This window comes from Mustela lutreola, chromosome 5, assembly GCF_030435805.1.
Source record: "Mustela lutreola isolate mMusLut2 chromosome 5, mMusLut2.pri, whole genome shotgun sequence".
Lineage (NCBI taxonomy): Eukaryota > Metazoa > Chordata > Mammalia > Carnivora > Mustelidae > Mustela > Mustela lutreola.
The window spans coordinates 102,887,343-103,031,521 of NC_081294.1; the positions used below are offsets into that span (position 1 = coordinate 102,887,343).

The 144,179-nt window shown below is 39.2% G+C and overlaps 2 long non-coding RNA genes, 1 other non-coding gene and 2 pseudogenes across 3 annotated transcripts; 2 read left to right on the forward strand and 3 right to left on the reverse strand.

Annotated features, from left to right (window-relative positions):
• Window positions 1–951: 951 nt before the first annotated feature.
• LOC131831170 (uncharacterized) lies at window positions 952–2,076 on the reverse strand (annotated as a pseudogene).
• LOC131832366 (uncharacterized) lies at window positions 1,889–5,729 on the reverse strand (annotated as a pseudogene).
• Window positions 5,730–9,243: 3,514 nt separating this feature from the next.
• On the reverse strand, window positions 9,244–9,407 carry LOC131832923 (U1 spliceosomal RNA). The gene has a single exon (XR_009354265.1). It is a non-coding gene; the product is annotated as a U1 spliceosomal RNA (small nuclear RNA).
• Window positions 9,408–14,268: 4,861 nt separating this feature from the next.
• LOC131832367 (uncharacterized) lies at window positions 14,269–18,656 on the forward strand. The gene is made up of 3 exons (XR_009354017.1): window positions 14,269–14,417; window positions 17,491–17,551; window positions 18,619–18,656. It is a non-coding gene; the product is annotated as an uncharacterized LOC131832367 (long non-coding RNA).
• Window positions 18,657–31,709: 13,053 nt separating this feature from the next.
• Window positions 31,710–104,548, forward strand: LOC131832368 (uncharacterized). The gene is made up of 3 exons (XR_009354018.1): window positions 31,710–31,749; window positions 40,945–41,048; window positions 104,420–104,548. It is a non-coding gene; the product is annotated as an uncharacterized LOC131832368 (long non-coding RNA).
• The last annotated feature ends 39,631 nt before the right edge of the window (window positions 104,549–144,179 follow it).

Sequence of the window (144,179 nt, forward strand, 5' to 3'; positions counted from 1 at the left end):
ATAAAAAAGAATTTTGTGTTAGTTATCATTCAGCTTATATGGATCATTATTTCCCCAAGTGAGTGGGCAAGTATTTGAAATTATTTTAATGAAAATTTAAAAGTCATTGGTTTGTTTTCTGTGACATAGTACACTCATCAAATGTATGTAAATACACAGAATTCTAAGAAAAACATATGCCTGTTGTACTCAAGTTTTCACGTCCAAGAGACCACCAAGGAGCCAACACCAATGCAATCGCACAAGGGTTTATTTGGCAAGCTTAAGCTTGGGCCCAAGTGTATCTGACACAGCAGAGTAGGGACTTGGGCCCCGAACCAGATTACAGTCAGAGTTTTTAAAGGCAGAGTGGGGGTGGACTCGGCAGTAGATAATTGGGCCACAACTGCTGGCTCAGCAGTAGGTGAGGATAAAGGGGATGTTCAGAAGGGCTATCAGGGTAAAAAAGACTGTCAGGATGTTGGAGGCCTGGTTATTTTCAAGTCAAGGCCATTTCTCCCTCTGATGAGGCACTAACATGACGACAATTTGGAGTTTCCTGGTGGAATGTCACATTTCTCCTATCAAGCGTTCTTGTTAGTGAGTTTTAGGTTTAACTTTGTTTCCATTTTCTTCCACCTCAGCCTCCTTCAGGTTTATGGAGGGGAGGGCGATGTTAGGGCTAGACTCGAGGTGGGTACGGCCTTGTTTTTCTTGCCCTCCACATTTCCCCGTCTCAGAGGAACCTAAGGAAGGACCCAATCATGGGTCTAAGCTGACCTCAGTAACAAAGTCCAGTGTTTGGTAATCCTGTCTGAGTACCATGAGTTGAACTGCACTGACTCTGTCTTTGACAAAAGTAACTAATCTATTGATAATGCAGGGCCCAAAGGTAAAGAGGAGAAGGGGGATAATGAGGGTTACTTATCCCTCCGTGCACTGGTGTAAAAAGAGGGCATAGTATAAGTAACATTAGTGAGGTATGTGAGAGCAGCTCAGTCTCAGCTTTAGGGGATTGTCCTTGTTCAGCTGGCTCTTCCATTCTGGAACAAAATCCTTGAGAACGGTACGTGGGTCAGCTGGCCGGACGTGGATGTAGTGGACCCAGGAAGTAATTCTGTCGACCTTGAGAGCGGTTGGAGTAGTCAGGATCACGATGTAAGGTCCCTTCCAGCGTGGTTGAAGTGTCCGGTGTTGGTGTCTCTGGATGTATACCCAGTCCCCCTGGCTGATATTGATGGGGGTCCAGGGGTGGCCCGGTCTCATAGAGGGCCCTCAGCTTAGGCCACACCTGTTCATGGGTCCATTATAACATTTGGAGAGAGAGGAGTTGGTGATCATCAAACTCAGCAAATACCTCAGGTTTTAAGTTGGGAATAATAGGTGGGGGAATACCGAACATGATCTCATAGAGGGTAAGCCCCATCTTATATGGGGAGTTTCGTACCCTATAGAGGGCAAAAGGGAGGAGAGTCACCTAATCCCCATCAGTGTCTAGGACTAATTTAGTTAAGGTCTCCTTTAATGTTCTGTTCATCCTTTCTACCTGTCCTGAGCTTTGGGGCCTATATGCACAATGTAATTTCCAGTCTGCCCCAAGCACCAGTGCCACTCCCTATGTTACCTTAGAGACGAATCCTGGTCTGTTCTCTGATCCAATTTTAACAGGAAAATCATGCCTCAGTAAGATGTCTTCTAGCAGTTTCTTGGTCACAGTCTCTGCTGTTTCATGTTTGGTGGGAAATGTCTCTGTCCGTCCTGAAAAAGTATCTACAAACACTAGCAAATACTTATATCTGTATTTTCCAGGTTTTACCTCTGTGAAGTCTACTTCCCAGTAGGCTCCTGGGCAGTCCCCCAGGAGCTGGGTGCTCGGGTTAGATCCCTGGGCAGTGGCATTAGTTAACTGACATGCGTGGCAGCTTGCCACAATCTGTTTGATCTTTGATCAGGAATCTTTGATGGTGGTCTTTGCATGTCACACCAAGTCTTCCAATTTTTTTGTTCCCATGTGGGTACTTTTATGCATTTTTGGATAGGACTCGCCGTCCCAGTTCCTCTGGTAGGATTATGCTGCAATCTGCAGCTCTCCACCATCCATGTAAACGTGTCATGGGCAGGCGCCTAATCTATTGTAAGTCTGCATCAGTGTAGTTGAGGCTGTCTGGCAAGCTCGGTGCTCCTGGATCAGGCAGTGTAGTCACTAAGACATGGTCCACTGAGAAGGCTGCCTTTTTTGCCTTTAAGTCAGCCAGATGATTTCCCCTAGCCACTGGCGTATCTGCTTTTTGGTGTCCTGGACAATGGATGATGGCCAGTGCCTTAGGCAGCCAGAGGGCTCTTAGGAGCTCAAGGATTTCTACCTTGTTTTTAATAGTCTTTCCTTCTGCTGTTAAGAGCCCTCTTTCTTCATAAATGGCTTTGTGGATGTGGGCTGTGGCAAAGGCATATCTGCTATCAGTATAGAAGTTTATTCTCTTGCCTGCTCCCATTGTTAGTGCCTTGGTCAGCGCAATCAGTTCTGCACATTGGGCAGATGTCCTGGCCGCTAATGGTTCTGCCCATACAGTTTCTGTCTCTGTGGTTACTGTGGCCCCTGCATGCCGGATTCCTTCTTGGACGAAGCTGCTGCCGTCTGTATACCAGGTGTCATTCGTGTCCGGCAGTGGTTGGTCCTGAAGATCGGCTCTGACTCCGTGTACCTAAGCTAGGATTTCTTGACAGTCATGTAGGGGGGTTTCCCAGTCAGGGTTAGGGAGCAGTGTCGCTGGGTTTAGGGCTGTTGGTGTCTGGAACAAAATTCTGGTAAGGTTTAAAAGCAAGCCCTGGTAATGGGTCAAGTGGGCATTGCTGATCCATCGGTCCGGGGGTTGTTTGAGCACCCCTTCGATGGCATGTGGGGTAGTGACGTATAGTTCCTGCCCCATAGCCAGCTTATCTGCGTCCTTGACCCTGGTGGCCACCGCAGCAATAATTTTTAAGCATGGGGGCCATCCGGCGGCTACAGCATCTAATTTCTTTGAGAGGTAGGCCACCGGTCTTTTCCAGGGGCCCACATACTGATTTAGAACTCCCTTAGCCATGCCTTCCTTTTCATCCAGGTAAAGGTGGAAGGGCTTAGTCACATCCGGCAGCCTGAGTGCGGGGGCGGAGACCAAGGCTTGTTTAAGATCATTGAAGGCTTTGTTCATGGCCTCAGTCCATGCAAAGTCCTGTTTTTGTTTCGTGGCCTTGTAAAGGGGCTTAGCCATTTCAGCGAAACCAGGGATCCACAATTGGCAGAAACCCGCCGACCCTAGGAATTCTCGTAACTGGCAGACATTTCGAGGCTGTGGGATTCTCATAACGGTCTTCTTCCATGCATCCGTTAATCATCTTTGTCCATCTCTTAATTTGTACTCCAGGTAGCTCACCTCTGTTCTGCAGATCTGGGCCTTTTTAGCTGAAACCCGGTATCCCAGAGTTGCTATCGCTTGGAGCAGATCCTTGGTGCCTTGTAAGCATGTTTCCTGGGCTTCTGCTGCCAACAGGATATCATCTTCGTATTGTAATAGAGTCAGATTAGGGTGTTTGGCACGGAACTCATCTAAGTCTTCATGCAGTGCCTCGTCAAAGATGGTGGGCGAATTCTTGAATCCTTTCGGCAGTCGAGTCCAGGTGAGTTGGCCATTGATGCCCTTCTCCGGGTCCGTCTGTTCAAAAGCAGAGATCTTGGCTCTTTGGGGCCAAGGGCAAGCAGAAAAAGGCATCTTTTAGGTCTAGCACTGTATACCAAGGTTTGTCTAGGGGCAAGGTGGAGAGGAGAGTGTAGGGGTTTGGGACTGTAGGGTGCATGTCCATCACTCGTCAGTTAACTTCTCTCAAGTCCTGGACCGATCTATAATCATTAGAGTGTGGCTTTCACACCGGCAGCAGGGGAGTGTTCCATGCTGACTGACAAGGACGCAGTATGCCTGAGTCTAGCAGCTGTCGGATGTGTGGGGTGATCCCCTTCTGAGCTGTGAGAGGCATGGGGTATTGACGGACCCTGACTGGATCTGCTCCTGGCTTTAGTTCAATGTATATAGCTGGCTGATGTTGGGTCAGTCCCATTCCCCCAGTTTCTGCCCATGCTTGGGGAAACTCTTGCAACCAGTGGTCAGTGTTGGTCATTGGTGCTGGGGGCATTTGGTGAAGATGATATTCATCCTCAAGGTTCAAGACAAGCACCTGGATTGGGTGCCCCTCTTTATCCAGCACCTTTGCCCCTTTAGGGTGGAAACTAATTTTGGCTCCCATCTTGGTGAGTAGGTCTCGGCCTAACAAGGGGTATGGGCATTCAGGGATGACCATGAAGGAGTGGAATACCCGGCCCACTCCGAGATCCACTGTTCTTCAGGTAGTCCATGAATATTGTTTAGTGCCCATGGCCCCCTGTACCTATGAGGTCTTATTTGTCAACTTCACTTGAGGTCGTAGCAAAACAGAGTGTTGTGCCCCGGTGTCTACTAGGAATTTAATTGGCTGCCCCTCCACTTTAAGGGTTACCCTGGGCTCAGGGAGGGGTGCCAAACCCCGACTCCACATTCATCAAATCTTCAACCTCCAAGATAGTAGTGGAGGCCTTTGGTTTTCTGTTGGGGCACTCCTTTACCCAGTGGCCTTTTTCCTTGCAATAAGCACACTGGTTTTTATTAGGGCAATCCTTCACTCAGTGGCCTTTTTCCTTGCAAAAAACACGCTGGTTCATATTCAGTTTGGGGTGTCTTCGATGGGGCCATCCTCCTTACCTGCTCCTGAAGTCAACTTCTTGAGATGTCTTTGTTTTTCGTGTGGGTCATCCATGGTTGCAGCCAGTAGGATCTTAGCCAGGTTCTGGGTCTGATGGTCACTAATCTTAGCCTGTTGTTCCTCCTGAGTCTCTCTGTTATTGTAGACTCTTTCTGTTACCACTATCAGATCCTGTAGGCTTTTTTCTCCCAGTCTTTCTACCCTCTGCAGTTTTCTTTTAGTGTCTGAAGTGGCTTAACAAAGGTCATAACAATGGCAGCTTGGGTTTCTGGGCCCCTGGATTCATAGGGGTGTATTGTCTGAACGCCTCTATGATCCTTTCTAGAAATGCCACCGGACTCTCATCTTAACCCTGTCTTACATCATATACCTTGGCCAGACTGGTAGGCTTGTATGCTGCAGCCTTGAGATCTGCCATTAGAGTCTGGCGGTAGACCTGGAGCTTCTCCTTACCTTCTGCCGAGTTGTAGTCCCAAGCGGGGTGAGACAAGGGGAAAGCTGCATTTATGAGGTCGGGGTTCTGGGTTGGCTGTCTGTCGTTACCCAGGACGGACTTTCGGGCTCCAACCTGGATTCGCTCTCTTTCCTCAGTGGTAAATAGAACCCGGAAGAGCTGCTGACAGTCATCCCAGGTGGGCTGATGGGTGAAAAGAACAGTATCCAAAAGATTGATAGGATCTTTTGGGTTATTGGAGAACTTTGTGTTTTGGGTTTTCCAGTTGTATAAATCACTGGTAGAAAATGGCCAATATAACATTGGCTGTCCCCCTGTTTCTTCGAGGGGGTCCCATGGCATGGAGGGGAAGGACAGTAGAATCAGCCAGTCCCAGGTTTGGGGCTGGGGTTGCACGATGGGTCCGTCCATGTGTCCCTGCTGCTGGCCCATGCATGGGGACCCCTCCATCTGGTGCACTCCCTCGGCAGCTCCTGATGCTTCTGCTGGGAGGGCAGATGGTGGGGAAAGGGGGACCTACTGGTAGGGTGGTGGAAAAATCAGGTCCTCCGTGGAGGTGTCCTGAAGGACAGGGTAAAGTGGAGTCTTTGGTTAGAACTCCATCATTTTGTCAGACTTCGGAGTTGGGTTCCGCAGGGCTAGAGCCTTGGATGTGGGTCCTGCTTTGGGAGGAAGAAAAGGTTTAAGCCAGGAGGGAGGATTTTCGATCATGTCTTGCCAGACCAGGATGTAAGGTATTTGGTCAGGGTAGCTGTGTGGTTTTTCTCTGAAGATGATGGCCTTAACCTGTAAGATAATAGGTAGTTGAAAAGTTCCCTCCGGGGGCCATCCAACATTAAGGGATGGCCATTCAGACATGCAGAAAGTCTGAAACTTTCCCTTTCATACGTCAGTGCTCAGGTTATGAGCTCTTTCCCTGACCTCCGAGAAGTGGGCAATCATCAGAGACAGAGGGGTCATCTGCGTCTGTCCCATCACTTCCTCAGTCCACAACAAGACAAATACACTTACGACAATTAACAAGAACACACGCACAAAGACAAATGATCCGGTGCAGCCGCGAAGACAAAACTGAAAGGAAGTTAAGGGAGAATCCGGCCGCAATGGCAGCCGGCTCTCTTCACAGATGAGGACCTCATCCTCCGGGCTCGACCGCGACAGTGGCCGACCCTCCAGACAGGGGCAAAGGGACGTCTCCCAAGACCCCGCCCCGCCCCCCTCGTCGACGGCCCGCCACATGTCCACTTGAGCCAATGTTGACTCCAGATACTCAGACTGGAATTCCTACAGGTAAAAAAAATGCAGAGTGGAGCTCCCAAAGTATGTGCACAAATAGATAATAAAAAAAAACAAAAAACAAAAAAAAACCAAAAAGCGAGTGTGCTCACCAGCTGGTGCAAGACCCTCTGGGTTGGGGTCCTGGGAGTCTCCCAGATCTCAGTGGAACCTCCAAATGTTGTTCCCGAGTTTTCACGTCCTAGAGTCTACCAAGGAGCCAACACTAATGCAATCGCACAAGGGTTTATTTGGCAAGCTTAAGCTTGGGCCCAAGTGTACCCGACACAGCGGAGAAGGGACTTGGACCCCAAACCGGATTACAGTCAGAGTTTTTAAAGGCAGAGTGGGGGTGGACTCTGCAGTAGATAATTGGGCCACAACTGCTGGCTCAGCAGTAGGTGAGGACAAAGGGGATGTTCAGAAGGGCTATCAGGGTAAAAAAGACTGTCAGGATGTTGGAGGCCTGGTTATTTTCAAGTCAAGGCCATTTCTCCCTCTGATGAGGCACTAACATGACGACAATTTGGAGTTTCCTGGTGGAATGTCACATTTCTCCTATCAAGCGTTCTTGTTAGTGAGTTTTAGGTTTAACTTTGTTTCCATTTTCTTCCACCTCAGCCTCCTTCAAGTTTATGGAGGGGAAGGTGATGTTAGGGCTAGACTCGAGGTGGGTCCAGCCTTGTTTTTCTTGGCCTCCACGCCAAAACATGCTCTTCTGAAAAGTCAACTTTAAATAAGATTGCAAAATACCATGATAGCCCTATCTAGACTATGATACAAATAACTGAAATTAAAATTGAAGATGTTGACAAAAACATACATCGTATGAAAGCATTAAGTTTACCATAAGAATAAATGAGGGGATGTAATCTATTTGCTGAGTTTCTAAGAATCCTCACCTAGATTAACCCACATTTCTTTAAAAAGAGCTGTAAAAGTGAACAGATACTAATTCATTCACGGTCAGTGAATATATAATATATATTAATATAATACCCACATTTCTTTAAAAAGAGCTGTAAAAGTGAACAGATACTAATTCATTCACGGTCAGTGAATATATAATATATATTAATATAATATGAATATATAATGTAAGTTATTTTAAATTATAAATAATCCTGTATTAATAAAATTACAGAAAATCTATATGGGAGGATTTTTATCTTTTTTTTTTTTTAAGGCAAAAAGGGTTTGATGAAAACTTAATGGAAGTATTGCTATCCAACACTGTCATTTAGAAATTACTTTTCAGGGCGCCTGGGTGGCTCAGTGGGTTGAGCCGCTGCCTTCGGCTCAGGTCATGATCCCGGGGTCCTGGGATCGAGTCCTGCATCGGGCTCTCTGCTCAGCAGGGAGCCTGCTTCCCTCTCTCTCTCTCTCTGCCTGCCTCTCTGTCTACTTGTGATCTCTGTCTGTCAAATAAACAAATAAAATCTTTAAAAAAAGAGAAATTACTTTTCAAAGAGAGAAAATTCAATTGTATTGTTACATAAATATCTCCCTTCTAATAATAAAATTCTAATCGTTGGTGACTGTGAAAACCGCAAATTTTCTCTTATACACTTTGCTGGTGAAAAAGAATAAGATAAAAACAAAATAATATTTTTTTCAGATTTTATTTATTTATTTGAGAGCCAGAGCAAGAGAAAGTGAGAGAAAATGCGCATGGTGCAGAGAGGGGCAGAGACAGAGAATAATCAAGCAGACTCTGCACCAAGGGTGGGTGTTGGGGGCTTGATGTCACAACCCTGAGATCATGACCTGAGCTGAAACCAAGAGTTGTCACTTAACTGACCGAGCCACTCAGTCGCCCCAATATTCTTTTTTTAAATTAGAGGTTTTAATTTATTATTTTTGGCATGGATTTTTCCTCTTCCTCCTCAGTTCCCAATTGCTGGCCCTCAAATCCCAAATCTTACTCACGCCTATCTCAAATATTAGTCCCCATAAGAAGCCTATTTTCGTTTGTTTTTGTTTTTCTGTTTTGATACTACTTCTTATTATCTGTTCCCATCTCACGCACTCCGTCTTCTTAACTCATACTGCATTGTGCTGCTTATAGGCTGCTAGGTCCTCTGGGGCAGGGATTGTACCTTCTTCCTTTTTGTATCACCTGTGGGACCAAGCACAGAACTATGAGCAGTGGGCCCTAAATAAACGAATTAAAAATACTAAGTACATACGGTTTTCCTAGTCCCTTAAACAATAATTTGGGTTTGCTGTTGATCCAAACTTCTCTTCACTTACGTAGGGCTGTAAATCCCTTCAGAACAAAGCCCAGCCTGCGGCAAGACTCAGCAGTGCTGGGTCTGTGCGTTCCTTGCTCTGGTAGCTTCCACAGAATGAAAGGAAGATTCTTTGAGCCACACCAGAGGGCAGTGTGACACACATCGGCATGGCCATCCAGGCAGGTAAGAGAGGAAAAACAATGCAGTGATTCTGCAAAGAAAACATTTAGAACATAATTTACTACAAAAGGGATAAATGAACTTAATTTTATGTACTTTAATCAGTCATCCCAAGACTGCCTGATTTGTATCACAGCTGCTGACAGTGATTTATTATTTGTGCTGTCAACAGGTAGAGAGAAATAGGTGTCTATCTGGGCAGACAAGGGTCAATCTTTACATTTATATAAAGAAATAAGTGATCATATTGAAAGTTAATGTTATTTTGTAAATATGAGAACAGCTATAAAAGGCACAATTATTATTTATAATTCAAATGGTCAGAGCATTTTTTTTTTTTTTTTTTTTTTACAGGGGAAAGCGCGAACGCAGTCCCCCACTACCACAAATTATGCAGTCGAGTTTCCCACATTTGGGGAAATCGCAGGGGTCAGCACATCCGGAATGCAATGGATAAGCCTCGCCCTGGGAAAACCACCTTCGTGATCATGGTATCTCCCCTGCCAGGTAAGTATTGGTCAGAGCATCTTAACCTATCAACTAAGAGCTTAATCTCCTTCTCAATATGTAGTATTTTTTGAGTTACAAAATGGAGCAAGTGAATGATTTGCGCAAATTTTTCTCCATGCCTACAAATATCATTATTGCCTCCAAGTTGGGATTCTAGCTCTCCAGCTGAAGTCCCACTGAATTTGAGATATGATGAAATAAGGCACAGTTGCATAATTCTGGTTCTGTATTCTTCTATGAAGTGGCATACTGTGTAGTACTTGCCAGGTGTCATCACTTCTATATTCCAGTTGATGAGTATTTATTAAACTGTAAAATAGAGGAAGCAGTCACTAACAGAGGGAAATTTCTCCTTGAGGGCTTATTGTAGACATTTGTCATCGTGGGCATTCCTGATCACCCAGCACCCTTTGAACACTCTCCTAATGTTTGCAAACATCCTGTTTTATGAGACTGCCTTCCTCAGGTTGAAGCTGAAAGCTGGCTTTCCCAGATTCCCTTGCAGTGAGGGTACAGGCGAGTGGTCTGGATTCCATCAATCAGATGCAATTGCCTGTGACTTTGATTGGAAGGTGAGCAATGGGAGGAAAGAGGCATACAGAATGTGTTATTTGGCAAGGGTGGCAACAAAAGCGGTGGGCTCTTTAGGAGCATTACTGCCAGAGTTTCTGGCATCCACTCCTGTGCATCACGCAGCATGAGCTGGGCCCCATCTGTGCAAGTGATGGTGGTGGGGCTGACCAGTGACAGCAGCTGCGTTTGAGCTGTAGTGGCTCCTGCGGGGTACTGGACATTTTTCCTGGCTGCTCAGCGTCCAAGCCTGGTCACAAGCCCTCTCGGCTTCTGTGAATTACTCACTAGCCTTTAATTAATTCTTTTTCCTCTTAACCTAGCCAATGTAGATTTTGTTGTTCGCCGCTTAATTGATAGAAACAAGGAATGAGAAGACATACATATATATTTTTTAGACATAAATTTTGGGATAACTTATAAAAATTGTATTGTGTTGTGAATCTAGGGAAATTTTCTTATGAAAATAAGAAAGGAGAAATGAAAGAGTACAATATAATACTTGTAACCTGGACCTGATAAAAGATCCCATAAATGAGATAAAGCAACTACAACTCAGTAAAAATAAAGTCATTTTAATATTTATATCTATAAGAAGCATGCTTTCTATAAATAAGGGAGATATCATTTTAATGTTCAGAACTAAGGATTTGAATGTCATATCAGGAAACACTTAAATTTTCATAACAAAGTGTAATTTAGCAAAGTACCAATCTTTTAAAAAAGCCAAATAGGAAACCGTTGTTTTTGTCTGATTAGTACCCCATTTACCTTCAATTTATAGACTCCCACTTTATTTTTGGGAGCCCTTGGGAGGTTAAATACATCGTTGAGAAAGGTAGACCAGCAGGATATAACATGATAAAAAGTTTTACATCTTATCCCCGAAGTGAGCAGACTCTCACCAGTTACTGAACTGACCAACACTTTAATCTTGGATGTCCAGCCTCCAGAACGGTGAGAAATAAATGTTTACTGTTTAAGTACCCCAGTCTATGGTGTTTTTGTTGTAGTATTCCCAACAAATTAAACATTGCTGAGCCCTCACCTCAACAAAACATTGGTCTGATATTTTTTAATTGTTGTAGATGACTTTCAACTTAATTTGGAAATTAAAATTAGTGGAATCATAGAGTATGCACCTTGACCCTGGCCACTTTCACCCAGGGGAATATTTGTGAAATTGATCCATGATATATTTTTTTAAAGATTTTTTATTTATTTATCTGACAGAGAGAGAGAGAGATCACAAGTAGGCAGAGAGGCAGACAGAGAGAGGGGGGAAGCTGGCTCCCTGCTGAGCAGACAGCTGGATGTGTGCTTAATCCCAGGACCCTGAGATCACAGCCTGAGCCAAAGGCAGAGGCTTAACCCACTGAGCCACCCAGGCGCCCCCATCCATGATATTTTTGTTTTTCAGTATAATTTGTTCCTTTTTCTACTGAGTGCCATTGCATTGTGTAAAGGTACAATGTTTGTTCACCTGTGGGTGGACATTTGGGATCTTTCCAGTTTGGGCTGTTATTATTGTTCATATATATCTTTTTATGGACATGTGTTTTCATTCTCTTGGGTAAATACCTAAGACTATATTTGCTGCTGTGCATTAACTGTTTTTACATACTGTTGGCTTTGATTTGCTAATATTTTATTTAGGGCTTTCCTGTCTATATTCATAGGCCAAGAAGTCACCATGACTATCATTCAAGGAGGGGAACATTTAATCCTTTACTGGGAGGTAGAGGCAATACTAAGCCTTTAGCTCTTGACCTGTGTGAGAGCCATCATAGTAACAGTCCGTTATCCTGAGCAATGGTCAGTGAAACTAGAATACATATAAACGGGAGGGAATCATGCAGTGGAATAATCCATCTGTGGATGGAACCACAGAAAGAAAGGTACAATAAATGGCCATGGTAATGAGGAGTCATGCTGAAATTCAGAGACCACAAGACTCCATCCTCATAACTAAGTCAGCTTGCTCTACATTCCTTCCAATCTCTGCTTTTAGGGGGGTCAATATACATATGTCCTTAGGCAACCAAGCTGTAAATGAATGATCTTCTGATGGAAAGACAGTCAGAAACTCCCTGGAGGAAAACTGTACATTTTTGGAAGGCTACTGATATAATTTAAAATGTCAAAAAATGCCACGTCATCATGAGGCACACTGTTTTCAGTTGTGGTATGACCACTGTACCACTGTATCCAAAGGTGGTTTGAGAGAAAGTGCAGCTGCTCTGAATCCATGGAGTTACCGCTATCAACACTGGATGAAATGTCCTCTTTTCTTTTCTTTTTTTAAAGATTTTATTTATTTGAGAGAGAGAAAATGAGCAGGGGGCAGAGGGAGAAGGAGGTGCAGACTCTGCTGGTCAGGGAGCCTGATGCAGGACTTGATCCTAGGACCCTGGGATCATGACATGAGCTGAAGGCAGATGCTTAACTGACTGAGTCACCCAGGTGCCCCAGATGTCCTCTTTCTTAAGTGTGAAGTGTTGTGGGAGTGTTACTGCTTTGAAAATTGTTCGATTCCCAAAAAGTAAAATTACTTATTCCATAGTAAATAATTCTCTTTACAAGTTAAGATTTATAACAAATTTAATGCAACTTCTCTTTCCTGTATACTTCTTAAATACTTGACTGAATCTTTGGCATGTCCTGAAGCAATTGGTAGACTTTTAAGAAAGTAATCAATATTCGAAGATGTCTCATCACAAAATTAGGAATTACGTAAAGATAACGGAGGTAAAAGATGAAGAACACATTGTTCTCTTGACTCATTTCACTTCCACCCTGGCAATGAATATTCATGAGCTGCTTGGACTACTAAGGTAAATTGATATTTTAAAGTCTGTGATTATTTGTGTCAGGAATACAATACTTGTAGGCTTTTGTTTTTGTACTTATATTTAATACTGAATATCTATGACCAATTGTAAGTAAAATACCTTCTGTTCTTAAATTGCTCAATTAGTGTCATATTTGCCAAACATCACTTGAATAAATACTTAGTATACATGAAACACAAGTGCTTTATAACTTGCCTTTAAAATACTTAATTAAGAAATGGAGGAGCACAATATAAATAGCTTCTGTGACTTTGTGAGGAAGGATCTATTAGAGTAATTTTTCTGAGCGCCTTCAAGAGCTGCCTTTTTCCTTTTAACCAAGTGAAGGATATTCTTTCAAAATATATTGCTTGATTTCCTGCCATCTTAAGCAGAACAAATAGAATATAATCTACACCTTGTGCAGGTTAATAATTACGCATGTGCAGTTCACCAAGGGATGTTGCCCTTCAGGTTTATTAAAGTGCACAGACCAAAAGAAGAGATCAGAAAATGAAGCAGCACAGCAGTTTGGGACCATATAGTAAGTGATGGGGCCATCTATTAAATGCTTCCTCTCTCCTCCCATTCCCCTCTTTCATACCCATTGACTTCTAATCTATTTGTTTAAACTCAGGAAGATTGAGGGTTGAGACAAGGTGCCAGATAAACTTAGTTTATCTGACTTTATTTTATATTCTTTCACATTGTTTTGGGAGGGCGAGGGTGACTCTAAATGCAGGTATCAAGTGCATAAATTTATAGACCCTTTCCTCTCATTTTTGTGCCATAGGTCTTCTAGTTTAATAGACTTAGCTAAAGAGTGACTGCTGGAGACATGGCACTTTACTGGACTAGGGTCTGTGTTCTTTACAAGCTTTCAGTTTGTAAGGTAAATATGTATGTTCTGGGGATCTAATGTACAGTGTGGTGACTGTAGCTACTAATACTGTTTTATATATTTGAAATTTGCTGCAAGAATAGATATTAAGTGTTCCCAACACACACACACACACACACACACACGGTGACTACGAGGTGATGGACATATTAACCACCTTGATTGGTAATCCTTTCACAACTATATATATATATATATATATATATATATATATATATAATTACAATCTATATATATTATAATGCATATTAAATCATCACATTGTATATTTTAAATACAACTCTTATTTGTCAATTATATCTCAGTAAATCTGGCGGGGAGAGTCCTGTGTACTAAAGTGTAAGAAAAGTATGGATGACCCTCTTAAGACATGGCTTTTAAAGTTTTGTGTGTGTGTGTCTTTTCTTAGAAGCAGGTCCTGGGACACAGATTCAGTAAGAGTAATTCATTTGGCTGGGGAAGGACACATGGGTAGTGAAGCATGCGGAGTGCTAACTATGCAGACAGCCACCGGTGCAGGCACCTGGAGTGTGGGCGGGCTGTGCGCGGGGCAGACAGTGGAGCGCACGCGCAGTCACCACAATCACCTTCCGGGTCCAAGTGCGGCGTTCGCGTCTCCACGCTCTGCGCGTGCCTGCGTGGGGGGCTTAGGCGGCCACAGAGAGCCCTCAGGTGAGGAAATGCAGTTCCAGGTGGAGTGGAAGTAAGACCTGGTAAGAGATAAACTGACACATGGTAGACAGTTTAAGACTGAGCAGAAATCAACAGGAAACCGGCAGTGCCGAATGAAAAGTAGTCAGGGGCACTTTGCCACAGACAAAAGCTGAGGAGAGACTTTCATAGAGAAAAGGCAGAAGCAAGGTAAGGAATGATTGATCAACTCTAGCTGAAAGCCTAGTTGGCTGTTTGTGATTGGTTGAACTTAGGTTTTAATTTTGTAACCTTCAGGCATTTACAAACTTAGATTTTGGTTTGCTTAGGAAGTCGGCCACAACTTTGAAGCTGCCTATTGCGTGGCTTCCTTGTGTAATTAATTTAACAAGTTTCTTGCCCTGAAGTGGCCATGGGGAGGGGGTAAAGGGGCGCCACCATCCGTGTCCACTCTAGCTGGAGGCCTTGACATGTGAGTGGCCTCTGTGATTTGTAGATTTGAATTTTGAGAACAAATTGGCAACCTAAAGAAAGAGGTAAACTGAGGAAAACTCAAATTACCTGAAATTGAGTTTGTTCTGGAACAGCAGAGGAATTGCAATTTGGGAAGCAGGAATTGTAACCAGCTATAGGTGAATCCCTTGAGGGTTTGCAGGGATTTTTTATCTATGGGCAAGAAGTGTAAAGAAGGGGGAGTCCAGCCAGTAAGCTCATTGGCTTGAAGATAGGGAGTGTTGGTGGTTGTTGTTGTTGTTGTTTTTAAGATTTTATTTATTTATTTGACACAAAGGGAGAGAAACCTCAAGCAGGGGGAGTGACACAGAGGGAGAGGGAGAAGCAGGCTCCCCACTGAGCACAGAGCGCAATGCGGGGCTCCATTCCAGGCCCCAGAGCCAAAGGCAGGCACCCAGGTGCTCTGGGATCGGGAGAGATTCTTGATGGATGTTCAGTGAGATCTATAGATCTCATGGGAGGTACATTTGAGTCTTTTGTAAATCAGGCATTTATGGGGAAATAAGTCTCTCAGTTCTTCAGCTTTTGTTTTCCCAATGGCACATGCATAAGACTCTCCAATTCATATCCTCTAGCTCCATCTGAGTTTGAAATCCTTTCACAAAATCAAGAGATGGTTGTGAGTTTCCTTTAACTATATACCAATGTCTGAAAACATTAGTCTGTAATGTTTCTGGAGGAAAAACTCAATTCCTATTAAGTAGATCTACATTGCCTATCTTTACTGGTTGACTTCCCAACTAAGTTATCCAACAAATTGTCTAACTCAGTTTTCTAATTTTATAATAATTTAATTATTGCCAATTTGAATGTCTTCTGTTTTTTGAATAGTCAGCCTTGGTCAGAGGAGGGAGAGGTGATTGATTTTCTAGTGTCAGTTTACTCCACTGCCTGAGCTCAGACAGTTTTTAAAAATTACAAAGTAATGATTCTGAAAAATATTATGTCAAGCACTGCTAATTTATGAAAACTTTATACTGTCTTTGTAAGATGCTCAGCTGTGGGAGCAGTGAGTACAGATAAACAGCGATTCTGTAGGTTGTAGCAGAGAGCTCTTTTTATTGGCTAGCATCTTTTTTGTATGTGGTTCAGTTTCTCCTCAAATCCATTTCGCCCTCGAGGTATTTCTCTAATGGGGTCTCACACGTCCACATACCATTATGGGGTTGGCATATATATTAGTTTTATGTGTCGTCTTGACTGAGTCAAGGGATGCTGAGATTAAACATTACTTCTAAGTGTGTCTGTGAGGGTGTTTCTGGATGAGATTAGCATTTGAAGCAATACATCCAAGTGAAGTAGACTGCCCTCCCCAACATGGGTGGGCTTCATCCAATCCTTTAAGGGCCTGAATGGACCAAAAATCAGAAGAAAGGAGGTTTCATTCTTGTCTTGCCTTCTTGCTTGAGCCAGGACATTGGTTTTCTGGCTCCTGGACTGAGATTTACACTATCAACTCCTGTGGTTCTTAGGTCTGTGAAGTTGGACTGAAACAACATATATGAATCTATATAGTATAATACATATAATATATAATATATATTATATATAATATTCTAGTGGTTAAAATATATTATATATATAATATCCTATATATATATTATAATACATAATATATATATAATATCCTAGTGGTTCTCTTTCTCTGGAGAACCTTGACTGAGGCAGCATGTGACCAGTGCTGGGCCAATCTTAGTACACTATTTGGTTTAGCACACAGAAGTGGAAACATGATCCAGTCATGGTCAACCTGTATGTGCATGTGTGTGAGTTTGTGTGTGAGAAAGAGAGAGAGAGAAAGAAAGAGAGAGAGGTGGGGGAGAGGAAATGGGAGAGAGAGAGGGAGGGAGGGAAGACGAAAGATTGATTATGGATATGGGGAGAATGAAATTCTCTTTCTGCCTCATTTGCTAATCTGATAATAAAAGATGAGGTGTGATGTGGTCACTGTCTTGACTCCCTTAAGTAGAAAGAGATTCTATGCAGAATGCAGCCAAGTAGAGACAAGTCGTGAAGACAGAAAGTCCTGAAGACTCTAGTCCCTAGATATAGCTGTGATTGAGTTTAACATCAAGGGTCTCTTGGGGTGCCTGGGTTGCTCAGTGGATTAAGCCGCTGCCTTTGGCTCGGGTCATGATCTCAGTGTCCTGGGATCAAGCCCCACATCAGGCTCTCTGCTCAGCGGGGAGCCTGCTTCCCCTTCTCTCTCTGCCTGACTCTCTGCCTACTTCTGATCTCTCTCTCTGTCAAATAAATAAATAAAATCTTAAAAAAAAAAAAAATCAAGGGCCTCTTTTTCTGTTAGCTAATTCCTCTTCAGTTTAGTTTAACTTAAATTTCTAGATTTCTAGCACCTGCAGTAGAAAAAGTTCCAATTAAAACACTACTCAGAACTGGTAAGAAATTGAAGATAAAAATGAGAAAATGTATCAGGAAACATTTTTGGGAAATTTTCTTGATGGTTAAAAATCTCCTTAAATATAATCAAAACTGATTTAATATCAACTAACAAGATGTGTTTTTAAACCAGAATATGTGTGAAGTTTTGACAGAAGTTTTCAATGGCTCTTGCATTACAGCATCTCTAAGAAAAAAAGATAGATAATATTTGTTTACTTACAGAAAATTACTCCTGAATATTTTTATCTCCTGGCATCCTGTTCCAATGAGTTTGTGAAAGCTGGTAAGTAAATATATAGATATTTATAAGTCATATTAAAAATTATGTATTTTAGATATATTATATATTATATGTAATATAGTTATATATTTAGTTATATTTAGTTAATATGTATTAATAGATATTAAAAGTTATTTAATTAATATAATTATATTAATATAATAATATTATAATATATATTAATTAAATAATGCAATTGGTTAATATATATTTAAAGTTATATATGTTAAAATTATATATATGTATATGTACATATGCATATACATATGTATATATACTTTTATATTTTTTTGTTCCTATATGCAGCTTTATTTTCAGGGTTAGGGGATTAGGGTGTGAAGTAACTCCCAAACACAAAAAGCATTTCTCAATGTGCAGTATTTACACTCTCCAGTAAATCAAATAGTACTTGTAATTCCTTTGAGAAAGGAATTCCTTTCCTTGTAATTCCTTTGTCAGAAAGCCTTGAGGTTTCAGTTGATGTCTGGCTTTGGAAACCTTAAAGATTCCTTATAGGATGGTCAATCTTGTGGCAAATCCCTATTCTTTCCTAAGCACCAAGACCTCACACTGCTGCCAAGCAATGTTCTCAGCTGTAGTTGCCTTACCTTAAAAGAAACCCAGTTGTACAGCAAAAATGAATAAGAGGCTGAAGTCTCTTAGTGCCTAAGTTCAGAGTTGTGTGAGTTCTGCCATTAACATATCCATGGAAACACCTAGGTTGTAAAAAAGCAAAGGGGATCACACAATGATTGTGACAAATCATCTGTTCTCAAACTTTGTTTTCAGGATCACTTATACTCTTAAAAATTATGGAAAAACTCAAAAAGCTTTTTTCATTTGTATTCATAGTATTAGAAGTTAGATTTAAAAAAAATGTAAGTATTGGGAGGCTTACAAGCACATGGTACAGGATATGAGTTTCCAGTATCTTAAGTTATATTGAAAGATTGGAGTTTGTAATTGGCAGCACTTACTGTGTTCTTTTCCTTAAAGTAACTAGAATGTGAAGTGAAAATGTCCACCAAGACACAAATCCAAATAACCATAGTTTGCCTCTGTTTTTTCAGGACAACATGGTGTTCTATCAAGAAAATGTCTATGAGGGGACGCCTGGGTGGCTCAGTTGGTTGGACAACTGCCTTTGGCTTAGGTCATGATCTCGGAGTCCCGGGATCGAGTCCCGCATCGGGCTCCCAGCTCCACGGGGAGTCTGCTTCTCTCTCTGCCCTTCTCCTCACTCATGCTCTCTCTCCCTGTCTCTCTCTCAAATAAATAAATAAAATCTTAAAAAAAAAAAAAAAAAAAAAAAAAAGAAAATGTCTATGAGGGACGCCTGGGTGGCTCAGTTGGTTAAGCAGCTGCCTTCGGCTCAGGTCATGATCCCAGCGTCCTGGGATCAAGTCCCACATCGGGCTCCTTGCTCGGCAGGGAGCCTGCTTCTCCCTCTGTCTCTGCCTGCCACTCTGTCTGCCTGTGCTCACTCTCGCTCCCTCTCTCTCTCTGACAAATAAATAAAATCTTAAAAAAAAAAAAAAAAAGAAAATGTCTATGAGACATTCAACAATAGAGAACAAACAGGGTAGATGGAGGGAGCTAGTTGGAGGATGGTCTAAATGGGTGATGGGTGGGTAATTGTTAGGATAAGCACAAGGGGTTAGAGGTAAGTGAAGAGACTAAATTCTACTGAAACAAATATTACACTCAATGTTAACTAATTAGAATTTAAATAAAAATCTAAATAAACAACAAAAAAGAAAAAAGTATCTAGGTTAGTTCACAACTTAAATACACAGGTTGTTTTTCTTGAACCAGCCATTGTGCTTTGTTATAGAGCAGATGTGCTTTATGAGAACTTCTCATTTCCTAACAGAATAGTAAAATGGAGCGTACTCAAGGGTTGAGAACTAACAACTTGTGGTGTTTTATCAAGGGCATTCTCACATGAAACTGGCTTTTTTTTCTTAATTGCAAGCACATGGCAATGAAGAATAATACAATGACTACTAGAATAGTTTGTTGCCACTGCTTTAATGGGTGCTAAGATGCCAGCAGTTTTCCCCATTGAGTATGAATGTTTGCTGCAGGTTTTTCATATATGGCCTTTATTATGTTGAAGTGTGTTCCATCTAATCCTAATTTGTTGAGGGCTTTTATCATGAATGGGTGTTGTACTTGGTCAAATGCTTTTTCTGCATGTATGAAATGATCATATGGTTTCTATCTTTATTGATGTGATGTATCACATTGATTGATTTGCAAACATTGAATTACCGTTGCAAGCCAGGAATAAATTCCTCCTGATCACAGTGAATGATTTTTAAAAAAATATATTGTTGGATTTGGCTTACTAGTATTTTGCTGAGGATTTTTACATCTATCCTTAGAGATATTGGCCCGTAGTTCTCTTTTTTTTGTGTGTGTGTTGTCTTTATCCTGTTTTGATATCAGGATGATACTGGCCTCATGCAATGAATTTGGAAGTTTTCCTTTGAAGCAAAGTCTTAAAGGAGTCAGGGAGTTAGCCATGTCGTTATCTGGTAGAGGAGCATTTCAAACAAGGGAACAGCTGTGTAAAGGTGGGAGTATGCCTGACATGGTCAAAATAGAACAAGGAAGCCAGTAAAGAGGGAGTGGAGGTGTTGAATGGTAAAGTTTGAGGTATATGGTCAGAGAAGGGAGGGAGGGAGCAGATCATGTCATGTAAAGAAATGACAACTACTGGAGAAGTTGTAGCAGAAGAGGGACATGATTTCTCTTGTGCTTTAAAAAGATCATTTTTCTGGGGCGCCTGGGTGGCTCAGTGGGTTGAGCTGCTGCCTTTGGCTCGGGTCATGATCTCAGGGTCCTGGGATCGAGTCCTGCATTGGGCTCTCTGCTCAGCAGGGAGCCTGCTTCCCTCTCTCTCTCTCTCTGCCTACTTGTGATCTCTCTCTGTCAAATAAATAAAATCTTTAAAAAAAAAAAAGATCATTTTTCTTATTGTACTAAGGATAAACTATACAGGACAAGGAAAGAAAATGGAGATTAATTCAGAGACTTGTACCATCAACTGATGAAAGATAACAGTGTTGGGCCAGGTGTGGAATAGGCAAGAAGGGGGAGTCAGTAGAACTTGGTTTTGATATGTAGTATAAGAGAGACATCAAAGGTAACTGCAAAATTTTTGGTTTGAGTAACTGAAAACATAGTATATCTCATATACAAAAATTAACCAAAATTTACCATAGATCCATGTATAAAATTACAAAGCTTTTAGGAAAAAACACAAAAGAAAATCCCTTCATGACCCCTGGATAGGTAAAAATTTCTTAAACGTGACATCAAAAACATGATTCATAAAATAAAAGTTCTATACATTGGACTTCATCAGAATTAAAAATTTTGTTCTATAAAAGGCAACATTCAGAAAATGAAAATAGGGATCCCTGGGTGGCTCAGTTGGTTAAGTGTCTACCTTCAGCTCAAGTCATGATCCCAGGGTTCCGGGATGGAGCCCTGCATCTGGCTCCCTGCTCAGAGGGAAGCCTGCTTCTCCCTCTGCCTGCCACTCCCTGCTCGTGTTCTCTCTCTCTCTTTGTGTGTCAAATAAATAAATAAAATCATTTTTATAAAATGAAAACAAAGTGACAGTATGTGGTAAATTATTTGCTAATTACATATCCCAAAAGGATACACACACACATACACACTCTTTAAACTCAACAGGAAGAAAACAAACAAGTTTGAAAATGCGAAAAAGATTTGAAGAGATACTCCCACAAAAAATGCCCAATAAGCACATGGAAGGATGCTAAACGTCATTAGCCATTAGGGAAATGCAAATTAAAGCTGCTATGAGATGCTACAGTATATTATTAGAAGGCCTAAAATTAAAAATATAGGCAATATCAAGTGCTCATAAGGATATGAAGAACTGAGTCTCATACATCATTGGCAGGAATGGAAAATGGCATGGCTACTCTGGAAAAAATTTGGCAGTTTCTTTCATTCTTTTTTTTGGTTTTTATTTAAATTCAATTAATAAATATATAGTGTTTTATTAATATCAGAGGTAGAGGTCAGTGATTCATCAGTCATATGTAACACCTAGGGATCACTACATCACATGCCTTCTGTAATGTCCATCACCCAGTTACCCCATTCCCCCAACCCACCTCCCCTCCAGCAATCCTCAGGTTATTTCCTATAATCAAAAGTCTCTTTTGGTTTGTTTCCTTCTCTGATTTTGTGTTACTTTATTTTTCCCCCCTTTCCCTATGATCCTGTTTTGATGTTTAAATCCACATATGAGTGAAATCATATGATAATTGTCTTTCTCTGATTGACTTATTTTGCTTAGCATAATACCCTCTAACTCCATCCATGTCATTGCAAATGGTAAGATTTCATTTGGCAATAGCTGAGTAGTATTCCATTATATGGGTATGTGTGTATATATATACATATATACATACATTCATACCACATCTTCTTAATCCATTCATTTGTTGGTGAACATCTGGGGTCTTTCCATAGTTTGGCTATTGTGGACATTGCCATGCACACACACACACACACACACACACACACACACACTGTGCAGGTAACAGTTTGGTAGTTTCTTATAAAGTTAATTATCCACTTACCATATAACCTAGTAATCCCACACCTAGATATTTATCCTAGAGAAGTGAAAATTTATATTTAATGAAAACCTGTATATGAATATCCATAATTTTATTTGTAATAGGCAAAAATTGGAAATAATCCAAGTGTTCTTCAACAAGTGAGTGGATAAACAGGCTATAGTATTTCTAAAAAAATGAGTATTGCTCAGCAAAAAGGAAAAAAGAAGAGAACTAAATACAATAACTTGGATGAATGATGTCAAGGATATTATAGTAAGTTAAGTGAAAATAGCCCATCTCAAAAGGTTACATACCATAGGATTCTAGTTATGTAACATTCTTGATATGGTAAAATTATAGCAATGGGGAACAAATCTATGGTTTCTAGGGGTTAGGCCTGGAGTAAGGAGGATATGACTATTAATGGGTAGCAAAAGGGAATTTTTCTGCTGTAATGGAAAAACTCTGTATACATTGTATCTATTGCTGGTTACAAAAATCTAAACATGTGATAACATTTCACAAAACTATATACCAAAGTCAAAAAAGAGCACATGTACAGGCACCTGGGTGGCTCAGTTGGTTAAGTGATCGACTCTTGGTTTTGGTTCAGGTCATGATCTTGGGGTCATGGGATTGAACCGCATTCCAGGCTCTGTGCTCAGAGAAGTCGGCTTGAAATACTCTTTCTCCCTCTGCCCCCCCCCCACCCCAAATAAATACATGAATAGATCTTTTTTAAAAAGTGCCATGTTAAACCTAATGAAATCCAAGTAAGGTCTGTATTTAGTTAATAGTATTGCACGATCCTAATTCCCTGATTGTTATAATTGTACTATGTTTATGCAAGAGTTTCTTTTGTGGGAAAAGCTGGGAAAGGGTTCTCAGAAACTCTACACTATTTTTGCAAATTCTCTGTGAGCCTAAAATTACTTCAAAATGAAAAGAAAAAAGATAGCATTTCCATTAACTGGAATGAAAGAGGCTGTATTTAGAGCAGAATTTAGAGGAGATGAGTTCAGTTTTGGATATCCTAAATTGAAGATGTCTATTTTATATGCTTATGTACAAGTCTAGAATTTGGGAGAGGAATCTGAATGAAATATACCTTTGGGAAATGATATTTAAGGCTGGGAGATTGGATAAGCTCATCTAGGGCAGGAATATAAATCAAGAAGAAAAGCAGAGTCAGGATGGAGCCTTGGGATACTCCACTATCAGACGACTTGAGAAGATAGAACTCCAAGAAGGTCATAGTTTCAAGTGTAGTATTTCCTCTTTATTGAAAGCTCTTCAGTGTGCATGCTTGTGTGCATGTGTGCGTGTGCTTGTGTGCTTGTGTGTGTGAGTGTGTGTGTTTCTGGCCTGACAGAGTTCTGTTCCAACCAGTAGATAGTTTTACCAATAGATTTGAACCTCTTTCAGTTGTTATGGTCTTGTTTCTCTGTTCCTCTGTAGTTTGTCAATTGCAATAAAATTTTAGAGTATATCAGTAGGAATTCCCTTCTCTTTCTGTCACATGTTGAACTCTGGTCAATGATTTTACAACCTGTTCTCCTAATGCCTGCTACCTCAGGAATAATATATGGTATAATCTCAATGTTTTGGGAGAAACTAGCATTAGTTCCATTAAAAGAGATGGAGCATCTGTTGTAAGACTACTTTCCTTAATGAGGAAATAAACACAAAATCTGATTCACATTTAGGAGAAATTTTCTCATTATCTTCTTATTTTGTTTTCCTGAAATCATGGCTCATTTATGATCAGTCTCTGCTCTTGTCATTTTTGTCTTCGACCAAATGTTTTCTCTCTTTTGCCACTATCTTCTCATTATCATTGCTATTAAAAAATTAATTCACTTAGTTAATTGACTTCAGTTTCATATTTAGGCAGATCATTGTAATTATAAGTTTAGGAATGCAGTCTTGCTTAGACGGAAATTATAATCTCTAATGCTTTGTTAGGAAACAAGGAGGGGTGAAAATCAATGATCTAAATATCCATCTCAGGAAGTTAGAAGAATGGCAAACTATACTTAAAAAAAGAAAAAGGTAAGATAGAATAAAGTTAAAGGCAGAAATTAATGGAATAGAACAAACACATAGTAGAAGGGATCAACATAAGCAAAAGTTAGTTCTGTGCCAGAAAGATTGGCCAAAAAAAGAGAGAAGTTGCAAATTACCAATATCAGGAATTAAAAATGGGACATCACTTTAGATTCTATAGACATTAAAATATGTAAGAAGTGTTATAAAAATTATTCAAGTGAATTAAAAAATAAGTGAAATAATTTAATTCCTAGTAAACACAACTTACCAAACTGACATCTGTTTTTAACATAAGTAGATTAGAAAATCTGAACAATTATTTCGCAAATTGTCTATTTATACTCTGTCCATGTTTCTGTTGAGATTTTTGTCTTTTTAAAAGATCGGTTATTGGGGCATCTTTAAATACAAATACATTAACCATTTGTCATATACAGTGCAGATATTTCCCCCAGTGTTTTTAGTCTCACATTTTATTATAAAATATGGAAATTTGTGTTGTAAGTTAAATTTATTGAATTTTTTCATTGTAATTTCTTTTGCTTTTATGCTCAGTCTATCCCTATATGGTTTCTTCTAGTTTATGATGTTGATGTGTGTGTATTTTTCAATTACTTCTTTAAAACTTGTGGAAATTAGTTTGATGTGTGACATGAAGCAAAGGATCATTTTTTTCTCCTAAACTAGTCAAGTTTCTCAGCATCATTTAAAATTTAATCATTGATTTTTTTCCACTGGTTTGTGATGCTTCCTTGACCAAATATTAAAAATTTGTTTGTACTAGGGTCTGTTTCTTCTGAAAATTTTCTATTAATTCTTCTGTGGCATTACTCTTTGAAATTTTTGTCTTTTCCTTCACACCTTCTTTCAGAAGAAATGTATAATAATTTTATATTAAATATTCCATGCGATTTATGTAGGTACTTTGTTAAAGCTAAATGCTTTAGAGGTGAAACCTAAACATTTTAATAGATATAATGTATCAAAGTGGTTAAAGTACATATTTTATAATCTGACTTACATTATCTGTAAAATGGGGATAGCAATACTTGATAGATTGGTTAGAAAGATGCAATAAAATGAAAATAGGATATAAAACACCTTCAGCAATTCTTGGCAAATAGTAGGTGCTCATTAATTAAAATAACTAAAAATTAATTCCCATTCTATGCCTCTTACTAAATGATGCCTTTTATTATCATTAGTGGTATTTGGTGTTTCCATTGTTATATGTTGAATGTATCTTATGTAAATCTTTTATACTTTTCACCAAAATTCCTATTTTTTCCTATCATTCACACTTTTGTTGGTTAGTTTTATTCTTAGCTATTTTATGGTTTTTATTGTTGTCTTGTACAACTTGTTTTTCTCCAGTTACATCTTTTTAGTATTGATGCTGTATAGACAAGACTTTCAAAGTCTATATTCGCTTTATTTAAATTTGATTTTTTAACAAAATTTTTTAAAAAGTTAGGAGCTTTTCAGTTGATTCTCATATAAGCTACAAATAATGGCATTTCTGTGTCCTTATTTCTAGTAGGTAAAGTGTTACTTCTAATTTCAATTTCCTTTGTTTTTGATTGAGTTCAACAGAAGAATGACAGTAGTAGATTTGCTTGTTTTGATCTTTATTTCAAACGAGAATGCCTTACTTTTTCACTGTAAGTTATTTGTTGACTGTTAGTTTAGAATAGGTACTTCCTATGTTGAGAAAGCACCCTCTTCCTAGTGCACCCAAGTATGACTTTCAGGCCACAAACTCACATGTGCAGGAAAAGTAACTGAGCTAAATTTGTATTTTGGGGCTTCATTCTGCCAGATGGCAAGACCTTAATCTCAGTTAACTTGTGTCACTCCTTTCCTTTCCTAAAGGGTTTACATTGTGCCAGGGTGGTGAGGGGTGGAACATGGCAGGGATGAGGGCAGTGGGGGCGGCAAGTTACCTCATCCCTATGCCTCTTTCTTTGGTCTCTTCCTCTGTTTCTCTGTCCTCCCACAGTCAGCTTTGAGGCCAGGGTACTAGGGGCTAGGCCATGAGGAGCAGCAAATGTTGCGGATTCTTTCCGTTTTCTATCTCAGACTGTGCTGGAATGTGGTAAAAAGCAAGAGATGTTCAGGGAGGTTTTGCTTGCCTGGAGCTTCCTGGTCTTTCCTTGACAGCTTGTCCTTCTAGTATAACTCCCACAAATGAGTAGCTGTGAAGTCAAAAGTGAGACATGGAGGGATGCCTGGGGGGCTCATTCAGTTAAGTGTCTGCCTTCGGCTGGCTCAGGTCTTGATCCCAGACTCCTGGGATGAAGTTATACATGAGGCTCCTTGCTCTGTGGGAAGCCTGCTTCTCCCTCTGCTGCTGCTCCCCCTCCTTGTGTTCTCTCTTTTTCTCTCTCTGACAAATAAATAAATAAAATCTTTAAAAAAAAAAAAAAGTGAGGCATGGAATGTGGAGTGGTAGGAATGAGAAGGCAATGGGGAGCATAGGAACAAAGGGAGAGGGGAGGTTGGAACGAAGAAAAGTTCTAGTAGTAATAGGTCTCGGTCAGCAAAAGTTGGCTGCTCTTACATATAAGCAAATTTGCCAGCTCTTTCTAGTGAAGGACTTCCATATTTCAATTAGAAATAATTAAAAAGAAAGTAGGCATAACCCAAAGAACTTCCATTTTGCAATATTTTGAAGTACAAATAACATGTGTTTTAGATTTTGTATTTATATGTAAAGCTTTCACAAAGGACAGAAAAGTGCAGCAATAAAAAATGAAAATGCAAGAACAAGATTTTGACCTATAGCTCTGATTTTGATACAACATAGCTTGTGAAATCAGAGATTGTGTGTATGTGTGTCTGTGTATTTAAACAAGAGAATGCTTTGATTTCCTTGGGAAGAGAAGTTTACATTCTTTCCCATCTTTGAAGAAGGCAGCAGATAGGACAGCTAGCTCTCAGGTAACTGATCAGTCGTGCAGCCTTTCTCCAGATCACGGGTTGCCAATATTCTGTAAACTGCCATTTTCTGCTGTTATTTTTTACTCTGTATCTGGTTCATTCTGAGTCACGGGTAGCACGCTCTTACTGCAATGAGGTGCCCTGCAGAGAGGGCTGGCCTGCTTGTTCTGCACCATTAAATGCCTGCTTGATTCTTTGTATCAGAAATGGTTGGGAGAGTTCCAGCACAGGGAAAAGAAAATGGGAGTGCTAGGGTTCTGCCTGGGAGGACTTGAATTAAGAGAAATGGGCAGAACAGAGAACGTGCTGGGTTTTTCCTAGGAAAAAAATAATGGACTAATGTGCTTGATGGGCATCTCTATCTATGTGTGTCATGATTCTCAAGCAAGCAAGGTACCATACTGATAATAGCATTTTCTCCTGATGGAATATTCCATCTGAACATGTCTGGTTCCGTTGGAGGCCGAGGTGGGGAGATTACCTCAGTGGCAGAACAGCATTAGCCAGTATCAAGTCTCCTTGGTCATTAGTCTTCCCCAGATATATTTACTTGTAATCTCTCAGTAGAGAATTGAAAGATATCATCCCAGCCACACTGAAGAGATGTGATTTTCTGGGACGTGAGAGGCTTCTGTTTATTAAGAATATGCTGAAGCTGAGCATAGCTTGAAAAATTTAATCTGCACAGAAGTGGCCCTGTACTCAATGAGAACTTCTGCCAAGGAGAAAGGACAAAGGCATTATTCCTTGAGGATATTAAAAGCTATAGTAGAATGCCACCCTGGTACATTTCTCTCCTTTCCTCCTTTCTGCCCTTGATGCAATTATTGTTATGTTACATTTAAAAGATAAAGACAATGAATCAAAACCTCACTCTTTGACCTCTCTTCTGACTCAAAAGATGAAAATGCTTTTGATCTCCTGGAGCAGTAATACTTCCATTCACCAGAGACAAGACTATAACACCAGGAAAATGATAGAAAAATGCAATTTGTTGCATTAGTGGCAAGCAATTGGAGCAAAATGTATTAGTAGTTTAAAAAACATTCTGTGCGTGATTATCTGTGTGCTTGGTATTAAGAAGAAATACTCAGAATGGAAGGACATGGGAGATAATCTTTTCATTGGCATGAGAACTTTTACTTGAGAGTCCTATAGTTATGTTCTAAAAAAGCAAATTTGCCTCTGAACCAGCATAGCTTGCAGTGAAATTCATTTTCAGTACTTCTGAATTCAGCTCACATAGCCGTCTTGTAGGCTGTAAGGAGGTTCAAGCTGTTCTAAAACAGTCATCACGATCCATTACACTTTGTTCCCTGTAGCTTTTGTTCCCAGTTGCATGTGATGTAGCTCCAAAAGAAAATTTAAAATACATGCTGACTTTACATACAGAAGGATTATAGTTTTGCTTGTTCAAAGCATTCTCACCTATATCATCTAGAATCTAGTATGAACAACTCAGCGTAAAGATAACATTTTGAAAGAGGGTATCAAGTGAATATTCCTTTTATGTTAAAAGAAATATCTTAAGAGAAAAAAATACTTCTCGAGTGTTTGGCTTGGCTTACATATGGGAAACAGAAATTTCAAGCCAGTAATTTAAGCCCCAAAGGTTTACTGCAAATACCTACATCACTGAAGCAAAAGCATTTGCCTTTTGAGAAGTTTTTAAAAATAAAAGTTATCCCTCACTAGAGATTATATTGATTTATTGATTCCATTTCTAATTAATGCTGAAAGTGTCCTATAATATTTTAAATTATGTTTGAATGCAGTTATTCTCTTTTCGGATATTGTAGATGATAGAGAAAGGCCTTTTTTTTTTTTTTTTAAAGGATTAGAAAGCAATGAAGAGAAAACGCTAACTTTCATGCTACTTTATCCCTTCAAACTTTAGGAAAAACTCAACATTTTCTCCCAAGAACCAACATCCTGTTCAACTCCTGCTCATTATTTCTTTATGTTTTCTAGTCATTCAGTCTTCTTTGAGACCCTTTTCTTTTCTTCTCTGTGCAGTTGCTAAGTCCCACCAACTGTTCTCTTATAAAGCTGCTCTCCATTGCATATCAGAATTTTATGTCTTTGGAGGAGGATCCTGGTGGGGAGGGACAAAGGGAGGGGGCAAACAGGCTCCCCAACACGGAGCTCAATCCTAGGACCGCAGGGTCATGATCTGAGCCACCCAAGTGCCCCTGATACTTGCATTGTTACAGTATGGTCTTAGTAGTTTTGAATTCTCCTGTTTTAGTTTCCCATTTCCATAAGCTATTTTGTGTTCTTTGTATCTTTCCTTTGTGCCACAACCTCCTGTAGCTCTCCATTACCTATAAAATCAAGCCTCAGGGGTGCCTGGGTGGCTCAGTTGGTTAAGGGACTGCCTTTGGCTCAGGTCATGATCCTGGAGTTCCAGGATCGAGTCCCGCATTGGGCTCCCAGCTCCATGGGGAGTCCGCTTCTCCCTCTGACCTTCTCCCTTCTCAGGCTCTTTCACTCTCCCTCTCTCTCTCAAATAAATAAAATCTTTAATTAAAAAAAAAATCAAGTCTCAGTCTTTGTGGGTTCACTTCAGGCTCTTTATAATCTGAGCTTTTGCTTATACTGTTCCCCAGTTCAGAGCCTCTCTGGCACCCTGGTTGGCTTCTTTTCTGATCCCTGAATTACCTCCTCCTCTTTCCTTATCCTCTTTCCTCTACCTGGAATGCTGGTTTTCATCTATGCTGTCCTTCAAGGCAAGATACTTGAAATCTCTTCTGACTATACCAGTTCAGTTTCCCCTTTTGTCTTTTCAAGGACTGTATTCTGTAACACTTTATTTGCCTTTGAAATATAACGTGGGTAAGAATATATATTGTTTCATCCGTAAAAAAGTTAGTTCTCCCAGGACGGAGAGTATAGCTTATTTTGTACATAATACTGGCACCATACTGTGTGACAACCAGCTATATTTTGTGAGTGAATTAAATTGGGCTAGGGTAATCAAAAACTGTGCTCTTGATCCTCAGGAGTCCTCTGCAACATTTTACATGAAGCTGATGGTGGTTACTCCAGTTGACTCTTAACCATTTTCTTTCCCACCGGAAAAAACTGGATTTAAGATTTTCTGTTTGGTCACCTTCTGTAACTGTACCATCAGCTTAATCATCAAACAGTTCTAATTGAATATAAACAAGATGTCAATGATAATTATGTAAATGTTCTATTGCAAATATTTATCTCTGTAAGTTTTCAGTATATGCCTTTAAACTTATGTAGTATAATGAATATAATTCCTTTTCAAATTAGTAAGTGTCACACGAAAGCCATATTTGCTCTTCTCTATAATATGTCTCTCATATCCAGATTACAGACTGAGGCAGAACTTCATGCCTTATCTAACCATATACCTACAACTGGAATGCAGATGGCGGGGTTATTTGAAATGAAAAATGGAGTTAGAATTCTCTTTGATTATTGGTTTGACAGTGAGGGATCATTTTGCTAACTAGGTTATATGGTGTGTTTTCTTCAATATACTTTTGTTAATACCTTTTTTAAAAAGCATGCAAGTTACAGATTTGACTCAACTTATTGAAAGCATATTAATAATACTGAATATCTTAGTTTTCCCAACCTGTTGTGAGTATATTAGGCTAACAAAGATGCCTCTAGATGAAAGAATAAGACATATAATTAATAGTTATTTGATCAATCCTGGCAAAGTCTTTTTGATATATTCCCAGAAATTGAGAAATTGATATCTCTAATGATGGGTAACAAGTCTCTTCACAATTCAGGATGATTTCCATTCCTTTGCTTTCAACAAAATTGAGGAAGATCTAATTGAGTTGTCAGCTGGTGGATCACAAAAATAGTATTTGAAGATATGCCATTGTGTGGTTTTGGCATGTAAAGTGGGAGAAGTTCAAAGAGTTGAATGACATTTTATAGCAAATTTTGCTCTAATACCATCTATTTATATGTATGAAAAAAGATTCTCAGAGCTCCCAATAAGCATATTGGAATGGGTACTGAACCCAGTCTCATTATAACAATTAATAATCATCCACCAAAATATGAAATGAAGACTCCTCATTCATTCTATTATAACAGAAGAATTTCCAATTTTAAACATATGTTTAAAATTTATAATATACCTATATTGCTTTTCATGAAGCACATATTAATTTTAGTAATAACTTAATCCAGAAAGAAAATTTTACCCTGAGGATGAAATGACATCAGTAAGAATTTTCAAGTATAAAAATATTTTACATGAAAATATTCTTTGGGGAAGGTGGAATGGAAAAATTACTTCATGGAGAAAAAAGAATGATATAAGGTTTCTAAGGGTTGAAGATCAGCTTGTTCACGTGTGTGTGTGTGTATTTTTTTTCAATGAATGGTATTGGGTAGCAATAGCTTTGGTATTTTCTTGGAACAGTATTCCATTATTTTAAGATGTCAATATTTGTAATATACCAGAAATCAAATCCTTTGTATCTGTTTAAATTTAAATTAAAAGAATTTAGATGTGAATTAACAGTGTGTGAATGGGTACATAGTTTCCCAAATTATTTTACAGGCATACATAAGCAGAATCTTGGGAACTCTTTTGGCCAAGAGGTATGTGCTTATAGCAGTATCTGGTGCCTGCACTCTTTTGCTCTCTGCTTCTAACATATGCTGATCCCCATTCAGTTATCTGAATGATCCCAATTGCTTCCTGACTGGGGCCTTTCCCCCCATCCCTGTCTACTCAGTGGCAACAATCTGTCCCTATTACTAGCTCAAGCACCCTTTCCAGATGATGTTCACTTGTTCCTTCTGAACCAAGCTTCAGTGATAGGTCCTAGGGAAGTGTTCTCTAAGATTACCAAAGTTAGGTTCCCTAGAATCTTTCCTAACCCCATAACACCTGGATCTTTTTCTCTGTATCTCTTTCTACAGTTGTGATTTTAAGATCAATGTGAATCCCGTAAGAGCAGGGAATGGCTCTGTCTTACTCACTGCTGTATCCCCAGGAGAATCCAGCATAGAAATGGTGTTAAAGAAAAAATTATTCATAACCCTTGTTAAAGATGACCAGGCAGACTAGATAGGTATAGAGACCGCTTTGACAGAATTTTGCAGTGGGGGAGAGAGATTGGATCCAACTTTGAATACCCCATAAGCAAGTGGGAATTTATAGCTGAGGAGTAGTGTGGGAGTCAGTGGATGGAAAATTATTTAGAGGAAACATCAGGGATTGGGGTATTTTGACTAAACCAATCTACCAATATTCTTACTGAAGACAGGCCAGGGTGATGGGACATGCTCAGGTGTTGAGGGTGGGATGTTCTGGTTAAACTGACTAAGCAGGGTGTTTGCTAAGACTGGATTTTACAAGGAAGCGCTCAGATGGATCTAGGAGAAAGTTCAGGAGCCTGACTCAACATTTGGTTAAGCAAAGAATCTTTGTCATTGGGTTCACAGAAGTGACTCAGTATTTGTTGAATAGATGAATAAACAATACAGTTTTTATGCTTAATAGCTGTGTGTGGCCACAGATAATTTTGTAGATTATTATTTATTAATTTAAAAAGGAAGGATTTCTTTGCTCATGAAAGATCTCAAGGACACCTTACAAAGAGTTCCATGGATCAAATAAGATTATATACAAGAAAGGGCTTTGGAGGAGTTAAAGTTAATACCCAGTGTGGACTATTTCATGTAAACTCTCTGCATCAGGTGGGTTCTCTGGGAAAGTCACCAAGATGCACTGAGACATGCAGGAGATTTGTTGAGGAAAATGCCTGTGAAAGATAAAGGAGAGCGTGACCGGAGGGAGATGAGGAGAGCCGCAGCCTTTGAAATAAGTCTGTTGCCTGTGAAGGAGAGGGGGAAGGAAGGAGGATTTGGCAGGAAGTCTCAGACTGCAGTGCAGTTCTAAGAATGTGTCTCCTGTTCAACAGAGAGTTCTCTGACCCAAGTCAGCTATTTCTGGGTCTCACAGCCATACGATGGACTGCACTAGTACCCTTGCCATGCACGGTCAAGTCTTGGGCCAGTCTAAGGGAAGCATGGCCATGGTGCAGACACAGTGATGGATCCAGAAGGCTGCAGCAGGGGCTGTTGGTCCATTCCACTCCTGCCAGCAGCAGATCTGAGTGGTGCGTTCTCATGACCACTACACGCAGAAATTTGGAGAAACATCATCTGCAGTATCATATTCTAATTTACCTTTCAGGTCATTCTACACAGAGCTGGGGACAGGGCTGACATGCCCTGATTTCCAATTTCTAATTCATGGACGTATTTTCTCTGACTAGTGCTGAACTCACTCAGTGAATGCCACCATATTTTCTACCTAACAGCTATTTGGCCTCACTTCATTGCATACTGCAGACAGCATGGATCTCACTTCTTTGGGGCCACCAGTCCATTTGCCACCTGGAACTGACAGGCTGGTCCTTGGTTTTTCCAGTATAGGGTTAGGCAACAGTAAAACACTAATGAGGAGTCAAGGCGGGCCTTTAGCAAACAGTCTTTCATTGTTGTAAAAGTTCTCAGTATTAAACACTTCCTGATTTTATAACCACGGGGATTCAAACGAACAGAAATATAGAAACATTTAACTGGAAAAGTGCCTCCAGGAGCTGATAACTGTTACCTGTCATGAATTCCTTTTTGGAGAAGTGTGGAGACAGAGGGCATCATATCTTAGCATGCAGAAAAGGCCGGAGAAGACCAGCACCTGTCTTCTTAGGGATTCATCTGTCCTCAGTTGTTATAACTGAACCATCAGTTCCATTTGTCTTTAGAGGAATTTTGTTAATGGCTCTGCTACAATCTTATCAAATCATCCTTGGAGTAAGTTTCAAGTATGATCACCATGGTGATGGCACATGGGTCAGTTAGCACTCTTGCATGACCCAGACTTCATAGACCTTGATATTAGGCTGAGCCTCTGTAGTCACTTTTGGAGATAGTAATTATAAAGCTTATAAAGCGGTCATATAGAGCACTAATACTAATCCTGTGAAGGCCTAATATTAAAGTACTATTGAGGGCTAAAAAGCTTTCCAATTTGTGCTGTCTCTTTTATCTAACATGCCCTCCTTTAGGGCAGCCTGGTTTTGAGTGGCTACATAATTGCATGTGTTTTTCTGGGTGTTCTTTCTTTCCTCTGTCCCAATTTTTTACATCAAACTATTTGAAGGCCCTTCTGAAGTAGAATATTGGTTAGGAAAAGCAAAACATACATATTTTTCCATATATGGTGACCACCTATTTTCATTATCAAAGGAATAAAAGGTCTCTGATCAGGACAGGGTCAGAGAAATGGGTGAAGGGGTTCAAAAGGAAAAAAATAACAATTCATACACACATGCATATATAAATCCCTATAATGCCTTGTATATGCTATGTGCTTAAAAAAACAACACAAATCAGAAACCTCTCCTGATTCCTCTTCTGTTTTATGGATTGCTGTGGTGATAGGATGGGGAGAGAATTAGGAGAGAACTAGAACTAACAATAATATTTGAAGCTTATAAAAATCCATGTGAATGTTTATTTCACTTGGACATTGACTGATCCCTTTTATGTAAAGGATACCATCTTTCTAAAAATGTCTCCTTCTAGCACCCACCCTGTCCTCCTACGGCATCAGAGATGGTGGTTGATGGAGAATAAGTTTTTGTGTCTGTAACCCTTTTTGGTTTCACCCATACCATATTTGGCGTGAAGAATAAAAACTATAATATCTGGGGCTATCTGAGGGTGTTTAATGGTGTCAGGTAGGAATTGGAGAAGCTCAAATAGAAGGACCCTTTTCAGCTGCTTATTCAGCATGCAGAAAGAACCTGTGCTCCAAAGAGAGAGAGAGAGAGAGAGAGAGAGAGAGAGAGAGATGGAGAGGTGGGGGGAGGGAACAAACTCAAATCATCATAGCCACATTAATACCGCAGAGCTGACCAAAAGAAGCAAAACCTTTCATGCTCATCAGTGGTGATGATTTAATCCTCAATGGTTATGCATCAACAAGTGCATGGACCAAGAGTGAGGGCTGACTGTGACCAGAGACAAGGGGCTTTGAGGAAAGGAGACATCACAGCACAGTGGAGATAGAAGGAAGAGGGACAGAGACAATGGGACTCAGTATCCTAGATAATGCTTCCTAGTCACTGGTGAAGACAGCTTCCTGAACTCTGCTCTACAGAACACCAGTTCTGGCAGGTGTTGAGACAGGACACACCAAAAAGAGGAGTCCGTGGTCAAATAAATTAGGGAATTGCTACCTACTATATTCTCTGAGGTAGAGATGTATAATATACATTAGTTATATGAAGTAAAGAAAACATTCTGATTTTATTTAAATGCAGTGTTTCTTAAACCTATTTGAATATAGAACCTTATTTTTGTTTGTTCATTTGGATATTTATTATTAGCATTTGAGGGAAGTGTGTCCTGTTGAATACAGTATGGAAATGTCATGTTAATAGTTATTAATTCAAGTGTGGAACAGTGAGAATTGGATATTAGACCCCAGTAAATGACTTTTCTTTTCTTTTTTTTTTTTAAAGATTTTATTTATTTATTTGTCAGAGAGAGAGCGAGAGCGAGCACAGGCAGACAGAGTGGAAGGCAGAGTCAGAGGGAGAAGCAGGCTCCCTGTGGAGCAAGGAGCCCGATGTGGGACTCAATCCCAGGATGCTGGGATCATGACCTGAGCCGAAGGCAGCTGCTTAACCCACTGAGCCACCCAGGCGTCCCAGTAAATGACTTTTCAAGTTCTTGCATATGTACCTAGGTTATGCATCAGGATTGTCTGGTGGAATTTGGAAAAAAATGCCCATTCTGGATTTCACCCCATATCTAAGAAATCTGAATCCAGGTGACAGGGCTTTAGAGTTTGTATTTTAAAAATGTTTTCTGGGTAATTCTTATGACTTGGCCTAGCAGTGTTCTGTGGATCAGCATTTAGAAACCATTACATTATAGAATTTGGGTTCAGTTGTTCCAATAAAGCTTTTGTTGCCCCTGTCAAATTCAGGCTAAATAATCTATGTATGTAATGTCTTTTAAACCAAATAGAGCCTACCTGTGGTATTAGAGTCAAAATTCGGGGGCCCAAAGTGAGCAAAACGAGGTAATTTTTTACCTTTTAGAATTCTACCTCAACAAAACTAATGTTTGTCTAAATGTGTTGTCATTTATTTTTAACTTGAAAAGAAGTGTTATTGGAAGGAATTGGATGAAGGGCTGATGAAGACAGGATAGCATACAAAATAACCTTCTATATCTTCAATATGGAAGGATTTCATTTAGGAAAATATAGGCCAGCCTGCCCTTTTAGTATTTCAATAGGAACAACTATTGAACTTGGTATGGCATGTAAGTGCAGAGAAATCCTTTATAGGGGAATCTACTCATGCAGTCTGTTCCTCAGCATCCTCTATGAAGCCTGCATTGTTCTTGCAGTTTGGTATGACCATTTACTTGAAGGTAGTGAAGCATGAGTGCTGACGGTTCTAATAGACTCCTTATGGTAAGCTAAGGTACAGTTCCATGGTCAGAAGCAACTGTGTCTAGTTACTGTGATGTTGCCAGTCATCGTTCAGAGCAGTGATAGATATAGTAGAGTAGACAGGATTGGTACTTCAAGAAAAATTCTACCAAATAAAAACTCTAGAATGTTTCTATAGCATGAACTTGTTTTATCATCAAAATAAAGTATTTAAAATATGATAATATATAATTTGTGTCTAATACATTGGAGCATAATGCACATTTACTAGGCTATTCAGAGTAACCTCAAATGTGATGTTTTTTCTTATGGTTTTTTACATATGAGAATTAATTCCAAGATAACAAACCTAGAGGAGAAGACCCTGGATCCTATTAGATGATAATTTTGTTTCTGAAGGAGAAAATGCCAGGCAGAAAAGGAATGTGATACTTGAAAGTAGTGCTTCTGAAAACTTTAATGTATGCATCAGTTACCTGGAGTTTTATTAAAATTTAGATTCTGGCTGAGGACAAGAGATGTGGGCCCCAAGATTCTGCATTTCTAGCAAGCTCCTGGGTGATCTGTTGCTTTATGGAACACAGTGGTTTTCGGAAAGCTTTTCTCTTCAGGGGCATATTTTATGATTTGGCTATTAGATTGGTAATCCTTGGTCTGAATTGGTGATAATGTACTGTTAATCAGTTTATCATGTGTAGAGACAGTGTCAACACAGGAATTATTAAATTTATGTTGAGTTATTATACATTGAATTAATTTTATTGATGGTATAAAGAAAATTAGTCCTATCTCAAACACGTTCCGTTTTTTTTTTTCATAGTTTGCCTTTTTTCTTTGATTTTATTTAATGTCTTTATCTAGATAAATTTTTATTTTATTTTTTTATTGTGTTATATTAGTCACCATACAGTACATCATTAATTTTTGATGTAGTGTTCCAAGATTGATTGTTTACGTATAACACTCAGTGCTCCATGCAATTCGTGCCCTCCTTAATATCTACCACCTGGTTCACCTATCCCCCGACCCCCTTCTCCTCCAAAACCTTAAGTTTATTTCTCAGAGTCTACAATCTCTCATGATTCGCTTACCCCTCCGATTTTCCTCCCTTCACTTTTCCTTTTCTTCTCCTAATATCCTCCATGTTATTCCTTATGTTCCATAAGTAAGTGAAACCATATACTTGACTTTCTCTGCTTGACTTATTTCACTCACCATAATCTCCTCCAGTCCCATCCATGTTGTTGCAAAAGCTGGGTATTCATCCTTTCTGATGGCTGAGTAATATTCCATTGTGTGTATGGATCACATCTTCTTTATCCATTCGTAGATATACGTTTTAAATTTGTATCTGGGTTCTACGTCATGTTTGGAAGGGCTTTCAATCCAAAATTCTAAAAATACTCACCCATATTTTCTTTCAGGATTTCTGTGGTTTTTGGTACTTCTATTTTATTACAATTAAAAATTTAGCAGCTTTAGGGCGCCTGGGTGGCTCAGTGGGTTAAGCCGCTGCCTTCGGCTCAGGTCATGATCTCAGGGTCCTGGGATCGAGTCCCGCATCGGGCTCTCTGCTCGGCAGGGAGCCTGCTTCCCTCTCTCTCTCTGCCTGCCTCTCCATCTACTTGTGATTTCTCTCTGTCAAATAAATAAATAAATCTTTAAAAAAAAAATTTAGCAGCTTTATTAATGTATAATGTGTGTACCACCAAGTTCACTCATTGTAGGTGTACAATTCAACAACTTTTAGTGAATTCAGAGTTATGCATCCATCCTCATGGTCTGATTTGAGAACATTTCCATCACCCCAAAACATTCCTTGTGCCATTTTAGTTACTGCATGATTATTTTTTTATTTATCTGATGTTTATTTGCATAGAGAGAGGGATAGAAATCTAATCATTTTTTTTTCAAATGGCTTGCCTGTCGCTCCAATATCTCACAGAGTTGCCACCTTTTATCATAAATTATTGCATATACTTGTGTTTAGGTCTATTTTATATCATATAGACCATTAACTGTTGTTTATTAATTTGGAATGATCATATTTTATAAATGAATGAAATATTATGATGTTTTAGTTGTGGACATGCTAATTTCAATTGTTACTCTTTTTTTCACAGATTTTCCTCAAATATCTTGTATGTCTGTTTTTAGTCAAGTTTGTCAAGTTTCCCCATTTTCCCACAAATATAATTTTTTTGGTATTTTTTTAACTGCCATTACATTGAATTTATAAATTCAGTGAGGGGAATTGACCTCTTTACAAGTATGAATTCCTATCTGTCTTTTTATTTAAACAGTCTTCTTTTTTTTGTCTCTGAGTTGAGTTGAAAAATTCATTCAGGACTTTAGCATAGTTTTTGCTATTACTCCAAGGCATTTATTTTTTATATTCAAACTGGAATTAGTATTTATAAAGCTCTTATGATTATAAAAAATAAATAAAATATTATTTATACCTATCCACCCTATTGATCCTCTGTTTCTAATGCTTTCTTTTTTCAGTTAGTTCTCCTGGGTTTTCAAAATATATAATGATACATTTTTTTTGATTAACATATAATGTATTATTTGCCCTACGGCTATAGGTCTGTGAATCGCAATGATACAATCTTTAAGTAATAATAATGATGGCCCGGGGTGCCTGGGTGGCTCAGTTGGTTGGGCGACTGCCTTTGGCTCAGGTCATGATCTGGAGTTCCAAGATCGTCCCACATCAGGCTCCCAGCTCCCTCTGACCTTTTCCTCTCTCATGTTTTGTCTCACTCTCTCTCTTTCTCAAATAAATAAATAAAATCTTTAAAAAAAAATAATAATGATGATGGCTCTCTTGGGCATCTTTATGTTATTCTTGAATTTACTGGGAAGTTTTCTAGTCTTTTACCATTAAGCATGAAGCTGAATGTTGGTGGTTTATATTAATATCTGTTTCACTAAGGATTTGTTTCTTTTTTTTTTTTTTTTAATCAGCAAGAAACACTGAGCTTTATGAAAGACTTGCCTTCCTCTTTAACATGAATATCATTCTATTCCTTTTAGGAAAGTCTTCTTTGATCTGTTTGTTAGTATGTTTTGCAGAGTGCTAGTTCCTTAATTTTTTCCTCTGTTTCAATGACATCAAGCTAATTGTTGGTTCATCTTTTTTGTTCCTTATACCTATTGTCCTTACATCACTTTTGTCTGTATTTTGTCTCTTCATTATGTGATTTTTCCCAAGCTTTCTTTCAGATCACTAACTTGATTCTTTCCTATTTTGATGATGTTTCTTTCTGCATTAGCTTATTGCAAGATCCTTAATATTTTTCCCGAGATGTACAATTTTACTTAAAAAGTTAAATTTTACTATCTTTATTTACTTTAATTTAATTTAATTTAATTTTAATCAGGTGTGGAATCTATCTTTAAGGGCAGGAAAAATGTGTTGTCTTGGAGCACCTGGGTGGCTCAGTTGGTTAAGCATCTGCCTTCGGCTCAGGGTCCTGGGATTGAGCCCCACATCAGGCTCTCTCTTCAGTGGGAGCCTGCTTCTCCCTCTGACAGCTCTTCCCCCTGCTTGTACTCTCTCTCTCTCTGTCAAATAGATAAATAAAATCTTAAAAAAAAAAAAAAAAGATTTGTTGTCCTGAAATTTGTTGAGTCTTGTGGTATGTCTTCTCTCTAAACAGATTATATGTCTACTATTATGCTATATTTAGTGTCATTCTTCCTTCTTTTTTCTTCTTGTTTTATTTACTATTATGAATACTTAATAGTAGGTATTTGTAAGTCATGTAAGGAAAATAAAAATAGAGATCTCAGCCATCCCTTGTATCAGGTAGGAATTTGTGTATTATTTCATCTAAATGAACTGGACTACATTTGGCCTAAACAGATAAGGACTTGACTAAACCTAGCAAGAAGTCTAGGAGTAGGCAGTCTGGGAAGGTAAGTAATGCTTCCTCCAATGCCTTCGTAGCTGCAGGTGGTGCAATTTTTTTTTTTTTTTAGACTTCAAGGTTGCCTCCGGATTGTAGGATGACTGCCTCTATTTAAGTACCACTTTGGAATTCCTGGTATAAGTAAGGAGAAGGGCAAAAAATGTTGCTGGCTGAGTGACTCCCTTTGTAGTGTGTTCCTGAGAGCTGTGCACAGTGCCTTATACTTTCTTCTCATTGGCCAGAACTCTGTCACCTAGACACTTCTGGCTTTGAGGAAGACTGGGGAATGTAGTTTAACAGTGTGGTGCACTGCCATCCCATTTAAAATAAGGATTTTGTTGCTAAGAAAGAAGAATGGATATCAACTTCTGCTCACTTTCCTGTTTTTAGATGTCTGCTTACAACGAGGAGACCAGAAGCATCTCCTTCTCATCTTGCTCAGTGTAATATCAATGTACATTCGCAATCTTCAATTCACATCACCATCCATTTTGGTAAGGACCAATTCATACACAAATGTGTGAGCTGAAGCTTAGGACCCTCCCAATAAAAATCAAAGTATCTATTGTCTTTTTGTGTGAACAATATTTGGGGAACATTAAGCTTCTTTTATTCTTTTCATTTTACCCAGTGGCATTCAAAGCATATGTCTGTCGTTCTATTTAATGTGCATGAGTTGGAGATTGTAAATCTGATAGAAATGAGAAAGGAGCAGAGGAAATAGGAATAATAAAAGTTTATCTAGGATGCATACCTTAAGTACCGTAAGCAACACCAGTCAGAACTTTACTATATAATGCTTTGACCATAAGATATGGTTGAAGAATAAAATAAATGTATACATGACGTTAAAGCAGAAATGTTAATAGCTGTGTTGCCAATACTGCACTCATATTTGGGAAAATGCTATGTTATTTTCCTGCATAGCCACCCCCTGGGAACATAGGCTTTTCTCACTGCAAGGATTTCTGTCTTGAAGGACACTCTAGTAGAGAATCACTTTAGACTTTTAGTGTTGTAATAATGCTATTTTTCCCATTTTAAAAAAGATATTTTCAAAGGATGACTCTCATAGGTTGGTTTAGGTTTTTATAGGGCCTGAAGATTAATAAAATTCTTAGGCCTTCTTTAAGAAAATAATATAAAACAGGTACAGATGTGAAAATTTATGTGAAATGAGAGAAGATAATCCAAATAAATTATAAATTTAAAAAGCTGACAAGTAGGGGCTCCTGGGTGGCCTAGTTGGTTGAGCTTCTGGCTCTTGATTTGCGCTTAGATCATGATCTCATCAAGACCTGTGTCAGGCTCCTGAGCAGAGTCTGCTTGTCTCTCTCTCCCTCTGCTCCTCCTCTAACCCCCACTTTCTCTAGCTCTAAAAAGAAAAAAAGAAAAAGCTGACAAATACATAAGTATCAAAAAAATCCAGAAAAGTAACATAATATTAATTGGAATAATAATTTTCTCTAGTGTACTTTTTAATTCCAACTTTTTTTTTTTCTTCTTTTGGCTCTGTAGTCTTTGATCATACTCTTCATGTGGAATGATTTTGTAATATATGCTATAGAGAGAATAGAAAGATAATTTAATCTTTCCTCTCTCATAATTAATCAACATTTATTTCATCATAGTTTAGAAAAGTTTTAGTTTTACTACTTATTCGTAATGTCATGTAATACTTAGGATTCTTATTGAAATATGGAAAATCTCTGTTAAGATTCTTTGATATATGAGCAATTAAATTTCAGGACATTTTAAGTTTTCTTATGCAGTAGCTATTGTTAAGTCCTTTTTGAAACGATAACACTCATTTACCAGCACATCATGGGTTGTCCTCATTGTCCTGGCACATTATGAGTTTGTTATGTGGCAGGAGAGAAATTCTATTTTGACTAGGCATTTATGAGAGTCAGATTTTTTTACCTTTTATATGTCTGATGTTGAAAGTATTTTCTGTAAACTAGCTTCTGGCTCCTTACATATCACACTGTTCTACCACTACCCACAAAATTCCAATGCTGAGCACCATAGGATACATTCACATCTCAATATGACATTGACCCTTGCACTATTATGTCCTGACACTGAGTTGATGCAGTGGAGTATTCCTAAACTCTTCCCACAGTAGGATAGCTGTCCATAACTTGCCTATGCAGGAAGTGTCTCTGTGAATCACATAAAAGTAGTCTACCAACTTAGATGAAATATATCCCCCAAGTGTACTTATACTTAACTGGATCTCCAGCTGCCCATAGCCACTCCAGTACCACATGATAAGATCGGAAGTTGTGATGAAAAGAGTTAGTAGCCTTAACCAACTGCAGTGAAAATATCTTACTTTGGCAAATTTTACAGAATTGCTGAAAGAAAGAGTAGCTATAAGATTCCTTCCCTGGAAAGTATACTCTGAGAAGCTGTTTAGCACATACGGTGTTTATTAGCAAGTTCCCTTAGGTTCGGTACCCACGACGAAAATGGAAGAAAGCAGGATTGAGCAGAAAGAGCAGTTGAGTTGCCTCTGCTGACTGTGGACTCTGGAGCTAGAATGGCCTTTCCAAGATGTCCAGTTTTTCATTTTATTATTTTTGAATAGGCAAGGTATTCACATGGAAAAAAATCAAAATATTCAGAAAGAGCAGCCAGAGAAAGTCCAATCTTCTACCCTTGACCCTCAGCCTCCAGGTACTTTCTCCATAATTAACCTATGCTACTAGTTCTGTGTATGTACCTCCAGAGATATTCTAACCATATCAAATCACATTCACATTTCTATTTCTTTTCTCTTCCTTTTATACAAATGGCAGCATACCATACATGATGTTCTTGGTTTTTTTTTAAACTTTTTAATTTTAGATTTAACAGAAGTGTTGCAAAAAATAGTACAGAGAGTTCCCATACACCTTTCACCCAGCTTCCCTTATGTTAACGTTTTATATAACAGAATAATTATTAGAACTTGCTACATTTCTAAGTACACTTGTCACACTTATTAGTATTGAAAAGAAGGAACAGTTGGATCAGTGGGCTCCCGGAGTGCAGGAGGAACAATAGAAATGACCGGAGGCTCTGGAGGCTCCGGGAGTGCAGGAAGAGCAATGGAAATGACCACCACAGGATCTAGCCGCCAGACCCCCGCGGGGTCTCGCCGCTGTCTTCCAGCCTACCCCCCCCCCCCTTAACCCTTGACTCTCCCACCAAAAGGATATATGCCCAGGTCAAGTCTCCATAGGTAACCCAATACCTATGCAGGAAACAGATAAAAGACGCCCGCCAGAAAAACTTTACACAACAAGGCTTAGGGTAGAAAGATATAATTAAGTAAAGCATCTAAGAAAAAGATATCTGATATTCCCAGACATTCCCATTCCATCAAGTCTGTTTTAAAAAATGGAGGCAGAGTTAACCTTACTGATGAAGGTTAGTTTTTATGTGAGCAACTGTACATTTGAATATGACACATATTTTGTCATGATTTTTGCACTGCTACTGTTAAAAAAAACAAAACTACATAAATTTGAAAATCAAAGTGGCTTTATTCAATGATTCATTAATTGGGCAGCATCCCATCTAGCAAATAGAAAAGAGCTCCAAGGATCTGCTCAAAATAGAAGACATTTATAGGCAAGAAGAGGGGTTAAGACAAGAAAAGAGTTCCTTGTTTCAGGTAAGGTTGCTTGCCTTAGGGAAAGGTGTGGGTCTAGATCAAATTATCTCACTAGTGCTAACCAGTGTGATTCCCGGATGCCTACACTTTAACTCTGTGTTTGATATTTATATTCCAAATATTCTCAGTCCTTGTGTCTGGAACGTTCTTAAAAGATATCTCACCTCTGTCCCCTATCATCATCAGAACTTTACCAGCCCATCTCATCTCTTTCACCTTCCTCTCTTTGCAAAGATGGTTATTTGCTCTTTAATGGTCTTGGGTCATTAACTTCCAGTGCTTTTGGTTCTCAGCTGACATATTACTCCTTCACCAAAGACTATTTCATTCAACCAGCATCTAGCATAGTACTCGAAATGTAGTAGACATTTAATTTATTTTATTCCTATTTTTGCTGCTAACTAAATATTTCAGCCAATATCACATATCTCCATCCACATTTTAGCTCATTTCCTCAGGATACATACCTAAACATAACTAACTGGATTTAAAAGGTATGTGTATTAAGACTCTAAATATATATATATATATATATATATATATATATATAATATATATATACTGCAAAAACAATGTATATATTGCATAATTGCTTCTAGAAATTGGAACAATTTCTATTCATATTTTTGATGTGGTTTTTTTGTATCCTGACAAGGAAGCAATTAAATTTGGGGAGCACTGCTTTCATGTATCCTAAATTCTACACCTTTCTTTTGAATTGACTGAAAATGTATTTTCATCCCTTTTTTATTTTCCTCTGTTGCTGGCTTATTTAAAAAAATCTCATTTCAGTGAGCAGGCATTTTATTGTCAGACAATTATTTATTATCTTACAGTTTTCTTATTCGGTATCACATGATCTCTGTTCTGAAAGGCAATATATTATTTTTTGCCAAAACCACAAAAGATTCCCTAAAGGTTTTTTTAACTCCTCAAATTGAGCTGTCATCTAGTTCACTGATCCAACAAAAGAGTGATAATACATTTTATATAAATAATTTAGAAGGATTCCTTCTGCCAAAACAGAAAGTGCCTTTAAAAATAAACCAATATTAACAGTAATAACTCAGAAAAAATATTACAGCAAATCCACAAATGACATTTCACATTTATTTTAGGCTTTATGTGTGAAAGCCGTACCATATATTGCAAGAAATAAACTTTATTTTAATATCAGGTTCTTAATTCACAATATTATGTAGGAGTTGAGGGGACTGAGTAAGAGAATAAATGTTCTTTCACAGAAAATAAGGCAAAAACCAATCACCACACAGATAAATGACGTTTTCCTCAACTGGCTAATATATGAATGATATTGTAGTTTGAATATGCTAATGTCTTATATTAACCCCCACATACTTGAAAGCCTATGTCCGGGGTTGACAAACTTACTCTGTAAAGGGCCATAGCAAATATTGTAAGCTCTGTGGAGCCATTGGGCCTCTGTTGAAACTACTCAACCTTCACATTATAGTGCAAAAGCAACTCTAAGCAATGAGTAAGCAATGGTGTAGCAGTGAACCATGAAAACTTCATCATAACAGGAGGGCAGGAGTGCTGGAATTTGCTGACCTCTGGCCTATGTGCCAGAAGTGACAGGCATAGGAAGTATTACTCCAGGATGTCCCTGAGAGTTCAAAAATGATTGCCAGGAAATATAGGAACATTTATAAGAACGCGTTACAAAAAGCATGAAGAAACCACACATGAAACATGGCAAATAAAAAAACAGACCCCATACATAGATAAAGTCTGAAATAATGTTGTAAAAATTTTCAAAGCTGATAGAAAGAGATGAGAAAAGACTGAGTAAGATCTAATAGAGCAGCCTCTCTCCCGTTAAGGCAAGAGGGAGAATAATCCAGAGGGTTCAGGTGGTGGGTGGGTCTGAGGGCATTTACGGAAGCTTGGACTGCAGACTGGTCTTAATGTCACAACTCACAGGAGAAAGAACCTTGTTCCCTTAGTTACCTCAGTTGGAATGAACTGCTGAGCTGGACTTAGCTTGGAGTGTAGTGAGTAGTTTCCACTTGGTCTCACCCTGCTCTTAGCATCAGTGCTGATCTTGAGGGTCAGCAAAGAAACTAGATTACCCAAATTATGATGACTCAAGACCCTCTAGCTCTATTTATGCCCCTGAAGTATACTCAGATATGTAGGAGAGGTCCTGAGATGCCTTCTGGGTGGTGAGCCCTATTTCCTCACTCCTTTGCCCTCCATTTTCACTGTCACTCCTTCATAGTGGTGCCTCTCTGGCTGATGGCTCTCTAGCATTGCATGGCACAGCTGCCTCAGGAGAAAAGATATGTTTTTTTCTCCTTGTAGAGGTGGCATTCAGCTCTGACCAAACTGTAGTGGCTTAAATGGATACAGATCTGTTTTTGTCACAAGGCAAATTCAGAGGTATGTAAGCCTTGACTCCTTTTGCACCACTATTTTTACCCTGTGATTTTATCCTCGTGGTTCAAATGGCTTCTTGCACCCCCCGATCATGTCCACATTCTGGGTAGGAACAAGGCAGGTGGGGAAGAGTTGGCATTAGCTAACTATTACTTGTATAATTTTGGCCAGGCTTTGTCAAATGGCCATATTTGGTGGATATTGAATCTGAGGAATTTATATATATTTATGTTATATATGTAAATGATTGTTCAGTTATCCAAACTGTACTCAGTTATCAGCTCTTTACCTGTTTTATTCCATGAGCAGGACTGACCTTTCCTCTAAGTTCCCCCAAAATATGGTAGGCTATGACTTGAAAAATGGCTCTTTAAATGTGCCTTGGTGTCTCAGTTGATTATGCGTCTGACTTCAGCTCAGGTCAGCATCCCAGAGTCCTGGGATGGAGCCCCCCTCCCCCCCTGCATTGGAATCCTTACTCAGCGGGGAGTCTGCTTCTCTTTCTCCTTCTGCTTGCCACTCCCCCTACTTATGCTCTTTCTCTCGGTCTCTCTGTCAAATATGTAAGTAAAATATTAAAGAAAAAGAAAGAAAAACAGCTCTTTATTTCACATAGTTTAAGATTCCAAAGAAGCTGCAAAAAATTGTAATATAGTTACTATATTTTATCCAGCTTCCTGAAATGATAGTATCTTATATAAGCATAACACATCGTGATAACCGGGAATTTGATGTTGGTATAATACCATTATCTCAGGTACAGACCATATTTGAATTTTACCACTTTTATATGCACTTTTTTCTTTTTGCTATATAGTTCTGTGATAGTTTATTGCTTGTCTAGATTTGAATCACCATCACCACAATAGGGATACAGGACTGTTCCATCACCACAAAGAAATTCCATTGTGTCATCTCTGAGGAGTCACTCTTCCCAACCCCTTAACAGCTATTCCCATGTTCTCTATCACTATAAATTTTTCCCTTAGAGAATGTTTTGTAAATGAAATAATAGAATATGTTGGCCTTTGAGATTGCATTCTTTTTATGTAACATATAGTCCTTGAGAGCCATCCAAATTTTGATTGTAACAAAAGTTGACAAGATGATAAGGAAGAGGCCAAATTCTCACTGTTGAGTGTTGATTCTAATGAGTGATTCTGGATGAAGCCTTTTACCTTTTTGATACCATGGTCTTTTCATCAATAAAACACAAATTTAAAGACTGTCCGTCACAGTATCTTTTTTCATTAAGCCAGCACTGGGTCTCTGAATGCCTCTCAATACGCAGCTCCTGGTGGCTACTGCTAAATGAGAAACATGGCTCAAGGAGTTTTCTGTCCTAGTCCTAAGGGTGTGCTAGGCCTGAGAACATTCTAAGCATACTGTATTTTTCCCACCAGACTGAGGACCCAAGTGACCTGATACGATTTATAAATGTTTCTTTCCTTTTAAAAAATATTCCTTAAGAACCTCTTCTATGAATCATGAATAGCATCCATGGAAAATCATCTCAATTATGAGACAGCTCCAACTGTGAGGACTCATTAGTTGTTCTGAACTCATCAGAGTAAGAGGTGTTATAGGGATAAAAAAAAAAGATTTTTTTTAGCTGTTTTCCTTTTAAAGTTAGAAATTCTTTAATATCTGTTCTCTTTGTTGGTTAGTTTTTGCATGTTGGATTTCAAATATTGCATGCTGCTCTGTCTTCAGCACTTCACTCACCCTCAGGTGACATCATTTTCCAGTCTGGTTTTTACTTAAGGTTTCCAGGGTCCTGCTTGGAACTCTGGATGGTCTGGAGCTCGGTTTTGCCTTTTCCATCTAGTTGTGTCACTATTGTCGTTGACTTTTGCGGCAATAGAATATTCATTACCTCTTCTCAGTTCCCAGGAGCCCAGTGAACAAACTCTTTGGGTCTCTGATTGTCCTGAGCCACACCCTCTTCTTGGGATTTGAGTTTGGCAAAAGTAGTATTTGTTCATTAGTGGGAAAGAAAGTTTATGTGCTTGGCCTCCACCATATAGTCCAGCTGAGAGGCCATAGTTTTCATGTCTTGGTAAATTCAAGGGTAACTGAATATCTCATCAGTCTATCCACTTCATAAATTTTTGGGGGGTGGTTCATAAGCCAGTTAAACATAAGTGTCTTTTGTAATGAGCTATGAAAATGAGATGGAAATCTGAAAATATGAGCATGCTTTATAAATTTGGAATTGATTCAGTACAAGTGGTATACTACTAGAGGTCACCAGTGGTGCTCCCTTTCTTGGGCAGTTTTTTCCTGTGTCTACTATTTGTACCCTCATAGTTACTATTCCAGAAAGCTATTTAGAGTAATCCTAAGAACTGTAGTGATCAGATAATGCTCTCTACAGAAAAGAGAAGCTGAAATCCCAGTTATAAAAGGAGGAATTTCTCAACACAGTGACCACTAGTGCTGAGGCCCCTTTATTATTTTCCTTAAAGACCCACATTTTAGGTTGGCAGAAAGAGTGCCCACACATAGTTCTGGTGGAAATGCACAACACAGAATGGCCATGAGTAAGTTTGCTGGAAATATCTCTGAATGTTTTGCTCTTGTTTTTGTTTTCGTCTTTTGAGAGAGAGGGAAAGAGAGAGTGTGTGTATGTGTGTGTGTGAGAGAGGGAGAGAGAGAGAGCATGGGGTGTGGTGTGGAAGAGAGAGAGAAAGAAAGAATCTTAAGCAGGCTCTACAACCAGTGTGAACCCCAAAATGGGGCTTGATCTCATGACATCAAGATCATGACCTGAGCCAAAATCTCTGAATTTTTCTGAAGGAATTATCAACTGTTCTGCATATTCATGTATACAAACTATCTATATATCCTGTAAATTGCTAAATGAAAGCAGCTCACTTTTCTCAGTAAGAAAAGAGAATCACAGGATGCCTGGGTGGCTCAGTGGGTTAAGCCTCTGCCTTCGGCTCAGGTCATGATCTCAGGGTCCTGGGATCAAATCCTGCATTGGGCTCTCTGCTCAGCAGGGAGCCCCCTACGCCCCCCCCCATCTCTCTGCCTACTTGTGATCTCTCTCTCTCTCTCTGTCAAATAAATAAATAAAATCTTAAAAAGAAAAAAAAGAGAATCACTTAATTCTGATACTTAGTAACACAATTTCCTTTCTATATTGTCTAGTTGTACTCATTTGCCATTAGGTATCATTTTATTTCTGCTCCAGGTTGCTGCCATTCCAAGGCATGGATCCTGTTTCCTGGCATTGTCTTGTGGGCTTTTGGCTATTTGGAAATCAGCACAGTTCTGAAAATCCCACCCTTCTGAAGTTCATTCTTAAATCTCTCTTTGTGTAACTAACTTCCAGTCATGTCTGCTTTGCTGGTAAGGGAACTATTTGTGATAAATTGCCATCTGCATTTAAACTTCCTTCAGATTTCACTTTTTATTCTATTCTATTGATTTTGTCTAGGCTGCGCTGGGGAACTTTAATTAGCTGGAAGTTCTTTCCTCTTCTTTGCTCATCCTTGACCATCCTCCTCCACCATTACTAGCTCTGCTAAGGAGATGACTGATACTGAGGACTACCTTGAACAATTCAGGTGCGTCATCACTTTGGGGAGTGTGAGGACCACTCTTCCCAGAGGGAGGAAGTCATCCTTCAAATGAGGGCCTGAAGGATGTTTTGCTGCATCACACAGACAGCCATGGACTGGGGGCCTTGGAATAAACACTAATGACAGTAGTGGTTTTGATGGTAATGCTCACTCTCTTAGGTCATATTTCTCCAGATGTAAATTTATGTGTAAGAAATTTCTTAGGAAGCACTCTTGGGAATAATTCTTGTAAGGGGATGAGGGAGGCAGGACTGGGCAGAGGAAGAAGTTGCAATAAGATGTATCCCAAAAGTTAATTCTGCCGATTCTATCTGGAGTTCAGGAGCTGGGATGACCCTTCAGAGATGTCCTGAATTGAGGCAAGGGTGCCAGGTGTTAATAGTCATCATATGCTGGTTGATTCCAATGACACTTTATGAGAAGAGTATTATTATTGTTATTCTCATTTACCATCTGGGAAATCAGGACCTAGTGAAATTAAGAAATTTGCCTAGTGGCACGTGGCTAGTATGTAGCAAAGACAGATTTTTAACTCAGGGCTCAAGGAAAGGGTCCATAATTATAACACTTCTCTGCTTGTTTTGCTTTTAGTTTTCTGGAGATAGTTGCTTAGTCTTTTTAGTTCCTGAACTTGCATATATTTAAAAAGGTGATGTTAATGGTGTACCCCTCCCTCACTGCTAAAATGTCACTATGTATCAAGTAAGTCTGAATTTCTTTGGTTAGTTTTCCCAGTAGCCTTTTACAGTTGGCATTTGGCATGCTGCTATGGCCAGAATTTGTTTGCTGTGTGGAGAAGGAAAAGAGCTATACTTCTCTCTTCCCTCAAATGTAAGTGCTGTCTCCATACAATTATAGTAGTTCATGGTTCACCTCTAATAAGGCACAAACCATGGAAACGGAGAGCTCTTCTATAGCGGTGAGATCCTGTATAATCGAAGTCTTACTTGTTCTTGCTATTAAATAAATTTGTTATTAGAACTCTCATTTATTGCTGGTAAGAATGCAAAATGGGCAGACACTTTGGAAGACAGGTTTGAAGTTTCTTATAGAGCTAAACATAGTTTTACCATATGATCCAGAAATCTCACTCTTAGGTATTTACACAAATGAGTTGAAAACTTAGGGCTACACTAACTAAACCAATGTTTATAACAGCATTATTCATACTCTCTAAAAGCTGTGTGCAACTAAGATGTCTTTCAATAATAGGTGAATGAGTAAGGAAACTGTGGTACATTCATACAATGCAATACAATCCAATAATGAAAAGAAATGAGCTAGTAAGCCATGAAAAGACATGGAGGAAACTTAAAGGCATATTGTCAAGTGAAAGAAGCCAATCTGAAAAGGTTATATATTGTATGATTCCAACCATAGAACATTTTGGGAAGACAAAACTGTACAGATAGTAGCAGAATCAGTGGTTGCCAGAGGTTCGGGGGGAGAGTGAGGGTTGAACAGGGAGATTTTAAGGTGCCAATACTATTTTGTATGATACTGGAATAGTAGATACCTGATATAAGCATTTGTCTAAATCTGTAGAACTTTATAGAACAATGAATGAACCTTAATATATGAGAACTTTAAAAAATTATTTAGGAGGTCAGGGGATTCATCCATGGGACACAGGCTATGACAAGAGAATTCAGATATATTGCAGTTGTTTTAAACAATTTCACTCAAGTGGGTAGGTCAAGTGACTTTGGAGAGGAGGATTCAATAAGACTAAAGGCAAAAGAAACTGTATGTAAGCACTGTATCCCAGTTGATAAAGTTGTGTTTCTTGGGGGTAAAAGATAATCTATCTATCTTTCTTTCTCTCTTTCTTTCTTTCTTTCAGACAGAGAGATAGACAGGTTGGAGAGAGGCAAAGGGAGAAGGAAAGAGAGAATCTTAAGCAGGCTCCATGCCCGGGACAGAGCCCAGTGTGGGTCTCCCTCTCATAACCCTGAGATCCTTACCTGAGCTGAAATCAAGTGTCAGACGCCTAACTGGCTGAGCCACGTAGATACCCTGGTACAAGTTAACAATTCTGATAATACTGTATGTATATACTGGAATTAAACAATTAAGTATCTTCCATGCAAAAGAATTTCAAATAACTTATATAGGTACTTTGCTTCAAAGGAGGGGGGAACATAACTCCTTACTCCTAAAGTGTGGGCTTTGTGTAGTGACTTCCTTCCTAAAAGTCCAGTATGGAAAGGGGAAGAGAAGAAGAGTAGAGAACGGTAACTTTACAATGGAGAAACCTGACAAACACTGCTTCAGCCATATCATCAGGGTAAACATCAGTGGTCCCAAATCATATTGATGGTATTTAACTGCTTCTTTTAACACTAAGACTTGGCTTCCATGGTGTGCTTCTCATTAGTGTCATCAGATTTACATTTCACAATCAGAATCAGAGGTAGTATATGAATACTTATATTCCTGTCTCAAAGCTCTCATTACAGAGTCTTTTTCTACTTTAATATAATAGAACACAATTACACTGTTATTTTTTTATGTGTAAAACACCATGCACTCATAAAATAGGTTATAGGAGAACTTTCTGAACAGTGTGACCAATCCTTACAGTAACAGCTGTCATCAGAATGATGCCTCAAATCTACTCCAAAAATCTCAGCCTGCCTATTCTTTCCTATGTCTTGATTCTAGCATCTCTTGACCAAGACAATACTGTTGTTCAAAAACTGATTCCTTGTGAAAAATGTGATGACAGTTTTGTCATTAGCTGTGTTCCATGGTTCCCTGATCTGGAATTCAGGGCAGACAATCATTCAGTGGGAAATTGTTGAATTCAAGATATAGAGTTCTTCTTGGTGATAGAAAAATAAGACACTTAAGATGTTATATAAAATGGCAGAGAACACCAACTCTTCATTGGCAAATGTGAAAACATTGGAGGTGAGATGGCAACCTACTCAAGTGTTCTGAAATGGTAACCTGTGATAAAAATGTGGAAGTTCTGTTCCCATAAGAAGTATCTTTACCATTTTACCAAATCTGACATTTATCATGGCCCAAGAAAATTCATGGCCAGTCAGACTGCCATTAACATGTGCAGTGGGATTAATTAAACAAATCCTCTACCTCTACCAGTTCCAAGGGAAATCACATAAATGAGAGATGATTTGGGTATGGCAAAATTTATCATCGGTTAATGTAGGATGCTTTCTCATGTAACAAGCAAAATCAAATATTCCCTTTCTAATAAGGCTTTGATATTATGAGGTGTAAAATAATGTCAAAAATATGCTATGAATTTACCATGTGGCTTGGAGGGTGAAAATTAGTGCTTATGGTGACAAAATGTGTTTAATGCTCAGACCCCCCAAGAAAGAATGTGCTAGGTAGAGCCCAGAGTAGAAGATTCCTTTCATCCATCAGTGTATTCTCTCTCAGCCTAGAGCTAACAGAGCCCAGTGTTCCCCTTAGACGAGCCATGGAAATGGATTCATGCCTTCAGAATTTTTAAATGCCTCCTCCTAATATAACAAAATCTGTCTTATGTACAACCAAGAACACATTAGTTACTGTATCCAGTTTTAAGTTCAGCCTTTCTGGGTGAAATCCATTGCTCCTTCAGTTCCATTGTGATTCTGCCTTGACATTCTGAAGTCTGAAACTTGATTCTTTTAGTTTACTCTATGTGTAGGAGAGTCATATGTATTGACACCTGTGACTCTAAATCATTCCTTTTCATTACTATATGAGTATGCTATGATTTATTCATTTTTTCCATTTTTTTGTTGAAGAACATTTGCATTTTTCCATTTTGAGCAATTTCAAATAATACAGTGGTAAACATTCTTTTTTTTTTTTTTAAGATTTTATTTATTTATTTATTTGTCGGGGTGGGGGGAACACAAGCAGGCAGAGCGGCAGGCAGAGGCAGAGAGAGAAGCAGACTCCCCAGTGATCAAGGTGCCCAATGTGGGACTCAATCCCAGGACCCGGGTTAACCAATGGCTTAACCAACTGAGCCACTCAGGCGTCCCAGTGGTGAACATTCTTGTGTATGTTTCTCTTTGGTCACATGTATAAGAGTTTTTCTAGGGGATATACCTAGGAGAGAAATAGCTGAGTCAAAGTATATGCATTCCTAACTTTTCCTGTTGTTAAATTGCTTTTCATTTATATTCCTATCAACTGTGCAGGAGAATTTTATTTTATTTTATTTTCTGACCTCCTCAATACTTATTATTGGAGATAAGGATTTTTGGGTGTGATATGGTACCACATTACATTTCTTATTTTCCTCTGATGTCAACTTTTTTGTAGCAGATACTGTTATTCACCCGATTTTATTTTTTAAAAAAGATTTTATTTATTTATTTGAGAGAGAGGCAGAGATAGGAATAGAGATAGCAAGAGAGATCATGAACAGGGAGGAGAAGGAGAAGCAGGCGAGGGGCTCCATCCCAGGAACCTGGGATCATGACTTGAGCCTCAACCCAGTTTTACTGATGGGGAATGAAAGACTTAGAAACATTAGTCCACAGCATCACAGCTAGTAGGGGATAGGAAGTTAGGAATGATCCTGGAGCAATTGTTTTAGCTTGTGCTTCACTGTTAGGCTACGATGTGTTGTTATAACGCAGAAACCATATAGGGAGTACTACCTTTCTCTTCATTCAGTACTCATTCAGCAGCCTGCCCACTCTCCATTCATCTTGTTAATCCTTTCCCTGTTTCCTTTCTCCCATCTTTTCTTTTCCTTCTCTCTCTCCCTCAATCCCTCTGTCCTTCTTTTCCCTCCCTTCCTCCCTTCTTTCTTCCATCCCTATGTTTTAAAAATGATTTCAGCTGGGTTATGCCACAAAGCTACTCATAAAATTGAGAAAATTAAGTGAATGTGAATAATAAAATCTTGAGAGACTAGCTGGTTTTTCTTTACATTTTATGTGAAGAAATTACAAATCCATACATATCAAGGTTGAAAGGCAAAGAAACAGAGCTGAATGCATTTGTGTGTATGTAATTGGGAAATGACTGTTAGCAAAAACTCTGGAGCACCTGCTTCTAATACACACCACTTGCCTCTTATAATTAGAACAAAATATAAGTTTCCTTAGAAACTGAAATTATGTAGCAAATTTATAATTAACAGGAAAATGTTGAATGGAGAATTGCCCCACCTTTCATTCCTGCATTAATTTCTCTGTTAAATTTCTCTGGCAAGTTCTATTTTTAGCTAAAAAAGAATTACCACCTAAGCAGATTTCAAAATAAAATACAACCTAAGGGTTTTCTAAACCTTGCCGTTGGAAGAGCAATGAAGCAAACTGGACTCAGGTACCAAAGCATAAAGTTCAGCAAATTTCTAGGCCTCAGGGTTTGTTAGAAAGAAGATACAAAAAGTTAAATCAGTGTTTTTATACAGAATGTTGAAGTTTTGACTTTACAGTGTTGCTTTTTTCCTTACTAAAAAGCAAGTTTGTCCTCTGTGCCTACATAGGCCCTCTGCATCCTTAGGACATGTTGCCTTCTGTGAAGCTGTTTGGTTTCTGTGGTTGCCACCATCATAGAGAGAAAGATCCATGACAACAGAGCCCATGACTTGCTTGTCTTTGATTCCTCACAGACATTAGCACCCTGTCTATCACATAGGAGGTGCACAATACATGATTACTGAATTAAGTTAAACTGAATCAGTGAAGGTAATAGACATCTTGCTTTCTAATTCTTATCATGTCTCTGAAGAACTGGCCCCAAATACATGGTGAACTGCTACAATTGCAATGAATCTCTTCATCTTCACAGCTACAAATTCTGGAAAACAACTATGTTAGTAGAAAAGTTGAAGTGTCCTCGGTGAGATGCTAGGAGTGAGGTTTTAGGATAGGTTAGCAGATCAGTAAGAGTGATTCCATTTCTGGAGGTGCACATGAATACATGAAAATGATGTCTTATCCTTGGATAGGTAGATTCAGTCTTGTACACAACTTATTTTTTTTATTTTTAATTTTTAAAATTTATTTATTTGAGAGTGAGAGCATGAGTAGAGGTTGGGAGAAGGGGCAGAAGGAGAGGCAGGCCCCTGCTGAGCAGGAAGCCCAATGTGGGACTTCATGGATACCAGAGCCCTGGGATCATGACGTGAGCTAAAGGCAGACACTTAACTGACTGAGCCACCCAGGTGCCCCAATTTATTTTCTTTAAATTAAGACTTAAAGGAGTTTTGTGGGTCAGGGATTGAAAAGAATGTTCTAAAATTAATTTGGAAGTAAAATATGAAATGAATTCATCCAAAAAATTCTTAGGGGTAGTAAGGATTGAAGATTTGCCACACAAAGTATTAAGACATATGAACTTGTCATTTTAAAACATAGTGTCACTGGAGCAGGAGTAGTTCAACTTGCTTATCTGTTTACCTATTGACAGACATTTAGATTGTTTCCAATTTTCAGCAAGTATGAATGGAGCTTCTGTGAACATTTGCATACAATTATTTGTGTGGACAAAGAATTGGGTAAATACCTGTGAGTGGAATTGCTGGATTCTATGGTAGGGGTAGGTTTAACCTCATAAGAGTATGTCACAATATATGATTTTGCATTCCCACCAGCACTTGACAGATTTTTAGTTGTTCCAGGTTGTGTCAGTATTTGTTAGATTTGTAATTTGTAATTTGTTGTCAATAGTTTAAATTTAAACTATTCTAGTGGAAGTACTGGGAATTTCAATGTAGTTTTAATTTGTATTTCCATTATGACTAGTGATGTTGAGCATATTTTTTTTCATGAGCGTATTGGCCAATTCTTACTTGGGCTTTTTGGTCTTCTTATAATTGAGTTTAAGAGTTCTTTTTGTATTCTGGATATAAATGCTTTTTCAGCTGTGCATTGTTTTAGTGTTCTCCAGATAAACAGATCCAATAGAATTTATATAAGAGATTTATTACAGAAATTGGCTTACATAGTTTAGAGGCTGAGAAGTCCCCAGATCTCTCATATGCCAAACAGATAAACAGAGAAGCTGGTAGGATAATCCAGATCTGAGGGAGTGAGGATCAGGATTAATGGTTTAAGTCCATATCTGAGTCCAAAAATTTGAGAACCAGGATCACTAATGGATGTCTCAACTCAAGTAGCGAGGAAGCAGATTAATTCTTCCTTTGTCTTTTTGTACTATTTGGGCTCTAAAAGGATTGGATGATGCCCACTTACTTTGAGGTCATCTACTTTACTGAGTTCATTAATTCAAATGGTAATATTTTCTGGAAACACCCTCACCGACACAACCAAAAATAATGTATCAACTATATGGGCATCACTTAGCCCAATTAAGTTGACACATAAAATTAATGATCATCTATATATTGCAAATACTTTCACATAGTCTATGGTTTGTCATTTTGTTTTCTTAATGGTGTCTTTTGATTTTGATGAAAAAAATTTTTTTTCTTTTATGGTTCATACTTTTTCTGTCCTGCTTAAAAATTTCTGCTTATATCAAGGGTGTAAAGATTTGGGGTGCCTGGGTGGCTCAGTCAGTTAAGTGTCTGCCTTTAGCTCAGGTCATGATCTCCAGGTCCTGGGATCAAGCCCCTACTCACAGGGACACTGCCTCTCCCCCTCCTCCCTGCTAATGCTCTCTTGCTATCTCTCTTTCTCTCAAATAAATAAATTCAATCTTAAAAAAGAAAAACAGTGTAAAGATTTTTTTAGAAATTTTATAAGTTTTACTTTTATGTTTAGGTCTTGTTTAATACAAGCACTTTAAGCTATAAATTTTCCTCTAAGCTGTGCATTAGCATTATCCCACAAGTTTTGATATATTGTATTACCATTTGGTTTGAAATATTTCATTTTCATTGTGATTGCTTCTTTGATCTATGTATTATTAAGTATGTTATTTAATTTCCAAATATTTGGAAATCTTCCTTATATTTTTTGTTACTGATTTAATATTAATTATTATTTATTCATTTGATTTAATTACCTGGGGTCAGAGAACATACTCTGTATGATTTCAGTTATTTTATATTTGAGACTTATCTTAGGGCCCAGCAAATGGTCCATTTTGGTGAACTGAGTGTGCTTGAAAAGAATGTTTATTCTTTTTTTTTAAAATTTATTTATTTTTTTATAAACATATAATATATTTTTATCTCCAGGGGTACAGGTATGTGAATCACCAGGTTTACACACTTCACAGCACTCAACATAGCACATACCCTCCCCAATGTCCATAACCCCCCCAAACCCCCTCCCCCCAGCAACCCTCAGTTTGTTTTGTGATATTAAGAGTCACTTATGGTTTGTCTCCCTCCCAATCCCATCTTGTTTCATTTATTATTCTCCTACCCCCTTAGCCCCCCATGCTGCATCTCCACTTCCTCATGTCAGGGAGATCATATGATAGTTGTCTTTCTCCGATTGACTTATTTGGCTGAGCATGATACCCTCTAGTTCCATCCACATTGTTGCAAATGGCAAGATTTCATTTCTTTTGATGGCTGCATAGTATTCCATTGTGTATATATACTACCTCTTCTTTACCCATTCATCTGTTGATGGACATCTAGGTTCTTTCCATAGTTGGCTATTGTAGACATTGCTACTATAAACATTCGGGTGCATGTACCCCTTCGGATTACCACATTTGTATCTTTAGGGTAAATACCCAGTAGTGCAATTGCTGGGTCATAGGGTAGTTCTATTTTCAACATTTTGAGGAACCTCAAAGCTGTTTTCTAGAGTGGTTGCACCAGCTTGCATTCCCACCAACAGTGTAGGAGGGTTCCCTTTTCTTCGCAACCTCGCCAGCATCTGTCATTTCCTGACTTGTTAATTTTAGTCAAGGAATGTTTATTCTTTTTTTGGGTGGTATATTCTATATTTGTCAGTTAGGTCAAGTTAGTTGATTGTGTTTTTCAAGTCTTCATAGGTACTGATTATTTTGTATCCCTGCTTTGTCAATTACTAAAAGAAAACCACTGAATTCTCCACTTATATCTGTTTGTCTATTTTTCCTTAAATCTCTGTTATAGGGTGCAAACACTAAATAAGGTTTCTGGAACCTTATTTCCAGTGTGTGGAGAGGTTGGTTTTTCTTTTCCCTCTACATCTAACAATTCTCTACACTGCACTAACTGGGTGTACTATAATTTGACTCAATTCTGACACTAGAGATAGCATCAGAGTCCACAGATAAAGGGTTTAGTTTCATAAAACCCACAGATAAAGGGTTTAGTTTCAGATGTCCAGACTCTTATCTGTGCTTCTGACTGACCAGCTACAGATTGGAGATGCTAATGACCCCCCCTCAACTCAGGATGCCTGTTGCAGGTCTGGGTTGTTACCTATACTTCTGACCAGCTGGCTATTGAAGGGAAGCAGAATTTTCCACCCTGAAACAAGCTTCTTTGGTGTAAGGATTATTTGGGGCTGGTTATTTTTAAGAAACAGCAGACACAGGAAAATATCTGAAAACTAGTAGAAGTTACCTTTTTATAAGAGAAATTTGCATTTATAATGGAAATCTCCATATATAAGGATGTTTCCCTCTCTGTACCAGGAAGAGGGTGACTCATCAATGGAGAAGGCCTTGAGTTAAATCTGCATAACAAACATTCCCTTGATTACTGGGATTTTCCTTATAACCTCCCATTACTGGAATCTCCTCCCCATCCCACCCTCCCAACCTCCAACATCTTTCTTTTGCTTTTAGTTTAAGGTAGTGTATAGGGTGATGGTTTGGAGTGTTCCTGAAGTTGCTTGGTTTTCTGATATCTCCCATGTATACAGAAAACATATACATTACTAAACTTCTGTTTGTTTTTTCCCTGTAAATCTGCCTTTTATTATTGGGAAGGAGAGGTCTCAGGCAAGAACCTAGATGGGTAGAGGGAAATTTCTATTACCTCCCCTACATTTTAAATTGGAGGTTACCCATGACCCCCTCGATGGGTTTGATTAGCTTGCTAGTATGGCTTACAGAACTTAGAAAACCTATTTATGTACTATATTACCAGTTTATTACAAAGTACATTAAAAGGATACAAATCAACAGCCAGGTGAAGAGATATGTAGAGTGAGGTCCCAAACAAAGATGCTTCTGTTCCCATGGAGTTTAGGGTCTAGTAGTATGGCACATAGAAGTGTTCTGGTTCCTGAACTTGGAAGCTCAGTAAACACCCCCCTTTTGGCTTTTTATGGAGCCTTCATTACACAGAGATGATTGATTATATCATTGGCCTTTGGTGACTGGTTCAACCCTCCAACCCTTCTCTCCTCCATGGAAATCAGGGAGTGGGACTGAAAAATTCCAACCTTCTATTCATGATTGGTTCCCCTGGCATCCAACTCCCATTCTTAGGTCCTTTCCAAGAGTTTTCTCATTCGCATAAATCCAGTTGTAGTGGAAAGGGGCTTGTTATGAATAACAAGACACTCATTTTACCTTCATGGCTCTGAAGTGATTTTAGGAACTGAGGACATGAGACCATATATAACAAAAGATCCTTTAATTGTTCTTAACACTCAGGAAATTCGAAGGTTTGGGGAGCTGTGAGCCAGAATCATGGACTAAGACTAAATATTTATGAAAATATATTTTGGTCATCTGCCTGTCCAAATGTTTATTTCTTATAAATGGTAATATTTCATACACATCTAAGATTTTTGTCTTCTTGGTGAATTAATCCCTTTATCAAATTTACTTCCTTATCTCTGATAATATTTCTTGTTCTGAATTCTGTTTTGTCACTCTAGGTTCCTTACAGTTATCATTTGTGTGGTGTATCTTATTCCATACTTTTGCTTTTGATTTATTGGTGGATTCCTTTTAATACACTTTGATAATCTTTGTGTTTTAGTTAGAATATTCAGATTATTTACATTTAGTATGATTATTGGTATGGTTGAATTAAAAACTGCCACTTGGGGGCACCTGGGTGGCTCATTCAGTTGAGAATCTGACCCTTGATTTTGGCTTGGTCATGATTTCAGGGTCTTGAGATTGAGCCCAGTGTTGGGCTCCATGTTCAGCACAAAGTCTGCTTGGGTTTCTCTCCCTCTGTCCCTACCCCCATTTGCTCTCTTGCTCTCTGTCCCTCACTCTCTCAAATGAATAAATAAAAATTAAAAAAAAAAAACAAATAAGCTAAAAACTACTATTTTGTCACCTGTTTTTTATTTGTTCCTTCTTTGTTCTCCTTTTCTTCTTTTTTTAGGGGGTCAATTAAATATTTTCTAATATTTCATCTATCTTTACTGTTGACTTAGCTGTATTTAGTTTTGTTTATTTCTAGAAGTTGTGTTCAAGTTTAGAGTGTACATCCTTTGCTTATCACTTTCTGCTGTGGGTGACATGATTTGCTATTCTTCCTCCCCAGTAATTTAAGACTATTGTTCCACAGAAGAGAGGGGTATGGGTGGGCTTCATGCCTTTCCCAGTCTACCCAAATCTTTCTCATAAATACTTTTGGAGGTCTATAAAGAACTGCAAATGCATGTGAGCGCCCCTTGTGTCTGAAGCTCCCAGGGGTTTCTTCAAGCTCTGCAGTAGTCCACATAGGGCCTTTAACCACTTGTTAAAAATTATAGCTGAATTCTTCTTGCCCACTTGTATGATCCTCAGTGTCTCTTTCTTTCATACTCTGTCACAGGTAATCTAGTGCTTTCAGCTTCTTGGTGACTCTGCTCTTTTCTTGGCTTTCTACTTGGTTGCCCTCTGATCTCAGTTCTCTGATGGGTTACGAAGAGTTATGAATTTGTTATTCATTCATTTTTCTCTTATACTTGGGATGGGACTGATAACTTTCTAGCTATGTGCTATGTATGCTAAGCAGAAACAAGACTCTCTTTGGAGTAGGAGTTAGAAATTGAAAATTTGAGAAACCAAATAGGGAATGTTGAGCAACTCAAAGATTTGAACATGAAGTCTTTGCTGGGAGAGGAGGGGAGGAAATGCTTCTCAGCCTTATATTTATATTACCTAAGCAGAACCTAGAACTGTAGAGGGTTTGTCTGGTGGGAGCTGGAGCCACTGAAGAAACCTAGACATTACTTGAGGTGGCACCTGTAGTGTAGAAGAGAAAAAAACTTTTTCTTCCTCTTGCCATTTGGTTTCTTGACAGTGTCATCCATTGGACAAACCAGCTGTCTCCAACAGACATAACAGCTTGGAGAATGCAGCCTGTAGAGACCAGATACCACCCTTATTAAATAGAAAAGAGCAGGTGAGGGATTAAATATGGAGCTTAGAGCAAACACCCTAAGACCAGTATGGGGTTTATTTTTTATTTCTGAATAATGTGTTTAAGCTGCTCTACTAATTTTTCAGTTTTAAACATTGAATATGGTTGATAGTTATCAATAATTAAAATTAATAATCATTGAAAATTTGATTTTCTTGAACTACTTCCATCCTCCCCCCACTCTAAACTTTCTCTATCTTGCAAATATAGTTATATCACAAGTTTTATCTACATAAACAGTGAGTGATGCATTATTATTAATATCTATGTACACATTGTCTACAGATGAGCCACATAATGCATTATGATTACATTTCCATTACATTTTTCAAATTGCAGTTAAATACACATAATATAAAACTTATCATCTTAATTACTTTTAAGTATATAGTTCAGTAGTGTTAAGTATATTTACATTGTTGTGCAACCAATCTGAAGACCTTTTTCACACCTGGAAACTCCCCAATTTCCTCTCTCCCCAGTCCCTAACAACCATCATTCTACTTTCTGTTTCTGTGAGCTTAACTATTATAGATACCTCATGTAAGTAAAATTGTATAGTATTTGTCTCAGCATACTGTCCTTAGGGTTCATCCATGTTGTAGCATGTATCAGAATTTCCTTCCTTTCTTAGGTCAAATAATAATACATTGTATTCATATGCCTCTTTTGGATATTTGCCTTTCAATGTTTATTTGGGTGCCACCTTTCGGCTATTCTAAATAACGCCACTGTGAACAAGGGTACACAGATATCTTTTTGAGATCATCCTTTCAATCCTTTTGGATATATATATCTAAAAGTGGGATTGCTGGCTTATATGCTATTTCTATTTTTAGTATTTTGAGGAACCACTGTACTGTTTTCCATAGTGGCTGCATCATTTTACATTCTCACCAATGGATTTAATTTCTCCACATCCTTATCTATACTTATTACTTTCTAAGTTATTATATTTTTTATAATAACCATTTCCCTAGTAATTAATGATATTGTTCATCTTCTTATTGGCCATTTGTGTATCTTCTTTGAAGAAAGACCTTTGCCTATTTTGATACTAAGTTGTTTTCTATTATTGAATTTTGAGGAATTCTTTATATATTCTGGAAATTCATCCTTTATCAAATATATAATTTACAATTATTCTTTCCCATTCCTTTTCATTTTGTTATTTGTGACCTTTGATATGAAGTTTTAATTTTTTTTAAAATAAAGATGTTTTTGCATTGTTGATTTTGCCTTTTTTTATAGACTTGTTACTTTATAGATGTAGTATTTTTTATATTCTGATTGATATTTTAATTACAAGATTTTGCTTTGTTTTGTTTATTTATTTGTTTCTTCTCTCTGTTTTTTCTTTTTTTCCTTACCAGAGTTCCTTTAGTTTGTGGCTCTTTTTATTGGTCTGTGTGTTAGGGTTTTTCTCACATATCTGTCATTAGTGATTGCTCATTCACATTTAAGAATGAGATCCTAAAATACTGAATAGAAATTCTATGTGATGAATGAAAATTCTAGGTGCTTGTTGAATTGGGTATTTCATGTTGTGTGATTTGGTTGGAAATCTAGACCGTCTTCTAAAGGGAACTTTAAATATCAGTATTTCTAAGTTTTTCTTCTTAGGCCAGTTTCTTCAAAGAGGAAATCTCTCCCTTCTTGTCTGGGGTGATATAGAACTAGCAACATTTTCCTGTGAGCTTAGTATGGATTAGGGTTCAGTCTATATAGTTCTGTTTTTCAGTAAATCATTCATCTCTGCACTCAGTTATTACTGGTCTTACCCAGGTGATATAAAGAGACTACTTTATCGATTTTCTGATCTTTTGATTTCTGGTCTTCTATTTATGTTCCTGCCTTGTCTGAATGGACTGGTGAGTGCTTTGTGCAAAGGCAAATCTTATAAAGATTTTCAACCAATTCTTTTGTTTCAGTTCAACCTAAACTGGACTCAGAGATATCTGGTTTATCTAATTCTTGAGAATTCCCAAAGTTCTGTAACTTACCAAGTTTTTGAGATATAATTAGCTTACTTCTTATTGGATTTCCTGTTACAGATGCATCTTTTTATGTTTGTTGTCCATTTATGTATCTTCTTTGGAGAAAGACCTTTGCCTATTTTTATACTAAGTTGTTTTCTATTGTTGAATTTTAAGGTTTCATCTTTCCCTGGACAATAAGGCTACTTCTTCTTCTTCTTTTTTTAAGATTTCATTTGTTTATTTGACAGAGATCACAAGTAGGCAGAGAGGCGGCAGAGAGAGAGGGGGAAGCAGGCTCTCTGCTGAACAGAGGGCCCAGGGCGCTGGGATCATGGCCTGAGCCGAAGGCAGAGGCTCTAACCCACTGAGCCACCTAGGCACCCCAAGGCTACTTCTTATTTATTGTTTTTCAGTTTCTAGGATTTGTTAACATCTGTCATATGCTATCATTAGCTCCAGGAGTGTGTGTGTGTGTGTGTGTGTGTGTGTGTATCAGGATAGTTTTTAATTCCTTTTCATCTCATCTAGTGGGATTTTAGGAGGTAACAGGAAAAAAAAAACAATTATTTTCAATCCACTAATTTTACCCATGAATTTATGTGTATTTATTTATTTATTTATTTTTATTTTATTAACATATACTTTATTATTTGCTTCACGGATGCAGGTCTGTGACTCATCACTCTTACACATTTCACAGCACTCACCATAGCACATACCTTCCCAAAGTCCATAACCCAACCACCCTGTCCCTTCCCCCACCCCCAGCAACCCTCAGTTTGATTCCTAAGATTAAGAGTTTCTTTTTTTTTTTTTTAAGATTTTATTTATTTATTTGACCGAGATCACAAGTAGGGAGAGAGGCGGGGTGGGGGGGCGCGGATGCAGGCTCCCCGCTGAGCAGAGAGCTCGATGCGGGGCTCGATCCCAGGACCCCGAGATCATGACCAGAGCCAAAGACAGAGGTCCAACCCACTGAGCCATCCAGGCGCCCCAGATTAAGAGTTTCTTATGGTTTGTCTCCCTCCCTGGTCCCATCTTATTTCATTTGTGTTGAAATAAAAAGAAATGGTTAACAGTTATAATTAGGCAAATTCATTTATTAACTAATTCAATTTTAAAATAAAATATTTTGTTAGTAATAGTAAGGTAATGAGGAAAAATAGAAATAGTGCATTGCTTAAGTTATTAGATATTTACTTCGGGGTGCTTAATCATCTGCCTATTGCTCAGATCATGAGCCCAGTGTCCTGGGATCCAGCCCCTCATCAGGCTCCCTGCTCATCTGGAAGCCTTCTTCTCCCTCTCCCACTCTGCCTGCTTGTGTACCTCTCTCACTATGCCTCTCTCTGTCAAATCAATAAAATTAAAAAAAAAAAAAAAGAAAGAAAAAGATATTTACTTCAGTTTTTCTCTTTATGTGACTATTTTTTGTCATAGAACATAAAAAGGGAACACATGATTTAGGAGATTATCGTATTAACAAAAAATTATAATATAAAAAGGAAAATACAGAATAGAAATTTGTAAATATTTTGTGATCACAAATATGTAAATCTAGAATTTCAGGATTAACAAATGGTTCTTTATTTTGTTTCTACTCTCAAACATAAGTTGTTATTATAAATGTTACTTATTTTTCCATCATTATATTTGGAGTATTTAAAGTTTACCATTGGTCATGTTTACCTGACCAATGTTTACCTGGAAGGGAAAAAATAATATCTGAATGGGAGCAGAGAAAAAGGATAATGGACCAGAAAAAAGGTTACATATCATTAACAACTCTGGACTTTGAGATAGGCAAGCAGCTTTAAAAACAGTTCTTTGACAGTTTTTTCTAGATGCTATAACTGGTCATGACTTTGGATTGCTTTCCTATTAGGTGGTTATCATATTTGTACTTGTAAACATGTCCGTTAGACCATGTTGGAAGTGGCATGTCTAGAACTGAATATGTGGGAAGAAGGATATTTTCTCTCTCTTGTAAATTTTGTAAAAATAGTATTAAACACCAATGAAGAGAACTTCAAGAAATATCCAACAGATGGGATCAAGGGGATGCAGAGTGTAGGGCATAAAGAAGAAGGATCCTGGAAGCTGGGAAGGAGGTGTAGTGCTCTGTGCCAGCCAGTATAGGGAGACTTCCCTACCCCAAGCACTTAACCAAAGAGTGGTGTGGATGCATCCATGATCCTACCAACCTGGGCATAGCTCATTAGAATAGGAATAAGCTTTGGTCCAGAACTAGACTATGGATGGGTTAAGAGGCAAATTCTTTGAAATTCCTCTTTTTGAAAGAGGTCGAAATATACCCTACTCTTTGCATCTAAGCTGGACTTAGTGATCAGTTAACCAATAGGAGTATGGTGGAAATGATGCTATCTGATTTAGAAAGCTAGGTCTTAGAAGGCAAAATTTTTCTCACCTGGTTCCCTGAAAGAGTCACACTGGAGCCTTGGACTGCCATGAAAGAATTTTATCACCTGAAGACTACCATGCTGCAGTGAGGCCTAAACTAGCCCATGTGGAGAGACCACACAGAGAGCCCTTGGAACCTAAGAACCAATAGAGGAGTCTGGCTAGATGCCTCTTTTTTCAGTCCTGCTGGTCTAACTCCAGCCTTTCTCTGATGGCAATTGCACTGAAGACCTGAGCCACAACCCTCCAGCCAAGTGCTTCTCAAATTCTCAACCCCCAGAAACAGGGGAGAAGAGAAAATAATTGTTGTTTTAGGTCACTAACCTATGTTGTTAACTGACACAACTATAGATAAATGACTTACAGTGCACATCTGTTCCCATCTTCTATTGCTATCTAACAAACTATCCCAAAACTCAGTGGTACAAAGCAAGCATTCTGTAGTGTTCATAGGTAATGTTGATCAAGAATTAGGACTGGGCACAGTAAGGATGGCTTATCACTGTTCCATGATATCTGATGCATCAGCCAGAAATACTCAAAAGCTAGGAGTGTTTGAATGGCTGAGGATTGGTATTATCTGGAGGCAACTTTACTTACATATGCCTGGTGGTTGATGTTGGCTGTTGACTAAGCCTTGGCTGGAGATAGCACCACAATACCTCCATGGCCCCCTGTGTGGCTTGTGACTTCTTTACAGCACCACGGCTGGATTCCAACAGCAAGCTGCTAGTTTCTTAAGGCCAGGTCCTAGACTTGGACGGTATCATTTCTTCTGTGTTCACATAACCCACATCAAAGGGAAGAAAACATAGACCTTCATCTCTGGGTGGGTGAAGTGTCCAAGAATTTTGGATACTCCAAGCCATAGGCTAGATAGTGGTCTGTAACATGATCTGGCTCAAAATTATAAACTGGGTTAATTATTTTACCTTTTTTTCCAAAATTTAGACTAAGTAATACAAAGGAATTATCTATTTAGAAGTGAGAGATGAAAGAATACCATGCTGTGTGTACAAGGCCATGGGTAAACCAAGGTTATGAAGAAATAGAAACTATGAGAAAAGAGAACATCTATTGAGTAGAGACAATGAAGAGGGCAGGGGAAATGGAATAAGAGAAGATTCATGTAGCCCTGGAGAGGGACCATGATAAGGCAGGGGAGCCTCTGGAATGGCCCTGTGCTTGACAGTTCCTGTTCAATTATAGTTCATTCATTGGTTTTGACATTAGTCTTATCTTTCTTATGCAGTTTTCTAGGTCACGTCAATAACAGAGTCCTCTGTGACAGTAAGATGTAGTGAAATGAATGGGGCTGAGAAACAAGTTCTTCTTTTCTCAGAATGTTTACTGATGTGATAATGAGAGCCACCATTAGAGAGAAATAAGTGTGTAAAATGGTTGTTGCTGAGTAGTAAGAAAGAGCCACTCTGCTCATTATTGCCCTCTGAAATTGATCATTATAGGCTAGGAAGAGATGTAGAAGCAGGCATGAGAAGATTTTATTTCTAAAGATGTATTATTTTGTAATGCATTTTGAAATGGAAGTGGAAAACTTAGAGATCTGCTTTTAACCAGCTGCAGGAATTATTTTTGCCAATAGGGAAGTAACAAAACTTCAAAATACATTCACTCAATAGATTTTCCCTAAAATTCTGGAATACTTATTATTATCTGGTATATTGGTCACATGTTTACTAAATTCGGTGGCATACTCTTTTTTATTTTTCTTAATTTTATTTATTTATTTAATAGCACAAATAGGCAGAAAGGCAGGCAGAGAGAGAGGGGAAGCAGGCTCCCGCCAAGCAGAGAGCCTGATGTGGGGCTTAATCCCAGGACCCTGGGATCATGACCTGAGCCAAAGGCGGAGGCTTTAACTCAGTGGCATACTCTTTTAAAAGAAATATTTTGTCACCTAGGAAATGAGGTGTTTTTCTCATACTCTTAAGATAGGGGCATTTGGATTTCATCTACTATTGCATACTGATCTTTTCCTGTAAAGGAATAGTTAGGCAGTCCTTAAGGCAGCACCATCAAAACAGCTCTGACTCCCAGAATATCATTAACTTCAGAGGGAATAAAGAATTCTAAGTTGTAAAAAATACTAATATATGTCTCCTTCTTGTAGAGCTGTTCTACCAAAGACTCACTTAAGATTCTGCCAATAAAGTAGAGTGTTTTGAGCTCTTTTTGTTGTGACAGGAAAGTTATGATGTGAAGGCAGGTCAAAGAAGGGTTGTAACTGCTGACAAGGGTCATTCTTTGAAAAACTCCTGGGCTTTTTATACATTTTAAGCATGACACAATAACATTTAATCCTTATTGTAGTTATTTAACCTAATCATTGTGCCAAAGAAATAATTGATCTTTCTTCTGTAGGAGGAACATAGAATAACAATGCCCTAATTTTGTATGTCTCTGTTCCATAATGACAGGCTGTCATTTTCTATAATTTACCAGAGATGATGAACAATGCGTGTAGGCTGAATGTAGTTGCTTAGTAACCACCTTTTAAAATTTTCTTAAATGTAATTGCTTCTCTGCTAGGGAACACTTATCCAGCTAATTTGCATTGAACCACTTTCTAAGCAACTCCACATATTAAACACCTCTGTGCCTTTTATTTCAAATTATTTGCCTTTTAAAATTTGTTAAGGTACCCACCTTTGTAATGATCATTATTTGTTTTTTAACAGAGTGAGGCTTTCAAATAGTTATCTGTCCATTGTCATTTCTACCACTGTTTTGTTTTTTTTTTGTTGTTATTTTTTGTATCTCTTATTGCTTTTTTAGAATTGAGGATAGATATTTTAAAAGAATCATGAAAATCCCCAGTCTCACTCTGAAAGGTTCTAGATGCTTTCTAACACGACAAATCTGGTTTTCTTGTATTGAGTATCAAAATTTGCACCATATGAGTGTTCTTTTGGCTTCTAGTCCTGATCTACCTCTTGCTGTTAATTGAACATCTGTGTTGCTATTTCAGAAAATATGGAGTCTATGCAGATACCTAGCACGTAGCTTTACTTTTTATAGCTGTGTCTACCCATGTACATTGACTTGAAGGATGAAATAGTTAAAAGCTATACTTCTGTTAAATGGCTGTTGTTAGTAGTACAGAATAATATTTCAAATCCTGAATTACTGCACTATTTCCAGTCCACCCTCTATAGCTGCCCTTCTTTCAAGTAGGCAGAATGCTGCTATTGATATAGAAATAATTCACCGCATTAACAAAGTTGACTTACTCCTTGATTCTAAGTTTGAGTTGGATATGAGTAAGAATAGACTAGAAAGGATTTGAGGAACTGAGAGAACATGTTTATATTTCTTCTTCCAGTCTTCAAACTTAGTAAATGACATCTATGCTAAAGGAGAGGAGTTTGGAGAGAAGACAAAAGAAATAAGAGGCGGTGTGGCAACTTTACTCTTTGGACCCCATCCATGTATGTGTCTCCACCCTCTCAGATCTACCTTAGATCTCAGCAGCCCAGAGAGGAAAATCTCAGGCAAAATCTAGAACAATTGCCAGCCTCCAAGATAGCTAAGAGTGAGGGTTGATAAGCCACTTGGGGAGGAGGTCAACTAGTATTGTTGAGAAAACCTTCACCAGAAAGAGTGCTGCTTATACATTCTGTGAGGGATGAGAAGGAGTGCAAAACTGAACCCAGATGACTGGCAATACCAGAGAACAGAGGAGGAGCTGGTGCTCAAGAGCTTTGAACTCTACTTGCAAGAAGCATTAGACACCTTGAACCAAGAGGCCAGACAATTATATTGCCAGTAAGACACCAGCAGAAACATGACCTCAGACAAGAGATATATAGCTTATCAATGCTGTAATGCTCCTATATACTGCCCTAGCACTTATTTACTACCCCAGAGGCAATGACAGAAGACAGAACATTCTGTTTACTAAGATTTAACCTGGTGGTGATTCGACTACAAGTTGGAATTGATGGAGAGAAAAATCAGTGCTGGACTTAGAAAATCTGGGAGCTGTTTGTTTTAAGATGCATCAGTAGGCAGACTGGAGAAACAGATTTCTAACTGATTTATGCAAATAAAGAAAGTGAACATGTTTGCACCCTCATTTCATTTGTACCTGTGTGGCTCAGTCTGGTTTTGTGTTAAGACAGCAGGGGTTGAGGGGATGAGGGTGGAGGAAGCAGAGGAGTGTATTGAAGTTTCTATTTCATATGGGACAATGTGGATGATGTGGTCAAGAGTAGATGAAATCTGGTTTGAAACCTGGCCTCAACAATGACCAATTTTGTGTTTGGGGGCCAATTATTTGATTCTACTGTATCTAATTTTTCTCACTGGTGGAAGTATAATATTCAACCTCATAGGGTTATTGTGAGGTTTTGAGATACAATATATTACACTCTTGGCACATAGTATCTGGAATGTAATCACAGTGTATCATATTCTTGATCCCCAGTGCTTTCCTTCATCCTCACCCCCTACCACTTCTCTCCTCCACAGTCCCCAACCCCCTCCCCCCAGCAGGAAAGAAGTTTCCATGTGGGCAGAAAATCCACCTTATTTGCTTCTGTATCCATAGTGTCTGGCATACAATAGGTGTCAAATGAATAATTGTTGGCTGAATAAATTGGGGTTGAACTCTAGGGAGGTAGCTGGGATTCTTATAAGATAAGAGATAAAAGATTCTAACCATAGAGTAAGTCCCAAGTGAAAGGAAAATACTTAGACCTCAGTGGGGTGAATGGAAGTGCAGATGATTGTAAATATAAGTTTCAGGAGTGCCAATTTTCATTAGAGTGAGGGAAACAGAACACATTCATACTCACATGCACACTTATATGTACAATAGAAAGGGAACAGAAATCCATGGTTTATATAGACCAAAGAATCCTGAGCTATAAAAGTATAGTTTTATAGACTACTGGTTGTGTTTTCCAACTGTGTATATGTTTCTGAGAAAGTACGCATTATGTCTCTTTCTAGCATGTTTTTCTGAATGTCTGCAAAATACTTGGATTAGATTTTTTGGTCATACCTGATTGTTTTGAATCTATCATCTATCATATGCAAGCTAAATACTTCTGTATGAAAAATGTAAATAGAATTTAACTACATTGCAAGGTCATTACTAATGCCTTAAGGATCTTTAAGAGCTATAAAGATGAAGACATTTTAGAAAGATTTTCATTTGACATTTTAAGACTACTGTAGGTTTTTAGAATACAATTAACCTTTAGACCTGGCTTATTTATAAAATGAGTAACAGAGTTGACCTTGGAATAAGAGCAAAATCTTTATGGATAATTAGATTAGGACATAGTATACTTCATTCTTTTCTTTCTTTCTTTTTTAAAGATTTTATTTATTTATTTGACAGAGATCACAAGTAGGCAGAGAGGCAGAGAGAGAGAGAGAGAGGAGGAAGCAGGCTCCCTGCTGAGCAGAGAGTCCGATGCAGGACTCGATCCCGGGACCCTGAGATCATGACCTGAGGCGGAGGCAGCGGCTTAACCCACTGAGCCACCCAGGCGCCCCTCTTTTCTTTCTTTTTAAAATAAAAAAAAAAAAAACCTTTAAAATATCACAGTTGGGGGCACCTGGGTGGCTCGGTGGGTTAAAGACTCTGCCTTTGGCTTAGGTCATGATCCTGGGGTCCTGGGATGGGGCCCTGTGTCCAGCTCTCTACTCACCGGGGAGCCTGCTTCCTCCTCTCTCTCTCTGACTGCCTCTCTGCCTACTTGTGATCTCTGTCTGTCAAATAAATAAATAAAATCTTTAAAATAAAATAAAATAAAATCTCACATTTGTAGTTTTTACTGTTTTTATCATATCTGCTAGGAATGATGGGTAATGGTTTTCTAAAGAAAGAGAATTTTATGTTTCTAATGATTAAACATTTAATGTCCTTGACATAATAATTGATACTGTTTACTTCTGGTTTTCTTGAAAATTCTTATCATTTGATTTCCATATTCATTGCAGATAAGGAATACCCTAAGTACAAAATGGTTTGCCCTTATATTATGGCATTATCATCAACCATAAGTAAATGTTCTTTTATTTATGAGACTAGGAAAAGGTTAATTCTTGGGTTCTTTTAAAAGTAATTATTTGAGTAGGTCACCATTTAATAATGTAGAATGAATGTTTCATGCTTCCTATAAAGATATTTCTCTGAGACCAACAGTAGCTGAAGGTTGACTAGGAGAAACTAATTTTAGACTCCAGCTGAGCAGGAAGGTATTGGTCCAGTGATTCTCAGACTTTCTTATGCAAAGAATCACCTGAAGAATTTGTTAAACCACAGATCTCTGGGCCCCATACCCAGAGATTTTGATTTAATGTATGATGTAGTTGATTGAAAGATGGCTTCCAAAAAGATATAGTCACACATTCTCTCCCTTGAAATCTGCGAATGAGACCTTAGGTGGAAAAAGGGTCTTTGCAGGTATAACTACGGATCTCCAGACAAGATTTTTCTGGATGATCTGGGTAGCTCCTAAATCCAAAAAAACAAGTGTCCTTATAAGATACACACCGAAGGAAAAAAGACACACAGGGGAGATAGCCATGTAAAGGCAGAAATTGGAGTTTGCAGTGATAGGCTAAGGAATACCTAGAGCTATTAGAAGCGAAAAGGCAAAGAATGATTCTGCTGTAGAGACTTCCAAGAATGTGCAATCCTGCTGACACCTTGATTTTTAACTTCTGGCCCCTGGAACTGTGAGAGAATGGATTCTAGGTTGATTTAGGTCATTTAGTTTATGGTAAATTGTACAACAACCCTAGGAAATTAGCACAGGTGTGGGCAAAGAACTTGAATTTCCTACAAGCAGTTGGGGCTGGGAACCGGACCATGATTTCACTGGCACTGATTTAGTAGATGCCTCAGGTTTAGATAGAAAAGAAATCAAGTGCAGAATGTTCCATAAATCTATCGAGTACAATAAATTTAGATCATCACACAGCCCAGGATATCCGATAATGAGCAAGGCTGAAACTTAGTTTGTATTACTTTCTCTCCTCTTCAATATTTCCTGTTGTGTGGATGTTCTATGCTCACAAAACCTGTTAACTCCTGGTTATCCTCAAACCTCAGTTTAAACTTTGGTTCCTAGATAGGAACCTCTGGATTAGGTTAGCCTTTGTTGTAACACTCCAGTAGCAGCCTGTACTTTTGTGTAGGTAGCACTGATCACCACTGTAATGATTGTTTCAATGTCTGTCTTTCTGGAACATTGTAAATTTTTAAGGATAAAGGCCATAAAAGCCTTACAGCTCTATCCCCAGTTCCTAACACAGAATTTAACATGCATAGGTGTTCGATAAACATGTCTATGAATACAAGGTGAGCCCTTTCCTAAAGTAGAATTAGAGGTTCAGAGATTACTACTCTTAGTAGAATATTTACTGTTTCTGTATGGCTGCAGATTTAAAAAAAAAAAAAAAAAGATTTTATTTATTTATTTGACAGACAGAGGGCACAAGTAGGCAGAGAGGCAGGCAGAGAGAGAGAGAATGGAGGAAGCAGGCTCTCGGCTGAGCAGAGAGCCCGATTCAGGGCTTGATCCCAGGATCCTGAGATCATGACCTGAGCCAAAGACAGAGGCTTTAACCCACTGAGCCACCCAGATGCCCCTGGCTGCAGATTTTTATTAAGCAGATTTAGTAGACAAAATAAGATGTTAGAAGTGGAACAACAAATAATTATTATTTTTTTCTATGCAAAATGATTTATTGAACTAGATGCTCTAAATAAAAATATCTATTTTATAAATATATTCATGCTCTGTCAACTCCAATTGATTGGTGTGATCCTTCTTTTTACCTCCGAGGCAAGGTTTTTTCCAAAATGTGTTATATACATGCCAAAAAAAAAAGTACTTTTTAGAAAGTACATATTTTAATAAGACCTCATTTTTACGAGGGTTTAAAGATATGTTTTGAAACTGCAGCTTCATATTTTTTTTTTCTAACCAATGACATGAAGTCAGCTTTTTTAGTAGACCATCACTTTTCATCCCCAAGAACAAAGTGACCAATTCGTAACTAGGACTACCTACGTAAATTCTGTTAAGAATTTAATGATTAACTCCCATGCTAGCATACAGATTGGTCTTTAGTTTTGATGGCATCACTAGCTAGAGTTCTAGCTATGCAAGGTGACCCAGGAAATTTCAGCAGAAATTATTTAACAGTAGTCCATTCTTCTTCTGTGGGAAATATATCTGTATCTCTATCTATAGATATTTAACCTTCCAAATTTAATTTTTTCACCTTTACTGAGATATAATTTACAAATAAAATTGAAATATATTTTAAGTGTACAAGGTAAGTTGATATATATACACATTGTGAAAGAATTCTTGAGTGGGATATCTTAAATGGTTTTTATCAACTAGATAATATATTATATATTAACTATTAGCTGAGCTCCATTTTGCTAGTAAGTGCAATTTTGAATTAAAAAAATTATTTATTTATTTAGTTAAAGGTTTTATTTATTTATTTATTTGACAGAGAAGTCACAAGTAGGCAGAAAGGCAGATGGGGTGGGGGGGAAGCAGGCTCCCCACTGATCAGAGAGCCTAATGCAGGGCTCTGAGGACCCCGAGATCATGACCTGAGCCGAAGGCAGTGGCTTAACCCACGGGGCCACCCAGGTGCCCCTGAATTAAAAAAATTTAAATCTGAGTTTTAAATTCATGTCTAAATCCAAGAGACCATGTTTTTCTCATAAGACCACGTTAAAAAATAAAATAACTTGTGTAAGTAGTTCCCTTCAAGCTCAGATGGAAAATGGAATGTTGTGATTTACAGAAAATATGTATTATAAATCATCTAAATGACCACATATCTTTTTTTCATATTATTTGGTTTTAGCCCCATGTTTCCTGGCTCACAGTTCCCAAAACCCTTGGAATTTCCTGAGTGATAAGAGCAATGGGAGCATTTTTTTTTGTCATAATACTTGGTGTCCTGTCTTCAGTTTCTGAAATCACTTCAAAGCCATGAAGGGCAAATAGGTTTCTTGTTATTCATAAGAAGCCCCGACCACATGACTGGGTTTATGTTAATGAGGTGACTTTTGGAAAGTACTTAGGGATGGGGGCTGGTTGCCACAAGAGCCAACTATGTGATTAGAAGTTGCCCTATCTTCTGGGAGGGGAGAGGGGCTGAAAGTTGAGTTTAGTCACCAATGGCTAGTGACTTAATCAAACATACCTATTTGAATGAGGCCTCCATAAAAGCCCAAAAGGTTGGCTTTGGGAGAACTTGCAGGTTAGTGAATATAATATGTGTAGATTTGGAAGAATAGTATGGTGGGGGAGGGCATGGACACTTCCTGTCATTTCCTTGTACTCTGCTTTATGAAACTCTTCCTTCTGGCTGTTCCTGAGTTATATCCTTTTATAATAAATGGTAATCAGTTCAGTAAAATGTTTCTCTGGGGTCTGTGAGCCACTCTAGCCAACTAATTGAACCCAAGGAGGGAGTCATTGGAATCTTCTACTTGGCCTCTTGGTCCAGGGAACAGCCTGGACTTGCCTTGGCATTTCAAATGAGGGCAGTCTTGTGGGACGGAGTCTGGGTGCTGTCTCTGAGAACCTAATGTCACAATGGAGTTGAACTGTAGGAAGCCCAGCTGGCTCCTCTTCCTTCCAATTTTAAGAGGAATGCATTTAATCTTTCACCATTACATAAGAAATTAGCATCCATTTGAAAATACAATCTATTTTAGTAATGCAGTCATCTTGCTGTCCATTAACCATACACTAGCAACTTGTGAGCTCCCAAGATCCCTTTAGTCTAGTATACAATTCTATTCTATAGTCAGTAATGTTTCTGAAAATATCAAATGCAATGATTCCTTTTTTCTTTTTTCTTTTCTTTTTTTTTTTTAAGAAAAACTCTATTCTTGTGTGAACTGTCATCAATCTGAAATTGTGTTTGTTTAGTGGGAAATAGTAATTTCTCGACTGAGTACATGTAACTACGGATACATGATTCATTTTTGTTGTGTCACTAAAGTTCTTATTTATTACTTAAATGATATCCAGGTTAAATCATTAGAATCCCGGTATCTGTTGATCTGTGTCTTTTATCTTTTTACACATGAGGGCACTTACGTTCTAGAAGTCTTTCTAATGTCTTCAGGAGAAAAACGAACACCTCTTTGGCGTACACCTGGAGCATTCATAAATTCTCTTAAGAGTGGGGTCAGAATTATCTTTAATGACTTGCTATTATATATTGTATATACCTTACTTCTGCTACATCATAAATAAATAAATTCCAGCATCATCATTTCCCTGCTCACGGTACCGGAACGAATCTAATGAACATATCTAAAATTAGAGTAAGAATTAACTATTAATTTCAGACTCCTCCCATTGCTTGACAAGGAATTTAGTGCACTTTACATTCCTCTGCCCTCCCTCCTCAGCCCCAACTGTCCCAATACTTTTTTAAAAAAAAGATTTATTTATTTGTTTGTTTGAGAGAAAGTGAATGAGAGAGAGTGTGCACAAATTGGAGGGTAGAGGGAGAGTGAGAGAGAATCTCAAGGAGACTCCATGGTGAGAACAGAGCCCCACCCAGTGTACGATCTCACATCCCCGAGATCATGACTGAAGCCGAAACCATGAGTCAGATGCCCAACCAAGTGAATCACCCAGGCACCACCCCTCCAATACTGTTAACAGCCAATGTTAATTTAACATTAGACTGTGAATTTATCTTGCTGGTGGGAAGAACAGAAGTATGTTTGTAAAATAAAATAGTTTCATTTTGGAAGCAGCCTGGGTTTAGAGAGAAACTATGTGAACAAAATGTTATTTACCTAGGGCCTAGATGGATGGCAAGATAGCTTTGAGATAAACCTAGTTTTTAAGTGTGGGGGCATTTTATTATGACAGAACTAACACGTAAAACACAGATCAGGAGAGAGCTGAACATCCTTTAGTTTAATAAGTTCATGGTTATTGCTTGGCAGGTGTTAAAATAAGTACACAAAATTAGCAATCCTGAATAAAGAAACCAAGATGTTTTCCATGTATGCTAAACTGGCTGGACTTCACAAGAAAAAGGGTTTTACTGTGGCAGATTGTTACCTTTGGGTGTTTTCGGGAAAAACTCACTCCCAGCAATTCCTGCTGGAGGAGACAGACCAAGATGAAAGGCATCTGTAGTCATCCCTCTGCTTCCTATGCAGCACAATGATACCACAGTCTTGGAGTAGACACAGAAAGAGAAGACTTACTGATAAGAGGTGCGGGATAGGGAACAGAGCCGATTCTTGTGATCAGAATAAAATTTCCGCTCTTTTTTTTTTTTTTTTTTTTAAGTTGAGATATAATTGACATAGGACATTGTACTAGTTTCAGGTACACAACATAATGATTTGATATACTTATATATTGTAGAACGATCACCACAATACTTTTAGTTAACATCCATTACCCACATCCATTACCACAGTTGTGATTTTTTGTGTGTGTGATGAGAACTTTTACGATCTGTTCTCACTGACTTTCACATATACAATAATAATTATAGTCATCATGCTGCACATTACATTCCCATAACTTATTTATTTTATAGCTGGCAGTTTGTACCTTTTGACCCCTTTCACCCACTTTGCCCACCCCCATCTCTGGCAATTACCAGTCTGTTCTAAGTTCAACTTTTTAAAAAAATTTTAATTAAGATTCCACATGTATGTGAGATCATACAGTATTTGTCTTTCTCTGTCTGATTTGTTTCACTTAGCATAATGCTCCAAGGTCTATTTATATTGTTGCAAATTGCAGGAGTTCTTTCCTTCTTATGGCTAGATGATATTACAATTGCATTCCAAATGTGAGATATGTGTATCTATCTCACACACACATTTGGCTCATCCATTCATCTGTTGATGGACATTTAGGTTGTTTCCATGTCTTGACCATTGTAAATAATTCTGCAGTGAACATGGGGGAATTCAGATGCCTTTTCAAGATAGTAATTTCATTTCCTTTGGATAAATACCCAGAAGTGGAATTGCTGGATCACAGTTTTTTACTCTTTACGATCATGACACAGTGCAGTGCTTGGCTCTAGGAATCAGGGAAGAGGGAGCACATCGAACACTGCTAGTGTGGACTCAGACCATCTGTCAGCTGGTGTGGATTCCAAAATATTTAGTATTTCAGTCATTGGTCAGGGCGGACTGGGACCTTTCTCAGATATTCAGGGCCAGAAAGAATATTGCCAGAATGTTCTGATTAATGTTTAACAACCAGATCTCTGAACAAAGAAAAAACTCTGATTTATAGTCTTTAGCATTTTCTGTGATACAGATCCTCCCACTGTGGCTGATGTCAAGCTACCAGTATTACATTACTTAACCTTAGGGTCGGGCAGAGATGCGCGGGAGCACATATATAGCATTTCCACCATAGAAACACAACCAATATAATCTCAAGGGCATAGATAACAGAAAATTGGAGTAAAATTAGAAAGCTGTGGAGTTTTGAGTATTTATTGCCTTTGCTTTTGGTGTTGGAAATGAAGAGATGAATCTTATTATTTGCAAATAATCTGATTATGTAGAACATTTGAGAGGTTTGTGGGAGCCATTTTCCTTCACTTGTGGTTTTCTCACTTGTTCTTTTTACTTTTAGCTGCTCTGGTTCAGAAGGGTTTTTATACAGGTCTTGGTTTCACATTTTGAGGTTTGCTCAATTATTTGGTTCTGATTCACTTTATGACATTGATGCCTGACATATTTCTAAAGGCTGACATTCTGAGAGTGAAATGATAGCTCATTAGCAAACAAGACTTTGTATCCAAACATCACTGTGAACATATTAAATATCATTCCTTCCCATTGTTTTCCATAAACCCAAACCGTGTTTTCCTGTTGATTTATTCTGCTATATCAATTTGCTTACTAAAGTATTTTAAAAATATATCAAATTTTTGATTTCCAATAAATGACAAATTTAAATTTGGACATATCCAGCTTTCTGCTCATTATATCAAGAAAGCAGTTTATAATTGGTCCCAACCAATGTAACTTTGAATTTCCCTTTTTAATTTAATGTAAAATAATTTTAATGTGATATTCTATACATCCTATTTACAGCTTTTTTTAATAAAAGGCAAGAGAAACAATATAAGAGACATAGTCTGTTTCATAATCTATGGTCACGATTTATTTACCAGATAACAAGAGAAAATGAAAGCAAAAGAGTCTCTTCTAGGAAAATTGATCCTGAATTCTTATCTGCATTCTCTGCCCTGTTCAGAAATAATACAACACTAAGGGTTTTTAAAATTTAAGTACAGTTGACACACAATGTTATATTAGTTTCAGGTGCACAACACAGTGGTCTGACAACTGCATGTGATGCTGAGCTCACCGCAACAGTAGCTGCCGTCTGTCATACAGTTCCATGGGCTCTCTTCCCAATGCTGTGCCTTTTATCTCCATACCTTACTCCTTCCATAACTGCAGGTTGTGTCTCCCACTCTCCTTCACCCATTGTGTCCAGCTCCTCATCCTCCAGTGGGTCTGCTTCTGGTTTTTAGTGTGTTTGTTTATTCATTTGTTTTGTTTCTTGGATTTTACGTATAAGTGAAATCACATGGTATTTGTCCTTCTCTGTCACTTAGTGTAATATCCTCTAGGTCCAACAACTAAGCCTTTTAATGACTTCTGTGGTTTTCCCAACTACTGCTTTTCAGTGCCATTCATTTAATTTTTATTTACAAATAGCACCTATTATATAGCAGGCTCTACGCTCCTTCAATGAAAGCAGCTCAGCTGAGGGGCAGATCCAAGGCTTGATAGTTAGAATCCAGATCCTGAAGGACACGAACATTGCCAGCCAAGGCAGACCTGTTACATCACCTTCCCCTGGCTAGGAAAACCTGGGACCCTGAAACAAGGAATAAGGACTGAGGGTGCATGTCCTGGGGAATCTGGCTCTGTGGTCTCCCCTGAAATCTCAGAGCTTCAGGGGCAGCACATCCCTTCCTTTTGGGAGCTGGTGCTTCCTCATGCAAGGGGATGCTACTGGAGTCCTTTCCAGCATGGCAGCAAGCGTATCCCTTGAGTCTGCTCACTTCTTCTGCTGGCTGCCAGGTTCACAAGTGGATTCAGTCCCAGCAGAACCCAGCTGGGGGCATGCTGGGTCTGTTAGAAAGGAAAGAAATGACACCGTGAAGGAGCAGAGTAGCTAGCCTGTATCAGCAGGGCCAGGGAAGTCCCCCTAGGAGTAATGAAGTTGGAGCCAACTCATAAAGCATTTGAATATGGAACATTTTAGAGACTGGATTTCCTGCCTTTCCATTGTAAGAGTATTAAAACAAAACCCAAACCGAAACAAACTGAAGAGTAAGCAACCAAGTGAGTGCTTTGGCTGCTGTGTGTCTGGGGGGTTGGCGGTGGGAGGAGGACTGGAAGAACGGAAGAACGGAGTCCCTGTGTAAAACAATGCTGGGACCAGACCCCAAACACTTGGCTGCTTGCTTTGAGAAATACTTGCTCCTGGAAGAGTAGACAGTGGACTGACTACAATAGTTTGCCCAGCAAGACTCGTTTAAAAACTTTCTCTTCAGGGCGCCTGGGTGGCTGAGTCAGTTACGCATCTGCCTTCAGCTCAGGTCCCGATCCCAGGGTCCTGGGATCGAGCCCCACACTGGGCTCTCTGCTCAGCGGGGAGCCTGCTTCTCCCTCTCCCTCTGCTTCTCCCTGCCCCTCCAACTTGAGTTCTCACTCTGCTTTCTCTCTCTCAAATAATTAAACAAAATATCTTTTAGAATATTTTAAAAATAAAAACGAAAACCTTCTCTTCAATGTGCCTTTCCATCCTGAGCTTCTAGAGCGATTATAGCATGAGCTGAGAATTGAAAAGGGAATTGGAGGTGATGAAGCAAAGTACAGGCTTTGCTTGAGAGATTCATATCGTAATGGTGAGTTTTTTTTTTTTTGATTTAACTGGTACAATTTTTTTATTAAAACAGTCAAACCTGAAAAAGAGCAACCAAGAAGGCAAGTAGTTGTTTTCTTGCAAGTTTTAATTAGAAAGAAATGCCAAATCCATTTAGGTATGTGCCTTCTTAATTCTTCTCATTTCTTTGGTAATCTTATACTTGGACTACTTTCATAATTTTTTAAGAAATTCAGCCTGAATTCTATCACTGAGTAAAAAAAACCAGAGAACTTGTGTATTTTTAATACCTGGTGGTAACCTTTTTGTCTCAGCCCGACGGAATAATATTCTACCTGCTAACACTGAAAAAAAATGGACTAAATTTCTGTCTCTGACAAGTGAATTAGAAAGGTGTGTGAAGTTCCCACTATACCCCTTTTTTGAGTTTCTCTGCACGATTGCTCTCACTTAAGAAAAGAAAAAGAACAAAAAACAGCATGTGAAGTTCTCCATGCTTAGAGTGGAAAAATCCCATGGTTAGTTTCCTTAAGTAAAGAAGCTAATCTTCTTAGAGAAAATTGACAGTGGCTTTCTCCCCATCTGCACTGGCATTTCCTAAGTGCAGCCTGGAAGGGAACTGAGGAGTTCCTGGGTAAGAAGCTAATGGAGCCCAGACAAGAAGTCTACCACTTCCCTAGATTTCCACTTGATTGAGTATAAAATAGTCAAAAAGAAATATTAGAAACTGAATGGAGAGTATGAAGGAGTGGCTGCACTTCGCCAGTTTGTCAGTGATAGCACAAGGGGACTCAGATGAATGGACTGATAGGAATCAGGGCTATTCACGTGCAGACTGGGAAGTCAGGGGACATGGTTCTTGGTCGATCTCCCTTCCCAGCCCTCATTTAGGAGGATTGGTGGTATGATGGTCTGGCACAGGCTAGCGAGGTAATGGCATGTCACACTCAGTGGGCCAGGGCTGGTTTTCCCTGGCTTATACTAAAGACAGACAGAGAGTTTCATCTGGCTCCTCAGAAAGACAAGTGTGCCAAACAAAAAATTGAGGCGTTGATGCAGCTAATTCTGGGCTGACCAGCAAACATGAAAGCTCAGCTCCAGCCTGGAGACTGTTCTTCCTGCTGTGTCCACCTCTGGCTTTAGTGACCCAGGCCATTCAGTATTTATACTCCAAATAAAACAAAATTGCATTAGCACCCAAACTTCCATTTCACTTATTATCTGGATCTGAAAGATTTAGACCAGGATCCAAGCAATCTTGGACAGAAACCATCTCAATTCCCAGAAGTGAACAAGCACAAATGCCTCTTTAAGGATAAGCAAACAGGCAGAATCCATTAGACACAGGAAAAGATATTGCTGTTTGAAGGAAGGGGTCTGTGCTGAAAAACCAGAGCTGATGTCTTCTTATGAGCTTTAGTTACTGGAATGCACTAAAAACTTTCAAGTTTTTAATTTGTGATCTTAACACAATAGAGAAGAAGTTGTCAAGTCTAAAAATAATCAAGGTGGGGAGCACCTGGCTGGCTCAGTTGAAAGAGGATGCAACTCTTGGTCTTGGGATCATAAGTTTGAGCTCCATGTCGGGTTCAGAGATTACTGAAAAATTAATAATAATAAATAGACTTTAAAAAAAGAAATAAGGTGGTTGTGAAGAACAATCTGAGTTCAGAAAACTTAACATAGAAGAAGAATTGATTGCCATTTTTTAAAACCTAAATGAAGATCAGATTTGCTATTGCAGGACATTCAGTCAGTGGAGTAAATGATAACTGTTGGAATTAATCCAAGTTTCAGAGGCAAGGATTAAAGAGATGAGAGCAATGTGAAAAAATTTTGAAAGATATGTAATGAAGGACTGAGTAAGGAGATTTAATATACCTATAATAAAAATTCTAGGGGTACCTGGGAGGCTCAGTGATTAAGCATCCAACTTGGTTTGGGCTCAGGTCATGATCTCAGGGTTGTGAGAACGAGCTCCTTGTTGGGCTCCATGCTGGGCAAGGAGGCTGCTTAAGATTCTCTCTCTCTCTCTCTCTCAGGGTAGCTCAGTCAGTTAAGTGGCTGCCTTTGGCTTGGGTTATGATCCCAGTGGGTTCGAGCTCCCTGCTCAGCGGAGAGCCTGAGTTTCCCTCTCCCTCTGTCTGCTGCTATATCTACTTGTGCTCATTCTCTCTCTCTCTGTCAGATAAATAAATAAATTCTTAAAAAATATATATTTTTTCTCTCTCCTCTCTAAAATATATATTTTCTCTCTCCTCTCTCTGCCCTTACCCCCCCACAGCTTCAACAACAACAACAAAATGCTAGAGAAAGAGAACAGGTAGATGTAGGAAAAGAAATAATCAGGAAATAAAGAGGTCAAGAAATTTTCTTACAGAGAAAATGAACAACTGGCTACTTAGAAAGAAAAATGAGATTACATTAGATTCCCACTTCATAACTGACCATGAAATAAATTCCAGATAATTTAAATATTTAAATACAGAAACAAAGTCATTAAAAAATTAAGAAGACATATATGAATATATTAAACAGCTCTGAGTAAGGCCTTTTAAAGCCTAGCACCAAAGTTAGAAACCAGAGGAGAGCATTGATAGATTCAGTTACCAAAGAACTAAAAATTTCTATATATCAAAATTATTATGTACAAAATATGAAAGCAAATGAAAACAAAATACATCATAGTCCGTCTAACAAATTATACAACTGGCTTAGAGGGGGTGCCAATAATCAATACTTGTTGATCCCATGAATTAATAAGTGAAAACCAAAAGCATGCTTTTGAAACAGTAAGACATGAATGACCTGGTGCAAATACAGACAAAGAAACACAAATCCTTAACATACATATAAAAATTTCAGATTCATTAGTATAAAATCAGTCTAATTAAAATGTCATCATTCTTAAACTAATTCAATTGGCAAATAAATATAATACTTTAATAAACATAATACTTTAATCCTACAGATTCACATATTCTCATACCCCAGATAACAATGTAAATGGCATGCCCTTTCTCAATATCAGTCTACAAAGATGGAAATATTATTTGCATAATCTTGCATAATCTGGAAATACACAATGAAAGTCTCAACATATTCATATTTGTGTCCTTGGAAACAGCCATTTTACCTGTGGAATTTTATCCCAAGGAAAAAAATTAGAAGACTACAAAATGAAACTAAGTCCATAACACACCTTTACAAACTGTTTTTGAAGAATAGTTAATGAAAGTGAGCAAACAGTCTAAACTTGAGTAGGAAGGCAAGTTAAAATGCTACATACAGCTGAAAATGTAACAGTACCTAACCTGGGGGTATGCTTGCTATATGCCAGGCATCAGACTTAGTATTTTACATGAAACATGTCCTGTGCTTCAGTGGGTGTAAATTCTAATGTGATAACCCATTTTGCAGATAAGGAAACTATAGCCTAGAGATGTGAGGTTTAGAGGCTTCTGTTGGAGAATCCATGTAACTACTATAATATAAACTGCCTTTAATTTTTTTAGTGCATTAATATGATATAGAAAGAGACTGGCAAAACATTGGTTAAAATGTTACCAATGGAATAACTGGTAATTTTAAATTCCTCCTTGTATGTACTTTTCTATTTCTCCCAATTAGTATGTACTGGTAGTACTATCAGAGGGACAACTGCAACGGTTTTAAAGCCCCCATATTAATTGAGCTCAGGCCCTAAACCACCTCCTCCACTTTCCCAGGACCCACCCTGGACCCAGTTTCTTACATTTACTTATTCATGTGTTCTTCAATGGAAATTCATGTCTCTCATGGTAGTCTTGACAGAACCTATCAGATCATTAAGAAGCTATTGCACATAAACATAAACTCTACTGTGGCCATACATACACCACAAAGGTTAAATGAGTGGGACCAGAGTGCTGGGTTCAGAGCACCACTGGAACTTAGTGTTTATTTCCCTTGGATGAATCATTTATTTGTAATTATAATTCAATAATCAATTATAAGTTAATTACTTTCTCAGTAAAGGGAAGAGGAAAAAAGTAGCTTTTTCCTTGTTCGCAATGACGACGAAATGTATTAATTCATATAAAGCACAGTGACTGTCCTGTGGTAAGTACTACACAGTGTTGGCTGTGATTTATATTGGTATACTTATTAAGCCTTGGAAGTAAGTAATATATTTTAAAAAGGCTTTCAAGAAACTGAATTTTTTTAGGTCCTTGCTGCTTTACCCAGTTAACTGGGGAATGGAATGAACTGGAACTGAACATTTTACCTGGTAGCGTTTTCACAGTGGTGTCATTTCCTTGTCAGCCTGATAATTGAAGAATATGTAAGAAGTTGAAAATTCTCATTAATAAAGAAGTTAATAGAGACTGGGTTTCAACGAAAGTGAATTTGGGTCCCATTAAACTCTAGAAAGATAAACCCCAGTCTTGGTGGGTGGGGCGGGGAGGAGCAGTTCTTGAGGAGGGCAAACTGAAAAATAGCACCATGAATTAATGACACTCCCCTGGTGTGAACACAACTTTTGAGAAACACCAAAGGGGACCATGTGAATAGGCTATTTGATTGGCTTCGCGGTAGCACTAATAAATGCTTGACTTTTGCCAGTGGCGTAATTTAGAAATGATAAGTGGAACCTGCCAACAATGCCATTTTACTTGATTGCAGCATAATTGCATTTATGTCATTGATATCAAACTGTGCATAATGAGAGACTATTTTAACTCTAATAACAAATAATATACTTTGTTTTTACATAGCTAGATAATATCCTACAGAAGCAACAATCCTTATGTCATAGAATAATGACTTAATACGCCGTTTACAATAAGAGTTGCTTTTTCTGACTGTTGACGTATTGTTTGCAGACAAGGTTGATGTCTTGGTTATTTTTATTTCACAGCATAAAATTGGGTTAAGGTGTTCTTGTTGACTGTTTTACAAACTTAACGGAAGGATGAACTTAAAAGCATTGTGGGTAGAATTCAACAACATATTTCATTCCAGCATGCAGGCAACATTGGATCTTCACAGCATTATGAGTGTTGACAATAAAATGTGTTGACAAAAAAAAAAAAGACAAGACACTATAAGTGTTGACAAAACCTTTGTGACATTTTATATGCTAAGTAAGACTTGGAAGTAAAGGCAACAAAAGCAAGTTAATGATAGAGGCGATTTTGAGTATCTGTAATGCATTTGTTACTTAACATCTAAGACACGTGCAAGAAATTTATTGATCAAAAGTGTAACTTTCTGTAGCAAAACAAATTCTAGAGATTACCGAGGAAATCCTACCATCCCCTCCTGTCTCAGCTCCAGCACCATTGATATTTAGCAGACAGTTCTTTGTTGTGCATGAAGGTGGTCCTGAGCCTTGCAGTTGGTTTAGCAGCATCTCTGGCCCCTTCCCACTAGATGCCTGGAACTGCTGCCGCAACAAGGTGGAACCACCAAAACTGTCTTAGCATCGCTAAACTCCTGAACAGCTGGGAGCCACTGTTCTAGAATGATCCAGCCAACCACACATGCAGGGCTTGCATTCACAAATTCCCAACACAGCATCCCCACCAAGGGTTTCTCTAGATTGTACTTGAAGTCATCCAGTGAACTCAGTAGGTCCTGACAGAGCCCCTTGTTTTTTCTTCCTGTGAGCAGCAGTCTCTCCCATTGTGTCCTCATAGACCGTGCAAAATCCTTTGCTCCTTCCATACAAAAGCCATTTACATGTCTAAAGACAACTCTGGTCATCTTAAATATTGTGTTCACCTCTAAGGCTCCATGATGATTCTTTGGAATCATCCAATCTCTTTTTCAAGTCGGTGGTAGCTATGTGATATGATTTCCAGTGTCCTGAGCACTGCACTGTCCTCAAAAGACTTCACCCACCTGTTCTCTGATGCCTGAGTTCTACAACTAGAACCAAAGTCCATTGATGAAATGAAGTTGGAACCTTCCTGGGAAAATGAACACACTCAGCCTCATTAGCAGTTTATACCTGTTTGTATAGAGAACAGGAAAATCAGTACCAAAATCAGCGTAACATGTGCACGCATGCACACACCCTGGATGAAATTATCACCAATATTTGGAATTTAATGGATTTTTTTTACCCTGTTTTATTTATCTGACCTCTTCACCCGCCACAACCTTACACTGTTCATATGATGGGGACCCTGAGTCCCTACACATACCACCATTATTACTACCTCCTTCATGACAAGAGGAATTCTTTTCTGGACTCTATGGGATTATTTTGAAGAAGTCCCAGCTCCAAATCCTGCCCCTACAAATCCTTAATTACTTTACTATTTGTGTAAATTTAATTAAACTTTATGCTGAGATGTAACAGTTATGGAAAAGTGTATAGGACCTAAATGTGCAGTGTGATGATATTTATGAAGAGAAAAGAACAGAACATTATGGTACCTGGCATTCTACATCCTGCCTTCTTTTGGTTACCCTCTGAGGGTAACCACTGTTATAACTTCTAACAGCATGGATGGCTTGTGTCTGTTTTTGAACTTTATATGAATGGTATCCCATAGTATGTGCACTGTTCCGGCTGACTTCTTTCAACAACAATTTGCTTATGAGAGTCTTCTGCATTTGTGTGTTAAATGCGTTCATTCTCATTACTGTGTTGTATTCTGTTGCATAAGCAGACCACAGTTTATTTTTTATTCATTCTGCTGTTGATGGACATGTAGGTTGTTTTCAGCTTAGGTCTACTGGGAACATCCCCATGCAGGTCTTCTAGTGAACGCATACGTGCAGTTGGGTTGCCTATATATCTGGAGAGCGAATGCTGGCTCATAGAGTATGCCTGTGTTCAACTCCAGGGAATGCTGCCAAACAGTTTTCCTAAGTGTTGATACACCAATTTATGCTTCCACCAGCAGTGAATATCAGTTTTTAATAAATTTAGCCATATTTGTGGATATGTAGTATAGTATCTCATTGTGGTGTCAATTTGCATTTCCCTTTTGACTAATGATGTTGACTACCTTTGTTTATTGACTGTTTTGAAATCCTCTTTTGTAAAGTGCTGTTTGACTTTTTTGTCCATTTTTAAGTGGATTGTCTGTCTCCTTATTGATGTTTAGGATTTTTAAAAATATAATTTACATTTAAGGCCTTTTCAGGATTTATGTATTGCAAATATTTTCTCCTATTTTGTGCTTTACCTTCTCGCTGTCCTAATGGTATGTTTGGATAAGTAGAAGTCTTAATTTCAGTGTAGTCCAATTTATCATCTTTCCCTTGGGTTAAAGCTTTGTGTGACCTATTTAGGAAATCTTTGTTTATCTTGAAATTATCAAGATATACTTCTAATTTATTCTTTTCATGTTTAAGTCGACAATCCACCTGAAACTGATTTTTGGCGTGGTGTGAGGTAGGAATCAAGGTTATTTTTTTTTTTTATGAAACTATTCAAATGATCCAGAACCATTTATAAACAGGTTATCCTTTTGCTGGTGCACTACAGTAGAACCTTTGCCATAATCAAGCAGTTGTGAACATGTGATGTGAATCTTGAATACTTAATTTCATCACCCAAATTTCAGTCTGGTTTTGTCTTTCTGGTTTTAGTTTCTGTACTGTCTTCACAGCACTTAATTACTTTAACTTTTAGCTTTCTCTAACAGCATCTGACCTATCTTTTTCACCCCCCGCCCCCACCCCATACATCATTGCTTTAGGATGGGTTTATCATGCTGAATGCCAAGCACATAGTAGGTCCTCAGTAAATATGTTACACAAATTGATGTTTTCTCCTCATTCTTATTCTCTTCTTCCTCTCCTTTTTTCCCGTTTTACCTTGATTATAGGTCTGGAGAAACCAACTGAGGGAAGCACAGAAGCTAAATATTCTAGGTAGCAAATGAGCACTCCTTGTTATGTAAGCAAGGAGGAGAAAGTTGGCTATTTTAGTGCTAGGTGCTTTCTTTGAAGCTCTGGGTTTAAGGAAGTGGGTAGGGGAGCTGGGTTAATTTCAAACTGTTGCCAGCAGACTTTCACTCCCCCAACCCACCAGCTGCTCCCTGGTGAGAGCATATGCTGTTTCTGAACGTCAGAGGGATTTAATCACCAATTTAAAGTCAAAATGCATCTAATATTTGAATGAAGGCAAATACCTGTTAGCTATTTTAGGAAAATAAACGTGTACACACACACACACACACACACACACACGCTTGTGTGTGTAGCTATAAAACTGAATGTATCTTAAATGCAGACAGCTAGGACTTGCGGTACTCTGCCACCTCAACAGTAGTCATAGTAATTATGAGGACAAAAGAATAACAACAATGGTAAGTGGTGTTTTCGAGAGGATCTTGCCTTTCTGCTAAACTATTTCAAATAACCATGCATTATGTATGTCTCCTTACTACATAAATGCAACTGAGGACTGTCTCACCACCTTTCCTCCCTTTCCAAATAAACTATACCCTCTAAGCCCTCTGATAATCTAGAAATTCTGATATCATAGATACTGGTGATGCTGCTGCTGCTGATATCTAATGAAATTTGATGTATTTTGGAGAAATTACCACGTACTCTAAGTTTTTTACGTATATTACTTCATCTTACCTTTACAACAGTCCTATGAGGCAGTTACTATTATTTCTGACTTTTTACCCTTTTCTCCCTCTTCCTACTTCCTCTGGAGTCACGGGCTAGCAAATCATGGATCAGGGCTCAAGCAAAGGCCCACCAGACTGCAGGAGGGACTGGCAGGCATAGTCCACTCTAGAACCATCAGTCATGTCCTTGGCACAGAGCCCTGTGGGCATCCGCACGTAGTGAGTGTCCTCTGCTTCGTGACCAAAGCGTGGGTGAATGTGCCTGCAGGAGAGCTCAGGGGACAAACAGTGCTGCAACTCCCAATCTTGCTTCTGGTTGCAGCTAGATAGCACACCGTAGGAATTCTGACTCACTGCCTTGGGCTACAGAATTTCTCTTGTTTATTGCAAAGCATTCTCAACAGAGGCTTTTAGACAAGCTGTATTTATAATAATGTCTGCTCAGTGGCAAGGAAAGCTGAATTTCCCATTTGGATAGCTCTGACAATCTGTGACAATTAAGTATTCCATTACTGGACCAAAAAAAGTTAAAACTTAAATGTCACTTGGTTGGTTCCTTTCCTTTCTTTCTCTCTTTCTCTTCCTTCCTTCCCTCCTCCTTTCCTTCCCTCCCTCTGGACCTCCCTCCTTTCTTTCCTCCCTTCCTTCCTTCTGGTCTGGCTGCCATATTTTCTGGAACAAAGCACCAGGTTAAATGACCTTGTAGAGTCCTTTGTGGCCTATGATTCTAGGAGTTAGTGACAACTTTTTCAGAACTTTGCCAAATCAGCCAAGAAAGTGCTACTTCTTTTCTTGTTTGCTACCATTCCCTGCTGTCCCTGTCACCATCCTTCCGGCTCTCTACCTCTTTTTTAAGCAAAAAGTCATCCCAGAAACACCAGTGATCTATTTTCATTTAAATGGCAGCATGTATTGTATCCTTTACCCATCACGCCTCAACCTTCTTTAGGCTATGCTTCTGTGGACCCTCTCTATCCCTGGCCTTCTGCAATGATACCTCTCAAGCCAGAGATTAGATTCTTGGGTTCTATAAGATTTTTTAAACTAGATAACATGAGCTGGGGGCACGGGGGAGGCAAGAGGAAGAAGCAGACTCTCCGCTGAGCTAGGAGCCTGACACAGGGCTGGATCCTAGGACCCTGGAATTATGACCTGAGCTGAAGGCAGACACTTAACCGAATGAGCCACCCATGCATCCATCCCTAAAAAGGAAATACTTAAAATGAGTAGATCATTGTTTGAAGATGTAGATTATTACTAAAGTCCTTCTGTATAAGGTGGTTACCATTACTGTAGTCATACCATCTGTTTGTGGTAGTGAATCCTTAAAAAAATAGGTTAGATGTGTGGGTCATCTTTTTGTTGTTGTTGTGGTTAGATTTTATTTATTTATTTGTCAGAGAGAGCACATAAGCAGGGGAAGCTGCAAGCAGTGGGAGAAGCAGATTCCCCAGTAAGCAGGGAGCCCGATGCAGGACTCAATCCCAGGACCCTGGGATCATGACCTGAACCAAAGGCTCAACCAACTGAGCAACCCAGACATCCTGTGAATTATCATATCATAGGCTTTGTAAGTTCCATCCATGTTGTTGTAAATGGCAAGATTTCGTCCCTTTTTTGACTGAGTATGCATGAATATATCCATTATATGTATCACATCTTCTTTATTCATCTAGGGATAGACACTTGGGTTGCATCCATATCTTTGCTATTGTAAATAATGCTGCAGTAAACATAGGAATGTGTGTATCTTTTTGAACTAGTGCTTTTGTTTTCTTTGGGTAAATACCCAGTAGTGGAATTACTGGATAATATGGTATTTATATTTTTAATTTTTTGAAGAATGTCCATTTTGTTTTTCACAGTGGCTACACCAATTTACATTCCCACCAACAGTGCAAGAGGGTTCCTTTTCCTCCACTTCCTTGTCAGCATTTGCTATTTCTTGTTATTTTGATTCAAGCCATTCTGACAGGTGTGAGGTGATATTTCTTTCTTTCTTTTTTTTTTTTTTTTTTAAAGATTTTATTTATTTATTTGACAGAGAGAAATCACAAGTAGATGGAGAGGCAGGCAGAGAGAGAGAGAGAGACAGAGAGAGGGAAGCAGGCTCCCTGCTGAGCAGAGAGCCCGATGCGGGACTCGATCCCAGGACCCTGAGATCATGACCTGAGCCGAAGGCAGCGGCTTAACGCACTGAGCCACCCAGGCGCCCTCTTTCTTTTTTTTAAAAAATATTTTATTTATTTATTTGATAGAGAAAGACAGTGAGAGAGGGAACACAATCAGGGGGAGTGGGTGAGGAAGAAACAGGCTTCCTGCTGAGCAGAGAGCCTGATGTGGGGCTCTATCCCAGGATTCTGGAATCATGGACCTGAGCCAAAGGTAGATGCTTAATGACAGAGCCATCCAGGTGCTCCGTAAGGTGATATTTCTTTGCAGTTATGTTTACATTTCCCTGATGCTAAGTGACGTTGAGCATGTTTTCCTGTGTCTGTTGGCCATCTGTATGTCTTCTTTGAAGAATTGTCTATTCAGGTCCTCTGACCCTTTTTTTTTTTTTTTTAATTCTCTGACCCTTTTAAAATTGGATTACTTGTCTTTTTGGGTGTTGAGTTGTAGGAGTTTTTATATGTTTTGGATATTAATCCCTTATCAGATATATCATTTGTATATATCTTCTCCTATTCAGTAGGTTGCCATTATGTTTTGTTGATGATTTCCTTTGCTGTACAAAAGGTTTTTATTTTGGTGTTGTTCCAATAGTTTATTTCTGCTTTTGCATTTCTTGCCTGAGGAGACATATCTAGGAATATGTTGCTAAGACCAAAGTCAAAGAAATTATTGCCTATGTTTTCTTCTAGGAGTTTTATTGTTTCAGGTCTCACATTTAGCTCCTTAATACATTTTGAGCTTATTTTTATGTATGGTATAAGCAGGTGGTCCAGTTTCATTATTTTTTTTTAAAGATTTTATTTATTTATTTGAGAGAAAGACAGTGAGAGAGAGCATGAGCGAGGAGAAGGTCAGAGGGAGAAGCAGACTCCCCATGGAGCTGGGAGCCTGATGCGGGACTCGATCCCGAGACTCCAGGATCATGACCTGAGCTGAAGGCAGTCGTCCAACCAACTGAGCCACCCAGGCGTCCTCAGTTTCATTATTTTACATGTAACTGTCCAGTTTCCCCAGGACCATTTATTGAAGGGACTATCTTTTCCCTATTTTATGTTCTTGCTTCCTTTGTCCTAGATTAATTGACGTATAAATGTGGGTTTATTTCTTGGATTTCTGTCCTGTTCTGATGATAAATATGCCTCTCTTTGTGCCAGTACCATACTGTTTGATTACTCTAGCTTTGGGGAATTCCGATTTTTCCTGACTCCCATGCCCATTCTCATTTTATCTTTATTTTTTTATTTTTAAAAATTATATACCTATGTAATAGACAAAAGTAAAAATTCAGTTTAAAAAGACTGTGGTAACTTCCAAATATATAATTGAAAATGAAAAAACCCACTACTCTATGAAAATTAATAGAGACATTTACATGAATGCTGAAATATAACAGCTTCATGGTTATGCGTTGTGTGTGTTTCATAGGATAGGTTTCCCGAGGGCTGGGAGATGACCCTCCATGGTTCTCTCATATTTCTGCCAATCTTCTATCAGTTTTTGTCATGAACTATCTATTCGAGGATGTGTATATGGCAAACAGGCTTACAAATATAGTATCTGCTTCCAGGACAGATGGCAGATTTATTTTCTGACCAGGATAATAAATACAGTGTCTCCCTCTGGGGCAAAGTAGGCAGGTTTGGTAGTGGTCTCATTTTAAAGATTGGGGTTTCCTGTGGAATGGGAATGGGTGAAAGGTGATGGGGGTAAAGAGCACAATTCATTGTGAGCACTGTGTGATAGAGTTGTTGAATCACTATATTGTACACCTGAAACTAATATAACATGATATGTTCACAACACTGGAATTAAAATTTAAAACTTGGGGTGCCTGAGTGGCTCAATAGGTTAAGCATCTGCCTTCAGCTCAAGTCATGATTCCAGAGTCCTAGGATGGAGTCCCACATCAGGTTCCCTGCTTAGCAAGAAACCCTCTGCCTGCTCTGCCTGCTGCTTCCCCTGCTTGTGCTCTCTCTCTGATAAATAAATAAAATCTTTAAAAATAAGTTAACAAAGTAGGGGCACCTGGGTGGCTCAGTGGGTTAAAGCCTCTGCCTTTGGCTCAGGTCATGATCCCAGGGTCCTGGGATCTGCGGGGACCCTGCTTTCTCCTCTTCTCTCTGTCTGCTTCTCAGCCTACTTGCGATCTCTGTCTGTCAAATAAATAAATAAAATCTTTTAAAAAATAAAAGTAAATTAACAAAATAAAATAAAATTTAACTTAATAATAAAAAAATATGGGGATTTCCTAAGCTTAGGGCTGCTTAGTTGTGACTTAAACGTACTGTGTGTTCTATACCTCCTGGTGAGATCTGTGGAGCAAGGAAAATGAATTTGAATGTGAAGTTCATGCTAGCTACTGTGCCAAAAGTAACATTTTTGGTTCTTGACCCAGGGATTTTTGTGTCTTTTTCCAGCTTCTCTGAACCTGTGGCAGGTTAACATGCAAACTTGCAAGTAAGAGAAAAATCTCAGACCCTTCACAGTTTTTGACACTGAGAAGCAGGCTCTGAGTAGGAGATTTACATGCACACAGCCAGTGGGGAAGGCTCTTGAGATGACCACCAGTGTGAGGAGGAGGAAAGTGGGCTGGGCTGAGGGAGAAGTTGAGCTGTTGAACTGCCACAGAAGCCCCAGTCCAGTCACGGGCAGTTTCAAAGCCAGGATGGCCTTTGACAGTTGTTCCCAATTGCAGCGAGGGGCCTGGGACGTTATGCTATTTGCTTGGGCCAGACTTTGGATTTGAGCTGCTCCCGGGAAGGAGGCTTGACCCGGGGTGAATCAGCCCATTGAGCTGTGGGCAAGTCCAGGAGAATGATTCTGCTGAGAGCTCTCAGCTGCCCTTAGTCCTGGGAGCTAATGGGGTGGGTGTAGGCAGGACAGTTTGGAGTTCCTTTAATTCATCCCTCTACTTCTTGTAAAGATAGCTTCCAAACATCAGATTCTGCCTCTGTTTCCTCCAGAATGTCTCTTACGGGCTTTTTTTCCCCACTTCCCTTCCCCATCTCCACCTCCACACAGATAGTCCTAAGTGAGTGACACGTTGCCATCCAGGCTGAGCCACCAGAGGAGGCTAGAGACCTCTTCAGGTTTTTATTTTATTTTATTTTATTTTTCCCCTGACCCTCCCTGATGCAACTTCTTTCATGTCCATTTGAATAGAAAGATTCTTCTAGAACTTGAGTTTCGTGGAGCTAATTTTTTTAATTTTCAGCCTTCCATCCAAGACGCCTAAAGTTTCTCTTTTGCTTGGTGAATCATGAAGCTATTATGGCTTTAAACAGGTATTTGCAAATACTGTCTGTTCTAGGGATCATGCTAGGCACATTGGATATAATAAATGGAAATACCCTTCTGTTTTTTGGGGGGAATAGTTCATTCAATTCAGAGCTCAATTCAGTCAGCACACATTGACAGGCTTCCTACTTTTTGCACGGTTTCCTGAGACTTTGGGACAGTATAAGTTAGAGTGCTTTTAGGTGCAAAAAAATCAGACACTTGACTCAAAGTAAATTTAAAAATGTAAATACCTACAAGGCTGACCAGGACTTTTGAGGTTTAGCACTGGACGTCCTGCACTCAGGAAATCCTTCAGGCCTGGACAAACTGAGATGGCTAGGCAACCTAGACCTACCAGGCCTGGTGCTTTTTTCTCAGTGGTGGGAGTTGTGAGATGTGATAATCTGACCTTCATTTTAGGTGGGATGCCTTGGCATGTCCCACAGCATGGGACCCCTCAAATCTCCACAGATGGAGGCAGGATCCTATATCTTCTTTGAGTTGCCTCCAGTGCCTCCAATATACTTGTCTTGCTCCTCCAGTCAAATTGATGTGATATCATTAATACAGTAGACTAATGTGATACTCAGAACATTGTATGGTGGGACATAGGATAGTCTTTCAGCTCTCCCCAAAAATCCTTAAAGAAAAAACTCTCTCCTTTAATACTCCAGATTCTGATCTTTTTATACACAGAATGTGAGAGAAGAGCTTAGATGTGATCTCAGTTTTTAGACATCTACTTTGAAATATCAGTGTGAGTCTAACTTCACAATATGGTGTCTATTGTTTTTATGCTGCAGCCAAAACAGATAGCAAGATCCTTATTTTCATTATACATAAAAACCAATTCCCTACTTAAGAGCATTCCTTTTTTTTTTTTTAAGTAGGAATAAACTTTTATTCTATCATCATTGAAAAGAAGATCTCGTAAGTTGTGTTTGGCTATAGCAAACTTAAAAAGTAAAATTTCTGTTTATCTCAGTCCCTTGCATAAATTTTAAACTTGCTGCAGGAGGCTTCACTACCACTCAGAAGAACTAGAGGGACACTTTGGAACACTGCAGGCAGGGGATGGGCATGCTTTGGTCACAGACTTGGGATTCCAATAAAAAGATAATGCTCTAGGCATGGCTTACCTGAGGCTGAGCTCAAAAACTGCTTTGTTCCTTTTAAAAAATAAAATTTAATTCAATTGCTTTTTTTGTACTTGAAATATTCAAGCTCCCTACCATAACTTTCAAGGCACTGTATCCCCCCACGCCCCCACCCCCACCTATCCAACCTCATTTCATATCACATTCCTCATCATGAACTGCATTTGGCTAACTAGGCATTTCATTTCCTCAAGTAAGCACTTTTCCTTCTTACCTCTGGGTGTTTGCATCTGCTGCTTCCTCAGGGGTGGAAGGTTCTTCCTTCAACTACCACATGGCTGCCTCATTGTCATCCTTCAGATCTCAGCTTGATAGTTTAAATGTCACTTCTTCAGGGAGCTCTTTGTTGACTTCACCAAGAGTGAGTAAAGCCCCACCTATCGCATCCCTCTCTATTATAGCAACCATCATGTGAGCTTCATAGGACCTGCCATAGCTTTTAATTGTTTCTCATCTGACCTTCTACTCTACTGTATACTCCATGGGAATGGAGACCTTTTCTGGGTTTTGCCCTGTATTACACCTAGAATTTTGTATCTTACCCTGTTTATTATTTTGCTAGGGCTTCCATAGCAAACTACTAAAGTACACAAAATACTTTCATAAGAAAAACTGGGTAACTGGGTAGCTTAAAGACCATAAATCTATTTTATCACAACTCTGGGGTCTGGAAGTCTGAGGCCAATGTGTTGGTGGGATTGGTTTCTTCTGAGGCTCTCTCTTTGGCTTGTGGATGGCTCTCTTCTCCCTGTGTCTTCCTGTAGTCTTCTTTTTGTGTATCTCAGTCCTCATCTCCTCTTCTTATAAAGACACCAGCCATATTGGATCAAGGCCCAACTTAATGGCCTTATTTTAACTTAGTTATCTGTTTAAATACTGTATTTCCAAATATAGTCACATCCTGAAGTACTAGAGTTTGGGACTTCAACACATGACTTTTAGGGGGCACAATTTGCCTATAAAACAGTGGCACGCAATGGACACTGCACAAGTATACACTAAATGAATAAGTGACTACACAATCATCAAGTAGAAAGATTGTAAAACAGGAAGCTTGAATCTTTTCTGAGTGTTCAGCTGTAGAGACAGTAGATTAAGTGTTTGGATTGCCAGTGGCATTTGTTTTTCTATAAGCTCCAGAGGTGCTTCTCATACAGAGTCTTGAAGATCATGGATCCATTCCAATCCCTCTCATTTTGAAGAGAAAAACAGCTAGAAAACTTAGGGAATTGTCCAAGATCATACAATCAAGGAGTTGCTGATTTAGTGTGTAAACTGAAATGTACCTTTCTGCTGCATTATATTTAAAGAGAGCCACATTTTCCTGGCTAATGCTAAAATTATCCGCAAATTAGACTTTAAGTTGTGTATAAAAATGAAGTCAGCACTCAAGGAGTATGCCACTGATCCTTCATTTGCCTAGGTCAGTGTTTTGCAAAGTAGGTACATTTGTTCATTGGAGGAGCAAGTGTTAGCAAACCTCCCCACATTGTACCAAATCTGTATTTAGTCATTATGTAATCTGCAATAGTCTATAGAATAGTGTGGCAATCACCTTCATTCTCCTCCTGGGATAGGCAGAGTGGAAAAGAGGGCTAGCTAGCCTTTGCTTTTGAAGGTATGTGACAATAGCTGAAAAGCTTTCAAAGCTGACGCTCACTTGCATATAATCTCAAATGCCCGCGATTCTTCTTTCTATAAATCTCCATCCCTCTGGTAGAAGAAAGGAAAAGGGCAGCAAAAGGGGAGGGCAGATAAATACCACCAGGTCATTTCCCTGCATGGGAGAGCCTCTGTGTACTGTCCTCTAAACTGGGGGTCTGCAGAGTTTATACCTCCTCGTTTAGTCTCCCAGTGTGAGCCCCTGTGATGTCTCATATGGGGAGTGTAGGAATTGCCCTGTCATTGATGTGGGCAAGATCCTCTGTATCAGTGTCAGTAGAGGTGAATGAGGATGAGCCACTCAGTGACTTATTCCTATCTTGCTAAGAAAGCCTTCCCCTGACATTTTGTTCTTGGCTGGCCATGTGTAAATATTCGAGTCAAGACATTACTTAAATATTCTTTCCTCCTCTGAGCAACATTGCTGTGTTGATGATGAGGGGAGGCTGGTGGGAGATATCTCACCCTATTTGTTTTTTTTTTTTTTTTCTTGTTCTAAACCACATTCTATGGTGACCTAAATGTTTTGATTAGTTCTGATTCTGAGGTACTTGTACCAGCCCTAAATTACAGAGTCCTAATTGTTTTCTGATACAGATCAGCAATTAGTATTGATTGTGATTAAAGCTAGGGAGTTTGGGATTTTGTTTATTGATCAGATCTGAACACTCAGTGCACCTGTGCTGTAGTGGAGAAGCACAGAGATGTTTAGATCTCCTATCCTTGCCCACCTGCCATTACCTATCATCTCAGATTTCAAAGGGAATCTGTGGAGTAGAACATTCTGCAAGCAGACACCCATACTTTAGCACTAGTGCTAGGAGATAAGCAAAATTGATAAAATGTTCACTTGTGTTTCTGGGCTTATTTCAGGAAAAGGTTTAATTTACCATCATTGGTCCATCCAAAAAACACTGAAGCATAATCACTAATCTATAAGTAACTTTTAAGTTAAAAAAATAGATTGAGTCTGTACTTTTAAAATTATCTATTTATCATCATTTAAAAATATCTTTATTTACTGTAATATAATTTTGATCTCATTTTTTGCAACATTTCTGGTGAATAAGCCATCTGTTGGAAATTTGAGTTATAACAGATGGCATGAAATAGAAATGTTACCTCTGCAATTTAAAATCCATTTTCTTTCATTCCAGTTTATTTTTGAGGTATCTGCCTTGCAATCTCAGACTATGTAAATGTGTTTGTGACTTGGGAAAGAAATGTGCCACTGACTGGCATAACTGAATTGTAAAATAAATTTCCTTTCTCCTTTTTCATCTTTATTAGGACTATGTCTAGACTGTGGGCTAGCACCACCCATTTGGTGTTGCAGAGATCTATCTAATACCAGGAGGGACCATTAATAAGTCACCCTAGTCCATTAAAAACATATTAGGGCCAGATAAACCCTGACCTCCATAACAAAATGTGATCACCTGTTTCTTACTGCTTTACTTGCTCTCCAGACTCCTAAACTTTGGCCTGCATTCTCAAGTGAGAGCTTTTACTTTCATCTTGTAACATTTGGCTTCTTTGATTCCTCAGACTTGATTTTGGCCTTGCGCTAGAATTCCTGCATCACTTACTTCAAGGGCTAAAGGAATCCATTTCCTCTTCATGTGTTCCTGGTTTGGTCCTTGCTATGTTTTATGTCATGTCAGTCACTACCCTATTAATTGATCTGTTTGATGGGACAATTTATAAAAGAGGCTACTTAGATGGAATTGTGGTGAGCTGCCTTGGGTAACTAACATCTTATAGGGGTGAGTTCTGTAGACACTAATTATTTTCAATCTACCCTGCAATATAGTCCGTCTTCCTTTTATTCCATAAAAAATATATTTGTATTATTCTTCAATGTGCTGATTTCTACGTGGCAGATCACATCGACTTTTATCCTGGGGTATGTGATGGGCTCCTTATTTGATTTAGGTAGAATTAGATGTATAATTATTTTCTTCTCTTCTGAAACAAGTTAGGGGGGGGAAACCTTGTACTTTCTTTGTGTTGTTGGCAAGATAATTGCCCTCAGGGAGAGAATTATGTTTGGAGACATACCCAGATAAGTATGGGGGGTAGAAGGTGAGGCAGCAAAGGCCTAAGTGTCAGTTGGTGACAGAACTTGAGGAAAGACGGCAGGCCTACATGAATGAGGAGAGGACTGTATTTGTCATTTTCATGAGAGAAGAGGTGAAGAAGAGGAGAAGGATGAAAGGATAGGTACCTGGTTTCTGAGAGGGGGAAGGAACAAAAGATGAACCCTTTAAGGTAAGGTAAGGTGAGCACAAAAATTTTGGAGAGGTGGAATGATTAATACAGGTTTTGGGATGAGTTTCTTACCCCATCTGCAATCTGAATTCCAGATTAAAAAAAATAAATCTAAGAATGTTTTGGGTAAAAATGCATGGGTTTTTAAGCAGATGAACTTATTGCATATTTAAGTTGATTATGTTGAGGTGTCTGATGAGGGAAAGGCTCTTGAGATGGGGAGAAAACACACCAAGGATTCTCAGATCCAATCTCCTGGGAGGACTATTGGAGTCCTGAAGGCTAGAGAGCTGTATGAGATGAGGCGATTTTACTCAGAAGCTGAAGATTCCAACTGATATTTATATTATACTCGTATGTGACCTGGATATTGGATAAGAGGCTCAAGGTTCTAAGTAATATCCTTTGGACCAAAAAGTCAGGAACCCATTGATCTATGGAAACTTTAATCAAGGATTCATTTCTTCCTAAAGGGGGAAAATTGGGCTCACTGTTTTTGTTTCTCTTCATCCTGTATTCTGTTCATTATGGAACATGTGCTATTCCAGTGATGGGTTGGGGGAGAGGGCACAGTGAGAATGCATCTTGGAATGCACCGGAGAAGAATATGGAGGTTTAACAGAATCAGTCTGCTCTTCAAACTCTAGATTTGGAATTGAAATACTGAGTTATCTGTTTACATGACACAGATGTGCTATCAGGAGGTCTGTAAAATTTTCTAGATCCTGTGGGTTTGACCAGCTTCTAATAGTGAGATTTAATTCAACAAATGTACTTCACACCTGCCATGTGGAAAGCACAGTGGAAAGACTCTGGAAGTAAATAAGATTGAAGAAAAGAGATATTCTTGCTGGAGAGAGCAGAGGTGTCAGCAAGAAGAACAAGGGTTTTGGATCTGTGAATGGCAACTAATCTAGTTGAGTGTGTGTTAAGGGAAATTGTGGGAGATAAGCCAGCAAGGGAGGCAGAATTATCAACCTTAGCTTTAGAATTCTGTTTGGAGATGGAAGTTTTTATTTACAATTCGTTTTTCTACTTGGTATTCCTCTTCAAAAAAAAAGGGGGGGAGGAGAGAAAAGCTGTGAATTAACACAGTGTTATGGAGTAAAATCTTCTGGGGAGAATTGTTGAGGTTTACATGCACACATGTATTTTTTAAATTTATTTTTAATCTTTTAAAAGATTTTATTTATTTATTTGAGAGAGAGCACCAGCAGGGGAAGGATCAGAGGGAGAGGGACAAGCAGACTCCCCACTGAGTGAAGAGATCCATGAGATGTGGGCTTGATCACAGAACCCTGAGATCATCACCTGAGCAGAAATCAAGAGTTGGATGCTTAACTAATTGATCCTTTCAGGCACCCCTGTATTTTTTAAATTTTAAAATAATTTTTAAATGGAGTGTAGTGGACATATAATATTTTATTAGTTTCAAGTGTACCACATAGTAATTTGACAATTACTCACCACAATAAATGTAGTAACCATACAAAATTATTATGGTATTATTGACTATATTACTTGTGTTTTACCTTTCATCTACATGACTTATTTATTTGATAACTGGAAGTTTGTACCTCTTAATCCCCTTCACCTATTTCATTCATTCCCCCCACCCTCCTATCTGGTTCACCCACCAATTTGTACTCTGTATTTATGAATATGTTTATTTTTGTTGTTATCGTTTGTTTGTATGTTCATTTGTTTTGTTTTTTAGATTTCACATGTAAGTTTTCATCTGTCTTTCTCTGTATGACTTCTTTCACTTAGCATAATACCCCCTAGGTCCATTCATATTGTTGGAAATGGCAATATATCTTTCTTTTCTATGGCTGAGTAATATTCCATTGTTTATATGTGCTACATCTTTATCCATTCATCTATGGATAGACTCTTAGCTTGCTTCCATAACTTGGCTACCATGAATAATGATGCTGTATACTTAGGGGTACATATATCTTTTTGAACTTTTGAATCAGGTAGATATGTAGTCACATTACTGGATCATATGGTATTTATATTTTTAGTTTTTTGTTTAGTTTTTAGTTTTTAGTTTTTTGAACCTTCATACTATTTTCCACAGTGGCTGTGTCAATTTACATTCCCAGCAACAGTGCAAGATGATTCACTTTTCTCTATTTCCTTGCCAACACTAGCTGTTTCTTGTCTTTTTGATTCAAACCATTCTGATAGGTGTGAGGTGATACTTCATTGTGGTTTTGATTTGCATTTCCCTGATGATGAGTCATATTGAGCATCTTTTCCTTGTCTGTTGGCCATCTGTATGTCTTCTTTGGAAAAATGAAAAATGTCTATTCAGGTCCTCTGCCCCTTTTTTAATGGGATTTTTTTTTTCTGTTAAGCTGTATGAGTTCTTTATATATTTTGGATATTAATCTCATATTGGATATATCATTTGCAAATAGCTTCTCCCATTCAGAAGGTTGACTTTTTGTTTTACTTTTGTTTTATATTTTATTTTATTTTTAAAAGATTTTATTTATTTATTTGACAGAGAGAAAGAGGTCACAAGTAGGCAGAGAGGCAGGCAGAGAGAGAGAAGGGGAAGCAGGCTCCCTGCCGAACAGAGAACCTGATGTGGGCCTTGATCCCAGGACTCTGAGAGCATGACCTGAGCCGAAAGCAGAGGCTTAATCTACTGAGCCACCCAGGCACCCGCCTTTTTGTTTTATTGATGGTTTCCTTTACTGTGCAAGTTATCAGTTTTATGGTTTAGGTCTTATATTTAGGTCTTCAACCCATTTTGAGTTTATTTTTGTGTATGATGTAAGAAGGTAGCCCGGTTTCATTCTTTTGTATGTAACTGTCCAGTTTTCCCAGCATCATTTATTGAAGAGAAGATCTTTTCCCCATTGTATATTCTTGCCTTCTTTGTCATAGATTAATTGACCATTTAAACATGGGTTTATTTCTGGACTCTCTTTTATTTTCCATTGATCTATATATTTATTTTTATGTCAGTATCATACTGTTTTGATTACACATATGTATGTTTAAAGCATGAATTATGTATTACAGTGCAAGACCGAATCTGTGTTTTAAGGATGGATTTTTGGTAGTTTTGGTTAGTTTGATATGTTTTCAGAAGATTAGAGAGAAATGGGTTTCCCTCCACCCCAATTCAGATGATTAAGTTCCTGCCTATAAAATACTTCTTTTCTCTAGGGTATTTTGTTTGCTCAAAACAGGTCTTCAGAAGGCAAGGAGGCCACTAGTTCACTGTTGGGGGTCCCTTGAGATAATTCTGATCTGGATTACTTGGAATCAGGGATCTCAGAGACCACAGTCCTGAAAAAGAGACACTGTGGTTAGGCTTAATGAAATACCCCAGCAACTCTGGGTGGCTTGTGACTTCTCACTGTTTGGGTCCTAATGGATTAGAACTGCCCTTTATCCAGAATGTCAAAAACAGTGTTGTCCTCTATTCATGTGAAGAGTAACATGAAACTTCAAACGCCCAAAAGTGGTCCATCTGTCTGCACAATTTAATGACTTGTCTTTTTGTCTTCCTCCTAAGGTTGAGCCATCAATTCTGGGACTTGGATCCTGGAAGAACATGTTTTCCATCTATCATCCTCCCCTTAGGCAGACATAGTTACAGATAGGGCTAATGGCTATGATGTAAGAACCAATTTTAATAAATCTGTCTCTTAAAGTACTATTAACAGTCTGGCTATGATGAATAACTCTTTGTTACCTAAAGACAGTAGATCTTAGTGAGAATTACCATTCTTATAAATTCTTGAGTTGATTAGATCCTGATTGTAAATACAACATGGAGTTCACTTTTGAAAATGAAATTTTAGTAGGAATGATTGTAGATAATCCCAACACTTCAAGTGATTATCAATAATCGGAGGTAAGTATGACCCTGCTTCAAAACGTATTCATGGAGTGCTGCTTTTAGCTTCAGTTTAGGCTTCAGTCCTTCCATATGATATTATAAACATGAAGGAACATGAATTCTTTTATATTAAAGGAATCTTAAATGTTGCAGAATTATCTAATGTTGTTGAATATTTTTAACCCAAATTTTGACCATAGAACAAAACAAAGTTGTCTTCCTTTTTTCCTCTGCTTCCACTCAGGAGCTACTGGTAGTAATCATATGAGAACAAAGGCTCTTGATATATAAAAACCCTCAAATGTCTTTTGGCTGCTCCTCCTCTGCTGAAGTCCTTGTCCTTATCCTCTGGGGCAAATCATGTAGTAATCAGCCTGATTAATACATGCATTAAGAAATGAGTCTCTATGTTGCCAAATAAACTGGAAAAAGAAATAAGAGCTCCTTTGGCTGGCTAGGGTGATATATTGCTTTGGATAGAATTTTAAATGAAAATCCAGATGGCTTTTGAAACAACATACAGAACATTTAGATCCTTGATCTGAGGCTACTGATAAAATTTTAGGCAGAAAATGCAGAGTATGGAAGAGTATGGAAAAGAGGTATAGTCTCTGTCTTTAGACAGTCTTCAGATAGCCAATTCAACTTGTCTCCAGTGTCCCAGCTAACATTCTAAGGTGGCTATCTACCTTGCTCAGTAGATAGAGTTTTCCAGAGCATCCTAGAAAAGATAATTGTATGCCTACCTCCTTTATTTTTTCTTTTCTTGAAAGTGCCTTGACAACTGTAAAGCTCTCTAATATAAGATACTGTTTTGTCATCTATAACAGGTTGAATAGAGTCCCACAAATTCATATCCATCTGGGGCCTCAGCATGTGATCTTACTTGGAATTAGAGTCTAACACAGATGTAATTAGTCAAGATGAGGTCATAATAGATTGGGAGGGGGTCCTAGATCCCGTGACTGATGTTCTTAAAAGAGGAGAGGACACTCATGTACATGGACACACAAGGAAGAAAGCCATATGAGGCAGAGGTTGGAGTGTTGCAGCCTCAGCCCAAGAAATGCCAAGGATTGGTGTCCACCAGCAATACCTAGGAAAGAAGCAGGGAACAGATTCTCCTTGAAGCCTTCAAAAGGAACCAATCCTGAGGACACCTTGATTTCAAACTTCTGACCTGTAGAATTGTGAGAGAATAAATTTCCATCGTTTTAAGCCACAAGTAACTTGTTAAGGCAGCCCTAGGAAGTTAACATACTTTCCTCAACCACTTGTAGAATGATACCACTTTGTGTCCTAGAAAACATAGGAAGAATACAAAAGTTGTACTAGATGTCCCCATGGATGTGCAAAGGGTTTCTGTGTCTGATCTGGGTAATCATATGTCTTTTTGACCAGCTCACCTTCTTTGGTTAGAATCGGCACATGTGGCTCTGGAAGAGATACAGGGGTCATACTTGGCTTCAGAGGAAATAGTCACATATGGACATAGATGTCAGGAATCTGCTTTAGTTGCAGGTAATCTAAAAATCAAATCCAAATGAGATTTAAAAGATGTCATTGTGTCTCTCTCCATCTCTCAACTTTCTTTCTCTTTTTCTGTTGGCTCTGTTCTCTCCTGCAGATGGCTTCTCTGTGGAAGCTTCTTTCCAGAGAGCCCCAGGGAACATGGATGCAAGCAAATCCAGTTTATTATATCCTCACAGACACGTTTTATAGCGATGGTGGTTCTTAACTGGGGTTAATGCTAATGATTTTTTTTTTACAATGTTTGGAGATATTTTTGCTTTTAATAATTAGGACTTATTACTGGGAATGCTAATATACATCCTAGAATGCATAGGATAGTTATCTACACCCAAAAGTTAACAGGGCTGATATTGAAAAATCCTGTCTTAGAGCATCTTTCCTAAAAGTGCTGGTGGAGATGTTTCTAGGTGATTCTAACTGGCCCAGTTTTGGCCACATGTCCACCTTGAACCAAACAGAATAGCCATAATAAGAAGCCCTGGCCATACCATTGACAAGATGCAAAGGCACATGGCCAACCCCGTTTATACTACATAGAAAATGGGTGGTCCTCAAAGGAAGGAATGCTTGGGGGAAAATATATGCACATGACAAATTTGGTTTAAGCAGACAAGTGGAGGAGCTCTGACTCTTTGGACTGTTAAATGGTACTTAAAAGGAAGAAGATGGTCTTGATCATAACACATCTCTAAAGCAACACATCAGGGCTTTATTCCTTCAACAAATGCTTACAGAAGGTCCAGTCTCTCTATAGCCTCTGAGCCAGGTGCAAAGTCCAAAGTGGTGAGCCTCAATGTCAAGAGGCTATACTGTGGTGACCCTTCCAGGCTAGTGGAGGAGGTAGATAGAAATAAACACCCCCATGAAACTGAGATAACTGCTAAGAAGGAAAAGAACCTTGACAGAGAGTAATGGGAATGACTTATCTTGTAGATGGGACACTTGTTATTGGGCATTTGAGAGAACAAAGGGCAATAACTATGCATTTGTGCAGAAATGTCAGCTAGTGGTTGCTGGTGTGGACCAGGGTTGACCCTAATCTAGACATATCCTCTTCAAACCTCCATAGGTTTTGAAAGGCAGGGGGTAATTCATTTTTGTTTCTTTAGTCTGCTGCTTGAGTAAGCCAGGAAAGAATATAGATGAAGCAAAATATCTAAATTGTTCTAATTCAGTAGAAGCTTAAAAGAAGATAGAACATTAAAAGTGCCTTAAGGGGCGCCTGGGTGGCTCAGTGGGTTAAGCCGCTGCCTTCAGTTCAGGTCATGATCTCAGAGTCCTGGGATGGAGTCCCGTGTCGGGCTCTCTGCTCAGGGAGGAGTCTGCTTCTCTCTCTCTCTCTCTCTCTGCCTACCTGTGATCTCTCTCTGTCAAATTAAAAAAAAAAAAAAGTGCCTTAAGGAGGCCTAACATAAGAACTCCTAGCATGGGCCTGCAGTAAGATCTCTCAGCCCTGTCCCTGCTTGGACAACCTTGTCCCTGCTCTTTCTCATCTCTTAGTAGGACCGTTGATGGGAAAGGATGGGTTTAACTGTGTGATGTTCTTGGCTTCTGCCAGAGAAGGCCAGTGTTAGTTGAAAGTGGTTCAGAAGGGGAGCGTGACTTTTTAAATAATAGCTTTATGAATTTTGTTTGGCATATACCATACAATTCACCAATTTAAAGTATGAGTTCAGTGGTTTTTAGTAGATTCATAGATATATGCAACTATAAGTTGACTATATGTTGATTTTAGAGATTTTTCCTCACCTCCAAAAGATCACCCATTAGCACATTTTCCCTCTTCTTCCAGCACTAGGCAATCCCTAATCTACTTTCTGTGCCTTTAGATTTTCCTGTTCTGGACATTTCCATACAGAAGGAATCATATAACATTGTGACCCTTTGTGTCTGGCTTCTTTCACTTAGCATGTTTTCATGGTTTATCCTCACTGTAGCATGTGTCAGTATTCCTTTTCATGGCTGAAATATATTTCACTGTGTAGGTGGTACACATTTTATTTATCAGTTGACAGACATTTAGGTTGTTTCCAGCAGTAATTCTTAAAGATTAGGTAGTTGTATGTGCTGTAGCAACAAGGGAAGTGATGACTTCAAATCTGTTTGTTGGGTTTGTTACCAGTTAGCCACTCTGGCTCTAAGGTTAGGGAGAGAACTCTCACCTGGCTGGTGACTCAGGGCTTGTTAGTGCATTTCAGCTGTTGGCGATTTTCCCTCCTCTCCTTCTCTGGACACCCGGATTTGGTTTTGCCAACCACTAAGCCCTTTCCACAATTCCCCTGGTTTCTGTTTTGTCCTCTCCTCTAACACTGTAGCTTTATCATTGCAGGTGGTTTTGTTTTCACCAGCCACTGATACACTCCTTCAAGTGCGGATAACCTCTTCAGCAGTGCAGAGATTTTCAGTATCTCATATCATAAACTCCTAGGAAGATGCCTTGTTTTGTACCTAAAAGCTCTTTGATATTCAACACGTCATTCAATGTTAACGATTCCTGTAGGCATCATGCTTTAGGACTTGTAAAAACCCCCTGAGGTATTACCCCATCTGATTTTCATTCCTGTGCTGAGAGATAAGAAGGTGGCCAGTACTATTCTCATTTGGCAAAAAAGCCAGGACTTGGAAGCCCCAGGGAGCAGCAGCATTGGCTCCAGAATTGTTTCCTGACCAGCCCTCTCTTCCTCTTTCCTAAGGTCCCACGGTGACTCCCAGGGTGTTCCTGCTGAGGCAGCAGTAACCACAGCAAGCTGTGGCTGAGTTGGTCTTTCTACGTGTGTGAGTGTCCTGACAGCTCTCCCTGCTGCCTTAGCAGGAACTTTAAGAATTACCCTCCTTATTTGGTGGTAGCAATGGCATCTGCATTCCTGCTTGCCTTTTCTCTGGTACCACAGATGTAGTTATTATGTCACTTAGTCTGAACAGGGGAGGTGAGTGGATCAGCATGGTCTTGGGGATGAGCTAATTACAGTGGCTGAGCACACACTCTTATTTCTGTCGGAGCACCGTGGGAGTGTGAGGACTGGGAAATGGTATGTCTGTGGGGGAGACAACAAGTGGGCTAACGGAGCGAGGAGGGAAGGTTTGCTCTTGGTGGTGCTTTGTTTGTTTAACATTATCGTGGGAGGTAAATGGTTCCTAATTTCGGTCTTTTTCCATTACACTGCTGTTGGCATAGTCGGAGAGCATGCATAGCGTGAATACATGTTTGGACCTTAAATTATAGTTTCTTTTTTCCTTAAGCCCAAGCTACTGTTAAGTATGTTCTAGGATTTTTTCAGTGGCTTGTTCATGAATAGTTGTTAATTGCTCTTCTTGTGAAGGGAAGCAGGGTTAGGAACAACCTATGTTCCTATCTTGGCGATATCACTCTCCTAAATAGGTAAACTAATTAATATGTCTCTAATCACTTTCATTTATCCTTTTTAACTTCCCAAAACAATGGGTAAAACTGTACCTATTCCCCCATCTGCCTTGTAAAGGAAAAAATCACAGAGAATCATACCACACACCAACAGACAACCAGAATATTAAGGAGTCTGAATGACCATCCACAAATACAAGAATTGCCTGTTTGATCTAAGTTTGTTCTGCCCAGGAAACCACAATGGTAGGATTATGCCCGGCTGTTTGTTGCTGCATCTCCAGCTGGGGCCTATCTAGCATTGATTCTCACAGACCAGGCCCTCCATAAATATTTGTGAAATGAATGAATCAATGTACACAGTAGGCTCAACAAATGTTTGATTGGTTCCATCTTCTTTTTCTCATGTTTAAGGTAGTTTCATCTTCTTATTGAAATAGAAGAAGAATGTATCCCTTGGCCATGAGAAATGTCAAAAAATGTGAAACCGTTAGAGTAAGTGTAACCAGAATGTGGGGTATGATCAGCTATGACCTCAATTTTGTTTTTTACCTCATGTTGTTTCTTTAGAATTTATTCAGTGGTGTTTGGGGGGGTCTCTGGATGAAAACTCTGGAAGACCCCAATTTCTTTCTTCTCACTTTAAGTAATAGTGAAGTAGAAGAAAGGAAATAAACTGAAATAGGAATCTGTCTTAAAGTTTTCCACAGAAAATTTCTGTACAATTATTTCAGAATAAAGCCAATATATTGTATTTCATCTAAGCAGGTTTTGAGCTATATTCTGAGATTATATTGCTCAAGAGAAAGATTAAGCTAAGTGGGTTGGATTAAATCTGAATTTGCCAAGTTCTTTTTCATGAGGCTGAAGAGTACATTTCATTTAGGATATAGAAGCCACGAGGGCAAGAATCCAAGAATGGCCTTGATTCATAGTGTAGTCACTCCAAACCAAGTTTTCTGTGAGGCATGCTGGATCGCAGGAATGGGCCATTTGGGGAGAAATAAATCTGGGGCTTGGGCTCGGGCTAGTAATCTGTCCCAGCTTCCCAAATGATAGTGTCCTGGGAAGCAGGGTAAAAGTAGGTTTCATCAGTGTTGTTGAAGTCTCCAGTATCTGATCCAGTGAGTAAGATATAAATCAGATGTCTTCAGAAACTAGCCATACTTGCAATCAGGTAGGTAATGGTATCATGCTTCTGGATAATCCATTGCATTTAGGGGAAAGGATTTAACCCACACCAGATGGTATAAATTAGAGCAAGGTTAAGTCTCAGGGTCCCAGGCAGGTGAGCTCATGAAGGGCTTAAGTCCAGGTGCTGGAAGGTGGGGAGATAACTAGAAAGCCTTGGAAGGATTAGGGTTTAGGAAGATGTGAGAACAGTTTTGGGGTAGAGGGGAGCTATATTTCTGAAGGTTTCCTACCGGCACACTGTATGTAGGATGCCAAGACTGATTCCAGACCCCATCTTCAGATGGGAATGATCTCCCCAAACTTTCTGGAGACTTCCTAGGCTTCAGGATTGCAAGTAGGATGTGCTGAAACATAGTTGGAGGAGACCAGGACTGGTGAACCATCTCTTGGCCCTGTGTTTTAGAAACAGAGCTCTTAGAAACACTAACTCAGAGCTGAACATTTCCAAAAGATTCCTCTCAAAAGCCCAAAGTATTTAAATAGGACTTGTAGCCTGCATACCACTGGAATACAAAACACAGAACCCTTCTTACTGTTGTGATAGACCTATAGAATCTTTTGTTCTGACCCCTGGGGAGGTGGGAGGGATAGGAGTATGAATCAACAATGATCACACCTAAGTGATGAAACCCCCTAAACTACAGGGTTCAGAGAACTTCCAGGATGCTAAACTAGGTACCGGGAGGTTGGAGTGCCCAGAGAGGGTATGGAAGCTCCACACCCCTTCTCCATACCTTGCCCTATACATCTTTTCTACCTGGCTGTTCTTGAGTTATAACCCTTGTATTAAGTCATTAATAGTAAGTTAAGTGCTTTCCTAAGTTCTGTGAGCTATTCTAGCAAATTATTGAACCCAGGAGGGGGTCATGGGAAGCTCTAATTTTAGCCGTTGGTCAGAAGTATAGGAGGCCCAGTATTTGAATAAGCATCTGAAGTAGGGAGCAGTTTTGTGGGACTGAGTATTTACTTGTGGAGTCTTTACTAATTCTGTGTAGTTAGTATTGATGAAGTTCTAGAACATAGAGGAGGTTTGGTGGGGTGAGGTCTGGAGCCGATGACCAAGAAAGAATTCTTGAGACATCTTTGGTGCAAAATGGTGGTTTATTAAAGCACAGGGACAGGACCCATGGACAGGAAGAGCTGCTGCCCTGGGGATGTGAGGAGTGGTCTATTATATATTTGTAAGTTGGGGAGAGGATTAGGGATGGTGAAAGTCTCTAAGGAATTTTGGAAGCAAGGTTTCTAGGACCTTGAGGGGCTAGCTATTGTTTGGGAAAAAGGTTATTCATTACCAGTAATAAAGTCTTTTCATGAGACCCTTCAGATGTTTATCAGTGGGCCATATGCTTGGGAATGATTGTCAATACTATCTTGGAGGTTTACAGAAGTTTCCAAAGGAATTGTTAAAGTAGACTTATAGGATCCTGGTTGGGGGTAGGGGGTCGTTCAGGATAGGATTGTCTTTTGCCCTTAGCAAAACCTTAAGGTGGGGGTAATTGAGTCCCTAGAGGAGAGTCACTCTGCCTGTTTTAAGGGCTTGTCAGTAGGTAAGGAAATTTAACAATTTTTCTTCTGCTTCTGTTTCCCACATCAGTATGAGAATAAATTAAATTATAGGACACTTAATTGATGTTTGCAGAAAATTAGAGACTTGGTTAGTATAGAAAAGCTATACATTCTGTGTCAGAAGTGTTGTGAGTACCACACACAAAAATAGACTCAAAATGGATGAAGGACCTCAATGTGAGAAAGAAATCCATCAAAATCCTTGAGGAGAACACAGGCAGCAACCTCTTCGACCTCAGCCGCAGCAACATCTTCCTAGGAACAATGCCAAAGGCAAGGGGAGTAAGGGCAAAAATGAACTATTGGGATTTCATCAAGATCAAAAGCTTTTGCACAGCAAAGGAAACAGTTAACAAAATCAAAAGACAACTGACAGAATGGGAGAAGATATTTGCAAACGACATATCAGATAAAGGACTAGTGTCCAGAATCTATAAAGAACTTAGCAAACTCAACACCCAAAGAACAAATAATCCAATCAAGAAATGGGCAGAGGACATGAACAGACATTTCTGCAAAGAAGACATCCAGATGGCCAACAGACTCATGAAAAAGTGCTCCATATCACTCGGCATCAGGGAAATACAAATCAAAACCACAATGCAATATCACCGCACACCAGTCAGAATGGCTAAAATAAACAAGTCAGGAAATGACAGATGTTGGCGAGGATGCGGAGAAAGGGGAACCCTCCTACACTGTTGGTGGGAATGCAAGCTGGTGCAGCCACTCTGGAAAACAGCATGGAGGTCCCTCAAAATGTTGAAAATAGAACTGCCCTATGACCCAGCAATTGCACTACTGGGTATTTACCCTAAAGATACAAACGTAGTGATCCAAAGGGGCACGTGCACCCGAATATTTATAGCAGCAATGTCCACAATAGCCAAACTATGGAAAGAACCTAGATGTCTATCAACAGATGAATGGATCAAGAAGATGTGGTATATATACACAATGGAATACTATGCAGCCATCAAAAGAAATGAAATCTTGCCATTTGCGACAACATGGATGGAACTAGAGTGTATCATGCTTAGTGAAATAAGTCAAGCAGAGAAAGACAACTATCATATGATCTCCCTGATATGAGGAAGTGGTGATGCAACATGGGGGCTTAAGCGGGTAGGAGAAGAATCAATGAAACAAGATGGGATTGGGAGGGAGACAAACCATAAGTGACTCTTAATCTCACAAAACAAACTAAGGGTTGCTGGGGGGGAGGGGGTTTAGGAGAAGGGGGTGGGATTATGGACATTGGGGAGGGTATGTGCTTTGGTGAGTGCTGTGAAGTGTGTAAACCTGGTGATTCACAGACCTGTACCCCTGGGGATAAAAATATATGTTTATAAAAAATAAAAAATTAAAAAAAAAAAAGAAGTGTTGTGAGTAGAGAACCAAGTTTTTTCTTAACCGTCCAGTGAAACTATTTGCACTTTAATCCTTGTCTCCACATCTACTTAAAATAGATTAAGGTTAAAATAGATTTAAAAAACAAACCAGCAGACTCTTTTTAAAGATATCCCTTACTGTCAACATACACAAAAATAGAGAATTAAAACAAAAATAGAGAAGTTAGCCACTGGAAGGAAGTCTGAGTATCTGATAGGCATGCATGACATTTTTATGTTCTCTGTCTTTATATAACTTCTGAAGTGCTAAGGAGCATACCCAGAATGAAATGTACTTGGAATGCTATGAAGAGAGGAAAGAGAAGAAAAATACATTGAAGGAGTACTTGCTACAGTTAGCACTGAGTCAGGCACTCTCCACATTAAATAATTTCATTGTAACCTCAGAGCCTTGGGAAGTCGAGACTACGGCCTTTTGAACTAAAGGCACTACTATGCAATAAGGCCAAGGAAGGTAGCAATGCTATCTTCCTTGCCCTTATATCTAGTTCTTATTGCAGAGCCTGGGACATAATTAAAACCTAAAAAATATTTCTTTCCTGAATGAACAAGTGATTTTTAAAGTAGCTTGTTTAGGATCCCAAAGCAAGGTCACAAGTTTATATTCTTACTTATAGTTTCCATGAAACAAAACTTTGGAGTTAGTGAGATCCCATCTAGATAGGAGAATTATTTATAGAGAGTGTTATTTGTAATAGTTATTTGTAGAGCTGGGATTGTACCATGTCATTCCGCTCAAGGAATAGTAACCTTCTGTGGGTTGCCCCAAACAGCACTATAAAACTCTGACACATACAGTAAGCTTGAACACATTTCTTCTTGATGTCTCAGGAAATAAAAGCAGGGGCTGTACACTCTTCTCCCTATGTTTAATGTATTTTATAGACAATTGAACAGAATGTTAGTGGCATATTTATTGTCATTTCAATGACAAACAATTTGCTATGACTTTTTAATTAAGCAAATGTTGCATCTTGGTGAAAGATGTAGGCTCTAGGGGAAAAAAAGCTGAGTTGGAGAAATAAGAGGAGAAACTTGCTCATCACAAAGAATTTCTTGTGTATGACACCTCTCATGCCATTTGGTGTATAAGAAGGTCTTAGGCTGCTCATTCTGAGTGGCTCTTCTCTACTCCACCCCTACAACTCATTCTGTTGCAATTAACCCAAATTAAAAGAACTGGATCTTCAATGATGGAATCTGGTTAGTGTAGGAAACTACACTTATCAAACTCTTTGCCAAGAGTTTGGCATGGATGGGAGGAGTGATAGATGCTCCCAGAGGAAGCAAGGTCAGAAAACAGGAGGGAAAATGGGTTCCTCCAGACAGTGAATACTGCAGGAAAAGGACCAGGCACAGTTCCTAAATCCATTGTAATGGACACATTTGTAACTGGAAAGCAAATACACTTCTACTATGAATGTGTACAGTTTACAAGGTAGTGGATGTTATAAGCAAATGTGAGATCTGATAGTCATTGCATAACGAATGAGCTTACTTTGCCTGCATGATTCCAGCAAACTGTCAAACATGCCCCAGAATCCATGATTTCTTCATTTGGTAATTTGTTTCTCTCATATCCAGCTGGGATCTCACTTTGTGGAATGGTACTCTGAATAAGAATGTAAGCTTGTGAGCCTCAGGCTTATCATGGAGTACTCTGTTTCGGATTGGTTCATTCTTTTTGCTCAACATAAGAATACCAGTTAATGTTTGGGCGCATCATGACCCCAGTTGTCTGAGGGCAAAGCAGGCTTGACTGCAGAACGAAAAAAACCATATTTCGGTTGTTCTTCTGGCCCTCCACCATCACTGTGATCCATGTTTTCTGTTTCAATTTTATGTAAGGTTGATTTTCTAAGTCTTTCTGTTTCCACTTCCTGTTTTCCCTGTCAAATTCTATATGTTAGACCCCAGCTTACAGAAATATAGGAGTTTGATAAGTTTTGATTAATTGCTGTCATCCCTATTGGATAAAGCTGAAGTATAAGGCCTCTTTATGGACTGATGTTCCGTTCAAGAATTTATTGCCTAGGATCAGATCCCTGCCCTGGTCCAAAACACAGTCAGATGGTAAAATATGTGGTAGAGCACAGGGGCACACAGTGTTTAAGGCATCAACTTTAGGCACTTAAGCGAACGTCTGTGGACGGGAACTCTTTAGAAGAGGACTGAGGGCATAATAGGCCTTCTCAGGATGGACCCTGGTAGAGCTACAAAAGAGAGCATTATCTAGGATTGGAGAACAAGGGGGTGGCACTAAGGTAATCCTTTAAAAACTGGCTCACTTTATCTGTTAACAGCATTTGATCCAACCAGCAAAACCAGAAGGTGCCAAATGTTTTGAGATTCCTCTAGCATTTTATTTCAGTGACTCATGGTATCTACCACACTTGTCCTGAGGATTGATGTGAGGATTCAAGAAAGTAGTATGCAGGAGGTTATTTTTTTAAACCTGTAAGTAAACTAGTGTTGAAGCTGATAGAGACCCCCCAGACCTCAGCCCCTTCCTGTCTGCTGTTCTCCATTGCTCTTGCTGAGGCAGAAGAAAAGACCAAATGGCCGTCCCCCTTTGGTTAAGAAAAGAAAACAAGTTCCTGGGATGATTAGCACTCTCCTGAGACCCTTCTGTATAGATTATACTTCCACATAAAGGGGACCAATCAGCCATGAGAAGCAGTGAATAAAGATCCCAGATTTCCGTGTGCCACTTGAGTTTCCTCCGTTGCTTTGTTAGGTCCCCCAATAATGGGTCCGTGATTAAAGGAGCGAGACTGATACAAAACGAAGGTCAAGCAAAGCTTTATTTTGTGCCAGGCATCAAGAATCAGACTGACTGCGCCTCTTACAGAGAGCGTGACCTTTCTGTTTCATAGACTAACTTTTAAGGACAAAGGCCATGCCGTTGGGCCTGGCCATGCACAGGTAGCCAGAGATTGTAATACACACAGGAAACTCCACATGTTAGATCACACACAAGTGACCAATTGAATTACAGTTTACCCTATAGTAGACATTTGACCTGGCCTATCACCCTCATTAGAATTGGCACCCAAGAGGCTCCCAAAGGGCGGGGCCCATACTCCTTGGTAGCTAGGGAGACAGTATACAACCCCCCACTGATTGGATGTCTCCACCTGGCCTGACCCACTCTTGTATCTGGGCTTTGTTACCTGCAGCTGGTTTCCTGGACTTGTTTTTAAGTCAGTCCCCTGAGGGAAGGGGAGCAGGGACAATTTAAGGGTTAAACAATAAGGTTATTGTTTAACCTTAATGGAAGCCTCTGGCTAAATAGGTCCTTACAGCTTCAGATTTTCCCCAACAGTGTCAGGTACCATTCATTTACTTACCCTTCATTTATGAAATAATCACCTAGTGTTTATGTCAGAAATTGTGGTAGAGTCCAGGCATGCAAAGGCAAATGGGTCTTCTATCCCTTCAGAAAGCTCTCCGTCTCGTGGAAGAAACCGATAGAAAGACAAATCATTGAAAAACTGAATGTATGTCATGATAAAGGAAGGTATGAAGTTTTATAAAAATATAGATAAATAATAGGTGCTTAAAGTATCTGTACTTTTCATGAATTTTATTAAGCCCTATTTTGTCCTGTGAAGTACATATTATTTCTCCCAATCTTAGAGATTAAATAACTGAAGGGCTAGGTAGTGCAGGCAGTAAATGATAGATTTGGCACTCAAAACTAAATATTCTAGGGTGCCTGGGTGGCTCAGTGGGTTAAAGCCTCTCCCTTGGCTCGGATCGTGATCCCAGGGTCCGGGGATCAAGCCCTCATCAGGCTCTCTGCTCATCCGGGAGCCTGCTTCCTCCTCTCTTGCTCTCTGCCTGTCTCTCTGCCTGCTTGTGATCTCTGTGAAATAAATAAATAAAATCTTAAAAAAAAAAAACAACTAAATATTCTAACTCAAAGTCTAGTTGTGTGCCCTCCCCCACCCCATGTTAAGCTGCTTCACTTAGGATTGGGGGAGACTTGAGTCAAGACTGGCAATCCAGGAGCTAATTAAAAACAAAAAACAAAAAACGAAAAAAAATCTGTTTTGGAGAATATTTAATGAAACAAGAAACTGTTCATGATGTAGCATTAAATGAAAAAAAAAAATGGGAAGAATAGGCTATGAAACACCTCAGAAAATGAAACTCCAGAACCATGAAAAAATTATGACCATTTAATATATTTTTCTAGCCCTTGTCTGCCTATAGACACTAATAAGTTTATACCAATAGTAAAATCCCTTATTTCCCCTGGCCCTGTTCTTTCTGGTATTATATAGAACTTCTGCTCTTTATAAAACATGTTCTGGATTATATCTTGGAGTTCTGGAAGTGCAGGTTCTTATATATACCCATGAGCAAGGATAATCCCAGTGGGCACTGAGGCTAGACCCACCCATCACAGATGGACTCGAGCCATCTCTAGGCCCAGGAAGCCTCTCTGTCATAATCATAAAGGGGTCTCCAGGAAGAGGTGTCTGGGCCCCAGTGTGTCAGAGTATAGTGAAATTGCCTTTACAGCTTTTATTCACAGCATCCCCCGTATATTTTCATAGGTCCCAGAAAGTAATTGAATGGAAAAGTCCGATACCCCATCTATGCTACACATAGAACAATTCCTTGTCCAAGAGCTAAGGGCTTTCTCACCAGATCGGGCTCATCATGGGCACTCCTTCAAGAGAGTTTCCTCCTGAAGTCTTTCCAATATTCATACAAAGAATGAATATTCTGGAGAATATTCATACAAATACAATATTCATACAAAGAAAGAATATTCTGGAGAATAGCCCCTGAGTGACAGAGATAAACCCCAGGTACATTTGAGTCACCCATGGATGTAGGTACTTGAACTCTGCTTATATTTCATTGATTAGCAGCAGATGCCAGTATCATGGGGGTGGAGAGGGAGAGTTCCTCTTTCTTATTTTCTATATTATGTATAATTTAAAATATTAATTTTATAAATAGGAAAAGATTTAAAGAAAAAAAACTCTCAAAGAACATAGAGTAAGCAATTTGAGAAGGTTATAGATTTTTGAAATAGGGTGATTTATCATCCCCTGGGGTAATTTGAAATATAACCCTTCAAATGAACTGGATGACCTCTTCATTTTAAGCTTCTGTGAATCACTTGGGGTTCATTGATTCTTTTCTTTCTTTGACTTATATCTAAGCCAGAGACAGTAGGACTCTGTACGAATTATTGAATATTGAAATCATTGAAACACTGACGTCAGGGCTTCTTTGATTTTCAGATTATAATGGCTTCCATATAGGTCTCATTTAACTGTGGTTGATAGAAAATAGCAGTATTCACTTTAATCAAAGTTGTTTGTAATTTAGGAAAAGAATTATAAGCTAGGGTAGCTCGGCACAGATGTAAATTCTCATTTACATGAGCTTGGCCAAACCCACATTTGCTCCAAAGCTTGGAGCTGTAAAGTAGAAGTTTCTTTCAGTGTTATTTTAGTAAATCTCAATAAAAAATTATCAAATATAACAAAACATTCTTGGAAAGACAGGAGGGATTCATGGCATTTCACTTGACATTAAAAGAACTAATGAGTTTGCTATTGATAGAGAATTTTTGCTTTCTTATTTGCTTCAAAGAATGCTACTCATTTAGTAATTCTTAAACACCTACATCTTTTCCATTTTTGCTTTTCCTGCTTGATGCCAGAGTTTTCTTGGCTAGTAGCGGAATCTGCTGAATAGTTTGGCTCTGCTTTTTATCCACATATTCTATGGATCTTGTGGTTTTGAATCCAAAGCACTTGAATAATGATGGGGACCAAATGTTCCAGAAAATATAAATATTGTATATAACCAGCTATTGCCAACAAATAAAAAAAAGAAAGGCTGATTTGGGCCAGAGCAACCTATACAGGCTTTATTCCTGCCAAGTTGAATGTGTGCACAGCCAAAAAGGGCCAAAATCCTTTGGTGAGCAATAGTCAAGAGATGAGGAATAGGACATAACATTTTAATATATTAACCATTTGAAAAAATCCTATTGGTAATTTCTTGTCATTCCTGTGGCTCTTCTCCCATTTATGCCAAACCGCAGACATCAATTTCCTCAGGAAAGGAGTATTATTCAGGGAAAAAATATGAGGAAGCAATTCTTAGGTTTGAGTTTCAAAATGGACTTCTGAGCCTCTTTACAGTTTGAAAGAAAATGTTTTGATTTCAAAAGGCTGAATGTTGAATATCAAAAGTTAAAATCCTGAAGGACTCAGTGCATGAAAGTTTTTGTCATTAACACATCAGATTGGAAAGAATGCATGTGGACGTCAGAGCATTTTTCCTGCTGGAGAGGATCTCTAAGGATCCTACCGTTTTGGGGAGAGGAAAAGAGAACTGGAAGGCAAGATAGTTCAATACCACTGAGTTTCTTTGAGAGAGTTTCTTTGAGAGGGTCCTGTGCTCTGACTCCCAAGTGGAGTTGGGGGACAGTGTTGAAGATCAGAGATGTGCGTGGTTTCAAACCATGTATAGATTTGGGTTTCTGACAACAGGCAGGATGTGTGTCAAGCATCTAAAAATTCTGCAGCGTCCAAAATGGCATGGGAGCAATAGAGTAGGGATGGATGCATGAAGCATCTAGACAGATGATCTGAGGGAGCCCACAGAGCCCCTTTGGGCTATTGTGAATAATGCTGCAATGAGCATGGGAGTGCAAGTATCTCTTCCAGATAGTTATTTCATTTTGTTAAGATATTTACCCAGGAGTAGAATTGCTGGATCATATGGGAGTTCTATTTTTAAATTTTTGAGGAATCTCCATAACGTTTCCCATAATGGCTAGACCAGTTCACATTTCTATCAAGCAGTGTTCAGGGGTCCTTTTTTCTCACATCCTCACCAACACTTGTTATCTCTTGTCTTTTAGATGAAAACCATCCTAATGGATGGGAGATGGTATCTTATTGTGATCTTGATTTGATTTATCTGATGAATAGCAATGTTGAGCACATTTTCATGTACCTGTTGGTAATTTGTACCTTGTCTTTGAAAAATGTTTATTCAGGTCCTTTGCCCATTTTTCAATTCTGTTATTTGTTATTTTGCTCTTCTGTTGTATAAATATTTATATATTTTAGATATTAACCCCTTATTGGATATATGGTTTAAGAATATATTCTGAATATATTCCTCCCATTCTGTATGTTACCTTTTCATTTTTTTAAATGCACAAGCTGGGGGGAAGGGGGTGGTGGCAGAGGGAGAGGGAGAAGCAGACTCCCTGCTAAGCAGAGAGCCTGATGCGGGCCTCAATCCCAGGACCATGGAATCATGATCTTTTTTTTTTTTTAATAAATTTTTTATTTTTTATAAACATATATTTTTATCCCCAGGGGTACAGGTCTGTGAATCGCCAGGTTTACACACTTCACAGCACTCACCAAAGCACATACCCTCCCTAGGAATCATGGTCTTAACTGAAAGCTTCCAATTGAGCCACCCAGGTGCCCCTTCATTTTATGTATCTGTATCTATATCTATAGATATAGATATCTATATATTGGCTCTGAAAAAGCCTTTTACTTTATTGTACACTCACTTTGTTTGTATTGCTTTTTGTTGCTTATGCTTTTGGTGTTATATCCAAAAAGTTGTTTCGGAGACCAATGTCAGGAAACATTTTTCACTGTATTTTCTTTTAGGAGTTTTATGGTTTCAGGTCTTACATTTAAGTCCTTATTCCGTTTGAGTTAGTTTTTCTGTATGGTGTATGATAGAGGCTGTTTCATTGTTTTGCAGGTGAATGTCGAGTTTTCCCAACACCACTTATTGAAGAGTTTATCCTTTCCCCATTGTGTGTTTTTGGTGCTCTTTTCAAAGATTCATTGATGGGTGGGCTTGTTTTTGGGCTCCTGATTCTGTTCTATTGGTTTGTGTCTGTTTACACGCCAGTACAATACTGTCTTGATTTACTAGAGCTTGATAATACAGTTTGAAATCAGGAAGCATGATGCCTCCAACTTGGGGGATGCCTCCCACTGCTTTGGCTATCAAGGTCTTTTGTGCTTCCATGTGAATTTTAGAATTGTGTTTTCTCTTTCTGTGGAAAATTGTCATTGGAATTTTGATAGGGATTGCATTGAATCTGCCCATCATTTTAACAATAGAATTTTAACAATATTAATAACAATTTTAACAATATTTTGTTAAAAATTTGACAATTTTAACAATATTATTAACCCAATCCAGGAACATGAGATATTTTGCCTTTTTTTTTTTTTTTTTTTGCATTTTCTTCAGTTTCTTGCATCAATGTTTTATAGTTTGCAGTATTAAGATCTTTCACTTCCTTGGTTAAATTTATTTCTAAGTATTTTATTCTTTAATGTATTTGGGAATGGGATTGCTTTCTTAATTTCTATTTCTAGTAGTTTATTGTTAGTGTGTAGAAACACAACTGATTTTTGTATATAGATTTTGTATCCTTCAATTTTACTGAATTCATTTATTAGTTCTAAAAGTTTTTGGTGGAGTCTTTAGGGTTTTGGTTTTTTTTTTTCCAGGGTTTTCTATATATAAGATCAGGTCATCTACAGAGATGATTTTACTTCTTTCTTTCTGATTTGGATGTCTTTTCTTTATTTCTTTCTTTATTTTATTTATTGTCTTTTTAATTTCTTTTTTCCCTTTAATTGCTCTGGTTAGGACAGTATTGTGTTGAATATTGGGCATCCACTATCAAGGATGCCGACTCTCGTGACTCTCATTGCCTTTTCATTTTGTTTATGGTTTCCTTTGCTGTTGAAGTGCATCCCATATATACCCAATTTGTTCAGAGTTTTTATTATAAAAAAATATTGAATTTTGACAGATGCTTTTACTGCATCTATTGAGATGATCTTTTAATTTTTTTTAAAGATTTTATTTGTTTGACAGAGATCACAAGTAGGCAGAGAAGCAGGCAGAGAGAAGGAGAAGCAGGCTCCCCGCTGAGCAGAGAGCTCAATGCAGGGCTTGATCCCAGGACCCTGAGATCATGACCTGCACCAAAGGCGGAGGCTTAACCCTCTGAGCCACCCAGGCGCCCCTGATCATATAATTTTTTATCCTTCATTCTGCTGATTTAGTTTAGTGTATATTGAACCATCCCTGCATCCCAGAAATAAATCCCATTTGATCATGATGTATGATCCTTATTTTATTTTAATTCCTATAGTTAACATATAGCATTATATCAGTTTCAAGTGTCTAATATAGTGATTCAGTAGTTCTGTATATTACTCAGTGCTCATCAAGATAAGTGTACTCTCAATCCTCTTTACCTCTTTCACCCACTCCCCATCAACCTCCCCTCCAATAACTATCAGTTTATTCTCTAGAGTTAAGAGTCTGTTTTTTGGTCTCTCTTTTTTTTTTTCCCCCTTCTTTCATTTGTTCTGTTTCTTAAATTTCACATATGAGTGAAATCATATGGTATTTGTCTTTCCGTGACTGGCTTATTGTACCTAGCAGTATACTCTCTAGATCCATGTGTGTTGTTGCAAATGGTGAGATTCATTCTTTTTTTTTTTTAATGGCTAAATATTTTATATATATATACATACACACACACATACACACCACATCTTCTTTATTCATTCATCTGTCAGTGGACACTTGGGCTACTTGCATAGTTTGGATATTATAAATAATGTCGAAATAATCATGGGGTGCATATAGTCTAGTGAATTAGTGTTTCATGTTCTTTGGGCCAAATACCCAGTAGTGTTATAATTGGATCATTTGGTGGTTCTGTTTTTAATTTTTTGAGGAACTTCCATGTTGTTTTCTACGTGATATATGATCCTTTTAATGTGCTTTTGAATTTGGTTTGCAATACCTTTAAGGATTTTTGCATCTATGTTCATCAAGGATATTGGACTATAATTTTATTTTCCTTATTTATTTTCATTATTGGTCTGCTCAGATTTTTTTTTTTCTTCATGATCCAGTCTTGGTACACTTTATGTTTCTAGGGATTTATCCATTTCTTCTAGGTTATCCAATTTGTTAGTATATAATTGAGGTGGATAGAGACACACCCCACCCCCACCCCCACCCCAGCCCTTTCCTGTCTGCTGCTCTCCATTGCTCCTGCTGAGACAGAAGAAAAGACCAAATGGCTGTCCTGTTTGGTTAAGAAAAGAAAAAAACAAGTTCCCTGGGATGATTTAGCACTCTCCTGAGATGCCTCCATATAGATTATACTTCCACATGAAGGGGGCCAATCCGCCCTGAGAGACCAGGAAAACATCCTGTTACCATCCCCCATCATCTGTAACCATAAAAACTCACCCCGAACCCTGTTGGGTGCTCAGCCTTTGGGAAAGGATCCCGCTGAGCCTGCTGGTGATAATAAAGCTGAGTTCTCCCCGATTTCCGTGTGCTGCTTGAGTTTCCTCAGTGGCTTCAGATTTTCCGCAACATCTGGTTCCCTGACCAGGAAACCCAACTGCACTGGCCCATTGTGCCACCAGTGTGGGACCAGAGACAGGCCGAGGAGGGCAACAGAGTACCTACCTAGGGTTTAAGCACGCCCCACTGATTTCCGCGGACCCAAAGCTGGGTTCTCCCTGACAGCTGTGGCTTGCCTCCGACCTGCCGGACCAACAGCAGTAGACCAGGACAACTGGCAGGATCCACTTGTTGGACCAGGTAAGCCCTGGGGCCACTGTTCTAGTCAGACCCGTCTATTGAAGATGGAAGGGGAGACTGATCATTAGTCAGGGATACCCAGGGTGGAGGGGAGGTGTCCAGCCTGTTTGAATGTGAAGGGTGCCTGACTGTGTGAATCTGTCTGTACATCTCCACCGATTCGGCTCCAGAGTCAATGTGGGCTGTGGGCTGCACCCTGTATTTGGCCGAGAGTCATACGGCATAACGGTCATCTACTCCACAGAATAGTCTGGTCCAGGTCTTATACGGATAGACCTTAGCTAAGAAGCTCCTAAGTTCCCACGAGGGGTGCGAGCAGGACAGCACCTGAAAGAATCCCCTTTCTTTGTCCGAGACATCATTCACCATGGGAGGGAAACCCAGTAAACCCACTGTCTTAGACTGCATGCATAAAAACTTTAAAAAAGGGCTTCAGCGGTGACGACGAGGTTTATATGATCCCGGGAAAACTCAGGACCCTCTGCGAGCTAGAATGGCCTAGTTTTGATGTTGGATGGCCCTCAGAAAGAATCTTAGATTTGGCCACCATCGGACGTTTTTATTGTGTGGTCATGGGAAACCCAGGGCACTCAGATCAGTTTCCATATATTGACTCCTGGTTAGATATAGCTAGAACCCTTCCCCCATGGGTATGGTTCTGCGTTTATAGTAAGGGAGAGTGCAGGATCCTCATCGCTCAACCAACCAGAAATACTTGGAATAAAGCCATACATCAGGGGGACCCAGAGGAAGAGCTCCTACCAACATATGTTCCTTTGGCCCCCCCGACTGCTCCTGAAGTGAGACCGGGTACCCCGCCACACTCAGTCTCTCCGCTGCCTCCAGCTCCATCCCTGCCTCCCCCATTCCAGCGCTAACTACAACCTCTCCAAAATCTCTGATTCCACCGATGGACACAGTCTCCCACCACAGACCTCCCACCACCTCCCAACTGTCAATGGTCTCACTACCAGCCTCCACACCACCACCAACTACTCGTGATGGGGACTCCTCCCCAGAAGCCAAACCCCAAAACACCATGTGCTGACTCCAAACACGGGAAATCCCCCTTACCAAACGCCCCTCTGTGAGACTTGAGGTCCTGACACGAATGGTGCAGATGGTACCCCCCCAACTGGGTTGGCCCATCATCTATTATCAGCCTTTCACCACTACCGGCCTCCTAAACTGGAAACATCATATTCCCGCTTATTCAGAGAAACCACAGGCGATGATTGACCTCATGGAATCCATCTTCCAAACCCACCAACCAACATGGGAAGATTGTCATCAGCTCCTTTGCACCTTGTTCAACACCGAGGAGAGAAGAAGAATCCTTTAGGAGGTGCGTTAAGTGGCTTGAGGAGGTGGCTCTAGCAGACATTATGAATATCGAGAGATGGGATCAGGAGTCTGCACCAGACAGTCGTCAGTAATAACTACACCAGTGGCACCTCTTACCACTGTAAGAGGTAACTGTCATGGGTGCCACAGGGGATCAAGCCACAAGCCAACCCTTTGTCAGCTCTGAACTTGTAAGCTGGGCAGACACATTGTGTCTTATGAATTTCTATATGTTACAGGCTGCCCACTCCCTTTACTGGGAAGAGATTTGCTTTCAAAATTAGGAGCACAAATATCCTTCGAATCTTCTGGGCAGACCACCACGAGTCTAAACTGTGCTGGACCTCAACTCATCTTGTCCCTCAGCACACCCCGGGACGAAGAATGAAGACTGTTCAAACAAGAACACCCTGAGACAAACCCCGAGGCCTACTGGACTGCAGTCCCCGATGTATGGGCAGAAGATAACCCTCCCAGGCTTGCCATCCGGCGAGCTTCAGTCATTATAGAACTAAAGGTTGGAACATAGCCACAACGGCAAAGGCAGTACCTGATCTCATGGGAAGCCCAAATAGGCATACAGGCCCACCTAGAGTGACTAAAAGAAGCAGGCATTCTAATGAAATGCCAATCTCCCTGGGATACTCCATCTCCCTGGGATACTCCATTTCTCCCAGTCAAAAAGCCCAGCGGTGACTACCGACCTGTCCAGGACTTGCATGCCATAAACCAGGTTGCTCAGACTCTATACTTGGTGGTGCCAAACCCCTGTACCCTCTTACACCAGATCCCACTGGACGCTGTCTGGTTTACCTGTCTCCATCTAAAGGATGCCTTTTTCTGTATTCGCCTAGCCCCAGTAAGCTGACCTCTCTTTGCCTTTGAATGGACTGATGTCAGCTCAGGATGCCAGATGCAACTCACCCAGACCAGACTTCCACAGGGAGTTAAAAACTCACCAAACAATATTTAGTGAAGCCCTGGCCCCCGACTTGGCTGACTTCCCCAGGGAATGAACTGGCTGCACGTTACTCCAGTATGCTGACGACCTTCTCATCACCAGCCCAACTGAGGTAAACTGCCACCAAGCAACACTCGACCTCCTGCATCATTTATCAAAAAGAGGATATTGAGCATCCTGGAAAAAGGCTCAATTACATAGACAAGAGGTCAAATACTTAGGATTCATGATAACTCAAGGAAGACCGGCCCTCAGCACCAAATAAAAGGCGTGACAACTAACCTCCTGTGAGCCACCACCAAACGAGCTTTGTATGAGTTCCTGGGGGCTGCAGGATTCTGTAGAATCTGCATACCAGGGTTCTCAGTTGTAGCCAGGCCCCTGTATGATTCACTAACAACACTGGATAATCTGCCCCTTCAATGGGAAGACAGACAAGAGAAGGCTTTCAAGGAACTCAAGGACTAACTTGGAAGGTCCCCAGCCCTAGGCCTACCTGATACGGGGAAACCCTTCTGCCCGTACGTTCATGAAACAAACAAAATTGTGTTAGGACTTCTAACCCAACCAATAGGCCCTGGGGAAAAGCCCATTGCATATCTGTCAAGGAAATTAGACCCTGTAGCCTCCAGATGGCCCCCTTGCCTACAGGTCTTGGCAGCCACCACACTTCTCATCAAGGAGGCTGACAAGCTCACAGTAGAAGTTCCCCACTCAGTGATCATTCTTTTAAACATTCAGGGTCAGAAATGGATATCAAATGCCAGACTCACTCAATATCAAGGGCTACTTCTAGAAAATCCTTACATAAACCTACAGACTGTGTAGGCCCTCATCCCAGCCACATAACTCCCAACGGCGGAAGGGGAACCAGAACATAACTGTCTAGAAATCAAAACTGAAATCTATGCCACCGGCCAGACCTCCAGGATTCCCCTTTTGACAAACTCTGACCTTACACTATACACTGATGGTAGCACCTTCTTAAGCAATGGCTTAAGAAAAGCAATTTATGACGTTACCCTGGCTACATAAGTCCTAGAAGCTAAAGCACTCCCTCTGGGGTGAATCCCACATCCATCACCATCAAACCCTCTGAAGATGGTTCTAAAGAAGGGCCCTAAACTCTAAAATACATCCACTCCTTTCTCAACCCAGCTGGAGCCTCACGTTATGGCTACTAAGTCTCCTCTGCCTACTGTTTCCTCTGCCTCTTCCCACCAGGGACCCCCACTAACTCAACAACATAGCACTGGAAATTAACCCAGACTTTGGAAGACCAGGACAAAGTCCTTCATAACCAGACCACTGGCGAGTGTCCCACTTTCCAGATATCCCTATGTCAACTCCTGGCTCCATACAAGGAACAAGCGTTTGAAGGGAGGCTATGTAAAGAACAGGGACACCAGATACACCTTTGCCCAGACCTGGGGATAGAGGAATGCGGGGAAACCTTTAGTGACCAATGGGGTTGTAAGACCATGGCCCCATGGGTGACATAAAGCAGTATCTCCCCGGTTTACATGTCCCAGGCCAACCAAACACTCACAATTACCCCCACAGAACTGCGGAGGCTCCTACTGGGACCAGCCATGATGCTGGGGACTGCATTTGTATGTTTCTTAGAGGGACCCTGGAATGACATTCACTCTCCGCTGGGAGAGACCCCTCCATAGCCCAGGTTCTGTTCTATAAACCCCACTCCCCCAGGGCCAACCATTCAAAACTATACTCGTCAGCTCTTGAACACCTCCTATCACTTATGGCTCAATTCGACCCATTCCCCTACTGGTTCCGCCTGCTGGGTCTGTTTCCCCATGGCTCGACCGGCTTTCTTCAGTATCCCCATCCCTCCAAACTGTCTGTTGCCCAATAAAACAAGCCCTATGAGTTTTGGCCCTGTACAAAACAGTCCTCCTGCTTCCAGTTGACAATCTAACCTGCTTTCTTCCCTCAGCTGCACCACCGAGGCCCAGCCTCGGGCTGCCAGAACTTCATAGCTCCTTTACCTTACTGCACGAGCGTGCGTGCGCATACACACACACACACACACACACACCTACCCACCACCACCACCACCACGCCCCCCTGCCCTGGGCATCTTCCTCTCCTGTGGAAACAATCTCTTTAGGTGCCACAACGAAAAGTAACGCCCCTTCTGTTTGCATACTGTTTTTTTTTTTGTCTCCCCCTCTGCCTCACTATATTCAGACTTCCAGTTCAAGTCCCAGGTCTCTCTTCACCACTGAAGTCAAAGGCAATCTTACCATTCCTCCTGATGGCACACTGGGCCTCAGGACTTCCCTTAACTTTTACTTCAAGCCTTCATAGGAACTCAGTGATGGCATGGAGCGCATCGCAGATTCATTAACATCCATTCAGCCACAACTCTCCAGTCTGGCAACAGTAGCCCTCCAGAATCGGCAAGGCCTAGGTTTCCTCACTGATGAGAAGGGAGGAACCTGTCTCTTCCTACAGGAGGAATGCTGCTACTCTATCAACCAGTCCGGGATTGCACCTCCAAGGTTTGAGAGCTCCTGGAACGCATCCAGCGTCCTCTAGGAGAACTCATATCTTGGGCTTTCAACCCACAATCATGGACATCCTATTACTTCTACCAGGCCCTTTAGTGTCCCTGCTCCTCCTAGTTACCCTCAGTCCTTGCCTCCTCAACAGCCTCGTCTGTTTCCTCAGAAGTACCATCTCTCAACACAGGACAGCCTGTATCCTCGCCCTCCGAGGATACAGTCCCTTAAATCTAGATAATCATGATCTCTAGGGTACCCCTGCTGATCATCAAGAGGGGGGACATGAGACGGATAGTCTCTCCGCCCCCCCCCCCCAGGCCCCAGCCCTTTCCTGTCTGCTGCTCTCCATTGCTCCTGCTGAGGTGGAAGAAAAGACCAAATGGCTGTCCTGTTTGTTAAGAAAAGAAAAAAAAACAAGTCCTCCGGGATGATTTAGCATTTCCCTGGGTTGCCTCCATATAGATTATACCTGAAGGGGGCCAATCGGCCCTGAGAGACTTCGAAAAACGTCCTGTTACCATCCCCCATCACCCGTAACCATAAAAACTAACCCCTAACCCTCTTGGGTGCTCAGCCTTTGGGAAAGGATCCCGCTGAGCCCGCTGATGATAAAAGCTGAGTTCTCCCTGATTTCCATGTGCTGCTTGAGTTTCCTTGGTCCCTTCAGATTTTCCGCAACTTAATTGTTCATAGTAGTCTTTTATGATCATTTGTACTTCTGTGATATGTTATAATATCTCCCTATTATTTGATTGTATTTATTTGAGTCTTCTCTGTTTTTTAATTAGTCTAGCTTAAGATTTGTCAGGTTGGTTTTTCTTTTAAAAAAAAAAACAGGGAGGCTGGGTTATGTGCTATGGTGGAGTGCTGTGAAATGTGTAAGCCTGATGATTCATAGACATGTACCCCCTGGGGCAAATATTATTATATTATATGGTAATTAAAAACAAACAAACAAACAGCTCTTGGTTTGAGCGGTCTTTTTAAATTCCTTTTCTGTTTTGATTTTATTTATTTCTACTCTGATATTTGTTATTTACTTCCTTCTACTAACTTTGGGCTTAGTTTGTTCTTCTTTTTCTAGTTCCTTAAGGGGTAGTTAGAACGTTTGAGATCTTTCTTTTTTCTTAATGTAGGTTTTTGTGGCTATAAACATTCTTTTTAGAACTGATTTTGCTTTATCACGTAAGTTTTGTGATGCTGTGTTTCCATTTTCCTTTGTCTCCAGATATCTTTTTATTTTGATTTTTTTTTTGACCCACTGGTTGTTCGGGAGTGTTATTTAATCTCTGCATATTTGGAAACTTCCAGCTTTCCATCTGTTGATTTATGTTTTTATACCTTTGTTGTTGGAAAGGGTGCTTGATATGATTTCAGTACTCTTAAGTGTGTTAAGATTTGTTTTGTGACCTAACATGATGTATCCTGGAATGTTCTCTGGGTGCTTCAGAAGAATGCATATTCTGCTGCCTTTAGATGGAATGTTCTGTATGTATATGTAAGGTCCATCTGTTTTAATGTGTATTTCATGTCCAATACTTTGTTACGGATTTTCTGTCTGAACGATTTATTCATTGTAGAAGTGCGATATTGAAGTCCCCAACTTTTATTCTATGGCTGTTTCTCTCTCTTTTCAGATCTAATATGTTGAGGTGTTCAGATGCTGAACTGAAATTATATCCTCTTATGAATTGATCCCTTTATCACTATAAAATGACCTTCTTTGTCGTTACAGTTTTTGACTTAGAGTCTATTATGTCTGATAGAAATATAGCTACTTCCATTTGTATTTGGTTTCCATTTGCATGGAATAGCTTTGTCCATCCTTTCATTTTCAACCGGCTTGTTCCCTATTTTTAGTATATGTGCTGCTGAAACTGTTGCGGAAAATCTGAGGTGACTGAGGAAACCCAAACGGCACATGGAGAGATGGGAGAACACAGGTTTATTAACGCTGGTGTGCTCAGTGGGATCCTTCCCAAAGACTGAGCGCCCGACAGGGTTAGGAGTGAGATTTTAAGGTTACAGGCAATGGGGGATGGTGGCGGGGTGTTTTCCCAGTCTCTCAAGGCCCAGACACTTGCCCAGTTCCCCAAGGCCTAAAGGCCCTTTCAGCCCTTTCAGGTGGTAGTATAATCTATGTGGAGGCATCTCAGGAGAGTGCTAAATCACTTAGGGGGCTGTTTCTCTTTCTTATTCAAACAGGACCCGGCCCCTAGTCTTTTTTTTCTGTCTCAGCAGGAGCAATGACTTGTTATCTTATCTTAGTCAAAGGGGATGGCTATCTTGGCCTTAGCAGGAGGAAAGGAGAGCCTGGGATAGAAAGGGGCTGGGGCCAGGGAGTTTCTATCTGCCTCAAAACAAGAGCATTCAATCAGCTTGTTTCCTGATCGCTGAAGTGAGTGTCATAGTTGGGTCTTGTTTTTAAAAAAAATTTATTTATTTATTTATTTGTCAGAGAGAGAGAGAGAGAGAGCGCACAAGCAGGCAGAGTGGCAGGCCGAGGCAGAGAGAGAAGCAGGCTCCCCGCCGAGCAAGGAGCCTGTTGCGGGACTCGATCCCAGGATCCTGGGATCAAGACCTGAGCCTATGGCAGCGGCTCAATCGACTGAGCCACCCAGGCTTCCTGGGTCTTGTGTTTTTTTTTTTTTTTTTTTTTAACCTATTCTGCCACTCTGTGTCTTTTGATTGGATAATCTAATCTGTCTACATTTAAAGTAAATATTGAAAGGAAAGAAAATATTAATAGGAAAAATTATATATTATTAATTATTTTCTGGCTATTTCATAGTTCCTTTGTTCCTTTCTTGTGTTCTTTGTGAATTGGTGATTTTCTGTAATGGTATGCTTTGACTCCCTTCTCTTTTGTATACCTACTGTAGGTTTTGCTCTGCGGTTTCCATACCTGTATGACACATCTCATAGTTAAAACAGTCCATTTCAATCTGATAAGAACTTAACTTTTATCTCATATAAAAACTACCCTTTTACTCCCCTCTATTTTGTTTCTGAGTCATAATTTACATCTTTTTATATTGCTTATCTATTAATAAATTATTGTGGCTATATTTTAAAAAAATACTTTTCTCCTTTAACCTTTATGCCAGAGTTCAGTGATGAACACATCACCATATTACAGTATTTGAGTATTCTGAATTTAACTATATAATTGCTTTACTGGTATGATTTATATTTTCATGTTTTTATGTTACTAGGTAGTATTTTCTCATTTTAGCTTGAAGAACTGCTTTCAGTAGTTCAGAACTGTAAGGCAGATCTTTCAGTAGTTCAGAGCTGTAAGGCAGATTTAGTGGCAGTGAACTCTCAGCTTTTGTTTGTCCACACAAGTATTTATGTTCCCTCCATTTCTGAAGAACAGCTTTGCTAGTCAATGTATTATTGGCTGGAGTTTTTTTCTTTTAGCACTTTGAATATATCATGTCACCCTCTTCTTGCCTGCAGAATTTTTCTTGAGAAATTAAAGGGTTTATTGGCATCCCTGGCCCAGTCCTGACCCAGGTGGATCCCATCCACCCACCCTGACAGTTGACTCTGTTCAGAATCAATCAGGGCCAGGGTTGAATATCACCCTGGTTTCTTCCCAGAGCACTTCAGACTCATGGCTCTGAATCTCCCTGGCCCCACCAGCACCTGCTCTTTCTCTGAGGGAATGCTGTTGGCTTATTCTATATTGTTCACACTCCAGAGTCAGCAGTCTTGAGGACCCTTTCCTCTAGTACTTAGCCCAGGCCTCCTCCAAAGGAGACCCAGGAATGATCACTTAAGGCCAGGTGGGGAAGCAGGAACACCCACTTGTGGGAATCCTATGTGGCCTTTGTGGCTTTTAGAAATAGCATTATTCTGAATGTGGAAAGGGGATTAAACTGCACCTAAGGAATATGTAAACAATGATACATTATACAGATGCAGAGCTCTAAAACAGAAAATGGAAAACGAGGTCTTCCTCTGTAAGGTAATAGTAATCATAAGAGTTTGTGAGAATTTAATACTTATGGCTAATTACCACATGTGTAACATTTATATATATAGCTAATTTTTGTCCAGTGAATTTTGGTTTTTTATTGGGTTGCACCATTACACAAATAATAATGGTAATAATAAGTCTTTATTTGCTGAGGTCCTTCTAAGTACCAAGTACCATTATATAAATTATTTTTTTTTTAGTCTTATGCTCTGTGTTCTTAGTCTTTGTACTCATTGAATATGGTCACGATTTTTTTTAAAAGATTTTTAAAATTTATTTATTTGACAGAGAGAGATCACAAGTAGGCAGAGGCAGGCAGAGAGAGAGAGAGAGGAGGAAGCAGGCTCCCTGCCGAGCAGAGAGCCCAATGCGGGACTCGATCCCAGGACCCTGAGATCATGACCCAAGCTGAAGGCAGCGGCCCAACCCACTGAACCACCCAGGCACCCTTTTTTTTTTATAATTTTAAGAGAAACAAACTACATTTTGTAAAATATTGTCTGGATCCTAAAGCCCTGAAGGTCCTAACTAATTGTATTTGTAATTGTCATTTATCGGAAATTTGCTGTCAAATTTATATTGGTCATATCAACAAAAATAACTTGTCTTGTAGGAATTTCTCCAAGTTCTTCTTAGCTTCTAGGAGAAAACAATGAAAGGAAAAGTTTAATGAGAGTTGGTTCATAAATCTTTCTCGTCTCTCCTCTCCCATCCTAGTCCTTACCCTCTCTTCTTCTCCTTTTCTCTCTGTCTCCTCTTTCCCTACTAAGTCTGGCTATGGCCATTAAAATGATGGCCGGTATATTGTGGGGACATGTGGGAAGGAGGCCTTCTATAAACACAAGCAAAAAGGTTTTGTGCTTCCTCATGTTATTCTGAGAAAGGACAAATTTACTAATTTTAAGTTTTACGATATTCTAGAAAAGCATATGTTCCTCTGTAGACATCTAGCCATGGTTTTGTGGAAATTTAAGATTGAATTTAGCTCACTGGTTCTATTAACAAAAGGAATCATACAAAAGATTTGTGTGACATGCTGTTTTCTTCATTGGTCAGGAATTGGTCCCACAGTGTATGTGGTAGCTTGAATATCAGACAGAATTCTGTGGATGGTTTGTGATCTAGGCAATTGTGTTTCAGAGTACAATTTTTGTTCACTGAACTTTATGAAAAAGAAAGACGCAGTGCGCATGAATGGCTCAGTCATTAAGTTTCTACCTTTGGCTCAGGTCATGATCCAAAGGGTCCTGGGATTGGGCCCCACACTGGGCTCTCTGTTTGGCAGGAAGCCTGCTTCTCCCTCTTCCATTCCCCCTGCTTGTGTTTCCTCTCTCACTATGTGTTTGTCAAATAAATAAATAAAATCTTGAAAGAAAGAAAGAAAGAAAGAAAGGAAGAAAGAAAGATGCTGCAAATGGATGGTACGAAAGTTGGAAATTCATGGGCATGAGCACTGTCCTAATGGCACATTTAAATTAAAGCTTGAAAAAAAAAAATAAATTGAAGCTTGATGGAGCTTTCAAGAAAATGTAAAAATGTGAACAGAGTTTACATTCAAGAGAAAAACGCATTTGAGAATAAAATGTTAAGTATTTTATGGACCATGTATATTAATTTGATGTCAGTTTCTTTTGGGAAAGAGTCACAATAAGCAAATCCTCTTTATCATGTTCTTAGAGATAGAATCTAATTTTAAGAATAATTGGCTAAGAACTCCACTTTGCAACTTTCCTTCCATCTCTAATCATTTGAAGGGCATTAGGCATTGTGGAAAGATTAAGAGAGACAGATTCTAGTTTATGCTCTGTCACAAATCTGATATGTGGTCATAGGTCATTCACCTGCCCTTAGTCTCAGTCTTCCTGTCTATAAAATGGAATAGTTGAATCATATATACTCAAAAGGTTGCTTCTAACTCCAAAATGTTGTGGTGCAGAGTACCCTTATAACCACCTGTAACTTTGTTCTCACCTCTGTAAACTGTGATTCATGGATTTAGCTGGCAGAGTTTTGTTAAAAGGAGATGCTGGGTTTTTCAAAGATGTGATTTTTAGCACTTCTTTGAGAACCAAGCCACTGCTGACCCATTATGTTGATGTCGCATGGAAAACTGAGGCTGCTTTAAGTAAAATTTGTTGTTAAAAGAAAGCCAGTTCAAAGCTATGTCCCCAAATAGATTATCTTTGTGATATCTTTCAAAAGCCACTTAGATAAATGAAAGTTATGTTTTGAAGAATAACCTTTGCATGACCTTTGATTTTGTACATTTTCTTCCACAATGTGTCAGTGGGTTTTGTATTGACAGAATTTAATTCTTTTTTTAATTTTTAAAAATATTTATTTATTTTTATTATGTTACGTTAGTCACCATACTGTACTTCATTAGTTTTTGATGTAGTGTTCTATGATTCATTATTTGCATATAACACCCAGTGCTCATAATAACACGTGACTTCCTTAATACCTATCACCAGGCTAACCCATCCCCCCACACCCTTCCCCTCTTAAACCCTCAGATTATTTCCCAAAATCCATAGTCTCTCATGGTTCATCTTCCCCTCTGATTTCCCCCCCTTCAGTTTTCCCTTCCTTCCCCTAATATTCTCCATGCCATTCCTTATGCTCCACATATAAGTGAAACCCTATGGTAATTTTCTTTCTCTGCTTGACTTATTTCACTTAGCTTAATCCCCTCCAGTTCCATTCATGTTGATACAAATGGTCGGTATCCATCCTGTCTGATGGCTGAGTAATATTCCATTGTATATATGGACCATATCTTCTTGATGTATTTGTCAGTTGAAGGGCATCTTGGCCCCTTCCACAGTTTGGTTGTTGTGGACATTGCTGCTATGAACATTAGGATGCATGTGCCCCTTCCTTTCATTACATCTGTATCTTTGGGTTAAATACTCAGTGGTACAATTGCTGGGTCATAGGGTAGCTCTATTTTTAACTTTTTGAGGAACCTCCATACTGTTTTCCAAAGTGGCTACACCAGCTTGCATTCCTACCAACAGTGTAGGAGGGTTCTCCTTTCTCCACATCCTCTCCAGCATATGTTGTTTCCTGCCTTGTTAATTTTTGTCATTCTGACTGGTGTAAGGTGGTATCACAATGTGGTTTTGATTTGAATCTCTCTGATGGCTAATGATGATGGACATTTTTTCATGTGTCTGTTAGCCGTTTGTATGTGTTCTTTGGAGAAATGTCAGCTCATGTCTTCTGCTCATTTTTTGACTTGATTATTTGTTTTTTGGGTGTTGAGTTTGAGAAGTTCTTTATAGATCTTAGATATCAGCCCTTTATCTATAATGTCATTTGCAAATATCTTCTCGCATTCGGTGGGTTGCCTCTTTCCTTTGCTGTGCAGAAGCTTTTTATCTTGGTGAAGTCCCAGAAGTTCACTTTTGCTTTTGTTTCCTTTGTCTTTGGAGAGGTATCTTGAAAGAAGTTGCCGTGGTTGATATCGAAGAGGTTACTGCCTATGTTCTCCTCTAGGATTTTGATGAATTCCTGTGTCACATTGAAGTCTTTCATCCCTTTTGAGTTTTTCTTTGTCTATGGTGTAAGAGAAAGGCCAAGTTTTTGGTTTTTTTTTAACATGGCTTTTTTTAATTAAATTTTTTATTTTTTTATAAACATATAATGTATTATTAGCCCTAGGGGTACAGGTCTGTGAATCGCCAGGTTTACACGCTTCGCAGCACTCACCATAGCACATACCCTCCCCAATGTCCATAACCTCACCACTCTCTCCCTACAGCCCTCCCCCCGGCCACCCTCAGTTTGTTTTGAGACATTCAGAGTCTCCTTTTGGTTTGTCTCCCTCCCGATCCCATCTTGTTTCATTTATTCTGTTCCTACTCCCCTAACCTCCCCTGGTTGCATCTCTATTTCCTCCTATCAGGGAGATCATATGATAGTTGTCTTTCTCCAATTGATTTATTTTGCTTAGCATAATACCCTCTAGTTGCATCCACGTCGTTACAAATGGCAAGGTTTCATTTCTTTTGATGGCTGCATTATATATATATATATATATACCACCTCTTCTTTATCCATTCATCTGTTGATGGACATCTAGGTTCTTTCCATAGTTTGGCTATTGTGGACATTGCTGCTATAAACATCCAGGAGCACGTGCCCCTTCAGATCACTACGTTTGTATCTTTAGGGTAAATACCCAGTAGTGCAATCGCTGGGTCATAGGGTAGTTCTATTTTCAACATTTTGAGTAAGCTCCTTGCTGTTTTCCAGAGTGGTTGCACTAGCTTGCATCCCCACCAACAGTGTAGGAGGGTTCCCCTTTCTCCGCATCCTCGCCAGCATCTGTCATTTCCTGACTTGTTAATTTTAGCCATTCTGACTGGTGTGAGGTGGTATCTCATTGTGGTTTTGATTTGAATTTCCCTGATGCCCAGTGATGTAGAGCACTTTTTCATGAGTCTGTTGGCCATCTGGATGTCTTCTTTGCAGAAATGTCTGTTCATGTCCTCTGTCCATTTCCTGATTGGATTATTTGTTCTTTGGGTGTTGAGTTTGCTAAGCTCTTTATATATTTTGGATACTAGCCCTTTATCTGATATGTCATTTGCAAATATCTTCTCCCATTCAGTCAGTTGTCTTTTGGTTTTGTTAACTGTTTCCCTTGCTGTGCAAAAGCTTTTGATCTTGATGAAGTCCCAATAGTTCATTTTTGCCCTTCCTTCCCTTGACTTTGGCGATGTTCCTAGGAAAACTTTGCTGTGGCTGAGGTCGAAGAGGTTGCTGCCTATATTCTTCTCAAGGATTTTGATGGATTTCTTTCTCACATTGAGGTCCTTCATCCATTTTGAGTCTATTTTCGTGTGTGGGGTAAGGAAATGGTCCAATTTCATTTTTCTGCATGTTGCTGTCCAGTTTTCCCAACACCATTTGTTGAAGAGGCTGTCTTTTTTCCATTGGACATTCTTTCCTGCTTTATCGAAGATTAGTTGACCATAGAGTTGAGGGTCTATTTCTGGGCTCTCTATTCTGTTTCGTTGATCTATGTGTCTGTTTTTGTGCCAGTACCATGCTGTCTTGATGATGACAGCTTTGTAATAGAGCTTGAAGTCCGGAATTGTGATGCCACCAACTTTGGCTTTCTTTTTCAATATTCCTTTGGCTATTAGAGGTCTTTTCTGGTTCCATATAAATTTTAGGATTATTTGTTCCATTTCTTTGAAAAAAATGGATGGGATTTTGACAGGGATTGTGTTAAATGTGTAGATAGCTTTAGGTAGCATAGACATCTTCACAATATTTATTCTTCCAATCCATGAGCATGGAACATTTTTCCATTTCTTTGTGTCTTCCTCAATTTCTTTCATGAGTACTTTATAGTTTTCTGACTATAGATTCTTTGCCTCTTTGGTTAGGTTTATTCTTAGGTATCTTATGGTTTTGGGTGCAATTGTAAATGTGATTGACTCCTTAATTTCTCATTCTTTGGTCTTGTTGTTGGTTTAAAGAAATGCAATGGATTTCTGTGCATTGATTTTATATCCTGACACTTTACTCAATTCCTGTATAAGTTCTAGCAGATTTGGAGTTGAGTCTTTTGCGTTTTCTACATAAAATATCATATCATCTGCAAAGAGTGATAGTTTGACTTCTTTGCTGATTTGGATGCCTTTAATTTCTTTTTGTTGTCTGATTGCTGAGGCTAGGACTTCTAGTACTATGTTGAATAGCAGTGGTGATAATGGACATCCCTGCCATGTTCCTGACCTTAAAGGAAGAGCTCCCAGTTTTTCTCCATTGAGAATCATATTTCTGGTGGGTTTTTCATATGGCTTTGATGGTATTGAGGTATGTTCCCTCTATCCCTACACTTTGAAGAGTTTTGATCAGGAAGGGATGCTATACTTTGTCAAATGCTTCTTCAGCATCTATTGAGAGTGTCATATGGTTCTTGTCCTTTCTTTTATTAATGTATTGATTTACATTGATTGATTTGTGGATGTTGAACCAACCTTGCAGCCCTGGAATAAATTCCACTTAGTCATGGTGAATAATCCTTTTAATGTACTGTTGTATCCTATTGGCTAGTATTTTGGTAAAAATTTTCGCATCTGTGTTCATCAAGGATATTGGTCTGTAATTCTCTTTTTTGATGGGATCCTTGTCTGGTTTTGGGATCAAGGTGATGCTGGCCTCATAAAATGAGTTTGGAAGTTTTCCTTCCATTTCTATTTTTTGGAACAGTTTCAGGAGAATAGGAATTAATTCTTCTTTAAATGTTTGGTAGAATTCCCCTGGGAAGCTGTTTGGCCCTGGGCTTTTGTTTGTTTGGAGATTTTTGATGACTGTTTCAGTATCCTTACTGGTTATGGGTCTGTTCAGGTTTTCTGTTTCTTCCTGGTTCAGTATTGGCAATTTATATGTCTCTAGGAATGCATCCATTTCTTCCAGATTGTCAAATTTGTTGGCGTAGAGTTACTCATAGTATGTTCTTATAATTGTTTTTATTTCTTTGGTGTTGGTTGTGATCTCTCCTCTTTCATTCATGATTTTATTTATTTGGGTCCTTTCTCTTTTCTTTTTGATAAGTCTGGCCAGGGGTTTACCAATCTTATTAATTCTTTCAAAGAAACAGCTCCTAGTTTTGTTAATTTGTTCTGTTGTCCTTTTGGTTTCTATTTCATTGATTTCTGATCTGATCTCTATTATTTCTCTTCTCCTGCTGGGTTTAGGGTTTCTTTCTTGTTCTTTCTCCAGCTCCTTTAGGTGTAGGGTTAGGTTGTATATTTGAGATGTTTCTTGTTTCTTGAGAAAGGCTTGTATTGCTATATATTTTCCTCTTAGGACTGCCTTTGCTGTGTCCCACAGATTTTGAACTGTTGTGTTTTCATTATCATTTGTTTCCATGAATTCTTTTCAATTCTTGTTTAATTTCCTGCTTGACTCTTTCATTCCTTAGAAGGATGCTGTTTAGTCTCCATGTATTTGGGTTCTTTCAAAATTTCCTCTTGTGATTGAGTTCTAGCTTCAGAGCATTGTGGTCTGAAAATATGCAGGGAATGATCCCTATCTTTTGATACCGTTTGAGACCCAATTTATGACTCAGCATGTATTCTATTGTGGAGAATGTTCCATGTGCACTAGAGAAAAATGTTTATTCTGTTGCTTTGGGATGGAATGTTCTGAATATATCTGTGATGTCCATCTGGTCCAGTGTGTCATTTAAGGCCTTTGTTTCCTTGTTGATCTTTTGCTTGGATGATCTGTCCATTTCAGCGAGGGGGTTGTTAAAGGCCCCTACTATTATTGTGTTATTGTTGATGTGTTTCTTTGATTTTGTTATTAATTGGTTTATATAGTTGGCTGTTCCCATGTTAGGGGCATAGATATTTAAAATTGTAATATCTTCTTTTTGGACAGACCCTTTGAATATGATATAGCGTCCTTCCTCATCTCTTATTATAGTCTTTGGCTTAAAATATAATTGATCTGATAAAAGGATTGCCACCCCAGCTTTCTTCTGGTGTTCATTAGCATGGTAAATTGTTTTCCACCCCCTCACTTTAAATCTGGAGGTGTCTTTGGGTCTAAAATGAGTTTCTTATAGGCAGCATATTGATGGGTTTTGTTTTTTTATCCATTCTGAAACCCTGCGTGTTTTCATCAGGGCATTTAGCCCATTTACATTCAGGATAACTACTGAGAGATGTGAATTTAGTGCCATTGTATTGCCTGTAAGGTGACTGTTACTGTATATTGTCTCTATTCCTTTCTGATCTACTACTTTTAGGGTCTCTCTTGGCTTAAAGGACCATTCTTTTCTTTTCTTTTTAAGATTTTATTTATTTATTTATTTGATAAATAAGTAGGTGAAGAGGCAGGCAGAGAGAGAGGAGGAAGCAGGCTCCCTGCTGAGCAGAGAGTCTGAGGCGGGGCTTAATCCCAGGACCCTGGAATTATGACCTGAGCCGAAGGCAGAGGCTTTAACCCACTGAGCTACCCAGGCACCCCTAAAGGACCCCTGTCAATATTTCCTATAGAGCTCATTTGGTGTTTGCAAATTCTTTCAGTTTTTGTTTGTCCTGGAAGCTTTTTAATCTCTCCTATTTTCAATGATAACCTAGTTGGATATAGTATTCTTGACTGCATGTTTTTTCTCATTTAGTGCTCAGGCCAGTTCTTTCTGGCCTGCCAGGTCTCTGTGGATAAGTCCACTGCCAATCGAATATTTTTACCATTGTATGTTACAGACTTCTTTTCCCGGGCTGCTTTCAGGATTTTTTCTTTGACGCTAAGACTTATAAATTTTACTATTAGATGATGGAGTGTGGACCTATTCTTACTGATTTTGAGGGGAGTTCTTTGCACCTCCTAGATTTTGATGCTTGTTCCCTTTGCCATATTAGGTAAATTCTCTACAATAATTCTCTCCAATATACCTTCTGCTCCCCTCTCACTTTCTTCTTCTTCTGGAATCCCAATTATTCTAATGTTGTTTCGTCTTACGGTGTCACTTATCTCTCGAATTCTCCCCTCGTGGTCCAGTAGTTGTTTGTCTCTCTTTTGCTCAGCTTCTTTATTCTCTGTCATTTGGTCTTCTATATCACTAGTTCTTTCTTCTGCCTCATTTATCCTAGCAGTGAGAGCCTCCATTTTTGATTGCACCTCATTAATAGCTTTTTTTATTTCAACTTGGTTAGATTTTAGTTCTTTTATTTCTCCAGAAAGGGCTTTTATATCTCCAGAGAGGGTTTCTCTAATATCTTCCATGCCTTTTTCAAACCCGGCTAGAACCTTGAGAATCATCATTCTGAGCTCTAGATCTAACATATTACCAATGTCTGTATTGATTAGGTCCCTAGCTTTTGGTACTGCCTCTTGTTCTTTTTTTTTGTGGTGAGTTTTTCCGTCTTGTCATTTTTTCCAGATAAGAATATATGAAGGAGCAAATGAAATACTAAAAGGGTGGCAAAGACCCCAGGAAAATGTGCTTTAACCAAATCAGAAGAGACCCCAAATTGTGGCGGGGAGGATAGGGGTAAAAAGAAGTTCAGAAAAAAAAATTTTTAAATGAAAACAAATAGAGAAAAAATATAAAGAAGAAAAAAAATATATATATATATATTAGACTGGTGACTAGAACCGGGTCACCCACTTAATTTGGGTCTCTTCGAAGAGACTACCTCCCAAAATTTTAAAGAATGAAAAACCTATATGAGGCTAAACACAGTGAAGGGATGAAATATGACTCTAAAGATGAAAAAAAAATTTTTTTTTTTTAATTTCTAACAAAGGAGTTGATAAAGTAAGTTGGTTGGGAGAATAAAGAAAAAAAAAGTGGAGAGAATTTGCTCAGGCTGGAGACTAGATCAAGCCCAGTACTAGATTTAGGGTGTATTTTGATCTATTAGAAGAAGTTGTACCCCAAATTTTTTAGCAGAAAAAACCCTATGTATATACAAAACATAAAGTTAGATACTATGAAGGATAAAATAGGACTATAATAATGAAGGTTCAAAAAAGATTTTTTTTAATGAAAGGTATTAAGATAAACTAGCTAAAAAACGTTAAAAGTGGAAAGGGTAAAAGTAAAAAAAAATTAGCAGTAAAAAAAACAATATTTTTAAATTAATTAACTTTACAAGACTAAAGATCCATGGGGGAAAAAGCCATGAATTCCATGCTTTGCTTTCTCCTTCTCTGGAATTCCTCTGTTCTCCTTGGTAAGTGAACTTGGGCTTGGCTGGATTTCTTGTTGATCTTCTGGGGGAGGGTTTGTAGTGATTCTCAAGTGAGAACTTGCCCCAGGCAGAATTGCACTGCCCTTACCAGGGGCCAGGCTAAGTAATCTGCTTGGGTTCACTTTCCGGAGCTTTTGTTTCCTGAATGCTCTCAAGAGTTCCATAGAGACCTATCGAGGATGGGAATGAAAATGGCGGCCTCCCAATCTCCAGCCTGGAGGAGCTGAGAGCTTGGGGCCACACTCTTCAGTGGGCCCTCAGAGAAAAGCACTCAATCACTCCCGTCTCCCTGGCCTCTGGCTGCTCTCTGAGCTCACCCAGCCTGTGACCAAGCATGTCTGTCTCTGGCACACAGCTCCGCCTAGAGTCTCTGAACCCCACAGATCCCTGAGCTCTTCCACGGATTATGGTTCAAGGTAACCCCAAGCTGAAAGCTCACTCCTCGGCTCTCTGTAGCCGGCTTCCCCGCTTTAATACCTGCGAGCTCTGCAACACTCAGACTCCCCTGATCCTTCTATGACCCTGCCGGACCTGAGGCCACGCTGTCTCCGCATGGTCTTCACCCCAGTTTAGCCTCTGGAGCGATGTCCCACAGTGGAGCAGACTTTTAAAAGTTCTGATTTTGTGCTCTGTTGCTCCGTTGCTCCTCTGCTTGCTGGGAGCTGGCCCTTCCCCTTGTGGTCTATCTTCCCGTCACTTTAGATTCACTTCTCTGCCAGTCCTACCTTTCAGAAAGTGGTTGATTTTCTGTTTCTAGAATTGTTGCTCTTCTTCTCTTTGATCTCCTGTTGTATTTGTAGGTGCTCGGAATGGTTTGATAAGCTATCTAGCTGATCTCCTGCTACCTGATGTCGTCTCAGCCTGCTACTTCTCTGCCATCTTGACTCCTCCTCCGAATGGCCAAGTTTTATTCTTCTGTAGGTAGCTGTCCAATTTTCCCAACACTATTTATTAAAGAGACTGTCTTTTTTTTCTTGATTTGTCAAGATTAGTTGTCCATAGAGTTGAGCGTCCATATCTGGCCTCTCTGTTCTGTTCCATTGGTTTATGTCTGTTTTTATGCCAGTACCATGCTGTCTTGGTGATCACAGCTTTGTAATATAGCTTGAAATTGGGCAATGTGATGCCCCCAGTTTTGTTTTTCTTTTTCAAC